At 44.4% G+C, this 117,773-nt stretch overlaps 3 protein-coding genes and 1 long non-coding RNA gene across 14 annotated transcripts; all 4 read right to left on the bottom strand.

Annotated features, from left to right (window-relative positions):
• Window positions 1-9,393: 9,393 nt before the first annotated feature.
• Window positions 9,394-57,058, bottom strand: LOC129831436 (ubiquitin-associated protein 2-like). 10 transcript variants are annotated; one of them, XM_055894816.1, is made up of 30 exons: window positions 57,003-57,058; window positions 50,333-50,464; window positions 48,750-48,827; window positions 45,277-45,387; window positions 44,876-45,050; window positions 44,528-44,623; window positions 43,771-43,825; window positions 42,235-42,279; window positions 41,040-41,146; window positions 39,338-39,400; window positions 39,193-39,245; window positions 32,727-32,812; window positions 30,426-30,600; window positions 21,402-21,603; window positions 20,892-21,172; window positions 20,470-20,639; window positions 20,128-20,227; window positions 19,869-19,905; window positions 19,358-19,547; window positions 19,177-19,243; window positions 18,723-19,049; window positions 18,343-18,444; window positions 18,065-18,118; window positions 17,770-17,851; window positions 17,186-17,406; window positions 16,782-16,887; window positions 13,745-13,870; window positions 12,268-12,338; window positions 11,910-12,113; window positions 9,394-11,780 (listed from the first exon to the last, which is right to left on the bottom strand). In XM_055894816.1, the coding sequence occupies exons 2-30, from the start codon at window positions 50,420-50,422 to the stop codon at window positions 11,682-11,684; spliced, it is 3,573 nt and encodes a 1,190-aa protein (XP_055750791.1). In that variant the 5' UTR covers window positions 50,423-50,464; window positions 57,003-57,058; the 3' UTR covers window positions 9,394-11,681. The 10 variants fall into 10 exon arrangements, with proteins under 10 accessions (XP_055750791.1, XP_055750793.1, XP_055750790.1 ...); XM_055894818.1 differs by having other exon boundaries at window positions 18,343-18,431; window positions 18,722-19,049; window positions 56,826-57,025; XM_055894815.1 differs by having other exon boundaries at window positions 56,826-57,025.
• A 1,375-nt stretch (window positions 57,059-58,433) lies between these two features.
• On the bottom strand, window positions 58,434-73,225 carry LOC129831435 (uncharacterized). Its single transcript, XR_008755719.1, has 2 exons — window positions 73,077-73,225; window positions 58,434-59,549 (listed from the first exon to the last, which is right to left on the bottom strand). It is a non-coding gene; the product is annotated as an uncharacterized LOC129831435 (long non-coding RNA).
• Window positions 73,226-77,630: 4,405 nt separating this feature from the next.
• Window positions 77,631-100,367, bottom strand: LOC129831433 (pygopus homolog 2-like). 2 transcript variants are annotated; one of them, XM_055894813.1, is made up of 3 exons: window positions 99,410-100,367; window positions 80,599-80,648; window positions 77,631-80,316 (listed from the first exon to the last, which is right to left on the bottom strand). In XM_055894813.1, exons 1-3 carry the CDS (start codon window positions 99,465-99,467, stop codon window positions 78,721-78,723), a joined length of 1,704 nt encoding a protein of 567 aa, XP_055750788.1. In that variant the 5' UTR covers window positions 99,468-100,367; the 3' UTR covers window positions 77,631-78,720. The 2 variants fall into 2 exon arrangements, with proteins under 2 accessions (XP_055750788.1, XP_055750789.1); XM_055894814.1 differs by having other exon boundaries at window positions 100,141-100,367.
• On the bottom strand, window positions 93,272-95,920 carry LOC129831432 (general transcription factor II-I repeat domain-containing protein 2B-like). The gene is made up of 2 exons (XM_055894812.1): window positions 93,888-95,920; window positions 93,272-93,761 (listed from the first exon to the last, which is right to left on the bottom strand). Exons 1-2 carry the CDS (start codon window positions 95,702-95,704, stop codon window positions 93,755-93,757), a joined length of 1,824 nt encoding a protein of 607 aa, XP_055750787.1. The 5' UTR covers window positions 95,705-95,920; the 3' UTR covers window positions 93,272-93,754.
• Window positions 100,368-117,773: the final 17,406 nt, after the last annotated feature.

The raw sequence follows: 117,773 nt of genomic DNA, 5'->3' as shown, positions 1-117,773 counted from the left end.
GGCTTTTGTGGAGCGATGGGTAACAATGCTTCGAGGCTGGCTGTTGTCTATGTGTGCAGAGGGTCCCTGGTTCAAGCCCAGGTAGGGGCGAGGAGCGGGACAGAAGCTATACAGTTACAATAGCGCTTTATGGTTTTTGCGATTGTGCTTGAAACTTTCCGCATTGACTGACCTTCATGTCTTCAAGTAATGGACTGTCTTTTCTCTTTGCTTATTTGAGCTGTTCTTGCCATAATATGGACTTGGTATTTTAGCAAATAGGGCTATCTTCTGTATACCATCCCTACCTTGTCACAACACAACTGATTGGCTCAAACACATTAAGGAAAGAAATTCCACAAATTAAATTAACAAGGCAAACCTGATAATTGAACTGCATTTCAGGTGACTACCTCATGAAGCTGGTTGTGAGAATGCCAAGTGTGCAAAGCTGTCATCAATGAAAAGGGTGGCTACTTTGAAGAATCTCAAATATGTTGATTTGTTTAACACTTTTTTGGTTACTACATGATTTCATATGTGTTATTTCATAGTTTTGATATCTTGCCTATTATTCTACATTGTAGAAAATAGTACAAATAAAGAAGAACCTTGAATTATTAGGTGTCCAAACCTTTGACTGGTACTGTATATAATTTTAAAATTGAATTCTACAATTAACTTATATGCGTAACAAAGTAGGCACTTCATACAAAGGATTGTTACCTTTAAACATTACAACAAAAATTATTTTTGAGGAACAATTATTGTGATTTATCCTATACTGTCGCTAACACCATTACCCCTTAGCAACAGATGTGGGATACATACACACTCTCCCTACAGACAACCACAAGCTCAGGTGGTCAACAGTTGTTCTATACCCGAGCCCAACTCAAGAGAATACTTGATGTGCTAATGCATATACAGTTGTAGCTGTATGAGAATGGCATGCAAAAGTGATGGACTTGCTTTGACAGTCATTTCTGAAGATGAATTATTTAATGTGACGTCATTTACGGCGGTCCCTCATTTTAAGGTCAATCGTGTTTCATGAAATTAACTCTCATTTTAATATGGTGAAACTATTCCTTTTTAAATTATTTTTATTTAAGAAACATTGAACATAGTCATATCTCTGGTAAAGCAGGTGTGCTGGTTCTACTCTTTTTTAGCCATTTTCTGATGTTTTGTGATGGAAAACTGAGCATGTCGAGAATAACATGTTACCCATAGCTAGAAATGTTTAACGATTTTTAAGCTTGCATTCAACTGCCCCTCCCTGCTGCACACAACAAGCTTCCATTCCCTCTGTCACAAGGGGATTCATGGCTGATTAAAGATGAAAAACTCAACCCTGTTACTTTAATGTCACTTACTATACACATTTAATTTTTTACCCCTTGAGATGGTCAAATATATTTTTTATTAAGTTGAACATGTGCTCTTTATGACAATGTTAAAATTAGGTGAATTGTTTATACTACCCAAAATGGCCCCTATTTGTGAAACGACCCCTGTATGACATCTTATTAATGCCGGTTGCCAGCTCTATGGTTCATTAATGCAGAAAGTTTTTTTTTTTGTGTAAACAGTATCTTGCCAGTTGGTATCACACAACAGTTTCATTAGATGGAGTGTAAATGGAACGATGTATAGATTGCTCAAAAGCTGTATATTTATGTAAATATATGGCTCTGTATTGTTGATGGATCTCTCTGTTACAACACCATTGCAGCATAAATATGAGAAGTTTGATCGGGCTACTACAGTAGGATTCCATGAGAGTTACAAATTAAAACATTCGCACTGCTTTGATTTGATAAACACTACAATTTGGATTATCTCTGTGTTATACTTGGAGGGGTTAAGCATAAATGAGGCTACCGGGTTTTGTCTTGAATTACCACTTACCAGAGGTACCTGACACCCACTGTAAAGGCAATATTGACCCCTGGTCCCCAGAGTCAACTTCACCTGGGCTATTACCGCACAGCCAAACATCTGAGGGAGAGAGAGAGGAACGGAATGGGGATAGAGGAGAAAGGGCTGGAGAGGTATGGGGGAGAGAAATGTTCCACGGTCAAGTTAGTACAGTCAACATGCATGCTAGACCAACGTCTTTCAATAGAAAGCACACTGATAAGGGAATAAAGATGGAAGAGAAAAAGACGGAGATTGCAACAAGGTTGGCGAGAACTAAAAGCAGCATGTAGAGACTTTCAATGGATGTGATGGAAAAGTAAAGTGCTTTCTAATCTAGAACATTCCATTTTAACCCAGGGTTGCTGTGTTTAGTTTAATGTTTCTGGATCTCACTCCAACTCTCAAGTCTTGACTACCATGTCAACACAAATCTTTCACTGACTTGCCTAGTTAAAGGGCCAATGGATTCTTTAGGAACAGCTATTCTATAGAGCATTTCGATTATGCTCAACATTGTGGTGAGGTAGTTTTTGCTCCCAAGCACTTTCAAACACGGAATAAACAAATTCCTATGAGATGTAAGAATGCATAAAACAGTAACAACCCTTGAGAAAGAAATACATTTTTGGATAAAGTACTCGCCATAAGGACGAACGTAGCCAAGGTCTTAACAGCGTATTCCTCACCCTTCTCGTCAGTACCTCCATCCTTTCTACCCATCTGTTCCAACTAAATCAATTATTTCCATTTTTAAGTCTCTCAATTGTTCTCTATCAATATTACCCTCTTAAATATCCGATTGTCCCGTCCTGGTAGTCCTGTGTCAAACCCCAAATACTTACAACTAACTCTTAACGAAGGTGGTCATCTGTGGTTAAACTATCAGAGTATGCCTGTTGTCATCCCCATGCTTGAGCTCCGTCTGTCTACAGAGGCTCTGTCCAGGTACCTCAGCTTGTCCGTCCTATATGTCCCCTCTATTAACACAATAAGTATGTCACGGGGAGTCGGATAAACTAGCAACTACTGTATGTTTGGAACTAAAGTCTACAACAATGTTAGATACACTGCTTCCAGTAGGACAATTGACACTACTGTAGCCAAGCAAGTGAGAATGAAGTCAAAAACAAAGTGCAGATACATTTAATTCATGTTTATTTCTTAAAACAGTTTAGTCTCTGACAATATATATATAATGGAACAGATGAGGTCAGAGGTAAGCATTTAGCTCAATTATGATAAGATAACCATGCAGCTCAAGAAATAAGTGTATGGTATGAAGTACAGTTTAAAATCAGAAGCCTTGGGCTGTTGCTACACAGGAGATTAACACCACACCTACAGAAGTATCTGGCAATCATGACAATCACATGAAAGTTAACCCGTATTTTAGTACATGCAGCAATGCTTTAGTTCAGGGCTGGTCAACAATCTTCAAAACGACTTCAGTTTGTCCTCGTGCAGCAGCAAAAAGGTACGCCTTCCACTTGTTTTCTGGCCAGACCATTTAATTGTTGCGAGAAGTAGCCCACTTCTTTTGTACTTGATCTTAGTTCATAGAAATGGCATCACAAGCATACATTTTTTGGTGTGATCCACAAAAAAATTCTAAAGCTTCTTCGTGTGATGCTTGAGGCAAAAGGGGTGCAGAGTTCCTCTTGTGTGTGTGACTTCGTCCCAAATGGCACCCTATTCCTTATACAGTGCACACATTTCGACCAGGGCCCTCGACAGGTTGTTTTTCAGATTCAAACAAGCATCACAATTTCATAAAACACGATCACGCCTCTATTGTTCAGTCATAAATTCACATTGCAGAATCTGAAAAGGACTTTACAAAAATAAAATACACATTGAGAAGTGAGAATTTTCTGGTGCCTGATTTAAGCTGAGCTCTTTCTGCAAACAAACTTACTATTCAGGAAAGGGTTATTTGACTTAAGTTTAGACCATACCGTTTCCTGCCTAGCTTATCAGTGGTCATTGGTCGATTAAGAATCACACTGCCATGCTATACGTTTTACAATACAGAAATACTCAGGTTTTTTGGTAATCAAAGTTGGTTCTAGCCTGGGTGCCAGTCTGTTGCGCCATCATGCCAACTCATTGTCATGCCAAGCCATGTTTGGCTTGACAATGAGCAATGGCAAGAGCACAAACAGATCTGGGACCAGGCTAAGTTGATTCAGCCTGCCCATAGTTAGAGCGAGGCAATATAAACAGGCTTCATTAAATCCTTACCGAATATACAACCAACACTAAACATTACTTTACTGCCATGTGCCACAACACAATACAGTGAAACAATGTCTAAAAATGATGACCTTCCGAGCTCCAAATCAATAAGTTTATCTCCTGCCTCCAAAGGTGTGTTACCTCCTGGGGAAAACATTTGCGTAATATACTGGTAAGTCCTTTGCACGAGGTTCTGTTGGAGGTTGATAAGGTATTTTACGTATCATCATAATATACAGTTCTCCCCCATATTCAGTGATAAATACATGGCTGCCAACTTTGACCTAAACCATGACCATGTACGGTTCTCAGTGTCAGGTTATTTTCACATACAGACCTATGATTTGACACAATTGTATGCAAATTAATATGAATGCTGTCCTAAATATGATCTGCCATAATAAGGCACCTATTCCCTATGTAATCAATGGCTCTGGTCAAATGTAGTGCACTATATAGGGAATTGGGTGTCATTTGGGACATACATTTGAGTTTCTCCATGTTGACCATCTTTGAAAAAACAGGGACCAAGATACAACTTTCATAAATAAGTAGACAAACTTCTACTGTCTATCATCTTGAGGTGAACCGTGTCGCAGGCTTCACAACTTTGGGAAGAAAGAGCGTGTCTCATGGCTGAGTGGGAGACCGAGCAGGTGGAGCTAGAATCTGATCCAGCCCTCCAGCGGAGACTTGCGAGTCCAGATCTGAGGAGATGGTGTTTGGGAAATGGAAATGATTATGCAAATCCAACAAAGAACAAGACTATCTACCTTTGTTACAACATCTTTATCAAACTGGAGCATTGCAAAGTTCGCTATTTTCTAATATGATGAGTTACAGTGGGGAGAACAAGTATTTGATACACTGCCGATTTTGCAGGTTTTCCTACTTACAAAGCATGTAGAGGTCTGTAATTTTTATCATAGGTACACTTCAACTGTGAGAGACGGAATCTAAAACAAAAATCTAGAAAATCACATTGTATGATTTTTAAGTAATTAATTTGCATTTTATTGCATGACATAAGTATTTGATCACCTACCAACCAGTAAGAATTCCGGCTCTCACAGACCTGTTAGTTTTTCTTTAAGGAGCCCTCCTGTTCTCCACTCATTACCTGTATTAACTGCACCTGTTTGAACTCGTTACCTGTATAAAAGACACCTGTCCACACACTCAATCAAACAGACTCCAACCTCTCCACAATGGCCAAGACCAGAGAGCTGTGTAAGGACATCAGGGATAAAATTGTAGACCTGCACAAGGCTGGGATAGGCTACAGGACAATAGGCAAGCAGCTTGGTGAGAAGGCAACAACTGTTGGCGCAATTATTAGAAAATGGAAGAAGTTCAAGATGACGGTCAATCACCCTCGGTCTGGGGCTCCATGCAAGATCTCACCTCGTGGGGCATCAATGATCATGAGGAAGGTGAGGGATCAGCCCAGAACTACACGGCAGGACCTGGTCAATGACCTGAAGAGAGCTGGCACCACAGTCTCAAAGAAAACCATTAGTAACACACTACGCCGTCATGGATTAAAATCCTGCAGTGCACGCAAGGTCCCCCTGCTCAAGCCAGCGCATGTCCAGGCCCGTCTGAAGTTTGCCAATGACCATCTGTATGATCCAGAGGAGGAATGGGAGAAGGTCATGTGGTCTGATGAGACAAAAATATTGCTTTTTGGTCTAAACTCCACTCGCCGTGTTTTGAGGAAGAAGAAGGATGAGTACAACCCCAAGGACACCATCCCAACCGTGAAGCATGGAGGTGGAAACATCATTCTTTGGGGATGCTTTTCTGCAAAGGGGACAGGACGACTGCACCGTATTGAGGGGAGGATGGATGGGACCATGTATCGCGAGATCTTGGCCAACAACCTCCTTCCCTCAGTATGATCATTGAAGATGGGTCGTGGCTGGGTCTTCCAGCATGACAACGACCCGAAACACACAGCCAGGGCAACTAAGGAGTGGCTCCGTAAGAAGCATCTCAAGGTCCTGGAGTGGCCTAGCCAGTCTCCAGACCTGAACCCAATAGAAAATCTTTGGAGGGAGCTGAAAGTCCGTATTGCCCAGCGACAGCCCCGAAACCTGAAGGATCTGGAGAAGGTCTGTATGGAGGAGTGGGCCAAAATCCCTGCTGCAGTGTGTGCAAACCTGGTCAAGAACTACAGAAAACGTATGATCTCTGTAATTGCAAACAAAGGTTTCTGTACCAAATATTAAGTTCTGCTTTTCTGATGTATCAAATACTTATGTCATGCAATAAAATGCAAATGAATTACTTAAAAATCATACAATGGGATTTTCTGGATTTTTGTTTTAGATTCCGTCTCTCACAGTTGAAGTGTACCTATGATAGAAAATTACAGACCTCTACATGCTTTGTAAGTAGGAAAATCTGCAAAATCTGCAGTGTATCAAATACTTGTTCACCCCACTGTATATCTGAACCCAACCCTGAATCACTTACAGGACCTTACGTCTAAATCTAAATAACTTGGCCATTTGACAATTACAAGAGATTAATACAGTGTTACAACATTAAACAGTAATTACCATAATTTTATTAGACCAGTCTATTACAGAGTTGATGCTCAGTTGGTTATGGCAATTGGCAAGCATCAGTCAACAACTATGGAATCTGCCTCAGTTAAATACCTAAACCAGTAGTAATAGCATGGCTCATCTATAACCATATATTTTTTTACCAGGGAATTTCATTCACAATACACATTACAATCAGCACTGCCCTGTCAATATCAACTTTGTATTGGTATGTCTGAGGGTTGTCTTGGGTTTTTGCCATCATACAAACTCGTCATGCAAAAAAAGAAAAAGGCCAGTGACCAGGCCAAGGATAGCTGAGTACTCGTAACCAACTGTCCTGCTCAAAACTGGCCATCGAATCGGCCTAGCGGTGAGAAGAACTCTTACATCTCTTTGAAAACCTGGCCAAATAGCTCAGACTCCTGGATCATCACTCAGTTTGGGCCCAAGCTGAAACCAAACCCCCACTGATCATCAAACGGGTCCTGCTGGCCACCGCCACCATAAGAACCATCAAAGTACATTCCATCCTACTTTTTATCTTCATCATGGGTCATGCCATCAAAGAAGTGGTCTCTGAGCAAGATTAGGAGAAGTGAGCAAGGAGAAACTTTAAGATGTCACTTTGCATCTAAGCAGTAGTGCTTGTACAAGGAAGTAATAGCATTTTGCTTGTTGTTTTGGGGAACACAGCTACATCACAACCTGCACTTTAGCCCCACCTTCTGGTCAAAATAATAGCCCCACCTTCAAACAAAATCTTCTAGCACGAAATACTTATTTTGTGGTAGAAGACAAGCCAATAAAATACTTAACATTAAATAGCCAGCTAAACATGTAGCTAGTCAGCTCAACTAGTTAGGGTGGTGGTTTAATTGGCTTCAAGACACATTATGAACAGGGTTATGCAGTGCCATTCATGTTATTGGCAATCTACACTGAACAATAATAAAAATGCAACATGCAACAATTTCAAAGATTTTACTGAGTTATAGTTCATGTAAGGAAATCAGTCAATTGAAAAAAATCATTACATACTGATCAATGGATTTCACAACTGGAAAATCGATAAATTAAATGTCCTTCAATAAATGAGATATATGTATATGTTGATCAGATACCTTCAAAACAGAAAATAAGGTAAGGGCGTGGATCAGAAAACCAGTCAGTATCTGGTGACCACCATTTGCCTCATGCAGCACAAGATGTCTCCTTTGCATAGAGTTGATCAGGCTGTGGATTGTGGCCGGTGGAATGTTGTCTCACTCCTCTTCAATGGCTGTGCGAAGTTGCTCAATATTGGCGGGAACTGGAACACACTGTCGATCCAGAGCATCCCAAATATGCTCAATGGGTGACATGTCTGGTGAGTATGCAGGACATGGAAGAACTTGGATATTTTCAGCTTCCAGAAATTGTGTACAGATCCTTGCGACATTGGGCCGTGCATTATCATGCTGAAACGAGATGGCGGCGAATGAATGGCACGACAGTGGGCCTCAGGATCTCATCACGGTATCTCTGCATTAAAATTGCCATAGGTAAAATGGAATTGTGTTAGTTGTCTGTAGCTTATGCCTGCCCATACCATAACGGCATCATGAGGAATTTGGTTAAGCTCTACACCCATTGTAAAGCGTATTAATGTGCCAAATTTTAAGCAGTTATTTGGCCACTTCAGTTGTGATTAACCTTATCAAAACATAGTCCTATTGGCTAGGCTACATGAGGTGTGCGACTATGATTTGAATAAGGTCGCAAAAAAAATGTGCTGTTTGCCTTACTGCACAAAGCTTGGCATCATTCACAAGTGATAGGATAATATTGTCACCCATCAGACTTTGATTTAATCTAGTCTTTACATATACAAAATAATGTGTTATGATTTAGAATGGACCATTTCCATACACCGGTCTTGAAACAAACGTGAAAATGCTGCCCCCTATCCTAGAGAAGTTAAACAGCGAATGGAGGACGCTTTTCCCGTGCTTCATTTTCATGCCAGCCAAGTAGGCAGGCTATACTCCTGTTGCAAAGAGAAGCAATGTGCTTAATATTTTGAAAATTGAGAAATATAGTAAACCTAGCCTAAAAGAGGCCATCACGGTTCACGCAATTGCATAGCCTATAAAAATGTTGCGCAACATGAGCTCTCATGAAGTGTTTGATTCGATTTTCGATTACATTTGCATTGCTGTCAGAGGGATTAGAGACAAAAGTGCTGAGTACCAGGCAGATAGCAAGTGTGCTAAGCTACTAATGACCATCAGCAGCAGAGCTTGGAGAAGCCTAATTATCAGGGCTAAAAGGTCACGTGGAATTTGACTACAGTCATGCCTCGTGACCGCCGGTGTGGTGGTATTAAGGTCACCGTAGCACCAAGTATGCACCATGCAGAGTTCTACAGAGTAATGTTTTTATTTGATACTGCTGTAACAACCCAGCCCTGCACACCCCCTTGGATGACTACAGAGCAGAGACGTCCAATCCTGTTAACTTAAGGCTGTCCGAGGGTTCCCTTCAATTCATGTCTTTTGAACTGTATTCAACCAAATTATGCTAAAAATAAATAAATATGAGATAAAAGGGAAACTTGCAGAAAGACAGCACCAAGACCAAGGATGGGCACCACTGTGTTCAGCTGACTAAATTGAAGAAGACACTGCTATATTTACAAGCCACATAATACAAGCCAAAATGATGAAAATGTATTTTTCCTGTTTATTTAATTAATATTTATATATTTTTTACAAAATAAAAAACATGAAACAAAAAAGCTAACAAGTCTGATTTGAGAAGGGGGAAAGCCATTGAACAAACAAGAACTACAGTACTTGTGTGTGTGTGTGATAACCCTACATGCCAAAAGTATGTGTGGACACCTGCTCGAACATCTCATTCCAAAATCACGGGCATTCATATGGAATTGGTCGCACATTTGCTGCTACAACAGCCTTCACTCCTCTGGGAAGGCTTTCCACAACATTCTAGAACATTGCTGAGGAGACTTACTTCCATTCAGCCACAAGAGCATTAGTGAGGTCGGGCATTGATGTTGGGCAATTAGGCCTGGCTCGCAGTTGGTATTCCAATTCACCCTAAAGGTGTTTTGATGGGGTTGAGGTCAGGGCTCTGCGCAGGCCAGTCAAGTTCTTCCACACCGATCTCAACAAACCATTCATTTCTGTATGGACCTCGCTTTGTGTACAGGGGCATTGTCATGCTGAAACAGGAAAGGGCCTTTCCCAAACTGTTGCCACAAAGTTGGAAGCACAGGAACGTCTAGAATGTCATTTTATGCTGTAGCGTTAAGCATTTCCCTTCACTGGAACTAAGGGGCCCGAACCATGAAAAACACCCCTGGACCATTATTCCTCCGCCAAACTTTAAAAAATGGCACTACGCATTTCGGCAGGTAGCATTCTCCTGGCATCCGCCAAACTTAGATTCGTCCGTCGGACTGCCAGAGAGCAAAGTGTAATTCATCACTCCTGAGAACACGTTTCCACTGCTCCGGAGTCTAATGGTGGCGAGCTCTACACCACTCCAGCTAACACAGGCAATGCGCATGGTGATCTTAGGCTTGTGTGCGTGCGGCTGCTCGACCATGGAAACCCATTTCATAAAGCACCGACGAACAGTTCTGCTGACGTTGCTCCCAAAGGCAGTTTGGAACTCAGTAGTGAGTGTGGGAACCGAGGACAGACGATTTGTACGTGCTACAGCACTCGGTGGTCCCGTCCCCGTGAGCTTGTGTGGCCTACGACTTTGCGGCTGAGCCGTTGTTGCTCCTAGACGTTTCCACGTCACAATAACAGCACTTACAGTTGACTGGGGCAGCTCTAGCTGGGCAGAAATGTTACGAATTGCCACTTTGAAAGTCACTGAGCTCTTCAGTACAGGCCATTCTACGGTCAATGTTTGTTTATGGAGTGATGGCTGTGTGCTCAATTTTATACACCTGAAATAGCTAAATAGATTAATATGAATAGGTGTCCACATACTTTTGGCCATGTAGTGTATATGTCCACACACACACTCATCCATCCATTTAAAAAACATACAGTACAAAAAGAAAATCACTGACAAAAAAAAAGGTAACATTTTGTCCATCAGTAATCATTGCTGCAGGTTTCCTAATAATATATTGGGGGGGGACAGGTGGTGGAGTGAGCGTGTAGGGGTTTAGAAAAATAACTCGAACACATAGGTAAGGGTGTGCTCTGGCCTCTCGTACAACAATTTTGTACTGCAGAATCTAAAAATGTAAAAAAAAAAAAAAAAACATGGGTAAAGCTAATTTGCAACATAAAATGGGAAATCATTTCAATTGGTATCAGTTTGAGGGACCAGTGTACACACACAATATAGATATCTAGATCTAGATCTTGATCTATATATATATCTATGGTAAAAAATAAACTTCACAACTCCTGTCAATTTAGAGAAACCATTAGTGAAACTAAAATGTTGTAAAAACCAAATGGGAAAGCAAGGAAAAGTTCATCTGCGTTTGGGTTTAGGGTGGGAACGGTACATTTTGACCAAGTATAAGGGGGCGAAGGGAGAAATAGAAAGCCAGCCTGTCCCCCACCTTCAGATTTTTCTTTGTTCCTCCCATCAGTAAAAACAAAAACATTATTTCTTTTAGAAAACAGTTCTATGTTACATACAACAGAGTGAAAGGGGGGGGGTTGAACACGATACAAAATTCCAAACACTCAATAATCAGCTCTTAACGATCTGTTACTATAACCATTTAACTCCGCCCCCCTCTCTTTTTAAGACTGCCCCCATGCTCTCCTCGCCACACTAGTGCTTTCCCTCAGCACATCGCCACCCGTGGCAGAGGTGAGTACTGCCGGTGTACTGAGCCAAGAGAATGGGATCACTGTAGGAGAGAGGGGGTTATATGGAGACCATTTGTGGGGAAGGATGCCCCCCTTTGTCAGACTTCAGGACAGGGGGCTGGATGATGGGCGGGTGTTAGTTGGCCCCCCAGTTGTAGCTGTTGTATGCAGACTTGTTGATCTGGGTCTTCTGTTGAAGCGAAGCATTCTGGCTGCGCTGTCCAGTGCCACCACTCTGTTAGGAGAGAAGATAGGAAGAGACCATAGGCAAGGTATTCTGTGCCAACTATTTCTCTCCAAGATAGTGTGACACACGCGCCGTCACATACACACACACACACACACACACACACACACACAGTACCTGTCCGTCCTGCTGCAGATGATGGTGCAGGATCTGCGAGTGGGGCTGCTGGTGCGGTGCCAGGATGTGCATGAAGGGGGCTGGAGCATAACCAGCCGCAGCTGGGGGGTTGATGGGACCACCGCCGCCCAGGGCCGGGGGCAGGCTGAAGGAAGCTGCCGGTGTACCAGCGTGGAAACCCTGCTGCTTCTCAAAAGACTGCTGCTGAAAGGATTAACACAACAAAGTCGGACGCCCGGTTTTTCTCGTCTGCAGATTTTACACTTTTTGTTCTACATACAGACACTGGTTTTCATATCCTTTCCGTATGTTTCAGAAAATAATATTGTATTCTAGTGTTTAATAGCATTATTCTCACCTGCTGTGTCTTTGTGTAAACAGACCCTGAAATGTCTGGGACACCGGTGTTGCTTGACGTCACCGAGACTCCTGCAGAGGAAACAAAGGGGTACGGACACATTTACTTCACCGTGTTCACCAGGTTACAACCCCTGCAGGAGAGGCAAGAAAACCTCTGGGAGTCAGATCCACAGAGTGATCCAGGATTAAGGCAGCAGTTTTGAATGAAAATTCTGTCAAACATGCATCACATTCTAATTAGGTGCAGGGTGAGAAACTCCACACAGAAACATTAAGGCTTGTACATGACTTGCTCCCATACCATTCCTATAGCAATAATGCCTTTTACATGATTTTCTCCTACACCATTATCGATCCTATAGGACTCCTTGTACATGGTTTGATTTGCTCCTACAACTCAGACTGCCCCGTTGAAGCATGCGCATTGATTTTGTGATGTTGCCAGGTAACCTATCTCTATCTACACACCTTGGATCAAAACTCAGTACAAGGCTGTATAGGAGCAATACAGGACTTTAAGAAGATGGTCACTAGATACTAATACACAGTAATCAGATGCATCAATGTAAGGGAAGGATAGTAAAGAAAAAGGCAGCAGGAGAATGAAAGAATGAGATGGGAGTGAAAAAAGAAGAAGAGGAGGATGATGCAAAGAAAGATGTGGCAGTGTATCAGTTCTACTCAGCCATGGCGACGAGGGTCTGATTATCTGGCGACGGCTACGTATTGTTCTAGCACACCACTTGTCCCACTGCACTCGGAAGTCGGAAGCATCCATTTCAAGGGAAAAGCAGAGAAGAGGCAAAAAGCCTGAAAACCTGATGCTTCCGGTTTCGTCCAACCTGCGTTAGGTTAGTCCCCCTGTATCGCCATGGAGACGCAGGACAGGGTCAACAAATATGCGGCACAGGAACAGAAAAGACTAAAACCCAAGACTCTAATCTCCGGCGGTCACTCAAACGACAAGTCCAGTTTACCGTTACCTAGCATAAGCATCAAACTCAGGAAATTCACTTCAACTACATAAAAAAAATATACATTTCCATTTATCTGCTGTAGTTGAGACAAAATATATAGAGAGTTTGAGGGAGAGTATCACTTTGTAAACATGACACCTTCACACCCCAGTCTCCTGTCACCATTTCAGAGAATGGCAGTTCAACAGGCAGGGCCTCCATTTTGTCACTCGTTCACCAACCCTAGTGTGTGTATCCTGTGTCAACCACACAGGACAACGGGCAGAGAGGTACTGCTGACACATATTTAAGCAAGCACACGGTGGAAAGCTGGCAGCAGAGTGTGCATGGACCAGGGCTTCACAACTGTTAAGTAGTAGTATTGGGGCATGGAGGCAGAGGGTGGCGGGTGACTGCATAACAGGCATTTGTGTGGTGCAGACGGCAAGCAGCGATGAGTGTGAGGGAGGAGGTGATGACGGCGCGAGGAAGTGAGGGTTGGTGTGTGGCGGCACTCACCGACTCCAGGCCCGCTGACAGAGCTGGCTTGCTTGTTTTGTGCAGAAGCGGCGGCGGCCACGACAGTGCCGTATCCACCCTTACAGAAATCCCCACTCCCTGAAGCCTGGCCCATATCCTCATAGCCTGAAACAGTCAGACGCAGCCCACAGCGTTAGACACACCAGGCAGGGTTAGGGGGTGTCAGGCAGGGTGGAGGCAGGAAGCAGAAGGTGGTGCAGATAGCAGAAGGTGCTGTGTGACCAAGTGGATAGAGGGAGAGAGATAGGATGATGGAAGGATAGAGGTGGAGAGATGGAAGTTTTAAGATGACCTCCATGTGGGAGGGGGTGGAAGGTGGAGGGTGTAGCCGGAAGCCCAACTCCAGTTGTTGAATGAGCAGAAGCAAGCAATGATAGGCAAAAGCAACAGAACACCCCACCACCCTACTCCCCCGAAATATATGTAGTAGAAGGGCCATCGATACAGTCCACTTTTCAACTCTAAAACTACTGAAATAGAACAAATGACCATACCAACAAAAAAAAAGGTACAAGGGTAAACTATACAGCCTTCCCCATTCAAAAGAATAATGAGTTGCAGAACCATACAGCTCCCATTTCAGAAAAGCGCTAGAAACTTTTGAAGTCTTACAAAACGCACACCCTGCAAAAAAATGAAATAAATCACAAGGAGCCTCGACCTAATAATCAATATTGGTCCCAGATCACTATAGCTGGCCCATACCAGACAGCACTCAGGGTTGGTGTCGTTCGAATGGTTTGATGGTAACGGAGGCAGCAGGCAGTTTGTCTCCAAGTAACAGAAAAAACTCCATACCAGCTGGTCAACAACAGTGACTGTGGCTCAGGGTTTCCGTTGTGGCGCCGGACATTTGGCCAGGAGCATTTTAAATTGACCAGACATTTGAGAAATTCAGATGGCGACATGTGCATTGGGTGCATAACCTGTTTAAGCATCCACCAACAGTGCTCAAAATGGTGCAATGGGGGGGGGTTTTGGGGGTGGGGAACGGAGTCCATATGTATATATATATTTTTCTTCCAGGGGGGGGGGGGGGTCTCGAATGGTTGAGGGACAGCTATTGGGTTTCACAAGGTTGTGATCATGAAAAAGGAAACTATGACATTTTATATCACCATCATGCACACGCACCCTCACACATAAGGATGGCTCTGTTGCGGAAAGACTGATACATGTTTGATAGTGTCTTGATGCTGTATTGTTTGTCCTTTTAAGTGCTCAAAACGACAGAAATCAAACAGATTATGCCAATTAATCTTAACATAACATTCAAGTCAAAGATGCAATGACGTGTGTCCTTACCGCGCACTTTGATAGAACAACTGTCCACGTTTACTTTTGCTCAGGCAATGAACAGCAAAATCACTAGCCTATGCATAGGTGCGCGTGAGTTCCAAGTTTGGGGAAGCAAATGTTCACCATAAAAATGCATTCCATGAGTCATCGTATTTACCGACTTATGTAAAATGGCCTACTATTTGTAATGTGATGAGTAGATTGGACAGTCATTATATCGGCTAATAATATAACGCACTGTTCTCAAAAAAGACTGCTCAATGCATGGCTGAGCATGTGCTATAGCAGATACGTTCCTTTCGTTGCACAGGAAACACATTTCATGCAACTCTCCCACACTTTGAGACATTCAAAATATATTTTTTTAATACGACAAATTACAGGATAGCAGAGTAGGCTAACGCTGGCAAACATAACAATTAGCACATCTTTGACCATATAATTGGCCTACGAGGAGAAGAGAAATAGAATATGACATTCATCTAAACTGGAGGAAATGATTGTCCAAAAAAATAAAAAAAACTTGCGTTAAACAAGGATGCTCTCCGCTGGTGCCAATAAGATAGGCCGACTGTTGAGACTTTTCCCCTAGGCTTATGGACGTGCCGCATATGTCTAACTACTATCCCACATAGCAGTAAAAGTGTACTTATTCTATTGGTCAGCTTGTCTAGAAAGAAATATCCCAGACAGACCCTGGGACAATTCGTACAACTAGTAGGTCTAGGCAACATATATATATTTTTTTAAAGCAATGAATCTGATGCAACAGATCAGAACTATTAGCTTAAAATGTTGATAAACTATTTCTTAACATTATTAGAGCAGTAATGCGCACATGGCAGTAGGCAACGTACAAATGTGCATTTGGCTACCAGACAATGAAAGTTGAAAACCAGTAGAACATGAGAGAAATAGGCTACTGGTTTCAATGGCATATTAAAATAATAAGTATTGTTTTCAAAATGCATACTGCCTCCAGCTCAATGCTAAGTGGTTGCCTATGCATTTGAATGGTGAATGAAAAGCGTGTTTCAATTGCCAGTTGAGAAATAAAAATAGCTCTTAAATCGTGGGCCAAAACCTATTTTTAACACACGATTGCATTTAGAATTGTTGCGCAATGAGCGGGCTTATAAAAGAGCTGTCTGACAGATTTTACACCCAAAGGCTCTGTACGCACGTGATACATAATGAATATACACTCACATGCCAATTTAATTCCACATACTTATGCAAATTAACACAGACCGAATTAGCATGACCGGTCAAATTTACATCAATGAATAGGCTAAAACTACTTCACAATGGGATTTTTCTTCTCCCGAACAATTGGGCGGTGCTAATTTTATTCGTCAGCTTTTTCATTTTTGAACAGCCAAAAGCCGGCTATTACTGGCTAACGGAAACCCTGCTGTGGCTATGCATGCCCGATTAGAAAGGTTGGAGTTCATGCCGTTTCATCAAATAGCCATGTTGAAGAACAGTTGATGTAGACTGGTAATGTGGGCAATGTCAGCCTTAGGCACAGGCAAATGTTGCATCAAACCCAACAAACCTTTGAATGTGAGATGCCTATTAAATATAAAAGTGAAAGCACACATTGTCAACTAAACTGACTTTCAGTTGCATGTAGTGTAGATAGCCATTATATCAGTATGTACAGTGTACTGAATGACCCCTGAACAATTGCCGTTCCACAGGTTGTGAGTCTTACCAGTGTTGTAACCATGGGAACCGTAGCCGCTGGCCTGCTGGAAGGCAGTTGCCGAGGCATTGACTCCAACGTTCACACCGTGCTGCTTCGACGAGGTAGGGGCCACCTAGAAACCCACACAGGTTAGAGGTGAAACTCATAATTCGTTGACTAACATATGTCAAAAAAATCAGCTGCTAGCACATGCCATTTAAAATTCCTTTTACAGCATACTGGATTCTCTCAATTAAAGCGAAAAACTGTTGACAGTACATTTGCGTCCCGATTATAAATTAGGACAGTTCGCAATTCATATTACAAACTGCATTTGTACATGTATCAGGAGAACATACTTCATAAACTTATATATATAGATATTTTTAAACATCCAAAACAACACCCAGACAAATCATGTGAAACCTCACCGGGAACATAGCGGGGCCGTACTGGAAGGTGTTGGGCAGGCCCGGCACGCCGGTGTAATAGGGCAGGCTGGTGTAGCTGTAGCCTGGGGGCAGCGCTGGGTTGAGGAAAGGCTGCTGCGTGTTGTGGTGCGTCTGGCTCTGGTTCTGCTGCGTCTGCTGGGCCAACGTGGTGGCCGGCGCCGGGGACGACGCATCACCTCGACCAAACTTTGATAAGTCACCTGCACGGAGGGGAATGGGGGGGGGGGGGGGGGAACAAAGAATAAGGTAAAGTGTGAAAATAGTGAGTGAAAGGGAGATGAGTGAGAAAAAGTGACAACTTCCATTGTGTTCAAGCAATGGGCGGGTGAGTCATTGAGATCAGTTAGTCACGGCGAATAAGGTCTGACTATCTGGTGCTAGCTAAACATTGTTTTAGCACCGCTGTCCCTCTGCATAGACATGAGACGCAGGTCAGGGTCAACTGATGCGTGTTTGTTCCCAACACCAAACGGCTCCTGTCACTGTGTTAGCACTCTGTACATAGACCATAGAATAGGAAAGTAGAGTTAGACACCATAGATGGAGGTTAGAATGGTGCTTACCAGAGTAAGGGTTGTTGCTCAGGCTGCCATCTCTGCCAGTCAGTGCTGTGTTGGGGGTGGCAAACGGGATGCTATAGTAATCCTGAGAAGACAGAAGAGGCTCAGTTTTTACTAGTACGAAAGGATTATGAGACTATATATCCCATTGCACCACATCGCAAAGTTCCTGGAAACAAATGAGTTCCAAGAACAGTTGTGCACGTCTGTAAATAACTAGCGGTTGCTAGTTACTAACAAAAGTCATATTTGGCCAGTCCACGCGTGGATGGGTTACATCCAGATAGCTTAGACTCACCAATGGTATTCTTGTCTGGAGCATCTGTAGGTCATCATAGCCATACACCTGAGGCTGAGAAACAAGACAAAAGGGGGAAAACAATTACTTTGGGAATTTCCCTCCAATTGCAGTATACCACTATGAAGCACTAAATCTGAACTTTTAGAAAGTGTAAAAAACAGAATATAGAATGACGATATGCGCAGATATAAGCAGTCAGTCACACTTCGAGAGACCTCATGATTTCCATGACCTAAAGGCAGGTTTAGTTGACAGAGACCGTGAGGAGTACTTACAGGGTAGGCATGCAGTAGTCCGGGGGCCATAATGTATGGGTTGGGAAGCAGAGGGGGCACTCCAGGAGGAAGGTTAGGAGGTGCTTTCCCTGTAAAGAGACCAGCAAAAACAAGACAAAAAACATGTGAAATAATAGGATGGAAATTATAGTATTAGGAAAAGAAAAGAAACAAAAACACACACACTTCAAGTTTACAACACACCATCACAACTCAAATCTAAACCAGACCCCATTTGCATCCCAAATGGCACCCTATTCCCTATATAGTGCACTACATTAGATGAGGGCCCATAGGGCTCCAGTCAAAAGTGGTGCACTATATAGGGAACAGAGTGCCATTTGGGACGCACTCCCTTTACCAACAATCCATGTCTAACCTGAGGAGACTGCAGAGCTGCGTGAGGAGGCGGAGGAAGCGATAGCCTGGGCTTGTGCTCCTGTGGACATGGCTGCGGAGGCAACGACTAGAGGTCCCATGGAGGCTACTGTGTGGAGGCCCATGGCCACTAGGTTGCTCACGGGGCCCAAGCCCGAGGGGGCTGACTGAGACACTGTGTTCACTGAAGAGGGCTGAGGGGCCCCCATGGAGACCTGCTGAGCTGCTGCAACCACCGACGAGGAAGAGAGGACCGAGGAAGAGGGGACCGCCGAGACAGAGGAAGGGAAGGAGGAAGAGTGCAAGCTGGAGTCCTCTATGCTCTGGTGCTGTAAGGATGGATGAATGGAGAGAAGAGGAGATGGTTATGATAAACAAGATTAAATACTAGGTGAGATTAAGAAGTATTTGATGCATCCATCACAGGAAATGCAATCTCTTCTCTCACACACTCACCATTAGACTGGTGTTGGATGTGCGGACTTGGGATGGCGCAAGACTTTTCTGTTGTGTAGAAAGGGAACTGAAAGAACAAACGATCGTCCATCAGATTAGTTGAATAAAGAACAATTATCCACTGGCACTACTACAATCCAAACTCTTTAAATTACTCAAGTCCTTCAGGGTGGCATCTTACTTGCTGTGCTGAGGCATGGTATTCGGGGGCAGGTCTTCATTGTGCCCCAGAGCGCTGTGCGACAACTGATTGGATGTGGTCAACAAGGACACGGGCCCTGAGCCACTGTCTGTCAACGTAGCCATGGAGACTGACGCAGGCGTGGCCGAATCAGAGGCCGAATTCACAGACACTGCAGAGCCTGCTGCAGCTGGACAGGGACAGGAGAGAAAGAGTCTGGGATTAGTATCAACCCAGATGGACGACAGCTCTAGAATACACACTGTCTAATAGGGCATATTGCCATTCCAAACTGTATCTACTTTTAGGGACACTGGGTGAATAGCCGTAAAATACAAATAGAGGACCACAAAATAACAGGCATGGTTCCCGAGTACTTAACCTACATCCAGGAAATGCATTACAATGCATGTAAGCGGATTACCACTCACACGGTTGCCATGCTGGCCATAAACACCACATATTTAGACTTCCTTCACTGAAAACCCACACAGCTACCAAAATGACTCACCTTCCACAGAATGTGTCTGTATTGTATTGAATCCATTCTGAAAAAAACAAGTTCAGGTGGGCTTGTTAGGGTACACTAATTTAGGGGAGTCGTTTCCATAGCAACAGGCTATTCAATAAGGGGAGGGAGCCAATCAAAGAAAAGTGAAAAACAGAAATTGCTTTATTTTGTACTTCTCTAAGAATCAAAGCAATATGATTAGAGGAATTAATCTCAAGGAGGCAGAGCAATATGAATGGAGGAATTAATGGAGGCTCGCCTCTGTCTGCGGGGAGGAGACAGGGGTGGGGAAGCGCCGGGCCTGGGGAGCCCTCTGGTCGTACATGTCAATCTGACTGGGGTTGGAGGGAATCGCCTCACTGGAGGACAAGAAGCAGAGAGATTAGATAAAGCCATGGGCTACTTTGAGAAAAGAGATGGGGTCCAGTGTCAAAGTGGGCCCACTTTGACACTGGTGCCCCACACGTGTGTGTGTGTGTGTGTGTGTGTGTGTGTGTGTGTGTGTGTGTGTGTGTGTGTGTGTGTGTGTAGTGTTATAGCTGTATACAACTCATATCTTACACCAATTTTGCAGTGTCTGGTATGACCGATGTGTGCTCACCAACTGGGGCTTGTGTAGAGGCTGTTTTGAACCTGGCTTCCTGGTGTGGTGGTGGGGGCGCTGTCGTAGTCCTGGAGCACAGGTTCAGAGCCAAACTGCAGTGCTCCAAACTGCAGGTTCAGCCCAGAGATGTCTGCCGAGCCAGGCATCTCCACCGCCATCGCTGGGATCTGGAATACAATATAAAGATATGGTTGACGTCAGGGAAAGCAAGGTAATTATTTATGAAAAGGTAAGCAGAGGTAAGGAGGGAAACATAGGGGTTAGGCTAACAGTGATGAAAGTAAAGTGAACGTGTGCTCACTGTTAGTGCTCACTGCGAGTGAGCAACTGTTACCTATCGAAAATATTAGAAATTAGTCGCAGCATGACCAGCCATTCACTCAGTTTACATTGTCCTTATATCAGTTTTGAGCTGTTACCTTGGTGGTGATGGAGGTCCTCTTCTTCTGTTGCTTGAGCTTGTGCTGCTGCAGTGGCAGGGGGCTGGAACCCTGGGCATCCGATGAGTCAGGGGACACCTGGTGCCCCAAGGAGGGCACCGCCATCTTGGGGAGGGCAGACACAGGGGGCGCCATGTGGGACGAGGGGCTGTTCTGTGAGGGAGGGGGGAGGAAGGCGTCCAACACGGAGGTGGTGGGCTGGTAGGGATGGCGCTTGGTGAAGGGGCTGTGGACCGGAGGCTCTGGCTGGGCCTTGCTGTCTGGGGGGAGAGAAGGGGATGGGAGAAAGGAATGTAGGGGCTGCACCTGACAGCTATAAAACATCCAATTCTGAACCATGCATAGGGCATTTAAGATGCCTACCTTATATTTTTCTGGTTATGAAGAGGAGACATTTCAAAAGCTCTGTAAATCCAAGTTAGTCTAGCCACTATGTACACCCCCTGCTTTACTTAACCATACCAACTGTCCCTATATATTGCCTCTTACCATAGTGGCCCAGCTCTGCGGAGTTGGTTTCCCAGGAAGAGGGGGTGGGGTTGGGCTGTCCTGTCTGGGACTGCTGGGCAGCCAGCTGGGCCAAGGCTTGTGCAGTCTTAAACTGCTCCAAGAACTGGGAGCCGCTGGTCGTCCCTGTACTGCCTCCTTTAGGGTCCCCCACCTCCCCAAAGCCCTTCCGCAGCATGTTCACCTGCAATGGAAACAAGAGGAACTGAAATCCTGCAAGTTTCAGGAATGAGCGTCGAACAGAATAGAACAGCTGTGCTGGTTTATTGCTAGAACCAGTGTTGTCACGATACCAACATTTCACTAACGAGGACATGTAAACATAAGGTTATGGCAGTGATGGCGGACTGAAGATGGCAGTGCAAAATGAGTTATGAGAAATCGCAATATTCATTATCTCTATAACTGATTAAATAGGAGCACTACACTGATCTATTTAATTGTGGGCAATAACATTCAAGCTGGATAATAACACCAAAAAACATAAGGCTAGAGAAGTTAATTGATAAATAATACAAACGCAGTCAAGGCCAAAACATGTCGGAAAGGAACCAGGAAGAAAAATGGAGAACCAAACTCTAAGACAAAATTCCTTGACAGACACCGATGATTTATGTTTTTCACCACCTGGTACGCCAAGAGGATAAACCGTTCTGCTAAAAAATCAATAAATTAGGTGTACTTGAACTAAAGAAAAGAAATATAGGAGATGAAGGGGAGCCTTGAAATTAGTGACGAAAACGCCGTGACAATGGACAAAGAAACTAGCTAAAAGATCATCAATACTATTGAAATGGATGTTAAAGAACATGGTTTGAGAGAAGCCTTACTTGGAATACAGACTGTCGGATATTATTCATCCTAATCACACAGGTTTTTTTGCATGGACGATACATTGGAGATAATATAAGACGAGTATGGGTAACAATAGAACGCCGAGAATTCTGGGAAACCAGGCCTGGTATTCATAGCTAACATTGAAAAGTAACACGGGAACTTATATATAAATGCCTGGAATACTTACATTTTGGAGAATCTGTTATACAATGGGTTTTAGTTATGGTAAATAATTGCTACTTCTCAGAAAGCATTAAAAAAATGGTTTTCCACTATCAGCATGCCTATTTATTATGGCCATCAAAATGTTAGCTGTTCAAATCAGATCCAACATTAATATCAAAGGTCTAGAAATCTAGGCCTTAAAAACATAAAGGTGTAATTATAGGCTGATTTTAAAAGAAAATATGAACATCCACAATTTGGATCCCTCCACAGCCTCTATACATTTTCTAACCTCTGGATTACAACCAAATTATGATAAATGCACTATATTACGTATTGATCACTAATAAAAATACAACTTTTACATTACCATGTAGTTTACCAATAAAACGGTCTGATGGTGAAATGAAACTATTAACGGCTATTCACATCCCGAAAGAAAGAAATGATATCACAACAATAAAACATTTTAGAAAGTTACTTATGCTAAGATCTAGCTGTCAATTAGTGGGAAAAAATTATATCTTTGATTTACTTAAGTCATATCCCAGTTTACCCATTTGCTAATGGCCTTGCCTACACCTATCAACTTGTTTTTTAAGTTACAAACAAATAATATAACATTTTATTTAGAATTGCAAGCCAGGCAAAATTCAAAACGGGCCTATTTAATGAATATGAATTCACAGGGCAGAAATGATTAAAAAGCATTACTCTCTCACTAAAGGCTTCAGTCATACAAAAGTTATACTTAAAACCAAACTGTTTCTCTAGGAGATTAGTAAGAACGTCTCACCCCATGTCCAAGAACGTCCTTTAACCTGTTGAGGATGGGGGCGCTGTTGAGACTATTTATGCTAATTGGGTAATTTTTGAAACGGCTTCCCACAAAATCCTTGATCGTACAATATGCATATTATTATTATTATTGGATAGAAAACAGTCTATAGTTTCTATAGGAGTTGAAATTTTGTCTCTAAGTGGAACAGAGCCCATTCTACAGCAATTTCCCTGACATGGAGTCAGATTTCAGAAATGTTGGCCACTGTTCTGAAGTCAGTTAAAAGGGCACTGTTATTGCTATGACTATACAGACACTGCTTACGTCTTCCCCTGGATGCCTTTACGTGATGACGATTTCAATGGGGTCGATTGCGCGTTCACAGGCACTACAAATTAAAAAACCCTGAGACTAGTCATTCTTTTGGAGCTGCGTCATGCGCCTAGAGGACACCGGCCCGCACCTGTTCCAAGCATTAGTGAAGGGGGTAATATTACTCGGGTCATGTTTCTACTCGTTATGGGAGTTAAAAACATCATAAGGTAGTTAATTTAAAGCGTTTTATAGCAATTTATATCCGTTTAGTGCGATTTTGGGACATTTATTTCTTTAACGCTGTGAATAGCTGGGCACGCTTTCAGTTCATCCCGAACGCAGTTGGCATTTCCACATGGCAAGAGGACAGCTTTCCACCAAAAGACGATTACTCCCAAGAAAGGATCCTTTGCCCAAGATACTGATGGAAGAACAGCTCAAAGTAGGACATTTTTATTATGATAAATCGTGTTTCTGTCGAAACATTTTAGTGGCTTAGGACGCCATGTTTTTTGACGTAGCTTCGCTTGGCGCAAACTGTATTGAAAAGTAAGGATAAATTAAAAAATGTAATTCCGCAATTGTATTAAGAAGTAAATTGTCTATCAATCCCTGTCCACCCTATATTTTTTAGTCACGTTTATGAGTATTTATGTATAAGAGTAGATCACTGTCTAAGTGGCGCAAGGACATTTTCTGACCAGCTGAGCTACATTTCACATTGTCTAACCATGATTTTGGTGGCTAAATATAAACATTTTCGATCAAACTCTATATGGATTGTGTAATATGATGTTACAGGAGTGTCATCTGAAGAATTCTGAGAAGGTTAGTGAAAAAATTAATATATTTTTGGCGATGTTGACGTTATCGCTCACTTTGGCTAGAATCAATGCTGGGCTGCTATGTGCTATGCTAATATAACGATTTATTGTGTTTTCGCTGTAAGACACTTAGAAAATCTGAAATATTGTCTGTATTCACAGGATCTGTGTCTTTCGATTCGTGTATGCTGTGTATTTTTACGAAATGTTTGATGATTAGTAAGTAGGTAAACACGTTGCTCTATGTAGTTTTTCTATTCCATTTGTGACGGTGGGTGCAATTGTAACCTATGCCATCTACCTGAAATATGCACTTTTTTCTAACAAAACCTATCCCATACCATAAATATGTTATCAGACTGTCATCTGATGAGTTTTTTTGTTGGTTAGGGGCTATAAATATCTTAGTTTAGCCGAATTGGTGATGGCTACTGGTGTTGGTGGACAAATAAAAGATGGTGGATTATGCTAATGTGTTTTTAGGTAATAGATGTACATCTTTACATATTGTGTCTTCCCTGTAAAACATTTTAAAAATCGGACATGTTGACTGGATTCACAAGATCTGTGTCTTTCATTAGCTGTATTGGACTTTAATGTGTGAAAGTTAAATATTTTAAGAAAATATTTTTTTTGAATTTCGCGGCACTGGTTTTTCAGTGGAGGGGGGGGGGGGGGGGGGGGTTGTGCCGCTAGCGGCACGCTGGTCCTAGACAGGTTAACCCCGCCCCCTTTATTTATTTAGATTGCAACCTCACTTTCGGTTATTTGAAAATTAAATATCCCAAATATTTTAACAAGCCATAGAAAGTTGGTTGCAATTTGAGTTTAATCCACCAGAAAAGACAGAACAAATATTACAACAATTATGGTTAACCTGTTTGGGCTGCAGGGGCAGTATTGAGTAGCCAGATAAAAGGTGCCCATTTCAAATGGCCTCGTACTCAATTCTTGCTCGTACAATATGCATATTATTATTACTATTGGATAGAAAACACTCTAGTTTCTAAAACCGTTTGAATTATATCTGTGAGTAAAACAGAACTCCTTTTGCAGCAAACTTCCTGACCAGGAAGTGGAACGTCTGAAATCGAGGCTGTTCTACTTCCTGCCTATAAATGGGCATGATACGTATTAGTATACGTGCACTTCATAGACCTTCCCCTGGATGTCAAGAGGCGGTGAGAAAAGAAATTTAGTGTTTATCTTGGTCTGAAGTGGAACACAAGCTCTTTGTATGACGTGTCCCCCATTTCTTGTTTTCTGGTGAGCGCGAATAGGGACCTGGATTTGCCTTCTGTTTAGCTGCCGTTATAGGCGACTAATATCTCCGGCTTTGATTTTATTTGATACATGTGACCATATCATCGTAAAGTATGTTTTTTCAATATAGTTTCATCAGATTATTGAATTCTTTTGGGAGTTTTGCCGTGTTCCGTTCTCTTCCGTTTGTTGACATGGAGAACTTCGAGCCACTTGGCTAGTGTGCTTGCTAAATCGAGAGGGAAAATGGACATTCTAAATCCAAACAACGATTGTTCTTGACAAAGGACCCCTTGTCCAACATTCTGATGGAAGATCAGCAAAAGTAAGAAATATGAAATGGCATCATAAAATGTATCTGTCGTACATGTGAATTAGTCGTCGGCGCCCAACTTAGGGGTACTCTAGCTATACCGAAGCTGGATGTCTTTTAGAATTCTAACACTGCGATTTCATTAAGAACTAATGGATCTATCATTTCCTATACAACATGTATTTTTTAGTTATGTTTATGAATAGCTATTTGGTCAGAATATGTGTGTCAGAAAAAGTGTCAAAAAAATATCCGGACGTTGTGGAAAAAGTAGCTACGATAGCAACATGTATAACCACTGATTTCAGCTCTAAATATGCACATTTTCGAACAAAACATAAGTGTATGTATAACCTGATGTTATAGGACTGTCATCTGATGAAGAATATCAAGGTTAGTCAAATTATATATCTTTTACTGGTTTGTTACGATCGCTAACCTTTTGCTACTGGGAAATGGCATGTGTTTCTGGCTATTGTGGTAAGCTAATATAACGCTATATTGTGTTTTCGCTGTAAAACACTTAATAAATCGAAAATATTGGCTGGAATCACAAGATGCCTGTCTTTCATTTGCTGTACACTATGTATTTTTCAGAAATGTTTTATGATGAGTAATTAGGTATTTAACGTTGGTGTCTAATTATTATGGCTGCTTTCGGTGCAATTTCTGATTGTAGCTGCAATGTAAACTATGATTTATATCTGAAATATGCACATTTTTCGAACAAAACATAGATTTATTGTATAACATGTTATAAGACTGTCATCTGATGAAGTTGTTTCTTGGTTAGTTTGGTTGGTTCTTGGTTAGTTAGGTTGGCTTTGTGCATGCTACCTGTGCTGTGAAAAATGTCTGTCCTTTTTTGTATTTGGTGCTGGCTAACATAAATATACGTGCCGTTTTCGCTGTAAAACATTTAAAAAAAAAATCGGACATGTTGGCTGGATTCACAAGATGTGTACCTTTCATTTGCTGTATTGGACTTGTTAATGTGTGAAAGTTAAATATTTAAAAAAAATATCTTTTGAATTTCGCACCCTGCACTTGAGCTGGCTGTTATATTGTGGGCGGCCTCGGGCTGCAGCCATAAGAAGTTAATTAAACACAAATATACAAAATTATTTTTAATAAGCTATGATTTAAAAAATACATATAATATCATAAATTGGACTGGCGGAGATGTCACATGCAGCAAACAAAAATATGGAAATGTCTGCTCTACTCAAGATTACAATGAACTAACTGCAGCATTACCGAAAAGTGGAAGAGGCAAGTGGAAGTGGGAGAAAGTAAAGTAACTTGTCGGTTGAACCTGCATTCTTTTCTATGAGAATAGAACGGTTCAGAACTTTTGTGAAACATTTGAGAGAAAAAAAATGGCAACTAGAATTAAAACTGAACGGCGTTCTGAGCGAGATGGGAGAGGAGCTTAAGGATGGAACAAAAAACAAACAAAATAACTACCGGTACTGTAAAATTTAGACAAGCTGGAAGTAGAAGCCTACAAACGCAGCAAAAAGAAACATCCCTTTATCAGGAACCCATCTTTCAAAGATAATTAGTAAAAATCCAAATACCTTCACAGATCTTCATTGTAAAGAGTTTAAATACTGTTTCCCATGCTTGTTCAATGAACCATAAACAATTAATGAACATGCACCTGTGGAACGGTCGTTAAGACACTAACAGCTTACAGATGGTAGGAAATTAAGGTCACAGTTCTGAAAACGTAGGACACCAAAGAGGCCTTTCTACGGACTCTGAAAAAGACCAAAATAAATATGCCCAGGGTCCCTGCTCACCTGCATGAACGTGCCTTAGGCATGCTGCAAGGAGGCATGTGGACTGCAGATGTGGCCAGGGCAAAAAATTGCAATGTCCGTACTGAGACGCCTAAGACAGCGCTACAGGGAAACATGACAGACAGCTGATCGTCCTCGCAGAGGCAGACTACGTGTAACATCTGCACAGGATCGGTACATCCGCACATCACACCTGCGGGACAGGTACAGGATGGCAACAACTGTCCGAGTTACACCAGGAATGCACAATCCCTCCATCAGTGCTCAGACTGTCCGCAATAGGCCGAGAGGCTGGACTGAGGGCTTGTAGGCCTGTTGTAAGGCAGGTCCTCAGCAGACATCACCGGCAATAACATCACCTATGGGTACAAACCCACCGTTGCTGGACCAGACAGGACTGGCAAAAAGTGCTCTTCACTGACAAGTCGCGGTTTTGTCTCACCAGGGGTGATGGTCGGATTTGCGTTCATCGTCGAAGGAATGAACATTACACCGGGGCCTGTACTCTGGAGCGGGATCGATTTGGAGGTGGAGGGTCCGTCATGGTCTGGGGCTGTGTTGTGTCAGCATCATCGGACTGAGCTTGTCATCATTGCAGGCAATCTCAACGCTGTGCATTACAGGGAAGACTTCCTCCTCCCTCATGTGGTACCCTTCCTGCAGGCTCATCCTGACATGACCCTCCAGCATGACAATGCCACCAGCCATACTGCTCGTTCTGTGCGTGATTTCCTACAAGACAGGAATGTCAATGTTCTGCCATTGCCAGCGAAGAGCCCAGATCTCAATCCCATTGAGCACGTCTGGGACCTGTTGGATCAGAGGGTGAGGGTGAGGGCCCCCCCTTTGTTCAGGGACACATTATTCCACTTCTGTTAGTCACCTGTCTGTGGAACTTGTTCAGTTTATGTCTGTTGTTGAATCTTATATTTATACAAATATTAACACGTTAAGTTTGCTGAAAATAAAAGCAGTTGACAGTGAGAGGACGTTTCTTTTTTGATAGATACCAGGCCAAGTTCTCTGCTGCCATTGACTGGAATGAACTTCTCCCTCACTAGCTTTAAGCACCAGCTGTCAGAGCAGCTCACAGATCACTGCACCTGTACATAGCCCATCTATAATTTAGCCCCAACTACCTAACCCCCTAATGTATTTATTTATTTTGTTCCTTTGCACCCCATTATTTCTCTCTCTACTTTGCACATTCCTCCACTGCAAATCTACCATTCCAGTGTTTTACTTGCTATATTGTATTTACTTCGCCACCATGGCCTTTTTTTTTGCCTTTACCTCCCTTCTTACCTCATTTGCTCACATTGTATATAGACTTATTTTCCTACTGTATGTTTGTTTTACTCCATGTGTAACTCTGTGTTGTTGTATGTGTCGAACTGCTTTGCTTTATCTTGGCCAGGTCGCAATTGTAAATGAGAACCTGTTCCCAACTTGCTTACCTGGTTAAATAAAAGTGAAAAATAATAAGTAACACGATTCAGAGTAGTATCGCCATAACACGTGGAAAATTTGAGTGGCCTTAGCGTCCTGTTCGCCCTGTACCCCCAACGCGTGTTTCCGTTTTCTAAACGTTGTGCTACACAAAAAACCTGTCACTGATATTCACACGTCTACTCAATGCAACACATAGAATTTAACTTCACACTGTATAATAGAATAAATCATAGAATTGCTGCTTTACTCATATTTGTAAATGCCTACCTGTGATATGGAGGAATGAGGGGAAGGGATGCATAATGATCTGCATGTCATTGCATGAAACCTTTACTCTTCAGTAAACAAACGCAGACTCCCTCACACACACGCACTGTTCCCAACTTTCAAAAAACAGGTACCAAACAGAATTTAAGGAGTACCAATTTTCTTTTAATAATCTATTTTAGGCTTTAGGCCTATATGAATCCTACCTTTGAAGCACATCTAATTAGTGAAGCAGACCATTTTCCTTTCTTCAGCCAATCAAATTGGCTTAGACCTACTGCCAAGTTAGCAGGTTGTTAGCTAGGCAACATGACTGAACAAGCCATTATGCCACTTTGCTGTAAAGCTGCAAGCATGCCTGTCGCACTGCTGTACTCGATTTGTCTTTCCTGGCACTCCGAGGCTGCGTGACAGCGTACTTGCAAAGCCTACACTAGCCTGTACACTTGGTTACATCGGAGAAGAAATTACACAATGCATCAACTTCGCTCGCTCTGCACGCTGCTCTAACGTATCAAATACACAAATGTAACAGAAGACTCAGTGACTGCATCCCCACTCACCATCACGGCTAAATTCGATTTTAAAAACTGATTGAGGAATAGATGTGCAGGAAGAGCGGACGGAGAGAAGCAGGTGAGTGATGGCTGGAAGAGGATGCTGGCTGGCTCATTACAGCTCCCACACGTGATATGATATGCGTATGTAAGTGAAGTGGATATTACTGGACCGGCGCATACAAGTGACGAGCGGCTGTTGCTTAAAAAATGTACCTGAATTTATAAACAAAACTGACTTCATTAACATTTTATAACAGGCGCCAGCATGTTCGTTTGATTGGTAGGGCTGAAAAATTTGATAGTATCATACGAAACTGTACTGAAGTATAATTTTTTTTTTGTATATTAACGTTTTGGTACAACACTTTAGTCACTAAAACTGTAGAATAGGGTTAAGGCAGTTTTGTGTGTCCTGTGGGCTCACCATGCTGTGCTGGGTGTAGGAGGTGCTGCTGGAGGTGGTTTGGGACAGCGGCTGCTTGGAGTTGCTGAACACAAGTGACTGGGGGAGGGAGGGGGGCTGGCTGGCCTCTACAGGGCCCGAGGCCTCTGCCTCAGAGGACGGGGAAGTCTTCCCCAGCAGCACTGCCAGGTCAATCCTGCAGGGGACAGAGGTCAGAGTTAGTAATTAGCCTTGTCCGAGCCAGAACAGCCCATAGAGCAGGAGCCCATCTCCTGCTTCTGTAGCGTGAGGCAGCTTTATGTACAAGTACAATCCCTAGACAGGACACTAGCCTATCACAGGGTCTGAGAAACAGACGTTGTTCTGACTCACGTTAGCTAATTGATTGTTTCTGTGATTGTATTATGTTTCATCCACCCCAAAACGTACTGAGATGAAAATCTTAGTCAACACCAGAAGTGCTTGAATTACAAATTTGAATGTTCTACACTCAGTAAAGGTGAAAAGACTTTGGATATTTGACTAGACTGCAGAGTTTGGTGATGTTGAAGACAAGTGTTTTACATGGACATGAGTCAGGATACACAATGCATGGATTTCAGTGAGTGGATGAGGAGTTGTGGTTGTATGTATGTGATATATATATATATATATATATATATATATATATATATATATATATATATATATATATATATATATATATAGTTCTTCCTATAAACTAGGGTACCAGTGAGGGTTTCTTACGCTGGACAACTTGTTACATTACATCATTGATAATAAATCTACCATTTTTTTAATGTGATTGCATTAAGATTTAAGAGGGGAACGTCGCTATATTCAATACAATTCACGAGTCGATTTAAAACCTGTTTAACACTTTCTCATGGTTGGTGTCTTGACAGAGCTGTCCAAAATAGTGACGACAAAAAAAACACTTCTCTGTCCTTGCATTTATGGCAGTCTAAGTTGTCGTTATAATACAAACTGAGTAAAAATATAAAACAACACGTAAAGTGCTGGTCCCATGTTTCATGAGGTGAAATAAAAGATCCCAGAAATGTCTATGTTTACAACCCTGATAGTGAGTATTTCTCCCTTGCCAAGATATTCCATCCACCTGACAGGTGTGGCATATCAAGAAGCTAATTAAACAGCATAATCATGACACAGGTGCAACTTGTGCTGGGGACAATAAAAGGCCACTAAAATGTGCAGTTTTGTCACAATGCTACAGATGTCTAAACTATTGGGGGAGAATGCAATTGGCATGCTGACTGCAGGACTGTCCAGCAGAGCTGTTGCCAGAGAATTTAATGTTAATTTCTCTACCATAAACCGCCTCCATCGTTTTAGAGATTTAACAGTACATCCCACCGGCCTCACAACTGCAGATCACGTGTATGGCGTCGTGTGGGCGAGCGGTTTGGTGATGTCAACGTTGTGAACCGAGTGCCCTATGGTGGCAGTGGCGTTATGGTATGAACAGGCATAAGCTACAGACAACAAACACAATTGCATATTATCTATGGCAATTTGAATGCAGAGATACCGTGACAAGTGGGCCATTCCCCACTGTCATGCCATTCATCCACCGCCATCAACTCATGTTACAGCATTATAATGCTGGTCATATTATTAACAAATCCTTATGCTTTATGCAAAACTTTAAGATTTTTTACAATTTATGAGCCCATTAATGTAAAGTAACATGGGCATATTGTTAACATATATTCATGTTTTATTCAGAACTGAGGTTGTACCAATTGAATAAATCAATACCAAATAATCAATTGCAATGTACAATTAACTGCAATGGGAAATGAATAATTAGAACTACAATTAGAAATAAAACAAAGTATCACAGTCAATTATGAAGAGGTGACCTAGTACCAATACCCTCATATCTGGCCTAGGCCTATATCTCTCATATGTTTTTCACTCTAAAACATGCGCGCAAAAAAATACTCACCAAATCTCTCCCATGGGCACACGCTCTGCCAGCCAGTCAAGTGGATCTCGACAGGCATTGTAATAGTTAAAAAATAGGTTTGGAATAATGCGGTTTGCAATGCTGCCTATAACACTTAACGTGCTGTTCCCATCATCTCGCTCACTTAAAAAAGATGTATTGTGCTAGGCCCGTTGTATAAATGGAGTTATGGGCCAATTTCCATATATTCCTCCAAGAAAACACACGGAACCTTTTAAAAATTGAGCCAATGTCACAAATTGACCAAATTGTTGATAGAAAGACACGTGTGATAGCATGACTAGAGGGAATGGCTGTGGGTGTGTGCATTACGTGTCAGACCCACCCACCTCTGTCCTGCAGTGATGGTGACATTCTCCTGGGGGAGTGGCATGGAGACCACACTGGAGGCTGTGAAGATCTTGGTCTCTGACAGCTAGAGATGAGAGAGAGAGAGAGAGAGAGAGAGAGAGAGCGCAAGATGAGCAATTGAAGTATAAAAAATAAATGAAACAGAAAAAAAATCAAATAGACAAACTCGTATCTGTTAGATGTGTGACCTATTCCGATAAGGGTAACTAGTGCAGCACAAACACCAAAGTAAACAGAACCTAGGCCTAGATTTATTTATTTTCATCTTCCCTTGACATTTATACTTACTTTCACACACCAGCTTGCTGAGCGGGCCCTAGCGAAGCCAGCAACTTGTGTAAAGTGCGAGTAGTTATATTCTTCCACAAGATATTTTGTATTCATTTACAGACCATTTTACATTTTATTTAGAGTGTATAGACAGACGGCCTGTAGAGGTCCGGACCGATAAAATGTGTTTTCTGATTGCAGAGAAAAATTAGCGGGCGCGAGACTAAAATGTGGGACTTCGAAATGCCCATCTGACGCTATCGGGAATTTATCAGCCTCCATATGTGGTCTTAGCAAATTGTCTGACCTGCTGTATAACTATGCTCAATTTGAATTAGTAACAATGATTTTAAATCGAGATTGGTTAATGCTAGTATTGGATGGGCTGAAAGATATTTGTACTGAGCTAACCCAGCTGATAACTAAACACAGAATAATATCTAAAGGAGGATTTTTCAAACATAATCAAAATTTTACAGCCAATTGGATATTTACCAATGAGATTAGTCACCACTACCTAAAATCTCACGCATTACTACAAAAGAGACTAACAACTTTAATATGCAGTTTTTTATGTCTGAGCTGGGGTTAAGTGACTGAGGTATTGTCAACCAACATCGATCATGTCCTTAATTGTTTAATTTCCCTGTTTAACTCTGTTGCAGATAAACATGTCATACAAAAAAACTAAGGGTTAAAGACTGATGTAATCCTTGGTTAACGCATGAATTGTGATAACATCCTTTTGTTAACCGAACCTAGAATACTTCAAATGCCGACCGTATTACCTCCCAAGAGAATTCACTTTGGTTATAGTCACAGCCGTGTATTCCCCCATCAAGCCAATACCACGAAGACCCTCAAAGAACTTCACTGAACTTTATGCAAACTGGAAACCACATAACCTGAGGCAGCATTTATTGTAGCTGGGGATTAAAACAAAGCAAATGAGGAAAAACGATGCCGAAATTCAAACACATTGACTGTAGTACTTGCGCTGGAAAAACATTGGACCACTGCTACTCAACTTTTCAAAATGCTTACAAGTCCCTCCCTTCGGCAAATCTGATCACAAGTCCATTTTGCTCCTCCCTTCCTATAGGCAGAAACTCAAACAGGAAATACCCGTGCTAAGGTCTATTCAACTCTGATCTGACCAATCGGAATCCAGGCTTCAAGATTGTTTTGATCATGCAGACTGGGATATGTTCTGGGTAGCCTCCGAGAATAACAATGACTAATACACTGATACAGTGACTGAGTTCATCAGGAAGTGTATCGGAGAAGTTGTACCCAGTGTGACTTAAAACCTACCCAAACCAGAAACCATGGACAAATAGCAGCAAAACTGAATTATTGTTTAATTCCTTCCTCCGTATCGGGAATCAAATAAGCTAAGCGTCAGTACAGAGACAAAGTGGAGTCGCAACTCAACAGCTCAGAGACGAGACGTATGTGGCAGGGTCTACAGACAATCACAGACTACAAATGGAAAACCAGCCACGTCGAGGACACTACCGTTTTGCTTCCGGACAAACTAAACACCTTTGGCCGCTTTGATAACACAGTGCCACCGACGTGGCCCGCTACTACCAAGGACTGTGGGCTCTCCTCCGTGGCCGACGTGGGTAAGACATTTAAGCGCGTAAACCCTCGCAAGGCTGCCGGCCCAGAAGGCATCCCTAGCCGCGTTCTCAGAGCATGCGTAGACCAGCTGGCTGGAGTGTTTCATAATCAACCTCTCCCCATCCCAGTCTGCTGTTCCCACTTTCTTCAAGATGTCCACCATTGTTCCTGTACACAAGCAACTGTAACTGAACTAAAATTACTATCACCCCGTAGCACTCACTTCTGTCATCATGAAGAACTGAGGCGCTATTCAGGGATCATACCACCGCTACTGTACCAGACACCCTAGACCCACTTCAATTTTCTTACTGCCCCAAGAGCCACAGACTATGCAATCGCCATCGCACTGCCCGATCCAATATGGACAAGAGGAATACCCATGTAAGAATGTGTTTCATTGACTATAGCTCAGCATTCAACACCATAGATCATCACTAGGCTCGGGGACCTGGGTCTGAACCCGGCCCTGTGCGACTGGGACTTCCTGAAAGGCCGCACCCAGGTGTTGAAGGCTGGAAACAAGCTTCAAGTTTCTCGGCGTACACATCACTGATATGAAATGGTCCACCCACACAGACAAGGCGGTGCAACAGCGCCTCTTCAACACGAGGCTGCTGAAGAAATTTGGCTTGGCCCCTAAACTTTTACAGATGCACAATTGAGAGCATCCTGTCGGGCTCTATCACCACCTTGCACAGCAACTGCACCGCCCACAACTGCAGGACTCTACAGAGGGTGGTGCAATCTGAACCAACGCATCACCAGGGGCATATGCCTGGCCTCCAGGAAACCTACAGCACCCAATGTCACAAAAAGGGCAAAAATATCACAAAAAAGGACATCAACCACCCGAACCACAGCCTATTCACCCCGCTATCATCCAGGTGCATCAAAGCTGGGACCGAGAGACTGAAAAACAGCAGGCTGTTAACTTCTTTGGGACAGGGGGGGTAGTATTGAGTAGCTTGGATAAAAAGGTGCCCAGAGTAACCTGCCTGCTACTCAGTCCTAAAAGCTAGAACATGCATATAATCAGTAGATTTGGATAGAAAACACTCTGAAGTTTCTAAAACTGTTTGAATTATGTATGTGAGTATAACAGAACTCAAATGGCAGGCAAAAACCTGATAAAAAAATCCAACCAGGAAGTGGGAAATCTGAGGTTTGTAGTTTTTCAACTCTTTGCCTATCCAAGATAGTGGAAATGGGGTGATATTGCACTTCCTAAGACTTCCACTAGATGTCAACAGTCTTTAGAACCTTGTTTGATGCTTCTACTGTGAAGGAGGGGGGAATGGGAGCTGAATGAGTCAGAGGTCTGCCAGAGTGGCATGAGCTGGTATCGCACGTTCACGTGAGAGGTAGCTTGCTTTCCATTGCAATTCTACAGACAAAGGAATTCTCCGGTTGGAACATTATTGAAAATTTATGATAAAAACATCCTAAAGATTGATTCTATACTTCGTTGACATGTTTCTACGAACTGTAATATGACTTTGTCTGAACTTTTTAGCATATGTTATTGTAGGTGTTGTGAAATGCTTGTGTTCCTAGCTCCAACAGTGCAGTAGTATCTAACAGTTCACAACACATCTAAAAGTAAAAGAATGGATTCAAGAAATATAAATATTAGATTGAACAATGTTGGAGTGGCATTGACTAAAATACAGTAGAATAGAATACAGTATATACATATGAGACGAGTAAAGCGTTTCTGGTGTTATCCCTAAGATCTGGAAAGCGGAACGTCCTCCCCCTACATAGAGATACTTCTGACTTAAATGCCATTCAATTTCCAGATTATCTTGCCTTTCCAATGTTTAAGAATCCCTTACTACCTTTCAGCTAAGAACTTTAAATTCACTATATTCTGAATTTGCACCAATCTGGTTTTAGACATGGACATAGCAGTTTCAGCTGCTATGGTTGTTTAAGATGCGTTCAATTGTTTGGATCAAAAATAATTGTGCTACCTCATTTATAGACCTTTCCAAGCCCTTCGATACCGTTGACAGTACGGACTTTGCCATTTATTGCCCTGGGCAGGGACCCTGGGCATCTCTGTGTTTTTCAGAGTCAGTAGAAAGGCCTCTTTAGTGTCCTAAGCTTTCATAACTGTGACCTTAATTGCCTACCGTCTGTAAGTTAGTCTTAACGACCTTTCCACAGGTGCATGTTCATTAATTGTTTATGGTTCATTGAACAAGCATGGGAAACTGTTTTAACCCTTTAAAATGAAGATCTGTGAAGTTACTTGGATTTTTACAAATTATCTTTGAAAGACAGGGTCCTAAAAAAGGGACGTTTTTTTGTTGTTGCCGAGTTTAGAAAGCCCTGGTTGGTTTAACGTAAACGGGGATAAGACTAAATACATTATGTTCTCTGGTTCTCGCAAGAATGTTTCAGATGGAAAACATATTTATTAATTGGATGGATCTGCCATTGATTGGGTTCCCGCCTACAAGTATCTGGGCATTTGGATTGATAGACTTAATGTTTTAAAAACATACGGATGAGCTACTTAAAAAGCTAATATTTAAAAGTGGGCTTTTTTTTTGACATAGAACTTTCCTCTCCCTATATAGCAGGAAGCAGATTGTACAGTCAGCTTTCCTGCCAGTTATTGATTATGGTGACACCATTTACCAGATTTCAGCACCCACTACGCAAACCTAGGGATGTGGTCTACCATAGCACTATTCGTTTTATCCCTGGTGACAGTTTTAATACTCACCACTGCATCCTGTATCAAAAGGTTGGCTGGTCCTCATTAAAGTCCCGTAAATCAATTCATTACTCTTTTTGACTACGAAGCCATAATATACAAGCTTCCAAATGACAACGTTGTTGCTAACGTATAAAATGAGCTACCAAACCCACTCACAGGACTGGTTAACTCGAGGTCCCCATGGTCTCAACAAATTAAGGTAGATCCTCCTTTAGTTTTAGTGCCCCCCACTGTTGGATTAACCTACAAAATTCCTTGCATCTTGATTCCTTGGTATCCGCTAGGGCAGTTTAAGACTATGGTAATTAATGAATTCATTGAGGATTGCAGTTTGAGTGTAGACCTGGGCGATATGGCTAAAATATGGTATTATTCATTTTCTTTGACAGTTTGACATGTTTTTGATTAATAAAAGTTCTAAATTTGATTATTTCAATGGGCCTTTCTCCATTCAGATTGTTTTATACTGTTCAATTCAACATCAACCGAAAATCATTTCCATTAATTTCTGCATTTCCTGCACCCATTTGCGATCATTTCCACACTGCCACGATACAGGCAAAAATACTAGGCCTTATTTTTAACCAAATGTTGCAATTGCGATTTAGATCAAAACACGTGGGTTAACTTTTGGAATCATGGAAATGGAATGTGTATTATAATTCTATAGTTAGAATATAAATAGTGGGCACTTTGAATACAGTGTTTGACATGACAACGAAGGAAAATGCAATGGACGAGTTATTGTGAGAGGGTAGGAACCAAAGTGATGTTCAGTGTTTCCTAGGGGATCCTATAATATTTGGCTACATTAAATCTTTATTCATGATACGCCATTCCTCTTTGATTTAGAAGATAGTTGCAAACATGCTGATGTAGCGGAGTAAACCAAAAAAATGGACATTACACACAGTGTATCACATTTAACAAACCAAACATTCAAATACCGTTACAGAAGGTAAAGTAAAAACCCAAACCGGTCCATGCATAAATACCGGTATATCGTAAAATATGGTATACCGCCCAGCCCTAATTGAGTGTAGTGGATGCATCATGTCATGGGTATGCATGTGATCATTAAGGACAGGTGAGTTTTTCCCAGGATAAAAAACAGAAATAGAGCTAAGCACATGCAAAAACCTACAGGATACCCTGTCTCAGTCTGCTTTCCACCAGGCACTGGGAGATTAATTCACTACTCAGTAGGTCAAGAACCTCAAAACACAAGGCTAAATCTACACTGGAGTTGCTTACCAAGAAGACAGTCAATGTTCCTGAGTGGGCGAGTTACGGTTTGGACTTAAATCTACGGCAAGACCTGAACATGATTGTCTAGCAATGATCAACAACCAATTTGACAGAGCTTGAAGAATTTAAAAAATAATAAAAATGGGCAAATGTTGCACAATCCTGGTGTGGAAAGCTCTTAGAGAGAATTACCCAGAAAGACTCACAGCTGTAATTGCTGCCAAAGGTGTTCTACCAAGTATTGACTCAGGGGGATGAATACTTATGTAAGTGAGATATCTGTATTTCTTTTTCAAAACATGTTTTCACTTTGTCATTACAGGGTAATGTATGTAGATGGGTGAGAAAAAAAAATCTATTTTGAACCATTTTGAATTCAGGCTGTAAAAAAGTCAAGGTGTATGAATAATTTGAGGGTGCTATATGCAGAAACATACAATGTGATTTGTCATCATTTTTACGGTCAAAAGATGAGATCTGTCAAAATACGGAGTACATCAATCATTAAGTCATACATCAAATAGGCACACCACCAAATCAATAAATAGACATAGTGAAAAGGTACTCACGTCCTCATTCCAGTCCTCAGTACCCCACTCTTCTGTCGCGCTCCTCCAGGCACCTATAGGAATGTAGAGGGGAAAACATTTGTGAGTAACAGGTTTCGAACCAACCAGGCGTCAAACAAAAGAAAGGATGGCGGTTCAATCTTACAAGGGGCAGAGTCAAACTTGGGTTGGTAATTTGTCCCCTCTCCTCCTGCAGAGTACTCAATCCCTACAAAAAGGAGAAGTGAAAGGTGAGACATGTAAGATTACAGAGGGGTATACTACGTACCGGGTTTGAGGTGTTAGCGAGTTAACTTTGGTCAACTGAGTTTAACTCGGGATAAGCTGGACCATGAAAATAGCTCACCTTAAAGCCAAGTACATTTCTATGGCAACGAATCCTTCAGAACTAACTTGCTCCAGGGCAGACTAACCTCATTTATTTAGAATGAAGCGTGAGCTGCGAGTTGAGCAATAAAATCAGATTCCCTCCCACTTGCTAAGAATTTGTCATCATCCCCTTCATTTGAGAAAGACTGATTAAATATTTTATTACCCAAATGTTTAAAAAATAATGTTAAAATAGTGTAACGGTACACGTATTCGTACCAAACAGTTCGATAAGGGGACTTCGGTTCAGCCTGTGAAACCAAATGAATACAAAAAAAACAGATCCACCCCTTTATGAGTCACAAGCACGCAACTGACACTTAAGGAGACAGTGTCATGGTGCGTTAGTAACCAAGTGGAAATTTACCACATACGACATGAGAAAGATCCACTTGAACGGCCCTCAAACTGGTAATTACTAGTGGGAAACTAGTCTATCATCCACTTCTCCCACATGGTGACCTCTGAAGTCACCTACTAAAAAAATGGCCACTAGAAGATTAGTTTTAGCAGTTAATACAACAAAATATATATATAACCATCTATTAATGTGTTTTAACTCATTTGTTTACACATATGATAGCTGTACTTTTAGTTTCTTTGACACCAAATGGTTTCTCAACGAGTTCAAATCATGAATGCATTCAACTTGTATTTACAACTTCACAACAATTTTGAAAGCTGAACATTGTGAATGGCATTTAATTCACGCTGTACCAAAACGTGACCCTAAAACCGCAATACATACAGAACCGTTCCACCCCTATTAAAATACCTATCACATTACACATTTAGTAATAGAATGCACTTGAAACTTCACACAGTAAAACTTAACTAAAATGATTTTATCGATAGGGTTGGGGAATAGGTGCTTCTGCATTGATAAGTACAGCAAAGACTTAACGATAAGTCATAAAATAAAGACGACACTTCTAAGAGCCTATTTCACACCATAGCCAGAATGGTCTCAATTAAGAGTTCAACTAGCCACATGCACGCCCATTACAAGCCTGCTAGAGTTAGCAGCAGGCAGACGAGCAATATTCACCGTCGTAGTACAGGTGAAGTCTGAGCTGGAATGTTAAGCTAACTGAAGCTGGCTAGCTTAAGAAAACCCTGAGTTAGAGCTAGCTTGCATCGTAATATACTCCTCAAATCATTCCCAAGACGAGCAAATTAAGTCAGACCCCATGGAGAGTTAGCAGTAACTAACAACTAGGCCACACCCCCACCTAACCCTTTGGTGAGCCAGCTGGGTTTTCCACCATCTTGCCTACACCCATCTTTCTGATTATTTCAGGTCTACAGGAAGCGTAAAGGCTTTGTGTTTTTGGACTAGGCACTAGCTTGGTTTCTTAGTGGTTCCTTCCTTTGGCTCTAGATAAACTAGATGGACTTCCCACCATCTTGCAGAGATATATGAAGTGTCTAGGCTGGGTGGATTTGGACTGGGGCTGAGCAGTAGCTGGGTTCCTTACTGGGTCCTTCCTCTGGCTCCAGGTTTCCCGTGTTGTTCCAGGTGCTTCCCCCGCTGTAGCTCTCCTCTGTCTGGGTCGGCTCAGCGTAGTCTGCCGGGTTGAATGTTCTACAAAAGAGAAGAAGCCGTGGTTTTGAGCACAACCCCTTCCTATGCGTCTACCAACTGGAATATTTGACTGGGGTGAGATATACTGTAAAGGAGGAAGTAAGTAGGCAGCGAGATCGAGGAAGTGATTGAGGTGATCTGATGTTTAGCAGTTAGACAACATTCATCTGAGAAATCTCAGGATGACAGATTCAAAGATACTGAAGGAGGACAACCAAGGAATGGGAAAATAATCCAGGCAGTGCCTTATTTTTCCTCAACTCTTTCTCTGGCACTGTGCGATGGCAAAAAACATAACGTCTTTCAACCCATCATTTCACAGCAACGCTTCAGAGACAATTATAGAAAAGCACGCATCCTTAAAATAACTGTTCTCTTGCTTCTTTCAGGCTCAGGCACACAAGTTGTACAGTGCAGTACAACCTAGTGCAGTACAGTAGATGGACTTCAGCCATTTTCAGGATCTGACTGGAATTCACACTATTCATGTTTGACTAGCTCCCAGTGAGAACCAACGATAACAGGGGTGCTGTAGATTGGCATCGAGGGACTCTTGATTGAACCACTGGTCACGCCCATTTAATAGTATTTAAATACCGTATCCCCGACATAGAAACATTAGAATAAGCTACTACTGTAGTTTGTATTTTAGTTTAGCTTGTGTACATTCCCCAGCGTAGAGATGTATAGATTTAATGTTGATACTGCTACAGTGCTATTTGGGTTATTAATTGGATTCGTCCTGCCGTTCTTGATTTATTGCACCCCCCCCATACATTGATATTTGACAGAATTGTTAAGATAAGCATTTCAACGCACTGCTATAACACCTGCCAAACTGTAAGCGACCAATAAACGTTCATTTGATTTCTTATGGGGCTTGTGTGAACAGGTTTACCCTCGATGTTCAATAGACGGCTGTCATTTAATTCCATATCGTGTTACCAGGGTGCACGACATTGGTTTCATCTGCCCTGATACCCTGTGTGTCTAGCTCCATCCTTCCCTCTCTCGTGGCATTTGGCAGAATGATCCCCCCAACAGATAGCAAGATTGACACACTGACACACCAGTGGCGGTGCACTCACCTCTCATCTCCTGAAAAATCATATCTGGGCCCCTTATCAATCTGGCTTTAGAGGAAAAACAACAGCAACGATTACAAGCAGCACAACGGGGACAGATGGGGATGCAGTGTGTGGTTTTAGACTTCATTATTTTACAGAGGAATGTAGGGAAAATCACATGCATGGACAAGTCACTACACTCACACTTCTGCAACACACATCTGTCAACACTGCATTGATGGGGCAGTGTCACTTTCTATAGGTGTAGTTGGGTAGAATAAATAAAGGGGAAAACATGGCTGCCAAACAAACACTCAAACTGAAGACTGTGTTCCATAAGTAACAATAATTGCATTATGATCAGGAGAGGAAGCACAGTTAAAACCAACAGAACAACACACTCATGCAAACACAGGCGCCCAAAGGCCACAAGAGCAGCAGCGGAAGCAACACACCCGAAGAGGGACATGTTGGGGACAACGCAACACAAACTGCCTGGCTGTCAGTCTGTGTAAGCCTATGGCGCTGGCTCACTCACGCTCCAGGTTAGTCACTATCAGAACAAGCCAAACTTACGCACAAGTACAGCCAACGCATTGGCGCTCTCCTCTAACGTATCCCTATTAACACTGTAGAATAACATTAAAAGAATTTCAACTTGTTAAAATGAAAGCACTGATGCAGTTGAAGTAGCCATTAAAACACAATTTTCACATTTTATGATCAGTTAATCTTATGTTCCACAAACCAGGTGCTTCAGACATAAAAATCACCATTAATTATTGCAGAGGGATGAAATTAACATGCAGGTTCATCTTTGAGGAAGCGTTTTAACCTGCTGCACCCCTGGGAAAGAGCCCACACTAGCAGTGCCCACTCACCTAAACCTCACAAAGCCTGGTCTTTGACAACCCTAGAAATAGTACTGGCATCTCACTGGGGCTTAATGCTAGCCCTAACACCTCGGAGGAATTATATAGCCAACTAAGTGTTAATTATAATTAAATACAAAGTGACATACAAGATAGCAATATGTCTAATGTAGAGTGAATTTGATACGACTCATTATCAAAGCCGGTATAAAGGGCTGCTTACAATCTCGTCACTGTGAGCCTCGTCAAATCAATAAAAAATATATAGTATATATGACATCTAGGGTGCTCAATGACCAGGATTGGGTAAGAGGCAATGCATACACAGACAGACAATACAAACACACAAACCGGTGCTCCATTCAACCCAAAGGGAAAGACAAGGAACAAGAACACACCATGTCAGAGACACTGAGAGCAGAACCCTATGTGCAACTATCTCAATGCCCAACCGTTGAGTTACATGTATGGTGTGGGGTCTACCAATATCGGACTTTAATGCAAATCCCATAGACAAAAGTGTACAGAGGTGGTCAGATTGAGTTACATAAGGGTTTATGTACAGCCCATTTCAACTTGATTTGGTCGATGTGTATTCTTAAAATGGGCCAGGTCCTGCTCTCTGGTGACCATGGCAAAATGGAACAGACATGTTCCTCTGTGAGCAGCACAGGTGTTCACTTACCCCATGCCCTGCGCAGAAAAGCGGCCCCCTCGCCTGCCTCGCTCCCGTTCTCCCCCTAGAGAGGGACAGACAAGTTACACCACTGACCCAAAAAATACTACAGAAAATAGAATGCATTGTCCCTTGAGGAACATTTGCCGCCTTGAATGCACATAAAAATGGTATTGAGCGCACTACAGAGAACGCATGGCTCTAGAATGCAACCATTTAGCGAACGTTTGACTTGGCTGAGTGTAAAACATTTAATTGGTCTAATTGGTGCACGCTTCACATCGAGTGCATATAGGCCTCAAGTTTACTGTTAGATTATTAATACATGGCTACTAGCAGTAGGTATTATATTTAGAGTTAGCAATCTAACGCATGTGTTTTGAGTTTCTACTTTCTCAGGTAGTTGAATTAGCCCATGTGATATTAATGCACAGATGTATGCAAAGCCATCCCTATTAAAAAATAAAATGTGAATATTTTGGAGCTCTATTTTGACAGTAACCGCCTAATTGTCAACCCAACATTTCTGACAATAACTAGAACAGGGAGCACATCAAAATATCTTGAATCATGCGCATTCCTGACAAAATCATGGACTGGTGCCACCAACTGAAAAAGTTAGCAGCACCAGGGTAAAAGGTTAATCCGGAGCACTGGAATGCTATGACATCTGACACACTAGGAGGGGGGCATCAGCCTTAGTTTGTGTTGGGAACTTGTTTCAGGAGTCTAACCAACAGCTCTTGCCAACGATCGAGGGACTTACCTCTTCCTCTGCCCCTCCCCCTGTGGCCTCGCTCTGTGCCCCTGCCTGCTATCCCAGCAGCCTTTCCTCCATCCAGACCATTCTCCTGTACACGGACTGAGAGGAGATGGCGGGCGCATTAGAGGTAGTGAGGAAAAACAGACTTGTGTGGAGTCAGAAATTACGTTTGAAGTTAGACATGTCTGTTCAGTCGCTACAATGGCAATATTTCTTCCAGAAATCTAAGGAGAGAATGTTTGTAGCACACACTGTCCCCTCCATAACAAGAGCAGAAGCTACAAAGAGCCTATTTGTATGCCAGTGTCACGTCCCATGACCCTAAAGCAAAGGCATGTGAGTTCTACTCACACTCTCGTCCCCTACTAGCCCCTCTACCCCTGCGTGGGGCACCACCTCGACGACGTGCCACGTCCCTCTCTGCTCCCCTCTCCCGGTTCTCCTTTCCTTCCTCTCCGGTCTCAGCATGGCCAGGCTCCTTCTGACCGGACACTCCTTTCTTCTTCCCCACCATCTCCCAAGAGTCCTGAGGAGAGAGGTGAGGTGACAGGGTTCAGTTTGATTATGTTACGGGATAACCCTAACTTCCACCTAGTGGAATTTTCACTTAGTCTCCCACTGACATGAATGCATACCAAAGTGAAAAATCCACTTTAAGTGGAAGTTAGGATTCTCCCTGTAATGAGCTGGATGGGTAACTTGGTTTACTCCCTCCGTCAACTACTAAGCCCGGACACAAAGGCCAAACTCACAGTATCTGGGCTACCTTCCAGCAACACGTTGATGGCTCTGTTGACATCCCCGTTGCAGTCATGCAGTGCAATCATAGACTCATCCTGGTCCTTGCCTGTAATGTCAATCAGCTGGACAGGGAAATGGATAAGAAACTTCGATGAGTATATTGCAACGTAGCCCTTTACCCTCATAAGTGTTGAAAACTGCATATTTGGGCACTAATAAGCACTTAAAATTGGAACCCAGTGGCTGTAAAGTAACATGATATAAAATGTCAGTGCAGTATCTGCGCTTCATAGCGCTGTATGGGTTTTGACTGACCCTTTTAACACCTCACACACAAATAACAAGTTGCCAACATCCCTCCCACTAAAATGGACAACTATTGTACATTTGGCCTCGTGAGTAGCACAGCAGTGGTTGAGGCATCACTACAGATTCGGGTTCGATCCCGGGCCGTGTCGCAGCCGGCTGCGACCGGGAGACCCATGAGGCGATGTACAATTGGCCCAGCATCGTCCGGGTTAGGGGAGGGTTTGGCCGGCATGTTCTTGTCCCATCGCACTCCAGCGACTACTTATGGTGGGCTGGGTGCATGCAAGCTGACACGTCGCCAGTTGTATGGGGATTCCTCCGACACATTGGTGCGGCTGGCTTCTGGGTTAAGCGAACTTAGTGTAAAGAAGCAGTGCGGCTTGGCAGGGTCCTGTTTCGGAAAATGCAAGGCTCTCGACCTTCACCTCTCCTGAATCCGTACGGGAGCTGCAGCGATGGTACAAGACTAATTACCGATTGGAAATCACAAAATTGGGGGTACATTTGAGAGGACTACGTATTTTGAAATATGAGATGTTGAGGATTATAATAAATATGACTTTGATGTCATACAAGCAAGTCAAACACCTGTGAAAGCCTAAAACCCAAAGACTATTGTATAACTTAGTAAGTCTTGCTGGCAATAGAACAACCCTTCAAATGATGCCCACCTGAACCAGATAGATTTTTAAAAAATGGGTCATTTTTGGATTGTATAAGTAGTAATAGTGTTGGCTGGGATGTAGGGTTGTCCCCCAAACAAAACTACAAGTGCATGGTCTAGTTTCAACGGCACAGCTAGGAGAGCTAAACATTTATATATTGAGTCATAAGTGTTTTGTAATTACTTAGGAGAGGTGTATGGCCAACTTGAGACAGCAGTTAGTCCTCATTCAAACCACTCATTTTATTTGTCTTACGTTGCACTTAACCCACATTCCCCAAGAATATCCCTATGTTTCTGAACGTATCCAGAGCATATTACGATTTTATTAACAAATGCAAAATAAAACTAATATTTGGAATAAGTCTTGTCAGGTGAACCTGATGTGTCCAACTTGTCGAATAAATTTCACATAATCTTCAAACTGTTTTTAATTTCTACCATGCTTATGTATACAGTGCCTTCAGAACGTATTCAGACCACTACTTTCCCCACATTTTGCTAGGTTACAGAATTATTCTAAAATGGATTCAATCGTTTCTCCCCCCTCAATCTACACACAATACCCCATAAAAGCAAAAATAGTTTCACGAAAATTTGCTCATTTATATTTAAAAATAAATTATAATAATAATAACATTTACATAAGCATTCAGACCCTTTACGTTGTTGAAGCACCTTTGGCAGCGATTACAGCCTCGAGTCTCCTTGGGTATGACGCTACAAGCTTGGCACACCTGTATTTCGTGAGTTTCTCCCATTCTTCTCTGCAGGGGCGGCAGCGTAGCCTAGTGGTTGGTTAGAGCGTTGGACTAGTAACCCGAAAGGTTGCAAGATCGAATCCCCGAGCTGACAAGGTACAAATCTGTCGTTCTGCCCCTGAACAAGGCAGTTAACAAATTATTTTCAATGACGGCCTAGGAAGAGTGGGTTAACTGACTTGCCTAGTCAAATAAAGGCCTAGGAAGAGTGGGTTAACTGACTTGCCTAGTAAAATAAAAGGTAAAAAAAAAAAAAGATCCGCTCAAGCTCTGTCAGGTTGGATGGGAAGGGTTGCTGCACAGCTACATTCATGGCTCTCCAGAGATGTTTGATCGGGTTGTGGCTGGGGACATTCAGAGGACATTCAGACTTGTCCCGAAGCCACTCCTGCGTTGTCTTGACTGTGTGCTTAGGGTTGTTGTCCTGTTAGAAGGTGAACCACAGCCCCAGTCTGTGGTTCACTCTGGATTAAGTCATCAAGGAGTTCTGTACTTTGCTTCGTTCATCTTTCCCTCGATCCTGACTGGTCTTCTAGTCCCTGCCGCTGAAAAACATCCCCACAGCATGATGCTGCTGCCACCATGCTTCACCGCAAGGATCGTGCCAGGTTTACACCAGACATGAAACGTGGCATTCAGGCCAAAGAGTTCAATCTTGGTTTCATCAGACCAGAGAATCTTGTCAGAGTCCTTTAGGTGCCTTTTGGCAAACTCCAAGCGGGCAGTCATGTGCCTTTTACTGAAGAGTGGCTTCGGTCTGGCCACTCTACCATAAAGGCCTAAATGGTGGAGTGCTGCAGAAATGGGAGAACCTTCCAGAAGAACAACCATCTCCACAGAGGTACTCTGGAGCTGTCAGAGTGACCATCGGTTTCTTGGTCACATCCCTGACCAAGGCCATTCTCCACCGATTGCTCAGTTCGGCCAGATCTTGGAAGAGTCTTGGTGGTTCCAAACGTCTTCCATTTAAGAATGATGGAGGCCACTGTGTTCTTGGAGACCTTCAACGCTGCAGAATTTCTTTGGTACCCTTCTCCAGATCTGTGACTTGACACAATTCTGTCTCGGAACCCAATGGACAATTCCTTCGACCTCATGGCTTGGTTTGTGCTCTGACATGCACTGTCAACTGTGGAACCTTATATAGACAGGTGTGTGCCTTTACAAATCATGTCCAAGCAATTGAATTGACCACTGGTGGACTCCAATCAAGTTGTAGAAGCAAGGATGATCAATGGAAACAGGATGTACCTAAGCTCAATTTCGAGTATCATAGCTAAGGGTCTGAATACTTATGTAAATAAGTTTTTTTTTTTTTTATACATCTGCAAACATTTCTAAAAACCTGTTTTCGCTTTGTCAATATGGGGTAGATATTGTGTGTAGACTAATTCAATATTGTGTGTAGACTAATTCAATAAAAATAAAAACTCAATTTTAGAATAAGCCTGTAACATAAAATGTGGAAAGTCAAGTGGTCGGAATAGTTCCAGTATGAAATGTATGCTTTTCATATTTATTCAGTAAGAAACATTTCAATCTAGCCCTATCCAATTCCCACAAGTGCAAAGGGTTATGGAATATTTTTGACGCAATTATACTTTAAGCTCTAGCTACCAGACCAGAGAAAAAGCGGCAAGAGAGGCTAGGACACTTCTAGATCTCTATGAATGTACACTAATGTAATGGTTCTCCCTTCAGGCAGCAAAAAGGGTCTAAAAGGGCACTGGGGTGCCATGTTCTCTCTCACCTGCTTAACTTTTTCTTCAAAATCAGCATCATTGTGGTCCGAAATCATCTGCGCGAGTCGGATCTGCTCAGCAGTGGCCTGTGTAGAGAAGGGTGGAACATCAACTTCTGAGTGACCACAAATAGCCTTTAAAAAAAGTGTCTCTTGTCATCAAATGCTTTTATTTACTTAGGCAAGTCAGTTAAGAACAAATTCTTATTTATAATGACAGCCTACCAGGGAACAGTGGGTTAACTGCCTTGTTCAGGGGCAGAACGACAGATTTTTACCTTGTCAGCACGGAAACTCGATCAAGCAACCTTTCGGGTACTGGCCCAACGCTCTAACCACTAGGCTACCTGCCGCCCCACAAATGACAGGCATTTATCCACCCATTAAGTATTGGTTAGGTACAGGGTTAGGGAGTAACGGATTAAAAGCAACAGTAACTAATCAGTTACCAGCAAAAGGATTGTAATCAGATAGTAATCATACTATTGAAAAACTTTGAGGATTACTTTTAAATTGAGAAACTGTGCATAATTATTATATATATTTTTTTAAATGTAAACATTTGTTTTCCTAATGACATTCAAATTAGCATTGAAAAAAATGGCGCACGTTTAAGTTTGTTCCACCTGAGTGAGTCTGACCATAAGTCAGAGACCACTATAATGACACACCAAATGGGTTTGATGGATCGCGGTAAAAGAGCAGGAATAAGCTGTCTTCCAATGGTGCGACTGCTGTTGGCATACAAAGATTATTCAACTTGAATAAACGCTTGGAGGTAAGGATGACAGCAGTGGTGTAGTACACGGTGATACGGAAATCACTTATTGATATCTACATCATACAACATTTTTTACATAATATAACCATATACAATTTTACTATCACATGCCTTCAAGTGATGGACTGTGCCATCCCTGTGGCCTCCGCAATGAATTAGTCCACTGAGACAGGCGCGAATCAGACAGGTGCACCATGAAAAGAAAAATAAACTGCGACTGCTTGACTAAAGAAATTCAGTCGACCAACAGCCTATCGACCAATCGACTAAATACAGTCATCTCTAGTATTTACATTGTTATGTTGACAAGGTTGGTTGATTTTTAATGTTAGTTTGAGTCTGCTGCTTCAACTGATAGTGAAGAGATGCTGTCTACTACTAGTCAGATCCAAAATCTCACACCGCCTCTTGATAACTTGAGTGGCACTGTTAACTTGGTAACCTCCCGCCCTTAAAGTGGCAGATAAAAATTGTCTGCCACTAAAATCTGATAATGTAGTTAAGAGACTTGGGTGACATTTAAATAAATTGAGGAATATATCACATTACTTCCTACTAATATATATATTTTTAATAGAAAAAATAAGCATGCTTTTGTAAAAACAAACATAAGTAAATATATCAAATAAATATTTTGGCTGGTAAAATAAATAAAAATAGAGTGGCTGGTAGATTTCTCCATCTACTTGCCACAGTGGCTGGTGGACCAAGTAGGCCCTGGAAACAAAGAATCAGCTGTTGGGTCAATGTGCGTGGTAACTAAGTGCATGACATCCTGTGTGGGCAGAAGGGTCGAGGGCGAGGTACCAACCTGAGGTCTCTGCTTGTGCTGTGTCTGGCCTGTCTGCGTCTGCTGCTCCCAACTGCCGCAGGCTCGGTTTCCGCCCACCGACGTCATCATTTACAGTATATACAAATAACAGTATTTACAAAGGAATAACACCTGAGAAAGAAAGTTGGGAGAGAGGTTCAACGTCAAATTAGCATTTGGAAAATCCAACTGACACTGAAACCATGCATTTTTGGTGGTTCAGTGAAACAAATTAGTAAGGTAGGGTTTGGGACCATCACCACGGATTTAAGTGTAAATTATTCACTGATTACAGAATGACTATTGTAAAGTACGACCAGGGTTAGTTATAAAACTAGTTGGTAAGACTGCTTATGACAGTTTAGCAGTTCCTGAGAATCAGTGGCTTAAATAACCTAAATATGCGTGTGGCCTGGTAACAATGAAGAAATATTTAGATTTTCAATAGCAATTGTTAATGCACATATTTCACATGATGTGAGGGAGCAAATGTACTAGCTAGAAAAACAGTACACCCCCCAAAAAAACATGGAGTTTAACCCCAGAACTGGAAATAGAGCATAGATAGTAATATCGTAAAGGCCAAGGGCCCGGATCCCAAAAGCTTAAGTACATCGTTAAAACGTTCTTAGGAGCATCGTTAAATACACTGGTTTCCCAAAACCATAATAATTAACAATGCACTTGAAAAATGCTTGTAATCTAAATGCCGGCCTCAGACCACTCGTAGAACAGCTAAGTGCATCAGATGCATTTTTACACTCCTGCGTCAATTACTTTAACAAGGAAGACCAAGACCTAGGTCTCTTCTACAAATTCCCCCTGTATACACACACACACAGTGCATTTGAAAAGTATTCAGACCCCTTCCTCCACATTTTGTTACATTACAGCCTTAGTGTAAAATTAATTTTAGAATTCTCATCTACACAATACTCCATAATGACAAAGTGAAAACAGGTTAAGAAATGTTTGCAAATGTTTGCAAATTTTTTCATTAATCATCCTTGAGATGCTTCTACAACTTGATTGGCGTCCACCTGTTTGGACATGATTTGGAAAGGTACACACCTGTCTATATTAGGTCCCACAATTGACAGTACATTTCAGAGCAAAAACCAAGCCACGAGGTCGAAAGAATTGTCCGTAGAGCTCTGAGAGTAGTGTTGAGGCACAGATCTGGGTAAGGGTACCAAATATCTGCAGCAATTTCTGCAGTCCCCAACAGTGGCCTCCATTTTTAAATGGAATTAGTTTGGAACTACCAAGGCTCTTCCTAGAGCTGGCCACCCAGCTGAAGATTTGTTTTTTTATTTCACCAGGTAGGCCAGTTGAGAACAAGTTCTCCTTTACAACTGCAACCTGGCCAAGAAAGGAAAGCAGTGCAACAAACACAACAGAGTTACACATGGAATAAACACACGTACAGTCAATAACAAGAGAAAGTCTATATACAGTGTGCAAATGGAGTGAGGTGGTAAGGCAATAAATAGGCCATAGTAGCAAAGTAATTACAATTTAGAAAATTAAGAATGGAGTGATAGATGTGCAGATGATGTGCAAGTAGAAATACTGGTGTGCAAAAAAGTATATATAAACAATATGGGGATGAGGTAGGTAGCTAGATGGGCCATTTACAAATAGGCTGTGTCCAGCTGCAGCGATCGGTAAGCTGCTCAGAGAGCCGATGCTTAAAGTTAGTAAGGGCGATACAAGTCTCCAACTTCAGCGGTTTTGCAATTCGTTCCAGTCATTGGCAGCAGAGAAATGGAAGGAAAGGCGGCCAAAGGAGGTGTTAGCTTTGGGCATGACCAGTGAGATATACCTGCTGGAGCACATGCCAAGGGTGAGTGTTGTTATGGTGACAAGTGAGCTGAGAAGGCGGAGCATTACCTAGCAAAGACTGATAAATGACCTGGAGCCAGTGGGTCTGGCGACGAATATGTAGCGAGGGCCAGCTGACGAGAACATACAGGTCACAGTGGTGGGTGGTATACGGGGCTTTGATGACAAATTGGATGGCACTGTGATAGAACGCATCCAATTTGCTGAGTAGAGTGTTGGAAGCAATTTTGTAAATAATAGTGGATTCTAGTCGTGTTAGTGAAGAGTCCGGGAGGCATCTGCTGTGAAGCCGAGTGATCATACGGTCCACTGAGCAGGCCGGGAGATGGGCCTGGCTCAAGGCTAGCTTCGGGCTGGGCCACTCGGTGGCAGCTAGCTAGATGTGATGATCTGGAGTAATGATCCAAAGCTTAGGGCAGGAATCCGGTATTGTAGTGGAGAAAAACATTAGGATATGCTCAGGGTTGACGTGCTGAGCAGACAGGCAGGTTGGCAAGCATTATCCAGGCTAAAAGCGGCTGGTATCTGTGCTAAAAGTAAAGGCCGCTACCAGTGGCTAACAATGACTAAATAGCTAGTAGATAATTAGCTGGTTAGCTTCTGATGGCGGTTCTGGCTATAAGGTCTAAAAATAGCAGATCCGTATCATATTGGGTGAGGCGGGTTGCCGGAAGGTATATTTAATTTAAAAAATGTTAAGAGATTGAAAATATATTGAAATATATACAAAAAAGACAATACAAAATGTACACGTGAGACCGACAAACAACGTCTGCACTGCTACGCCATTTTGGAATCAACTGAGCAATGGGGGAGAAGAACTTTGGCCAGGGAGGTGAACAAGAACCCGAAGGTAACTGACAGAGCTCCAGAGTTCCTCTGTGGAGATGGGAGAATCTACCGGAAGGACAACCCATCTCCGCAGCACTCCACCAATCAGGCCTTTATGGTAGAGTGGTCAAACAGAAGCCTGACCGTCCAAAAGGCACATGACCGTCCTCTTGGAGTTTGCCCAAAGGCACCAAAAGAAAACAAGATTCTCTGGTCTGATGAAACCAAGATTGAACTCTTTGGCCTGAATGCCCCGTGTCATGTCTGAAGGAAACCTAGCACCATCTCTACGGTGAAGCACGGTTGTGGCAGCATCATGCCGTGGGGATGTTTTTCAGCGGCAAGGACTGGGAGACTAGTCAGGATCAAGGGAAAGATGAACAGAGGAAAGTACAGAGAGAACCTTGATGAAAACCAGCTCCAGAGCACTCAAGACCTCAAACTGGGGCAAAGGTTCACCTTCCAACAGGACAACAACCCTAAGCATACAGCCAAGACAACGCAGGAGTGCCTTCGGGACAAGTCAATGCCATTGAGTGGTCCAGCCAGAGCCCGGATTTGAACCCAATCGAACATCTGGATAGACCTGAAAATAGCTGTGCAGCAACGCTCTCCATCCAACCTGACAGAACTCAAGAAGATCTGCGGAGAAGAATTGGAGAAACTCCCCAAATATAGGTGTGCCAAGCTTGTATCGTAACACCCAAGAAGACTCGAGGCTGTAATCGCTGCCAAAGGTGCTTAAACAAAGTAGAGTAAAAAGGGTCTCAAAACAAAATGTGATATAAATTTGCTAAGGATTCTAACAACCTTTTTTGCTTTGTCATTAGTGTGTGTAGATTGAGGGGGTTTATTTTTTTAGAATACGACTGTAATGTAACAAAATGTGGAAAAAGTCAAGGAATCTGAATACTTTCCATATGTATGCATGTACGCATGTATGGAGCATTATGTATTTTCAGTTAAATTCACGTTTTCAAGTACTGGTGACAAATAAGGCATTCCGATTATTGCACAGATTGTAAACGGACACCTATGATGTTTGTAAAATACTTATTTGAACGTTGTACTGATAATAATGAGCTAATGCTAAGCTATTTGCCAGCTATGCCATGTTTGTTGACATTATACAATGCATTCTGGGTGTCACGTAAACGCCTGTCAGACCAACGATGTTATGAGTAAACTCCCGGAAGGGAATGAAGTTAAGTGAATGATCGTAGACGACACAACCCCTAAAAACATGCATACTGCAAACAGACCAAACTCATCTTGTCTCCTCTTATCTTCGGTTAACACGAAAAAACAAACATCCAAAGTGATTAATTTAGATTTCTAGAAAGTGTTTTACTCAACAATATTGATCAATGGTAAGCTCACCTGCAATGTGATTAATTATAAACAGTTAGTGCTATTAGCTAATTCATATTGTGGTTTCTGTCAGCCGAGAGTTATCTAAATATGACCGCTTGTGTTACGTGAATCTTTCCTCAGTTTGATCTAGGACAAATGTAGCCTACATTTTCCGGTTTGGATGATAGTGTATGCTGTCACTACTTCTGAGAATGTCTAAACATTGCATTTAAAAATAAACTGGTCACATTCAGGATATAACTCCGTAAGGAATATTTGTGTAAAAACAGTGTGGCCAGCTCAAATGCTGACCGTTGCGTCAATCAAAACTGGACGTTCTAAATAAGTCTTCTAATCACACTGGTTTGAGCGTACGCTGCAGGGACCACTAGAATGATCACACCCGCCTCCCGAGTGGCGCAACGGTCTAAGGCACTGCTAGAGGCGTCACTACAGACCCGGGTTTGATCCCAGGCTGTGTCGCAGCCGGCTGCGATCTGGAGACCCATGAGCCAGCGCACAATTGGCTCAGTGTCGTCCGAGTAGGGGAGGGTTTGGCCAGCCGGGATATCCTTGTCCCATCGCGCTCTAACGACTCCTTTTGGCAGGCATGCTGACCTCAGTCGCCAGTTGTACAGTTCATTATGCCATTTCATTTGTAGCTAGTGGTTATGTTAAGCCATACCTCGCGTATCTATTTTAACTCGAGTTTTTGTAGAAATAGGCAGGGTTTCTGACTGTGGCTGTTGTAACGACCTACCCAAAGAGATGGTTAACTAGGCTAGCGTTACCTAATTTTAAACAATGGTCCTAGCTAGCTAATTGGCCAACTAAAATTATATACCTAGCTAGGTAACGTAAACTCGTACATCGCCTTGGTCCGTACAATTGTGCTTATTTTAGCGCCCCAAAAACGTAATACTTCCAGATCAACTGTAATGTCAATACCATTTTAAGCACAATTTCTCCCCTTTCCAACAAAATCGATTACATGATGTAAACACTGCCCGTTTCTGCATAATTCAAGCAGGCAGTAAGCCATATCGGGTCTTTGTAAAAATGGCAGGTATGGAAGCAAAACTAATGCGTGGTAGTGAGAAGGACAGATGTAGTGTGGGAAAATTGCATTTTTTCACTCGATCTGTCCAACTGATCACCTCTAAAATGTAAATAAAACACTATAAAGAGTTTATATAATGTGTCATTACATACCTATTTGAAGGTTTGTGTCGAATTTGATTCGGGTTTTTAGGGCGGTGCTAAAGTGATCTTAGAAGTAAACAGCGGCTTTGAGAATGATGATCACATGCAATGACGACAAAAAACATGGCTAGGTATCCCCCTTAACTGTCCATTTCTTGTTTTTAAACGATGAGATAAGTGCTACACCAGGTGGAGAGAGATTGTAAAACAGAAAGTTGCTTTATGCATGCTGTACGTTACGACATGACACCGCAAGATGTAACCGAGGGTCAGTTTTTTCAACTTTTCTCCAATACTATAGATCTATTACCATGTCGATCAATGCATGAATAGAAACCTAGTTCACACCCCCGATTATGAAGTCAACACGTCCCATTAGTTTTCTTAGTAGCCTCGTTTGAATGTCGCGGTTACGCACATTTGTACGGAATGGGGTGAGTTTACGTTAGGTTTAGTATATCCAAATAGGGTCCAATGAAATTTGAGTTAGCGAACATTAGTTAGCTACTTTAGCTAATAATGATCTGGCAAATGACATTTATTTGGCACACATTTGCTGGGAGGCTAACTAACAAGATAATGTAGCTACTATGGTTGCTTGTTAGCTGAGGCTAACTAACAAGCTACTGTAACTACTATGGTAACTTGTTAGCGAAAAAACTTAGCAGATTGTAATGGCGTCCACTAGCGAACGATGCAATACACACATCGCCTCGGATTTGACATCCACAACATGGTTTTATTTTGCTAACGATAGCTAGCGATTTGTCTCTAGCTAAGCTACATAACGTTACATAAACTCCATGAATATTATTTCACCACAACCATTAACTAACTAACGTCAGGTCCTTCAATAAATATAATATGCTTCTTAAACATAACATTGTCTAAATGTTAGCGAGCTAAGAAGTCATTTTTAGGGAACATCCATCCAGCCTGGTCGAATTTGTCGATGAGATTCCGTTCTTCTCAACCTCATGGCGAAGAGAAGATAGCTAGCTAGATTGTTGCAAATCATCACTTTTAGCCTATCTGGCAAACATGCTTACTAGTAAGGCATATTAGTGAGCCCACAAACGCATAGGCCGCACATTAACGTGGTAACTAACTCACAAATCACTATAAAGTTGCACTATGCAGCACCAGCAAATGCGCCTCCGTTGGGAACGCTACCGATGTCTGTTTATATAAACACGACACCGAGGCTCTAGGTAGGCCCGTAGGCCCAAAATAAAGAAAATAAATAACAAGCGATACTGACCAGAAACCCAGATGAATGCCAGATATTCTGCTATAAAACCGACCAAGCGGTCTCTCTGTCGACCTCCTAATCGGATTTCGACGAAATGAAACCTCAAATCCCCCAAAAAATACACTTATATGAGGAATTATGCCGAACCGACTCGCGCAGACAACAAGCGAGAGACTCGGCATTTACCTGTGTCTTTTCCACTTTGACACCGCAGATGGCTCCGTCACGTGGTTGACAGGGAGCTTCAATGTAACTAGACCCTCGACACGTGATCACACATCTCTAAAAAAAAATGCATATAAAATGTATATCAAATAAATAAACAAACTTTAGAATATTTATAGTGATTTCCTATCCTAGATTGTCAGATTTATCAGAGTGACTGGATGTTTAGCAGGACCACTATAAGCTGCACTACAGTGACAGTGTCTAAGGAGTGTACCAGGTAACCTCGATTTTATTTAAAAAGTCATTATTGGCATGCTAGTCGCCCTAAATGCTATTAAGACTAGATTGTAATTATCTTGTAACCCTATTGGGGACCACTGTCCAATTCACAATATGTGATGAGTTGAGTATAGCTGCGGGCTTACAAGTCCGAATTCCATATTGCCTCATTTTCTAGACATCAATGTTCAGCAACATTTTTAGAAGACACTGCAAAGTACACGCCATATGCACACATAGCTGTGGGGCTTACAGTACCCGAATTTCATATAATTTTCAAGACATCAAAGTAGGAATAGAACAAATATCTGAATATAACTTTAAATTAAATAAATCAATGTAGGCCACAGCAGAACACAAATATGAGAATATATAGGCCTCCTGCCTATGTGATAATATGAATCACATTTTCAGATTACAAACTTTTTCTGTGCTGTGAAGGTAAAGGGAAAAAAATGTTCCACAATGACTCAAGTCCATTTAACTCCTGAGATTCAACTTCTTGCTCAAAGCCGTGTGCGGGCATGTGGCTGGGATGTTTCGCCTCCTTCTAAGGCTGTTCTGAAGGCTGTTCTGGCTGTAGTGCCTATTTTTTTTGTCTTGTCTACAAGGCCTGCTGCCACCAAATGTGCCTTGTTTCAGGCATGTTCAAAAACCTATTTTCTGAGGGCTCTTATTTTTATTTTTTTTATTTACGTCTGATGCATAGGATGTTCATTTACTGTAAATTCCACCCACTCTTTTGCTAGTTTAATTCCTCCCGTCGTTTCTAGACCCAAACTTCCTACCTGTTTGCATGTTGTACAGCCCAACTTTGAATTATGCATGACAAGCCAGGGATTATACATTTGCTTGTTCTTGAACTGCAAATGGCACCAGCTTCGAGCATTTATTCGGTGGACTCCCTATTCATATTCATTGGGGAGACGACTAGACTAGGCCACGTGACATGATTACGTAGGGACCTCTTCACTAGCTGACCACCACTACCAAGACCTGTGTCAATATCCGTTACTTAGCCCACTGGCCCTCCCCATAACCTCTATGTACAAATAAAAGAGAAGGTCTGGAATCAGTGTGGCAGGATAGGCTGATTACATAGAAGGTTCAATGCGCTTTAACATGATGGTCTTTCTGGGGGGCGGCAGAAATAACGAGGAGGCAACTTGATTGAATGCTGATCGCTTTTATTAGATTGTCTACAGTGAGAACAGTGAAATAATAAATCATTCACGCAGCGAAAGGTACTGGATCTGGGAAAATAGGTGCCGGAACAAACAAAGACAAATCAGAGAGGTGCCGGATCCTAATAATGCTGTGGATGTTGTGTAAGGTGGTGAAGATGCTGATTTTGATATGCATGCATGAGCGAGGTGATACGCCTATTCTCAAATGTTTATGACTGATCCCCCGGGACTGCCACGCAGAGCTCAGAAGAAATATCAGCCCACAATGAGAAGCAGGAGATTTAACTTCACTCAACTTTCTAGAGTTTTCCCTCTTAGTTAACACTGTCAACGTTTCCCTTTACTGTGGAAATTGTGACAGAAGCAACGCAATATTAGCCACTTTCAATGCAACATACTGAAACAAAACGAACTATGCAAGAGATTTTGTTGTAGGCCTATATGCAAATAGACTATTACCATAAATGGATCTGTGCCATTTACTTTGAACTAGACTGTGTTTACAGCTGTGGTCGAGTAGATGCGCTTGTTGTGAGATCAAATCAAGAGCTGCATGTAGCCATCAATCAATCAATGTTGTTGTTTTTTATTATATATTTTTTTTATAAAGCCGTTTTTACATCAGCTGATGTCACAAAGTACTGCACAGAAACCCAGCCTAAAACCCCAAACAGCAAGCAATGCAGGTGTAGAAGCATGGTGGCTAGGAAAAACTCCCTAGAAAGGCCAGATCCTAGGAAGAAACCTAGAGAGGAACCAGGCTATGAGGGGTGGCCAGTCCTCTTCTGGCTGTGCCGGGTAGAGATTTTAACAGAACATGGCCAAGATGTTCAAATGTTCATAGATGACCAGCAGGGTCAAATAAGGGTGCAACAGGTGCAACAGGTCAGCACCTCAGGAGTAAATGTCAGTTTACTCCTGCTGTCTCTAGAGAGTTGAAAGCAGCAGGTCTGGGACAAGGTATCACGTGAACAGGTCAGGGTTCCATAGCCGCAGGCAGAACAGTTGAAACTGGAGCAGCAGCACGACCAGATGGACTGGGGACAGCAAGTAGTCATCAGGCCAGGTAGTCCTGAGGCATGGTCCTAGGGCTCAGGTCCTTAGAGAGAAAGAGAGTGAGAGAGAGAGAGAAAGAAAGAAAGAGAAATAAAAAGAGAGAATTAGAGCGGGCATACTTAAATACACACAGGACACTGGATAAGACAGGAAAAATACTCCAGATATAACAGACTGACACTAGACACATAAACTATTGGAGCATAAATACTGGAGGCTGAGACAGGAGGGGTCGGGAGACACTGTGGCCCCGTCCAACGATACCCCCGGACAGGGCCAAACAGGCAGGGTATAACCCCACACATTTTGCCAAAGCACAGCCCCTACACCACTAGAGGGATATCTTCAACCACCAACTTAATATCCTGAGACAAGGCCGTGTATAGCCCACGAAGATCTCCCCCATGGCACGAACCCAGTGGGGCGCCAACCCGGAAATGAAAATCACATCAGTGACTCAACCCACTCCAGTGACGCTCCCCGCCTAGGGACGATATGGAAGAGCACCATTAAGCCTGTGACTCAGCCCCTGTAATAGGGTTTGAGGCAGAGAATCCCAGTGGAGAGAGGGGAACCGGCCCAGCAGAGACAGGAAGGGTGGTTCGTTGCTCCATTCCTCAATTAAGTTGGAAAAATAGGATGATCAAGCAGCAGTGAGGGCTCTTCGATACTGCACGGTACTGTCTATCCAAGCTAGTCGGAAGACTTCTACTTTGGTGTAGCACCATTTCCGTTCCAATTTTCTGAAAGCTTGCTTCAGAGCTTGGGTATTTTCTGTATACCAGGGAGCTAGTTTCTTATGACAAATGTTTTTTGTATTTAGGGGTGAGACTGCATCCAAGGTATTACGCAAGGTCAAATTGAGTTCCTCAGTTAGGTGGTTAACTGATTTTTGTACTCTGACATTCTTGGGTAGGGGGAGGGAGTCTGGAAGGGCATCAAGGAATCTTTGGGTTGTCCGAGAATTTATAGCACGACTTTTGAGGATCCTTGGTTGGGGTCTGAGCAGATTATTTGTTGCGATTGCAAACGTAGTAAAATGGTGGTCCGATTGTCCAGCATTATGAGGAAAAACATTAAGATCCACAACATTTATTCCATGGGACAAAACTAAGTCCAGAGTATGACTGTGGCAGTGAGTAGGTCCGGAGACATGTTGGACAAAACCCACTGAGTCGATGGTGGCTCCGAAAGCCTTTTGGAGTGGGTCCGTGTACTTTTCCATGTGAATATTAAAGTCACCAAAAATGTGAATATTATCTGCCATGACTACAAGATCCAATAGAAATTCAGGGAACTCAGTGAGGAACGCTGTATATGGCCCAGGAGGCCTGTAAACAGTAGCTATAAAAAGTGATTGAGTAGGCTGCATAGATTTCATGATTCGAAGCTCAAAAGACAAAGAAGCAGTCGTTTTTTTTGTAAATTGAAATTTGCTATCGTAAATGTTAGCAACACCTCCGCCTTTGCGGGATGCATGGAGGATATGGTCACTAGTGTAACCAGGTGAGGCCTCATTTAACACGGTAAATTCTTCAGGCTTAAGCCATGTTTCAGTCAGGCCAATCACATCAAGATTATGACCGCCTTGGAAGTGAGGGATCTAACATTAAGTAACCCGATTTTGAGATGTGAGATATCACAATCTCTTTCAATAATGAAAGGAATGGAGGAGGTCTTTATTCCAGTGAGATTGCTAAGGCAAACACCGCCATGTTTAGTTTTGCCCAACCTAGATTGAGGCACAGACACGGTCTCAATGGGGATAGCTGAGCTGACTACACTGACTGTGATAGTGGCAGACTCCACTAAGCTGGTAGGCTGGCTAACAGCCTGCTGTCTGGCCTGCACCCTATCTCATTGTGGAGCTAGGGGAGTTAGAGCCCTGTCTATGTTCGTAGATAAGATGAGAGCACCCCTCCAGCTAGGATGGAGTTAGTTATTAGCCCAGTTTGTTATTAGCCCAGTTAATTATTAGCCCAGTTATAGATCATTTGTACTCAGCAATAGCGGAGTGATTGCTTCCTACAAGAGCACAAAGTGTACATTTCTAGACATATTTGAAAAGCAAGTCAGTTAAAGAGCTTTTTTTTGTCTGAAAGAGGCAGTGTTGTTGACAGTGTTTGTAAGTGGAAGTGACTCTTTGTGTTTTAGGTATTTGGGGACGTGGAATATTTGAGATACCAGGATGCTCATAATGAACTGGCTGATGTATAAATATTATTACAAAAATGAATGTGTTTGCTCAGCAAATAAATATATCAGTAGGAAGATTTATCTTTGGACCTCAACTCCTCATCATGTCACAGAAATCTTCACTCTCAGTTTATCATTCCGATTAATTTCAGTTTGACACTACCCTCTCTCTTCTCCCTTCAGTGTGAAAGCCTACTCCAGCACCACCAGTCTGGACCAGCATCCCCAGTCAGCAGCCAAGGACCTGACGGGCTCCTCAGCCCACAGGACCCCCTCCACCACACAGGTCACCTAGCTGCCCTCCACCAGCCAGCAGAGCAAGAGGCCAAAGCACTTCCTGGAGCTCAAGATCTTCAGGGACAACTACAACACACTGAAGAGCACCTTGTGAGAGGTGACTGTCCTGCACTGTTGGGGTCAGTTCCATTTCAATTCATAGGAATTGTTTTCGATAGCAATAGATTGCAAGTGTGATGGAATTGACCCCAGCTTCGTTATGTGGACTACCAACAACATAGTAACAGAGTGAACATGTAGTGTATATACTGTAAAGCTTGTGAAAGTTCACATTGCATGTACTTTTTACCTTATTTCTACTGGACACGAAGAGCCGATAAGACAAAGCATGTGAATGGAGTCATATCTTCATATCGGGCTCTTTATCCCAGGAATCTACTATGAGTCAATGGTACTTCAATGTACTTGTGCTGACACATACACTACTGACAAAGACTGTTGTACCACAGAAATAATTGAAACTGTTAATTTCCCCCTACACTTGAATTGTCAACTTCACATGTGTGTATATATTTGTGTTGAATGATTATTTGTAAAGATTAAGAAAATACATTTGTATGAATTTCATGATTTATTTCAATTATGTTTCTTTCAATTATGTCGTGATGGGCTCTTGTGTTTTGATTAAAACATGGAATGGAACCAAATGGAATACTCCATCGGTGTGTTTTGATTCTTCCACTAGATGGCATTAGCAAGTTGGGGAGCAACTTGGTCCACTGCATTTATTCAAGGAAAGGGGCTTAGAAAGTACAGTATGTCGGGTGATCAATCAGTATGAAAGGTGATCATTGGCAGTTTGAAAATGCAAAGCTTTACGCCTCACCCCGACAGTGTCATTGCATTTTGGTACACAAGAATACATTCATTTCCAATGGAACTCTATGTTTGCCATGTAGCACTGCGTTGCAGTGTGTCCTTTGTGGTGCACACGGTCGACTTGGTCACCACACCTTATTCTTGGATTTTCAGCAAGGAAGAACCTATTTTATTTTTTTAAGTTCACATTTTTAATGCAGAAAATATAGACAAATGGTAGGCACCCTGGAGCTATTACAGTGCTTTCATAAAGTATTCAGATCCCTTCACTTTTTCCACATTTTGTTACGTTACAGCCTTATTCTAAAATGGATTCAATTGTTTTTCCCCCTCAACAATCTACACACAATACCACATAGTGAAGAGCAAAAACTGTTTTTTTTTAAATGTTTGGTAATTTATTTTAAAAAATCAAATAATGAAATATCACATTTACATAAGTATTCAGACCCTTTACTCAGTACTTTGTTGAAGCACTTTTGGCAGCAATTACAGCCTCAAGTCTTCTTTGGTATGACGCTACAAAACTTGACACACCTGTACTTGGGGAGTTTCTCCCATTCTTCTCTGCAGATCCTCTCAAGCTCTATCAGGTTGAATGGGGAGTGTCACTGCACAGCTATTTTCAGGTCTCTCCAGAGATGTATGATCGGGTTGAAGTCCGGGCTCTGGCTGGGCCACTCCGGCTCTGTCTTGGCTGTGTGCTTAGGGTCGTTGTCCTGTTGGAAGGTGAACCTTCACCCTGGTCAGAGGTCCTGAGCGCTCTGGAGGAGATTTCATTAAGGATCTCTTGATCTCTTTGCTCCATTCATCTTTCCCTCTATCCTGACTAGCCTCCCAATCCCTGCCGCTGAAAAACATCCGCACTGCATGATGCTACCACCACCATGCTTCACTGACGCGATGGTGCCAGAATTCCTTCAGATGTGACGCTTGGCATTCAGGCCAAAGAGTTCAATCTTGGTTTCATCAGAACAGAGAATCTTGTTTCTCATTGCCTGAGAGTCTTTAGGTGCCTCTTGGCAAACTCCAAGCGGGCTGTCATGTGCCTTTTACAGAGGAGTGGCTTCCGTCTAGAGTGCTGCAGGGATTGTTGTCCTTCTGGAAGGTTCTCCAATCTCCACAGAGGAACTCTGGAGCTCTGTCAGAGTGACAATCAGGTTCTTGGTCACCTCCCTGACCAAGGCCAGTTTTGCACAGTTTTGCCGGGCGGCCAGCTCTAGGAAGAGTCTTGGTGGTTCCAAACTCTTGGTGGACCTTCAATGCTGTAGAAATGTTTTGCTACCCTTCCCCAGATCTGTGCCTCGACACAATCCTGTCTCAGAGCTCTGCGGACAATTCCTTTGACCTTATGGCTTGGTTTTTGCTATGACATGCACTGTCAACTGTGATACCTTACATAGACAGGTGTGTGCCTTTCCAAATCATGTCCAATCAACTGAATTTACCACAGGTGTACTCCAATCAAGTTGTAGAAACATCTCAAGGATGATTAACGGAAACAGGATGCACCTGAAATCAATTTAGAGTCTCATAGAAAAGGGTCTGCATACTTATGTAAATAAGGTATTTATGTTTTTTAATTGTAATACATTTGCAAAAAATGTTGCTTTGTCATTATGGGGTATTGTGTGTAGAGTGGTGAGGACCTTTTTTTATTTAATCAATTTTAGAAGAAGGCTGTAACATAACAAAATGTGGAAAAAGGGAAGGGGTCTGAAAACTTTCAGAATGTACCTAACCAGAAGCCATGGATTACAGGCAACATCTGCACTGAGTAAAATGTTAGAAAAAGAAAACACAATTAGCAATGGCAAAAGGTATAGAATTGCAGGAAATTAGCTTTAAAACTGCAATATTTTCTCTCAACTCCATGGACACATTTGTATATTGCAGGAAATTGGCTTAAAATGTATCTACACTGCCAAGATGGGGGTCTCTAAAATGTTCTCTAAAATTCAGCTGCGCGGACTGGCCGACCGCGCACATTGCCACGCCCACCACCTAAACCAGTTTTTAATCCAGAAAAAACCCTGATGACCGACAGGGTTTGAATTACTGTCTTCTGCACATCAGAAGAGCACATTAGCCTGCTAAACCAAAGCCTATAGACAATGCCATTCTTCAGGTATCAGGCTAGGTTACTCATCATGCAAACAATTAACCAGGGAGAATTGGTTCGGTGACCATGCACATGTGATGAGTAACTTTGCCTCGTGTTGAGTAACTTTGCCCGAGACCAGAAAAATTGCTTTGGCTTACCAGGCTAATATGTTCTTCCATTTTAGATTTTCTTTTTAACACTGCAATTTCATTGTGCCAGGAATCGTGCGACCTGATATGAAAATATACAGTACCAGTAAATAGTTGACACTCCTGCTCATTCCAGGGTTTTTACCATTTTATACATTGTGGAATAATAGTGAAGGCATCAACACTATGAAATAACACATGGAATCATGTAGTAACCAAAAGTGTTAAATAAATCAAAATATATTTTATATTTGAGATTCTTCAAAGTATCTAACATCTGGGATAGAAAAAGGAGGGAAACACATTTTAAATAAGTTTTATTTTGACAAACTACAATGCTTCTATCTACAATAGACAGAGGGGTAGTTTTCACATTAAATATGCTTTGTTTGTAAAAGGGCCCATTACTTTAACAGAAAAATAACAATTGTTTCAAAAAAATAAGAGCTCTTAAACCAGACAGCAAAATGGTTACTAATAATACCACACCTTGGATGTGTCCATAATGGTACCATATTCTCTACATAGTGCACTACTTTTGACCAAGGCACAAAGGGGGAATAGGGTGCCATTTGGGGGACACCCCATAATCATCAGTAGTTATACAGTATACATGCAGGGTGTAATGATAATTTAACGCACTACCCCCTTTAAAATTATACCATCAAGGCCAAAGACTGAAAACCTCTAATCTTGGGAGGTGAGACAACTGTAAGCCACTTGCATGTTTATGCTTAGAAGGCAGGTTAGATTTATACATATTTCTGTCATTAATTGTATTGATACTGTACATCCGACAGCCACCACGTGCAGCATTATAACAGCATGTTGTATTTATCTACTTGGTTAATAACTGACAGAGGTAAGCTAGGTATAAAGAGGACATTACGTTTCTGTACAATATTACATTAAGTAATAAACAAACCAAAAAATCATAACTCATAATTCTACAAATTTGAACTATGGATTTTTATCTCCATCTAATGTCAGAGAAAAACAAGTAGGTTAAATCGGAGACATCTTAAAATGTTAACAAAAAACGAAATGCCTCTGTGTGTAAGGTGCACTGCAAACACAGGAATGCCACCTACTGTAGAAATAGAAAACATAGAATGCTCACCTACATCACACCCTGACCAAACAAAAAATAGAAACATACAAAGCAATCTATGGTCAGGGCGTGACATGGTGCCTGTTTTCTAGATCACCCTAGGGAGAGACGATCAATATAAAAGCAATGCAGCTCTGTTGTCACTCAGACACACTTGGAGTTTTCAGCACCCAGGTCCGTAGCCTAGTTAACCAGGATACCTCCGTTTTAGCGGTCCTGCTGCTGGGTTGTTGCCCTCCTACGGCCTCCTCCACGTCTCCTGATGTACTGGCCTGTCTCCTGGTAGCGCCTCCATGCTCTGGACACTACGCTGACAGACACAGCAAACCTTTTTGCCACAGCTCACATTGATGTGCCATCCTGGATGAACTGCACTACCTGAGCCACTTGTGTGGGTTGTAGACTCCGTCTCATGCTACCACTAGAGTGAAAGCACCGCAAGCATTCAAAAGCGACCAAAACATCAGCCAGGAAGCATAGGAACTGAGAAGTGGTCTGTGGTCACCACCTGCAGAACCATTCCCTTTTTGGGGGTGTCTTACTAATTGCCTATAATTTCCACCTTTTGTCTATTCCATTTGCACAACAGCATGTGAAATTTATTGTCAATCAGTGTTGCTTCCTAAGTGGACAGTTTGATTTCACAGAAGTGTGATTGACTTGGAGTTACATTGTGTTGTTTAAGTGTTCCCTTTATTTTTTTGAGCAGTGTATTATATTAAGTTAAAATAAAAGTGGTCATTCAGTATTGCTGTAATCGTCATTATTACAAATATATATATATAAAAATCAGCCAATAGATCGGTATCGGCTTTTTTTGGTCCTCCAATAATCGGTATCAGTATCGGCGTTGAAATATCATAATCGGTCGACCTCTAGTACATACCCCAACCAGAAGCCATGGATTACAGGCAACATCCGCAATGAGTTAAAGAATACAGCTGCCGCTTTCAAGGAGCGGGACACTAACGTTTATAAGAAATCCCCCTATGCCCTCGGACGAACCATCACAGGCAAAGCATCAATAGAGGATTAAGATTGAATCCTACTACACCGGCTCTGACGCTCGTCGGATGGGGCAGGGCTTGCAAACTATTACAAACTACAAAGGGAAACCCAGCTACGAGCTGCCCAGTAACGCAGGCCTACCAGACGTGATAAATGCCTTCTATGCTCGCTTCGAGGCAAGCAAAACTGAAGCATGCATGAGAGCACCAGCTATTCCGGACGACTGTGTGATCACGCTCTCCTTAGCTGATGCGAGCAAAAACTTTAAACAGGTCAACATTCACAAGGCCGTGGGGCCAGATGGATTACTAGGACGTGTACTCAGAGCATGCGAGGACCAACTGGCGAGTGTCTTCACTGACATTTTCAACCTTTCCGTGACCGAGTCTGTAATACCTACACTAGCCATGAAGTGCTTTGAAAGACTGATCATCAACACCATCATCCCGGAAACCCTAGACCCACTCCAAATCGCATACCGCCCCAAAAGATCCACAGATGACGCAATCTCAATGCTACTCCACACTGCCCTTTCCCACCTGGACAAAAATAACTATGTAAGAATGTTGCTCATTAACTACAGCTCAGCGTTCAACACCATAGTGCCCATAAAGCTCCTCACTAAGCTAAGGACCCTGGGACAAAACACCTCCCTCTGCAACTGGATCATGGACTTCCTGACGGGCCACCCCAGGTGGTAAGGGTAGGCAACAACACATCTGCCACACTGATCCTCAACACATGGCCAAGCACGACTCCAACACCATCAGAAAATTTGCTGACAACACAACGTGGTAGGCCTGATTACCGTCAAAGATGAGACAGCCTATAGGGAGGTCAGAGAACTGGCAGTGTGGTGCCATGACAAAAACCTCTCCCTCAATGTGAGCAAAACAAAGGAGATGTTCGTGGACTACAGGAAAAGGAGGGCTGTAGTGGAGTGGGTCGAGAGTTTCAAGTTCCTTGACGTCCACATCACCAACAAACTATCATGGTCCAAACACACCAAGAAAGTTGTGAAGAGGGCATGACAACACCTATTCCCCCCCAGGAGACTGAAAAGATTTGGCATGGGTCGCCAGATCATCAAAAGTTCTACAGCTGCACCATCGAGAGCATCCTGACCAGTTGCATCATCGCCTGGTATGGCAACTGCTCGGCATCCAACCGCAAGAGGCTACAGAGGATAGTGCGTACAGCCCAGTACATCACTGGAGCCAAGCTTCCTGCCAACCAGGACCTATACACTAGGCGGTGTCAGAGGAAGACCCAAAAAATTGTCAGACTCCAGTCACCCAAGTCATAGACTGTTCTCTCTACTACCACACGGCAAGCGGTACCGGAGCGTCAAGTCTAGGTCCAAAAGGCTCCCTAACACCTTCTACCCCCAAGCCATAAGACTGCTGAACAATTCATCAAATGGCCGCCCGGTCTATTTGCATTGATCCCCCACCCTATGCTACTCAATGTTTATTAAATATGCATAGTCACTTTACCCCTACCTACAATACCGTTCAAAAGTTTGGGGTCACTTAAATGTTAGTGTCTAGTTTGAGAAACAGACGCCTCACAAGTCCTCAAATGGCAGCTTCATTAAATAGTACCCATGCAAAACACCAGTCTCAACGTCAACAGTGAAGAGGCGACTCCGGGATGCTGGCCTTCTATCCAGAGTTGCAAAGAAAAAGCCATGTCTCAGACTGGCCAATAAAAAGAAAAGATTAAGATGGGTAAAAGAAGGGTTCTCCTGGGTGGCGCAGTGGTCTAAGGCTGTACCACCAGAGATTCTGAGTTCGAGCCCAGGCTCTGTCGCAGCCGGCCACAACTGGGAGGCCCATGAGGCGGCGCACAATTGGCCCAGCGTCGTCCGAGTTAGGGAAGGTTTGGCCGGCAGGGATATCCTTGTCTCATCGCGCACTAGCGACTCCTGTGTCGGGCCGGGCACAGTGCACGAAGACCAGGTCGCCAGGTGTACGGTGTTTCCTCCGACACATTGGTGCGGCTGGCTTCCGGGTTGGATGTGCATTGTGTCAAGTCCGTACGGGAGTTCCAGCGATGAGACAAGACTGTAACTACTACCAATTGGATACCACGGAATTGGGGAGAAAAAGGAGTAAAAATAAATAACAATATGGGTAAAAAAACACAGACACTGGACAGAGGAACTCTGCCTAGAAGGCCAGCATCCCGGAGTCGCCTCTTCACTGTTGACGTTGAGCTGCCATTTGAGGTGCCCAATCTGCCAGGGCACCAAGGCCATCTGCTAGGTCACTAAAGCCATTAACCAACATTCAATTGGTTTGGAAACTGAAAAACACTGGCTATTCTGTTAAGAAAGTGTATGTAAATGTACATAATTAATTAGCCTACATGCCAAATTGTTGGTGATAGCCTATGCTTATTGGCAGTCTATCATGTCCAGACTGATGTTGACTGGAGGGATGCTCCTGAAAATGTAACCAGACTTTAATGAGACTTTTAATTACATAGCCTTTTTCCACATCAAATGAAATAAAATTTGTCATATGCGCCAAATACAACCGGTGTAGATTATACCGTGAAATGCAAAACAGTGCCTTCGGAAAATATTCATACCCCTTGACTTTTTACGCATTTTGTTACGTTACAGCCTTATTCTAAAATTGATTAAATAAATTAAAATCCCCAGCAATTTGCAGACAATACCCCATAATGACGTAGCGAAATCAGGTTTGTAGAAACATTTAGTGAATGTATTAAAAATGAAAAGAAATTAAATGCCTTATTTACATAAGTATTCAGACCCTTTGATATGAGACTCAAAATTGAGCTCAGGTGCATCTTGTTTCCATTGATCATCCTTGAGAAATTTGATTGGAGTCCACATGTGGTACATTCAATTAATTGGTCATGAATTGGAAACACACACACCTGTCTATATAAGGTCCCACAGTCGACAGAGCATGTCAGAGCAAAAACCAAGCCATGAGGTCAAAGGAATTGTCCGTAGAGCTCCGAGACAGGATTGTGTCGAGGCACAGATCTGGGGAAGGGTACCAAAACATTTGTGAAGCATTGAAGGTCCCCAAGAACACAGTGGCCTCTTTCATTGTTAAATGCAAGAAGTTTGGAACCAGCAAGCCTATTCCTAGAGTGGACTCCCGGCCAAACTGTGCAATCGGAGGAGAAGGGCCTTGGTCAGGGAGTTGACCAAGAACCCGATGGTCACTCTGACAGAGCTCTAGAATTCCTCTGTGGAGATGGGAGAACCTTCCAGAAGGACAACCATCTCTGCAGCACTCCACCAATCAGGCCTTTATGGTAAAATGGCCAGACGAAAGCCACTCCTCAGTAAAAGTCACATGACAGCCCACTTAGAGTTTGCCAAAAGGCACCTAAAGACTCTCAGACCATGAGAACCAACATTCTCTGGTCTGATGAAACCAAGATTCAACTCTTTGGTCTGAATGCCTAGCGTCATGTCTGGAGGAAACCTGGCACCATCCATACGGTGAAGCATGGTGGTGGCAGCATCATGCTTCAGGGGTGTTTTTCAGCGGCAGGGACTGGGAGACTAGTCAGGAGTGAGAGATCCTTGAGTAAAACCTGCTCCAGAGCGCTCAGGATCTCTGCCTAGGGCGAAGGTTCACCTTACAACAGGACACCCTAAGCACACAGCCCAAGACAACGCAGGAGTGGCTTTGGGACAAGTTTCTGAATGTCTGATCAAACATCTCTGGAGAGATCTGAAGATAGCTGTGCAGCAACGCTCCCCATCCAACCTGACAGAGCTTGAGAGGATCTGCAGAGAAGAATGTGAGAAACTTCCCAAATACAGGTGTGCCAAGTTTGTAGCTGTCACGGTCGTGAGGAGAGACGGACCAAGGCGCAGAGTGATTGGAGTTCCACATCTTTATTTTAGTGAAACTTAAACAAACCAAGAAACAAACAACGACCGTGAAGTACCGTAGTGCTACATGCACTCACTCAAAACAATATCCCACAAAGCAGGTGGGAGAAAGAGCTTCCTAAATATGATCCCCAATTAGAGGCAACGATTACCAGCTGCCTCTAATTGGGAACCATTACAACCCAGCCACATAGAAAATCAATGACTAGAACACCCCCCTAGTCACGCTCTGACCTAAACACCATAGAGAACCGAGGGCGTGACAGTACCCCCCCCCCCCCTCCCCCCAAAGGTGCGGACTCCGGCCACAAAATCTGAAACCAATTGGGGAGGGGGGAGACTAGTGTCGGTGGTGGCTCCGGTGCGGGTCGTAGCCCCCGCCCCGACAATTTAATCAGTGTTAGAATAAGGCTGTAACCTAACAAAATGTGGAAAAGTCAAGGGGTCTGAATACTTTCTGAATATAATGTATGTCAGATAATTCATTTTAACATCCAAAGGCTTGATTCTGTCATACTCGAGGCAATGTTAATTCAGATAGAGAAAGGCCAGTACCTGGCAACATCACCCACCTTGCAATCTGAATGGAGGTAGTCAACATTTTGAAACTATTTAACCATAAACGTAATTGTTTAAAACCTGGACGTTTACCCCTTTTTCTCCCCAATTTCGTGATATCCAATCGGTAGTTACAGTCTTGTCCCATACGGACTCGGACTCGGTTCGAGAGCTATGCATCCTCCGAAACACGATCCTGCAAAGCCACACTGCTTCTTGACACACTGCTCGCTTAACCCGGAAGCCGTACAACTGGCGACCGAAGTCAGCTTGCAAGGCGCTCAGCCAGCCACAAGGAGTCGCTAGAGCAATATAGGACAAGGACATCCCGGCAGGCTAAACCCTCCCTTAACCCGGACGACACTAGGCCAATTGTGCGCCACCTCATGGGTCTCCTGGTCACGGCCGGCTGTGACACAGCCTGGGATCGAACCTGGGTCTGTACTGACACCTCAAGCTCTGCGATGCAGTGCCTTGGACCAATGTTTTTTGTCATTTGTGGCATGTTTTACCATGTTCCGACCATAGGAATGTTAAGGGGATTATTTTATAAAGACTTCCTCATATGCCATTGAAACCAGCATTTTGCTCATGTTCTTAACTTTCTTTCGTTGCTCACTAGCCAAAGACACAATCCTAGTCATAACCCATGTGGTGTGCTTTGGAGAACTGAGTTTTTCCACCACTTCTGAGCTGCGATGCTTGAGAGAAGGACCTGATCACGTGACGGGCATTGGCTAATAGAAATTGAGATATCTGAGAGAGCCATATGAGTGAGAGGTGCTTCGGAGCGGGGCAATTGGCAGCTGGCAGAAAGGAATTAGAATTATTATGTTCAGCCCAAGGGCACAATGGCCGAAGTGGCCGCAAGGCATTGATTTTTTTAAGTGGGCATTATGGCCACACACGAGGGTATCGATGGCCATGGCCAGAGGAAATTTCAAGCCCTGACCCACCCAACCCATTAAAGGAACTGATCTTAACCTGTTTTGTACATCTTTTCGGTAATTTCCTATTACTGAAAAGAGCTTCTGGACATCAGAACAGATATCCCTCAACTACATTTGGAGGAAGAATTCTACTTCAACGACTCAGCCCAAGGCAGGAGTATAGTAAAACTGCTGCCAACGTACCACATAGCCACAGGTGTCCCCTCTCTGCTTATCCCAAATAAACGCTGGCTCAGCGAAATGCAGAAGCTATTTAATACGAACGATTCAACAATTGCCTTTTGCGTTCATTTACTGACACCGACCAACGGTAAGATCTAATAGACAGTAGCATAAGTAAATAATAAGTAGGCTAGTGTGCCAGTATTTGTGCGTTAGAGATGTCGACGACGAGTACGACGTGTATCGTCGACATCTCTAACGCACAGATACTGCGGCAAATACACAAAGCAACATATACAGGCGCGTTAATAGCCTACTGTAGTCTACCTGCTATAAAAGAGGAAGTTCCAGGCGAGATATCAGAAGTGCCGTATCAAGTCTCCTTTGATTTTCGAGAGGTGTGTCTGCTCTCTCGCAGTGTAGTAGCCTAGAATAAAACACTGATGGAGAACACAGGCTATGTGCACTAGCGGTCCGGGGAGGGGGGGGGGGGGGGGGGCAGTGCCCCTGTGACAACAATTTTGGACCCCCTTGTGGCGCCCCTAAATGTGGAGTATGAAATAAGTTTTACATTACTAATTTTTGCTATCGTTCTTTTTTAGCATCCGTTATTAGAGAGAAAATGCTAATAAATAGTTGAATGATTATCAACATGGTCTTTTGCCTGCTAATGCCTGCAATGCAGTGAAGAAAACAATATGACAACAATAACGTCTAATGTAACTGGCCCCTCTAACAGTACAACTGGCCCCAGCTTCCCCCCCGTATCTACTGGGTGAAATACCAGTGTGCCATCATCGCAGGAAGATTTGTGACCTGTTGCCACAAGAAAAGGTCAACCAGTGAAGAACAAACACCATTGTAAATACAACCCATATTTATGCTTATTTATTTTCCCTTTTGTACATTAACCATTTGTACATCGTTACAACACTGTATATATATATATATATATATACACACACACATGACATTTGTAATGTCTTTATTCTTTTGAAACTTCTGTATGTTAAATGTTTATGCTAATTTTTATTGTTTATTTCACTTTTGTATATTATCTACCTCACTTGCTTTGGCAATGTTAACATATGTTTCCCAAGCCAATAAAGCCCCTTGAATTGAATTGTTTCACAATACACAGTAGACATAAACAAATTCCCACTACTGGTACTAGAGCAACCTGTTGCCAGCAGGCACGTCAGATAACTATCGTCTCGCACTCGAAACAAGTCAATTGGCGCAGGATACCGGGGAAGGCGGCACCTATTGAATGTACCGTCTTTTCGATATTGGCGGGACAGTGCTGCCAATCAATGGCCTGGCCATTACGATTATTTAACGACTATTTGCGCTTCATAGCTCTGTTTGCTATAGCCTACGTGAGTACATTAACCCAGTTTCTTTTCAATAAAATGTAGGGCTATTCTCAAAATCATAAAATAATAGTCTAGAGATAAATTATCATGGATTGATCACCAATGATCATGGATTGATCACAATGAATATTGTAATTAAATATCACAGTTGACTACCACAGGAGAAATCTGACAGCCTAACATATATGTTTACACTACACAATTATATAAGGTTGCAGTTCCACTGTGTGACTATATAAGATTGATCATGTTTGATGAATGGTTTGAGGTGATTTGTCAATTAATGCAACCAAGGATCCATTCGGTTTTTGGTCATGAATGGTAATATAGTGGTTGGAGTGTAGTTTCTCCTGGCCCATAGACAGACTACTTGCATCATGCCATGGTAATAACTCATTTATCTTTAACAAGGTACATTTTCTTCATTGCTCACTGCTCGTCTCTGACCAAAAACAAATTATGTTGGATTGTTACAGCGTATCAGTGGAAAGTCTTGATGCGGACTCCAACAGTACATTTCTACAGAGCAGAACAGAATTCTGTTTCTCAGACATCAACAATGCATTTAGATGGATATAATCCCCATGACAGACACTGAAAGATGGAAATAGCATAATGGTTATCAATGCTCATGTGAGGGTGGGTCAGTACCGTTCGGGGTTTGGGTCAAAATTATTTCAATGCTGGGCCATGTTGACTCCATTGCTTCCCACAGTTGTGTCAAGTTCGGAACCAGACTTGTGGAGGTCTACAATTTGTTTTCTGAGCTCTTGGCTGATTTCTTTTGATTTTACCATGATGTCAAGCAAAGAGGCACTGAGTTTGAAGGTAGGCCTTGAAATACATCCACAGGTACACCTCTAATTGACTCAAATGATGCCAATTAGCCTATCAGAAGCTTCTAAAGCCATGACATAATTTCCTGGAATTTTCCAAACTGTTTAAAGGCACAGTCAACTTTGTGTATGTAAACTAATGACCCACTGAAATTGTGATACAGTGAATTATATGTGAAATAATCTGTCTGTAAACAATTGTTGGAAAAATTACTTGTGTCATGCACGAAGTAGCTGTCCTAACCGATTGCCAAAACTATAGTTTGTTTACAAGAAATTTGTGGAGTGTTTGAAAAACAAGTTTTAATGACTCCAACCTAAGTGTATGTAAACTTCCGACTTCAACTGTAGGTATTCCTCTTGTCCAGATGGGATAGGGCAGTGTGCAGGCGATTGCATCGTCGGTGGACCTATTGGGGCAGTACGCAAATTGAAGTGGGTCTAGGGTGACAGGTAAGGTGGAGGTGATATGATCCTTGACTAGTCTCTCAAAGCACTTCATGATGACAAAAGTGAGTGCTACGGGACGATAGTCGTTTAGTTCGGTTACCTTTGCCTTCTTGGGAACAGGAACAATGGTGGCCATCTTGAAGCATGTGGGGACAGCAGACTGGGATAGGGAGAGATTGAATATGTCCGTAAACACACCAGCCAGCTGGTCTGTGCATGCTCTGAAGATACGGCTAGGGATGCCGCCTGGGCCAGCAGCCTGGCGAGGGTTAACTCGTTTAAATGTCTTACGTCAGCCACGGAGAAGGAGAGACCACAGTCCTTGGTCGTGGGCCGCGTTGGCGGCACTGTATTATCCTCAAAGCGGGCAGAGGTGTTTAGATTGTCTGGAAGCAAGACTCCGGTGTCCGTGATGTGGCTGGTTTTCCTTTTGTAGTCCGTGATGAGCCATGAATTGCGAGTCCACTGTCTCTATACTGACATTTCGCTTGTTTGATTGCCTTACAGAGGGAATAACTACATTGTTTGTATTAGGCCATATCCCCAGTCACCTCTCCATGGTTAAATGCGGTGGTTCGCGCTTTCAGTTCTGCGTGAATGCCGCCATCTATCCACGGTTTCTGGTTAGGGTAGGTTAATAGTCACAATAGGTACATCTCCTATACACTTCCTTATAAACTCACTCACCGAATCGGCGTAGACGTCTATATTATTCTGAAGCTACCCGGAACATGTCCCAGTCCGCACGATAAAAACAATCTTGAAGCGTGGATTCCGATTGGACAGACCAGCGTTGAATAGTCCTCGTCACGGGTACATCCTGTTTGAGTTTCTGCCTATAGGAAGGGAGGAGCAAAATAGAGTCGTGGTCAGATTTGCCGAAAGGAGGGCGGGGGAGGGCCTTGTATGCATCGCGGAATTTAGAGTAGCGGTGATCCAGTGTTTTTCCAGCACGAGTGCTACAGTCGTTATGCTGATACAATATATGTAGCCCTGTTCTCAAATTTGCTTTGTTAATATCCCCAGCTACAATAAATGCAGCCTCTGGATATATGGTTTCCAGTTTGCATAAAGTCCAGTGAAGTTCATTGAGGGCCGTCGTGGTCTCTGCTTGAAGGGGGATATACACGGCTATGACAATAACCGAGGAGAATTCCCTTGGGAGATTATACGGTCGGCATTTGATTGTGAGGAACTCTAGGTCAGGTGAACAAAAGGACTCAAGTTCCTGTATGTTGTTACAATTACACTATGAGTCGTTAATGATGAAACACACACCCATGCCCTTCTTCCCGGAGAGATGTTTATTCCTGTCGGCGCGACGCACAAAGAATCCAGGTGGCTGTACCGACTCTGACAGCATATCCCGAGAGAGCCATGTTTCTGTGAAACAGAGTTTGTTACAATCCCTGATGTCTGTCTGGAAAGCAACCCTTGCCCTAATTTCGTCTACCTTGTTATCTAGACTGGACATTAGCAAGTAATATACTCGGAAGTGGTGGGTGGTGGGTGGTGTGCGCTCCTCTGAAGTCTGACCAGAAGACCGCTCAGTCTTCCTCTTCTCCGGTGGCAGGTAGCCTAGTGGTTAGAGCATTGGGCCAGTAACTGAAGGGTTGCTAGATCGAATCCCCGGGCTGACAAGGTAAAAATCTGTCGTTCTGCCACTGAACAAGGCAGTTAACCCACTGCTCCTAGGCCGTCATTGTAAATAAGAATTTGTTCTTAACTGACTTGCCTAGTTAAAAAAAAAAAAAAAAAAAAGTACCTTTATTTAACACATTTTGGGTCAGCCTCTGGAATCAGTTCAAATGCCCTGGGTGGTTCGGACAAAGAATCTGCTTCAGGAAAATCATAGTGCTTTTAAGTTGACATCTCTCTGATATCCAATAGTTCTTCCTGGCTGTATGTAATAACTCTTAAGATTTTCTGGGCTAACAATGTAAGAAACAACTCTTGAACAAACTAGACTAGGATAGCACCATATCTGTTTTAGTGGGTTTAGCATATCCCCATGTTTAACGCAACAAAAGCCACACATTTTTTTGTTGTTGAAGAGGACGAGTACAAAAACAATTACATTTACTACTTCAGAGTTTAGTGCCTTCCCCCAACCTGTGTGGGCTGCTGGTCAGTCCCTCAGGTTCCTGCCAGAGGGCGCCAGAGTAGAGCACATTATTACACAGCACATATCAGTACAAAGGGAACAGTTGAGAAAAAGGCAAATTGAACAGATTTTTTATTTTTAAGAAAAATTAGAAACACCTGCCATGACAGTAATATGAAAACTGATATTTTTTGCGCCGTTATTTGGTCTACTTTGAGGCCTCTAGCAGAGACCAAATTACAAATAAAAACAGATCGGACAAAGTTACTGCATTGGTTCACATGCAACCCCAAAGACTTGTACACACATCGGATATGACCATGTCGTTACTACTTGTAGCTATGCCAACACCATCCAAACAGCACTGATATCACAACTTCCGTGTCCAGTGAAAAAAATATATAAAAAAATGGTTGATTCAATGTATAAAAAAAAAAAAGAAAGTCCATTGACAGAACCTAGACATAATAGTTTTTTTTTTTTCGTTCATTGGTTGATTCTCCTGCATTCCAAGATATACAGAGGCGTGTTTTGGGCAAATGTTCAGGCTGTATATCTACACTTTTCTGTGGCGCCATTCATTCGCTCTCTGGAGGTGTCGGAGGGAGGACAGTCTAGTACATTGAGGGGCAGTTTGGATCACCTTTGGATTCATCTGCTCTGGGTCAAAACCAGGGGTGTGTGTGTTTGCGTGTGGTGACCACGCTCTCATCAGGGGTCAGTCAGTCAGTCAGTGTGTCAGTGCGAGGGGCCCTTGCCGGTCAGTCACAAAGTATGAGGTAGTGTGTTGGTGTCAGTGCTTTGCTGGTTGGTAGGCCGGATGTCTGGGGGGGTTCATGTGGAGTGGACATTTGTCATGTAGGGGGAAATCAGTTGTTCAGGCCAAAAGAGTCACTAAAAGTGCTTCATGTAAGTGTGTGTTTATGTATGTAATACAGAGATGTAATCAGGCATTGTAAAAAGCTTGTCAGATAAGGTTGGGTGAGTAGCTGGCGGGTAGACACGGGCTGGGTTTCCCAAAAGCATTGTAGCACTTATATCATCTTTCGTCCATTGAGTTTCAATGGAATTAAGATGATCTTAGTGCTACGATTAATTTTGGGAAACCCAGCCCAAAGCCATTCCAAGAGAGATCAGAGCAGTCAATGCCTCTTCCCCTGCACCCCTTCCTCCCTCCCAGTCTATTCTCCGCCGCCTTCCATTCCTCAGCCCTCGTTGGCAGCCACCAGCTGGCCCAAGCCCTGGCGGACATACACAGCTTGGATCTCCTTGGTCTTGAGGCAGAAGTCGCAGGCCCAGACAGCAGAGCTCTCTCGGGTCAGCAGACCGTAGGCTGGCTCCGTCAGGCCCGTGCAGTCACGGTGGAACCAGCGCTGGCACGACGCCTCACACAAGATCGCATCCTGGTCGTCGTGCACCTCCGACAGGCAGAAGCCGCAGGGGAACACCATGCCCGGGCCGCCCAGCTTCCCTGGGCCGGTGGAGGGGTTAGCGGGGCCGGGGGGCAGCGGAGACTGGGTGTTGGGGGTGGAGTTGGAAGGGGGATTGGGGTTGCTGCCGGGGGTGTTAACCCCACTGCTGTTGTTGGTCATGTTGTTCTGGGCAGAGTTGGGGGGAGCGTTTGGCATGGAGCCTCCACCAGGAGCGTTGTTCTGCTGGTTGTAAAGGGTGGAGCCAAGGGAAGAATTTGGTGGAGTTGACTGCTGTTGGGACGGGTTATTGGAGGAGGGGGCGTTGGCAGAGTTGGGCCCCTGCAGCTGATTGGGTGGCGGCTGCAGGGGCTGGGAGCCGTTGAGGGGGCCGGTGGGGGAGGAGTTGGGGTTGGACTGGGGCGGTGCTGAGGGGGGCTGGCCGGGTGTGTTGGGCTGCTGGTCAGGGAAGCCTCCTCCAGGCTGGGGAGGGCCAGAGTTGGGAGGCCCGGGGGGAGTGTTGTTGGGACCCGGTGGACCAGAGGTGTTTAAGTTAGGCTGCTGCTGCGGAGGCCCAGACTGGGGCCCACCTCCGCCAAAGTTCTTCCCCTCATCGTTCCCTGGGCCCGGGGGGCTGAGGCCTGGGTATGGCCCATCCTGTGAGGGAGGGAACTGTCCTTGAGGGGGTAAACCTGGAATCCCTCCCATGTTTCCTCCTGGGCCAACGCCCATGCCCCCCATCATGTTCATCCCACCAGGCATGCCCCCCATGGGGTTCATGGGGCCATGGGGGGGTCCCCTGGGGCCTCCGCCACCGGGCAAAGGGGGGCTGTTGAAGGGGTGCCCACCCTGTCCGTGCTGCTGCGGGGGCATCCCAAACCGAGGGTGTGGTGGCCCTCCTCCAGGACCCCCCATACCACCAGGGGACAGCATAGGGTTGAACCCCGGTCCCGGGTGCATGGGCGGACTGAAATTGGGGGGCATGTTAAATTGCGAAGGACCCCCGGGTCCCGGGAAACCTCCTCCGCCACCTCCACCCCCAAAGCCCGGCATCCCCCCAAAGCCCAGCTGGTGGTGCGGTCCTGCGTTGGGTGGTCCTGGGCCAAAGGGCGGTCTCCGTCCTGGTCCTCCAGGGCCTCCCCCGGGGCCCCCCATGAAGCCCATGGCCCCGGGGCCTATCCTGCCTCCACCCCCATATAGAACCCCTCCTCCACCTGCCCCGGGGCTCGGGAGAAAGGGACCCCCTCCTGGAACTCCAGCCCCACCAGGTCGGGACGGCAGCGACGGGGGACAAAAGTCATCATCAAAAGGGTTGGAGGCCACCAGGTGATCCACCATGGGGGTAGGAGGGGGCGCAAACTCAGAGAGGTGGGAGAACGCGCCACCGGCCCCCTGAAACACACGATTAGGAGACAATGGATTTTTGAGTATAGAATGATTGAATAGTCAACTAGTGAAACCACTGATCGATGTAACAAGTCGTCATTTTACAATGTTACAACGTAAAACGTTAACTTGAGGTGTTTAGACCATGCTTAAAATGTGCAACCATCATAACTAGACCAGTAAAAGGACAAGTGAACACACAAGTAAAACTTTCTCGCAGAAGAGGCCACCAGTCAAACACGTCGAAATGTTTCCATTATGGAGGAATGTGTTGAAGGCAGTAGTTACCTGAGCGTTGGATTTCCTCTTCCTCTTCTCTGGACTCTTCATCTGTCCACCTAAAGAGGGGAAGAGGGAGAGGAGAAGAGGAGAGACATGAGACATTCTAGCCTTATCTTTCCAGTTTACAGATGAACATACATTATCTATTTTTATACCAACACCTGTAACCCACGTAGCTCATGCTAATACTTCTACTGTACATTGCATTTTAGTTACTGTTTCTACACGCCGCATATTTACAGTGCATTCAAAGTATTCAGACGCCTTGAACGTTTCCACATCGTTTCAGCCCTACCCTAAAATGAACGATTTAAATTATTATAACTGGAGAGTTTTTCAGGATAAAAAAAATAAACACAATGGAGCTAAGCACAGGCAAAATCATAGAGGAAAACATGGTTCAGTCTTCTTTCCACCAGACACTGGGAGATGAATTAACTATTCAGCAGGACAATAACCTCAAAACCAAATCTATACTGGAGTTGCTTACCAAGAAGAGTGTTCCTGAGTGGCAGAGTTACAGTTTGGACTTAAATCTACTTGAAAATATATGACAATTTGACGGAGCTCGAATCATTTTAAATACTTTTAGTCAAATGGTGCACAACCCAGATGTGGAATACTCCTAGAGCCCTCAAAACTCAACTCTGGACCTCAAAGCCAGTTCCACTGCATTTTTTTTATTGTTCTCCTCTAATCAGCGACTGATTTAGGCCTGGGACACCAGGTGCGTGCAATTAATTATCAGGTAGAAGAGAAAACCAGCAGGCTCCGGACCTCTTAGGGTAAGAGTTGAGTACCCCTGTCTAAAGACTTACCCAGAAAGACTCAAAGCTGTAATTGCTGCCAAAAGGTGCTTCTACAAAGTATTCACTCAGGGGTGTGAATACTTATGTAAATTATATATTTCAGCATTTCATTTTCAAATCAGGCTGTAACAAAATGTGGACTAAGTCAAAGGGTATGAATACTTTCTGAAGGCACTGTATTTACTGCTGTACTTACCATACTTAGTATCTCAAATTAATATATATTTGTGTACATACATAAAGATTGCATTTGGATTACTGTTATAGTGCTATTTGGGTTAGATTGGTTCCAACATTTTATTTTATTTCTATTCGTGATTGATATTTTACTGCATTGTTAGGAGCTAATAACATAAGCATTTCGCTGCACCCGCTACACCATTCATAGATGCTAACTACTTTAGCATCTATTGATGATAGTATCATCTCAACGGGGGAGTTTGGTTGAGAGCACCGACGCTTGCTCTAAGAATTATCTATATGGCGCCTCACCTTGAGCCCAGATAAAACACTGCAGGTTTCTACTAGTGCTTCCCTCTCATTTTCAGTTTGTTTCGTGCATTATTACACACACCCGGTTCGAATTTTTGGAATGCGAATTGCTGGGTACTCTCCATCCACCCGACCTCTCCAAATTCCCTGAAAACGGCAGAACAATGGATTATCTTACTCGGCGAGGAGCCGAGCTGCTTGGGAGTCTTACCGATGAGCAGGAAGCAAAGATGCTGACGGGGAGGCAGACGTGGCGGGGTCATAGTGAGATTAAGATGCGAGGCGATCCGTACTCCATTACCGAGCATGCTACTCACCAATGTTCAATCATTAATGAACAAACTTGAACTCAGAGCGAGGATCTCCTTCCAGAAGGGACATCAGATCCTGCAACATACTCTGTTTTTCTGAGACTTTTCTCCGACATCCAATGAATATACATACAACCAGCAGGTTTTACAGTTTGAGTGAAAGATGTCGAGATCTCTGGCAAGAGGACGGGTGGTGGGCTCTGCTTTGTAACCAACACATGGTGCGACAGGGGAAACGTACAGAAACTTGCAAGCTTCTGCTCCCCCGATATGGAATACTTGGTAATCAAATGTCGCCCATTTTACCGAGAGAGTTCTCCGGGATTATCGTCATGGCTGTGTACATCCCGCCCCAAGCAGACACCAAAAAGGCTATCAAAGATCTCATTGGACCCTGAACAAACTGGAGACCGCATTCCCAGACGCAGCATTCATTGTTGCGGGGTACTTTCAAAAGTAATTTGAGAAGCGTACTACCAAATTATTACCAACACATTGACTGTTTACCTCATGTAAATTCTACTTAACCACTGCTACTTGCCTTTTCCACATGGATTTGGCCCTCTCCGTCCTCCTTTCGCCTACAAACAAAGACTCAAGAGGGAAGTTCCGGCGGTCAGATCCAACCATCAGAATTCACACTCCACTGTTTTGATGAAGTGGACTGTAATTAGTTCCGGGTCGCCTCTGGAGATAACGTTAACGAAAACGCAGACTTAGTAACCGGAATTATAAAAAAAATGAATAGATGACGTAATACCGATAGTAGCTTTCAAAACTTACCCGAATCAAAAACCGTGGATGGATAGCAGCTTTGTATGTTGCTTATAAACAGGGCAAGGTGACCGGGGACAATAGTTTAGTTAAAAAGTCCAAATATGATCGATCAGATCAATCAAGATGGCGAAACAAGTATAGGGACAAAGTGTAGGGACAAATCAGCGAGTCGGAGACAAGTTGTATGTGGCAGGGGCTCGAAATGATCACGGATTACAAAAAGCCAGCCACATCAGTCATCAACGCCACCCTACCGGATGAGCTAAACACCCTTTTCTCAAGGATTCAAGTACAAATGAACCCGAGCCGTCATTGAGAACCCCCAATGACAAAGTGGGCTACACAGTCATAGTCTCCACTGAGGACGTACACTACATGACCAAATGTATGTGGACACCTGCTCAATGAACATCTTATTCCAAAACCATTGGCATTAATATGGAGTTGGTCCACCCTTTGCTCCTATTACAGCCTCCATTCTTCTGGGAAGGCTTTCCACTAGATATTGGAACATTTCTGCAGGGACTTGCTTCCATTCAGCCACAAGAGCATTAGTGAGGTCGGGCGATTAGGCCTGGCTTGCAGTCGGCATTCCAATTCATCCCAAAGGCGTTTGATGGGGTTAAGGAATGGCCTGTACAGAGAGCCCTGACAAGTTCTTCCACACCGATCTTGACAAACCATTTCTGTATGGACCTCGCTTTGTGCACGGAATCCTCTAGAATGTCATTGTATGCTGTAGCGTTAAGATTTCCCTTCCCTGGAACTTAGAGGCCAAGCCCGAACCATGCAAAACAGCCCCAGACCATTATTCTGGGGCTGTTTTGCCTCCGGAGAACGAGTTTTCACTGCTACAGAGTCCAATGGCGACGAACCTTACACCAGCCGACGCTTGGCATTGCGCATGGCTATCTTAGGCTTGTGTGCGGCTGCTCAGCCATGGAAATCCATTTCATGAAGCTCCAGACGAACCGTTCTTGTGCTGACGTTGCTTCCAGGGGCAGTTTGAAACTCAGTAGTGAGTGTTGCAACCAAGGACAGACGATTTATTGCACTACACGCTTTAGCGGTCCCGTTTGGTGAGCTTGTGTGGCTTCCACTTCGCAGCTGAGCCGTTGTTTCTCCTAGAAGTTTCCACTTCACAATAACAGCTCTTACAGTTGACCGGGGCAACTCTAGCAGGGCAGAACTTTGCGAACTGACTTGTTGGAAATGTGGCATCCTATGACGGTGCCATGTTGAAAGTCATTACAGCCAATGTTTGTTTATGGAGATTGTATGGCTGTGTGCTCGATTTTATACACGTCAGCAATGGGTGTGGCTAAAATAGCTGAATCCACAAATTTGAAGGGGTGTCCACATTATGTTTTTGAGCAGTGTACAAAAGGGAACACTAAAATAACACATCCTAGATCTGAATGAATGAAATATTCTTATTAAATACTTTTTTCTTTACATAGTTGAATGTGCTGACAACAAAATCACACAAATTATCAATGGAAATCAAATTCGGTCTGGATTTGGAGTCACACTCAAAATTAAAGTGGAAAACCACACTACAGGCTGATCCAACTTTGATGTAATGTCCTTAAAACAAGTCAAAATGAGGCTCAGTAGTGTGTGTGGCCTCCACGTGCCTGTATGACCTCCTTACGACGCCTGGGCATGCTCCTGATGAGGTGGCGGATGGTCTCCTGAGGGATCTCCTCCCAGACCTGGACTAAAGCATCCGCCAACTCCTGGATAGTCTGTGGTGCAACGTGGCGTTGGTGGATGGAGCGAGACATGAAGTCCCAATGTGCTCAATTGGATTCAGGTCTGGGGAACAGTCCATAGCATCAATGCCTTCCTCTTGCAGGAACTGCTGACACACTCCAGCCACATGAGGTCTAGCATTGTCTTGCATTAGGAGGAACCCAGGGCCAACCGCACCAGCATATGGTCTCACAAGGGGTCTGAGGATCTCATCTCTGTACCTAATGGCAGTCAGGCTACCTCTGGCGAGCACATGGAGGGCTGTGCGGCCCCCCAAAGAAATGCCACCCCACACCATGACTGACCCACCGCCAAACTGGTCATGCTGGAGGATGTTGCAGGCAGCAGAACGTTCTCCACGGTGTCTCCAGACTCTGTCACGTCTATCACATAAGCTCAGTGTGAACCTGCTTTCATCTGTGAAGAGCACAGGGCGCCAGCGGCGAATTTGCCAATCTTGGTGTTCTCTGGCAAATGCCAAACGTCCTGCACGGTGTTGGGCTGTAAGCACAACACCCACCTGTGGACGTCGGGCCCTCATACCACCCTCATGGAGTCTGTTTCTGACCGTTTGAGCAGACACATGCACATTTGTGGCCTGCTGGAGGTCATTTTGCAGGACTCTGGCAGTGCTCCTCCTGCTCCTCCTTGCACAAAGGCGGAGGTAGAGGTCCTGCTGCTGGGTTGTTGCCCTCCTACGGCCTCCTCCACGTCTCCTGATGTACTGGCCTGTCTCCTGGTAGCGCCTCCATGCTCTGGACACTACGCTGACAGACACAGCAAACCTTCCATCCTGGATGAGCTGCACTACCTGAGCCACTTGTGTGGGTTGTAGACTCCGTCTCATGCTACCACTAGAGTGAAAGCACTGCCAGCATTCAAAAGGGACCAAAACAACTGCCAGGAAGCATAGGAACTGAGAAGTGGTCTGTGGTCACCACCTGCAGAACCACTCATTTATTGGGGGTGTCTTGCTAATTGCCTATAATTTCCACCTGTTGTCTATTCCCTTGGCACAACAGCATGTGAAATTTAGTGTCAAACAGTGTTACTTCCTAAGTGGACAGTTTGATTTCACAGAAGTGTGATTGACTTGCAGTTACATTGTGTTGTTTAAGTGTTCCCTTTATTTTTTGAGCAGTGTATATATAGTGTACTTAAGTCATTAAAAACGGGTTAACCCTCGCAAGGCTGCCAGTCCAGACAGCATCCCTAGCCGTGCCCTCAGAGCATGTGTAGACCAGCTTGCTGTTGTGTTCTCAAACATTTTCAATCTCTCCCTAACTCAGTGCTACTATAGCCACCTGCTTCAAGATGTCCACTATCATCCCCGTGCCCAAGAAAGGGAAAGTTACTGAACTGAATGACTACTAACCAGCAGCACTCATTTCCGTCATCATGAAGTGCTTCGAGAGGCTAGTCAAAGACCATATCACCTCCTCCCTCCCCGACACACTTGACCCTCTCCAATTTGCCTACCGCCCTGACAGATCCACGGACCACGTATTTGCCATTGAACTGCCCTTACCCACCTGGATAAAAGGAATGCATATGTGAGGATGCTGTTCATTGACTACAGCTCGGCCTTCAACACCATAGTGCCCTATAAGCACATGACAAAGCTCTGAACTCCTCCCTATGCAACTGGGTCCTGGACTTCCTGACAGGCCGCCCCCAGGTGGTGAATGTAGGAAACATTACCTACTCGACACAAATTCTCAACATGGGGTGCCTGTCATGCCAAATAGTGTCCCCCAGCCAATAAAGTATAACAGACCTGATATGAGAGGCGAAACCCAGAGGACAACTATCAATTTTTAAAAAAGAAAATTCAATGGCTATCACTTTTATTATTAGGCGAAGTCCTCCCAGATTGCAGTTTCTAGGGCTTCCACTAGATGTCAACAGTCTTTAGAAAGAGTTTCAGGCTGGTTTTTGAAAAAATTACCCAGAAATTGTAGTTTTTCTATGTGGCTCCCATTTTGGCTGTAGTCTTTCCAAGCGCGTGGAAGAGAGCGCGTTCTTTGGTATTTTTCTCCAGTAAAGACAATAACGAGTCTCCGTCTTAAATTTGATCATTTATTTACGTATTAGGGTACCTAAAGTTTGATTATAAACGGTGTTTGACTTGTTTGGAAAAGTTTATTAGTAATGTTTGGGATTAATTTTGTATGCATTTTGATGGAGGGAAACTGGGTGGATTATTGACTGAAGCGCGCCAGCTAAACTGAGTTTTTAGGGATATAAAGGACATTATCGAACAAAAGGACCATTTGTGATGTAACTGGGACCTTTTGGAGTGGCAACAGAAGATCAAAAGTTAAGGCTTTTATTATATCGCTATTTCTGACTTTCGTGTCGCACCTGCCTGGTTGAAATATATTTAATGGTGCGCTGTCCTCAGATAATCGCATGGTTTGCTTTCGCCGTAAAGCCTTTTTGAAATCTGACACAGCGGCTGGATTATCATTCTATTATATCTAAAATATTATAATTTCAATGAATGTCATATCAGAGAGCACACAATGTTTCAATTTGTCACTTTTTGCTTAAAGTTCATAACCCTGTCTAGCCTGCCAGATGTTTGAGAGGGTTAGCCTATGGCACCGGAGTTGAAGCCCATCAAAATTGTTTCACCATGGCACATGATCTGTAAGTGTCTCAAATCAAATTTTGTCCTGATAAGTTGTTTTGTATTGGTTTCTTTATTTGACCACAGCAGAGTTTAATATTATAGAACATGTGTGTGTCAGTATCCTTACAAATATGAAAATCTGCATACTATATGACACAGATACAGGTAAGAATATAGTAATCTTCTCCCTAACACTTTAAATTGTTAGAAGTGGAACTCATCAGACCTGTCACGAAATCCAGGAATGTCAACAGCTGGTGTCTGACAGCGACCGATCACTTTACCAAGTGGATGGAGGCAAAATCCATTAAGGTCAGTAAAGGAAGAGTATGTGCTTATCTCTAAATTCCCCTCTGTAACCAATTAAAAAGGGTGCTTGGAACCAAAAATTGATTTTCGCTTTGTATGATACCCATCAAGGACAAGACTGGCGAGGCCACCTCCAAGGCATTGGTGGACATCTTCAACACCCACGGTTCTCCTGAGGTAATTTTGAGTGACCGAGGTCATGAACGCTGGAACAAGGTACGGATGTTATAGGTTATATTCTGCCACCAATGGTTTGTTTGATTTTTTACCATTTGTTTTCCCATGGTACATAAGACATATTTCAAGATCTTACATTTTCACTAGATATCGCTTTCGTACCCCCTCCTCCAGGTTTGGTGAATGGGACAACCAGACCCTCAAGAATGCCTTGGGCAAGTCCCTTGATTGGTACCAGGAAGGGTGGGAGAACAACCTGAAGGTAATTCTCTTTGCACAGCAGCATCCAGGCCTCCACCGAGTACGGACGGGAGCCGCAGCTGTTGACTGAGGTAAACAATGCAATTGTACATACAATTATTGCATATACTGTAGTCTTTCAAATTTGTGATTGATTTTGTGTTGTTGTTTGTCTATTGCCGTTTATGTATAATGTACTTTCAGATCACTGAAACCCCACCTGATGTGGTGGAAGTTGTCAAACCAGATCAGAACTCCTTCGAGGACCACCTTCAGGCATGGACTGAGAAGGATGTGGAGGTTTTTGACCAGGTAAAAGTGATTGTCCGCTGTTAATTTATTTTCTGGCCCCCAAGAGATATTTAAGAAATGTATTTGTAATACAATTGCATTTATTCCTGTTATCAATCAAGGTGAGACTGAACATCGACAAGGCGCAGGAGAAGCAGGAGGAGAGCTACCGGAGCAGAATCAAGGTGACCAAGAGCTACAATCTCCAGGTGAATTACTTGGTTTGGAAGAAGGACGAAAGGAAGGCGAAGGAAGGACGAAAGGAAGTGCGTTCCTGGTGTAACTCGGACAGTTGTTGTTGCCATCCTGTACCTGTCCCGCAGGTGAGCTGTTCAGATGTACCAATCCTGTGCAGGTGTTGTTACACGTGGTCTGCTACTGCGAGGACAATCAGCTGTCCGTCCTGTCTTAAGCGTCTCAGTACGGACATTACAATTTATTGCCCTGGCCACATCTACAGTCCTCATGCCTCCTTGCAGCATGCTTAAGGCACTTTTACGCAGATGATCAGGGTCCCTTGGGCATCTTTCTTTTGGCGTTTTTCCAGAGTCAGTAGAAAGGCCTCTTTAGTGTCCTAAGTTTTCCTAACTGTGACCTTAATTGCCTACCGTCTGTAAGCTGTTAGTGTCTTAACGACCGTTCCACAGGTGCATGTTCATTAATTGTTTATGGTTCATTGAACAAGCATGGAAAACAGTGTTTAAACCCTTTACACTGAAGATCTGTGAAGTTATTTGGATTTGTACGAATTATCTTTAAGAGACGTGAGTTTAGTACCAGTCAAAAGTTTGGACACCTACTAATTCAAGGATTTTCTTTATTTTTACTATTTTATACATCGTAAAATAATAGTGAAGACATCAAAACTATAAAATATCACATGGATTCATGTACTCACCAAAAGTGTTAAACAAATCAAAATATATTTTATATTTAAGATTTTTCAAAGTAGCCATTTTTCAAAGTAGCCACAAAGCTGCCTTGATGACAGCTTTGCACACACTCAGCATTTTCTCAACCAGCATTCCCCCACACACCCTCAACAGTTATACTCTGCCTCCACCCCAATGGACATGTATTTGTTCATCACAGCAACAGTTGTATTATATATATAGTGCTATTTCTATTGTTTTTTATTACAATTTCAATTATTAAATTTCACTTAGTCCTGCATGTTGGAGCTCGAAGCCTAAGATTGTCACTGTACCCTGAAATGACACCTGCAACCATGTACATATGAAACACTGAATCTCAACGCGAAAACATTAAACACACATCACTTGTGGTACCGTTTTAGAAACATCAGCGAGAAATGAAAAAGAAATGTAACACCATTTTATAGGGTTAGTGTTCCCACATGGCCATATGGGACCGACCGACTCGATTCGGTCTTGTAGCAACATTTGAAATTGTTTTTTTATTTTTTACATTGGATAAAAGAGACTCAGAGCTAGAAAATGGTATATCATACAGTACAGTTGAGGAACAATGAAAGTAATTCTGCTTTGAAAGTTGATAAACTTGTAACCTCACTTGAGAAAATGGGTCTTGAATGTTTTGGTACAACTACTCCAGAGTAGGGTTGCAAAGGGTCAGAAACTTTCCGTTGAATTACTATAATTTTCCCGGAAATTTTCCATGTTAAGCTAAGCCCGGGAATTTTGCTTAAATTCATCAAAAAAGTTAGCTTATAAATGTGAACCTTTTTTGTGGGATACACATAAGGGAAATCTAGGTCTGGTGGCATATTTTGGTTAAACTATCCTCAAATCAATGGAATTGCAACCCTCTGCATGCACAGTGCATTCTTCCATCACATGTGCAGTGCACTCTTCCATCACATGTACAGCTGATTCTCAAGAACTTGCCAGACGCTATTGAGCCCACACTACTACACTGTCTGAGCCAAGGGCTACATGCTTTCTGGTAAGTTTTGATTACAATACTGGGTGGGGTGGATATATTTTATATGAGGACATACATCATTTTTTGTTAACTAGTAAATAGTAGCCTACAGCAAAGTGTGTTTAAACCATTTCTAACTTGTTAACAATTTCTGCTCGTTAGTTTTTGCTGCCTGCTAACGGAGGAGTGTTAATTCACCTGTTTCCCTACATGTTTCATTTTAAAACATTTATCTTACAAAGGAGTTGTTTAATCTAACTGCTTAACTATTCATCTGTACATGGATTTTTATCGATTTTTTACTATTTTTTCTCATCTTTAAAACTTCTTAAGACTAGGGGGCGCAGTTTTCGCTTTTGGCTAAAAAGGCGTACCCATTTCATTTGAAACTGCCTATTTCTCAGCCCCCGAAACTAGAATATGCATATAATAGTCAGATTAGGATAGAAAACACTGTAAAATATTTGTCTGTGAGTTAAACAGAACTGATATTGCAGGCTAAAACCTGAGGAAAATCCAACCAGTGGCCCTTTTTTTGAGACCTCTCTGTTCCCATGCATACCTATTGCCCATTGAAAGGGATATCAACCAGACTTCTTTTTCTATGTCTTCCCTAAGGTGTCAACAGCCTTTAGACATAGTTTCAGGCTTTTATTTTGAAGGATGAGCGTGAACGACCACATTGCGTAAGTGGATAGGTGTGGGCTCTCCGAGTGATTTTTGCGCAAGAGTGAAAGGCAGCCATTGTTTCTCTCGGTCCTAGTGAAAAGCCAACTGTCCCGGTTGATATATTATCGAATAGATATTTGAAAAACACCCTGAAGATGGATTATAAACAACGTTTGACATGTTTCTGTGGACATTATGGATATAATTTGGAATTTTTTCCAGCGTTGTCGCGAACGCTCTTTCCGGTGGATTCCTGGGCATAACGCAACAAACAAACGGAGGTATTTGGATATAAAAAATATCTTTATGGAACAAAAGGAACATTTGCTATCTAACTGGGAGTCTCGTGAGTGAAACCATCCGAAGATCAAAGGTAAACAATTAATTTGATTGCTTTTCTGATTTTCATGACCAAGTTACCTGACGCTAGGTGTTTACACAAATGTACACAAATGCAAGTATTGCTTGCGCTGTAAAGCATAATTTCAAAATCTGAGACGACAGATGGATTAACAAAAGGCTAAGCTCTGTTTTGCAATATTGCACTTGTGATTTCATGAAATTATATTTTATTATATACCGTTCGCACTGGGTATGCTAGTCAGCGTTTCTGATGACAATTATCCCGGATCCGGGATGGGTGGTTCAGAAAGGTTAAAGGAAAATTCCACAGGCACTATATGATGTGTGGAGACATTTCACTGCAGCTAATGTAGAAGGAAAAGCTGGGTACATTTGCAAATACCGTGCCAAATCATTTGAAGAATCCAACAAAGATGCAGAATCATCTGGCAAAGTGCATAAAGTTCCCTCAGTGCTCACAATAAGCAACCTCTGTCAAAAGTCCCTCTACTTCTATTCGAGGTGAAAATGATGAATCAGACACCTTACAGCAACAGTTCATGGTCCTCCTGGAATCAGAAGTTTGACTCAATGGAGGAATTTAGTCAGAAAAATGCTGATGAATGTCTTGCTCAAACTGTATGCAACATATTCAACCTCTGATGCTCACAGGCAATGTGTATTGGAAGAGATTTCTGAATGTTCTTCGCCCAGCATACACCCCTCCAACCAGACATGCTTTATCTACTCATTTGCTGGACGCAGAGTTCAGAGTTCAAGTGAAGGTCAAACAAATTATAGAGAAAGCAGACTGTATTGCAATCATCTCTGATGGGTGGTCGAATGTTCTTGGGCAAGGAATAATTAAATCTCCACCCCCCAACCAGTACTCTACAAGAGCACAGACACAAGGGACAACAGACACATCAGTCTCTACATTGGAGATGAGCTGAAGGCAGTCATCAATGACCTTAGACCACAGAAGGTATTTGCATTGGTGACAGACAATGCTGCAAACATAAAGGCTGCATGGTCCAAAGTGGAGGAGTCATGCATTGAATCTGCTCCTCAAGGACATCATGGCAATGAAAACAATGGATACACTCTACAAGAGAGTGGAAATGGTTAGGTATCTACCTCACCAAGCAAAGTGAGTAGAATAAGAACACCACATTGAAGCTGCCCAGCAATACCCGTTGGGGTGGTGTTGTCATCATGTTTGACAGTCTCCTGGAGGTGAAGTAGTCTCCAAGAAAATGGCCATATCACAGTCATGGATGCAAATTTGACGCTTTTTGAGCCTGACAACGAGCCATCCTCAACACGGTTGGAAAGTGACAGTGAAGATGAGGACTCAGTCTGATGTTCAAGAGGTGGACATTGATGAGGTCCAGGGAGAAGACATGGAAGCCTGAGAGGAAGACAACCAAAGCCTTAGGTTTCTAGACTATCATTTTAGAGATGCGATGGATCATTGGGGATCATTCAATATTCCCTTTCTGTTGTTGTTCAGTGAAATCCTCCCATGTGAAGAGTCAACTCATTTAATTAAAGTTCAATTCGTAACTAAATAGTTTTTTTTATTTCTATTGGAAGGATTTAATCATTTGCAATTATGTCTACTTATGATAAGGTAAAAGGTTTGTCTCCATATGATATGGTAAATATATCCAACGTAAAAAACATTTACATTTAAACGGTATTAATATTAATTTGCATACATTTCCATTAATTCCCATATATTATCGTTAATTCCCATATATTCCCCATGGGAATATTGCCCAAAATGTGCGACCCTACTCAACAGTCCTTTATCTACACCCATTCAGCATTGTTCACACCATCTAAAGCAGGGGTGTCAAACTCATTTTCACCGAGGGCCACATCAGCATAATGGCTGTCCTCAAAGGGCCAGATGTAACTTATAAATGTAATCGAATGTAATGTAAAATAAATGTAACTCCTCCTTAATGTTAAATAACTCATTATTTATTATAACTTATTCAAGTGACAATTACAGTTGCATAGAAAATATATGTTTGCTTGTAGCTCTAACATAAATCCTTTTAAATTTTGTCAGCTTATGAAAACCCACATAACTCCATTAATGAAGGATCAAACTGTCCAAGTGAATAAAGAAAAATAACATAAAACTTAGCTGCAAAGAACATGTATGACACATGTAGCATTTTACAAAAAAAGGCTGCACACAGCCGTGCACCCAACTGATGGTTTGATGACAATTTGTCTGCATACACACATAAACCTGCAAACATTAAATAATTACTACAGCAGCTACACATAAATAATATGTAATCAACTAAAAATACCAAAATAAAGGTTGACTCAGTTCACAACTATATTGGTCAAGTTTTTCGGTTAGTCTTTGATGAGGAGATGCTGCCTGTCCTTGAACACACCAAGTGGATTCTCTCTCTACTATCGATTGATCATGTTCTGAAAATGATAAACACAAAACAAAATGCAAGCACAATCATTAAATTGCACACAGTTTAACTGTTCTTCTTCTTGGTTGAATTACATTTTATTATATTTTAATTAAGTTTAAAAAAAAATGCTTGCCTGTGTGTTTTCTGACCAGATGTCTGACACCGTTTTCCCGTTACCAGTGTGTCAATGTCTGGTTTTAGGTCCTGTGCTGAGGCAATGCGTAGAACAGCATGGAGGTTGTCATCCGTGAGGCGTGATCTGTGCTTGTTTTTGTTCAGATTCATTATGGAAAAAAACTGTTCGCACAGATAGGTGCTCCCAAACATGGACAGAACACGGGCAGCATGAAGTCGAAGCTGTGGCATCAAACCAGGAGGCAGCAGACGGTAAAAGTCCTGGATTGTAGCATCCTGAAACTTTGCTCTCAGGCCACTGTCGCTTTGAAGCTCAATTAGCTCCATCTGAAGGTGTTGGGGTGCAGTGCAGACATCGGTGGTGAAAGGATTGGCAAAGATGTCAAAGCCAGACTGTTGTGCTCTGAAGTCAGAGAAGCGCCGATCAAACTCAGTCTTTAACCAGCTCAGTTTGGTAGCCAACTGAGCACATGAAAAAGTCTCGGGAAATGAGGCTGACATGCTCTGACAAACAGGAAAGTGAACAAGATTGTCCTGTTTCACTTGCCACATCCATAAGTCCAATTTACGCTGGAAAGCCGTGATCGTGTCGGACATCTGCGTGATGACTTGTTTGCGTCCCTGCAGCTTCTGATTCAGCTGGGCGAGATGGTCGGTTATGTCACACAACACAGCAAAGTCACACATCCACTTTGGATCTGATAGTTCAGACATGAGTTTTCCTTTACTCTGCATAAAAAGAGCAATGTCTTTCCTGAGCTCGAAAAATCGCTTGAGGACTTTGCTCCTACTCAGCCACCGCACTTCTGTATGGTACAGCACATCCCCGTGTTCCGAGCCCATCTCCAGCAAAAACTGCTGGAACTGACGGTGATTCAGGCCACGCGCCCGAATGAAGTTCACTGTTTTCATGACAGTGGTCACAATGTCCTCCATCCCCAGCACCTTCCCACACAAAGCTTCTTGATGGATAATGCAATGATACGTTATCAAAGGCGTGTGACAGTTCATTTTTTGCATTTTCCCCTTCATTAGTCCAACCAAGCCCACTTTTCCTCCACACATTGCCGGTGCACCGTCTGTAGTTAATCCTACCAAGTTTTCCCACTGCAATGCATTTTTACTTACGGACTTCTCTACCGCATCAAAAATGTTCTGTCCCGTCGTGGTCCCATGCATTGCAGCCACATCCAACAGCTCCTCAGTGATAGAGAGGTCCGACTTTACGCCTCTAATAAAAATTGATAACTGCGCTGTGTCCGTGTTATCTGTGCTTTCATCAACAGCTAATGAAAAAGCTGTGTAGCTGCGTGTCTCCTCGGCCAGCTGTGTTGTAAGATTTTCTGCTAGTTCCTTCACTCGGTCGACGATGGTGTTTCTTGATAAACTGACATTTTTAAAAGTCTGTAACTGGTCGGGACACACCTGCTCACAGACCTTCAGCATGCACTGCTTCAAAAACGCTCCCTCTGAAAAAGACTTGGAAGCGTGGGCGATTTCTTCAGCCACAATGAAGCTAGCTTTCACCGCGGCCTCGTTTTTGGCTGTGGATTTCATGAACAAACTCTGCTGCGACCGCAGTTTGCCTTTTAATTCTTGGGCAATTTGTTGCTTTTCTTGAAGGCTAGCTTTAGCGTACTTAGCTCCGTGTTTGGTGTCAAAATGTCGACGCAGATTGTACTCTTTGACAACCGACACCGCCTCGTAACACAAAAGACATACCGGTCTTTCTCCTTGAAGCGCAAACAAGTATTCGCCTTCCCATCTTTCTTGAAACAGTCTTCCGTCTGCATCAACTTTTCTCTTTCTGGACATTTTGGGATCATTATTTATATCTCAATTCCACTCGTTGGCATGGACACTGCCGTGGCTAGCGTAGTCGAAAGGCATTGTGGGAATGTAGTTTTTGGTCAAAGCACGCTCTTAATTTATTTTTTGGTATTTATTTTTAGACACTCAAAACTTTTAAGCTCTCGCGGGCCACATAAAATGACCTGGCGGGCCACATCTGGCCCGCGGGCCTTGAGTTTGACACATGTGATCTAAAGCCTTAGCTCCACCCATCTCTTTAAGGATTCACATGTGAGGCCTTGTACTAAACAACCAAAGATTTCAAGACTAAAGGCTGATTTATACTACGGGTGTGTTTGTAAATTTAATCTGGAGTGTCAGAGTGTCCTCAGAGTGCGCTCTGGGCGTTCATAAACTCAGAGCGTTGTCAGATTGTCCGTTCGTAAACTCAGAGTGTTTTGCTCTAGGAGTGTTGAGTGCACACTGGACGCTCTGGCCGAGGAGTAGGGTTGATCCGAGCTTTCCAACCTAACAGCAGCAGTCAAGCACCCAAGCTAACTGGCTAACGTTGGCTAGATTGCTAGCTACTTCGAGACACAAATGAGAGAACAGCTCACTGACCATTTTACTCGCCCTAGCAGAGCTGGTTAGGCGGTTTTATGTTATTCAGAGCATTGGTGACTGCAACTGTGCTGCTGGCAACAATTGAATTATGCTTTTTTGACAACTTTAACTGACACCGGCCATATTCAACGGGTGTTGAGCATTTGTAAATTCGTCAGTTATTCTGCGCTCTGGCACACTGACGAGAGTGCTCTGAATTCGGAGTAGATAGCCAGACCGAATTTACCAGCTACGTCTATCGACAGTTGTCGCAGTGACATCATGAACATTCTATTAGCTAAACAATTAATCATAATCCCAACGGATAACGTTACGCAAATGGCTCTGAGATACAAATAATAACTACACAGATCACACACCTAACGTTAGCTAGCTAACAGTACACGATCTCGAAAATGAAAACGACTGACAAAATTTGAAACGTGTAATATCTGAAAATGTAGCAAGCTAGACTATCTTACCTGTATGCATGGATGGACGCTTCACCCTCTCTGTCATGGATGCCATGGTTTCCCTTAGTTTGAAGATGTTATCTGGAGACAGGTGTTTTATACAGCAACCTTCTTTCTGTGTGTTCTCTTTTCGACTCTGTCTGCATATTTGCAATCAAACGCCTGAATTTTCTCCATCTCCTTAGACATTTACATTTACATTTTAGTCATTTAGCAGACGCTCTTATCCAGAGCGACTTACAGTAGAGTGCATACATTTTATTACATTTTACATATTACATTTTACATACTGAGAGAAGGATATCCCTACCGGCCTAACCCTCCCTAACCCGGACGACGCTATGCCAATTGTGCGTCGCCCCACGGACCTCCCGGTTGCGGCCGGCTGCGACAGAGCTTGGGCGCGAACCCAGCCCAGCCTGGGCGCGAACCCAGAGACTCTGGTGGCGCAGCTAGCACTGCGATGCAGTGCCCTAGACCACTGCGCCACCCGGGAGGACTGTCCTAGACCACTGCGCCACCCGGGAGGACTTAGCTGTCATACTCTAATTCCACTGATCTCAAAACTCCAGAAACTGGAGAGCAACACACTTCTATTACGTGATACATTTTTTTAAAAGCCGCTTTAAAAAGGATTACCTACACATACTGACCAGCTCATGTTATAGACAGAAGCGTGCTACATAGCAGACGAATCCAAACTCATCTCTCCCCATGTCCAGCCCACTGATTATCTCAGCCAATCATGGCTAGCAGGAAGGTTGCTAGATTTTTCTAAACCAACTAGGCTCGTCATTTAACAATTTGACTCATATTTACAGATGGCATACAAGTGTTAAGGCACATGAAAGTTCCAAGAAGGCATTTCTGCCAAAAAACATTTAGATCAACAACAAAAACATGAAGGGTTCAAATGGCTCTTCTATTAAGTAGTGATGCGCGACACACACCTAGTTTCCTGAACCGAGTCACATATCTCCATGTTACAGCGCTTGTTTACGGAAGACATAGGCCATCACTTGAGCTAATTAGACATCTAGCATGCTCCAAACACCCGTGTGTAAGCTAATTGGGGAGGAAGTGCAGATCTGTGCAAAACTGCTACAGTAAGTGTCTTTATTATTTCTCGCTGACATGAAAGATAAATATGTTTAGAAAATGATGACTGACGTCTCTAAAGGTTAAAGGTCATGAACAGTCAAAATTATGTTTTTCATGAAATGTGATGATATTCGGATGAAACCAGATCAAAGTATATGTCTAAAGTATGAAACATGACTTTTGCTTCTACATTGATAAAGTTTTTATCATAAGTTGTTGGTCCCCTCCCACATGGATTCACGGGGCGGGACTATTGAAGGGATAGGGGGATGTCACCCTAACTCTTATTTTAATACACCAATGGTAACATATTCTCTTACCCAATTGAAATAAGTACCACCTTATAACCAACATCGGAGAAGGCGCGTTTGCGAAGGGGCGTGATTTATATAGCTAGATGGCTACTCTACTGGTGCCAAAATTGGGACTGTAGGCTGTCAGCAAATACAATTAAAAGTTTAGACTTCATCTATGGCAAAGATACTTACATGTCTTCCCTTTCATCTGTGTCTGGTGTTAGCTAGTTACTGGCTAGTTAGTTCTTGAGACACCATGGAACAAGAAAGTGTGGGGGGCTCAAAACTCTGACAGTTGTCATGTCAACACATCCATCAGTGCTGCTGTGAACTGCATCACAAGAGACATGCCAATCGGGAGATGAATAAATAAATAAAAATTACACCATTGACGAGTTGCTTTGTGTATCACCAAATTTGCTTGAGATGATTTTACTGCAACACTGCATCCAGGTTTCTTGACATAGGCGTTTCAAAGACATGTCAGTAAAGGTGACTAGATGAATATAACCTCTCTGCCTACTCAGCCTGTATTTTCAAACTTCCTGCTAGTAAGCCACGAGAGAAAAAGTCATTTCTAAAATGTTGATAATTCCTACCCCATAAAAATATTATTGGTGATATTTTAGTCACTCAAAAGGCTAGTAGCGAGGGAATCTGGGAATACATGGGAATCTGAATGACTGTATGGGACCTTTAATAAACACAGCATCACAATTGGTCCCGTGTGGCTCAGTTGGTAGAGCATGGCACATGCAATGTCAGGGTTGTGGGTTTGATTCCCACGGGGAACCAGTACGAATGAATATGTATGCACTCACAACTCTAAATCACTCTGGACAAGAGCGTCTGCTAAATAAATCAATTGTAGTTTTACATGGAGGCGAATTTAATGGTTGAAAACTCTACATATGGAGACGGATTTTCGAGAGCTACACCCGCTATAATATCTGAACTGTGTGTGTACCGATAAACTTAGATTAAATTTGAGTGTTGAACAGCCACAACAAATCCCCAAGCAGAGGGACAGGTTTGGTTGATTATGAGACACAGCGGGGAAGAATGGACACATCACGAGAACGTAGAAATTAAATTAATACAAGGCTAATACCAACATGAATAGCAGGTCAGACAAACTACATGACAGAACAACTGTCTACAGTCGTGTAGACACGTGCATTTGCAGCAGTGGTAACTAATGGTTAGTTCTGATCTGAGACAGACGGGGATGGATGAATGAATTATCATATACCTACCTTTGCCTCGCTTTCCTTGGCCTTGTCCCGCCAGTAGCCTCCCCGATTCGGCAGCCATTAATATGACTGTCGGTGCGGTGACATTTCACCGTTCATATCATGTAAGATTTTTTTTTAATGACGAATAGTCTTGATAATTTGGACCTGAGCAATACTCGCAAGTAGTCATACACGGTCTTTGGATTTGAGGACGGTTTCTATAGATATATAGGTAGGTAATGTGTATCCCCTTGCAATTCACAACTCGTTTTACAGCTAGATATCTTGCGCCCAACGCTTTGACTGTCACGGGGTTCGGTGGCCAACAACTGTGGCTAGCCAGGGTTAGTTTCAGCAGCCAGCTTGCACAAGATGAAGAGCCGGGCTGAATGAAACTGTGGCTAATGTTTGCCAGAATGCAAGTTGCATAACACTACCCTCCTCCCTCTAAAAATAATAACTTAGTTACAGATGAGTAAAGTTAGCAATTAAGATAGTTGGCTAGCTAGCTGGATAGCAAAGTTAGCTATCACATTTGGGTAACGTTAGTCGCTAGCTAGTTACTATGTTTGTGATAGATAACATGTAGATTATGATTTATAATAATCAATAATCTACATTCAATTTGGTTAATTGACCAGTTTCGCCTTCATAGCAAGCGGTACAAAATAACCGGTCTCTAGTAAAATGTTAGCTACTTGAGTTAGTTAGCTACGAAAAGCTAGCTAGCATTATTGGGAAGCAAACTATACCCTTTCTCCGGCGTTGCTTGCTCTGCAGTCCGTTAATATGAACATCTCCGATGTGTCATTGCCGATATACCAGTCCTCACATGGTATATGCTTTATGTTGTGATACAGCTTAAAATAATAATTCATACAAAAACGCAAATTTTGCCATATTAATCACGGCCTACTGTCGCCGCCGGACAAAGAGGGCCAGGCAGGAGACGCGCACCCGGGAACATTACAACTCAGAGGGAAAGTAGGGGTGTCCTAACACGAGATTTCTAAATTAGTCACTCTCTGCATGCAGGTTAATAATAAACGTTATTACACTTCATAATACTTCTAGCTGTAGTTTTACTGCTTCATTTTGTGCAAGAAATGACACACATTGTTTACTTAATTTGTGAATTACCTCATCTTTAACAGCAGGTTATGGAGCAGTCTAGAACGGACCACTTTCAACGATGAATTAAGGATGGACACAAAAGTAATCACATCCCATGATTTTTTCCTAATTTTGTGTTACAGTTTGAATTTAAAATGGATTAAATTGAGATTTTGTGTCACTGGCCTACACACAATACCCCATAATGTCAAGGTGAAATTCGTTTTTTTGACATGTTTACAAATTAATAAAAAATATAAAGCTTAAATGTCTTTCTTGAGTCAAGTATTCAAACCCTTTGTTATGGCAAGCCTAAATAAATTCAGGAGTAAAAATGTGCTTAACAAGTGACATAATTAGTTGCATGGACTCCCTCTGTGTGTAATAATAGTGTTTGAAAAGATAAACAACATGCTCCACTCCACTTTATATCAACTTAAATCGGGTGCTGTATCCTCATATATAATCCAAAGAACAGAAATAGGACAGCACTCCGGCAAATACATTTAAATTGACATTTCCGCATGAACGTTTCAGGTATTAGCCCTTTTTAAGCGTTTAAGGGCAATGTCAATCAATGTCATAACAACAATACCTCACATTTGGGCATAGTTACAGTCAGTATTAGCCCAATCAAGAGATCCCAGCAGGGAGAGCTGTGGGGGAAACATGAAAATCCAATAAAGATAAACATAAGCATTACAAATACATTATGATGTCATTACCTAAATGCTATGGGATCGCCCAATTATGCAAATATATTTATAGGGAAATTTGAGTTGGACATTGTGTACGATAATAATCCCTGTTCTAAGTTTATCAAATTGTTTATGAGATTTATTGATTAAATTTTTTTGATTTGGTCAGGTGATGATCTTGAATCGCAGTAATTCTTTACATAGGCTACATCAAATCAAATCAAATTTATTTATATAGCCCTTCTTACATCAGCTGATATCTGAAAGTGCTGTACAGAAACCCAGCCTAAAACCCCAAACAGCAAGCAATGCAGGTGTAGATGCAAGGTGGCTAGGAAAAACTCCCGAGAAAGGCCAAAACCTAGGAAGAAACCTAGAGAGGAACCAGGCTATGAGGGGTGGCCAGTCCTCTTCTGGCTGTGCCGGGTGGAGATTATAACAGAACATGGCCAAATGTTCATAAATGACCAGCATGGTCAAATAATAATAATCACAGTAGTTGTCGAGGGTGCAGCAAGTCAGCACCTCAGGAGTAAATGTCAGTTGGCTTTTCATAGCCAATCATTAAGAGTATCTCTACCGCTCCTGCTGTCTCTAGAGAGTTGAAAACAGCAGGTCTGGGACAGGTAGCACGTCCGGTGAACAGGTCAGGGTTCCATAGCCGCAGGCAGAACAGTTGAAACTGGAGCAGCAGCACGGCCAGGTGGACTGGGGACAGCAAGGAGTCATCATGCCAGGTAGTCCTGAGGCATGGTCCTAGGGCTCAGGTCCTCCAAGAGAGAGAGAGAAGCATGGTCCTAGGGCTCAGGTCCTCCAAGAGAGAGAGAGAAAGAAAGAATGAAAGAAAGAAAGAAAGAAAGAAAGAAAGAGAGAAAGAAAGAGAGAAATAAAGAGAGAAAGAGAGAAGGTGAGAATTAGAGAGAGCATACTTAAATTCACACAGGACACCGGATAAGACAGGAGAAGTACTCCAGATATAACAAACTGACCCTAGCCCCCCGACACATAAACTACTGCAGCATAAATACTGGAGGCTGAGACAGGAGGGGTCAGGAGACACTGTGGCCCCATCCGATGATACCCCCGGACAGGGCCAAACAGGAAGGATATAACCCCACCCACTTTGCCAAAGCACAGCCCCCACACCACTAGAGGGATATCTTAAACCACCAACTTACCATCCTGAGAAAAGGCCGAGTATAGCCCACAAAGCTCTCCTCCACGGTACAACCCAAGGGGGGGTGCCAACCCAGACAGGAAGACCACGTCAGTGACTCAACCCACTCAAGTGACGCACCCCTCCTAGGGACGGCATGAAAGAGCACCAGTAAACCAGTGACTCAGCCCCTGTAATAGGGTTAGAGGCAGAGAATCCCAGTGGAGAGAGGGGAACCGGCCTGGCAGAGACAGCAAGGGCGGTTCGTTGCTCCAGAGCCTTTCCGTTCACCTTCACACTCCTGGGCCAGACTACACTCAATCATATGACCCACTGAAGAGATGAGTCTTCAGTAAAGACTTAAAAGTTGAGACCGAGTCTGCGTCTCTCACATGGGTAGGCAGACCATTCCATAAAAATGGAGCTCTATAGGAGAAAGCCCTGCCTCCAGCTGTTTGCTTAGGAATTCTAGGGACAATTAGGAGCCCTGCGTCTTGTGACCGTAGCGTACTTGTAGGTATGTACGGCAGGACCAAATCGTAAAGATAGGTAGGAGCAAGCACATGTAATGCTTTGTAGGTTAGCAGTAAAACCTTGAAATCAGCCATTGCCTTAACAGGAAGCCAGTGTAGGGAGGCTAGCACTCTAGTAATGTGATAAAAAAATGTGGTTCTAGTCAGGATTCTAGCAGCCGTATTTAGCACTAACTGAAATTTATTTAGTGCTTTATCCGGGTAGCTGGAAAGTAGAGCATTGCAGTAGTCTAACCTAGAAGTAACAAAAGCATGGTGTAACAGTCCTGACCTGTTTTATGTTGTTTTTATGTGTTTATGGTCAGGGCGTTAGTTTTGGGTGGGCAGTCTATGTTATTTGTTTCTATGTTGGTTTTGGTTTGCCTGGTATGGCTCTTGATTAGAGGCAGGTGGTTTGCGTTTTCCTCTAATCAAGAGTCATATTTAGGTAGGGCATTCTCACTGTTTGTTTGTGGGTGATTGTCTCCTGTGATGTCTTCGTTGTGTTCGATGTTATTCACTCTCGGGGCTGTTTGGCTGTTCGTACGTTTCGATGTAACGTTCCTGTTCGTGAGTTTACGTTTGTCGATGTAAGTTTATGTTCAGGTTCCGTTCGTTACGTTTTGTTATTTTGTAAGTTTTGAAAGTGTTTTGTTTTGTTTAGTGGCCGTCGTATTTGTAATAAAGATGGCTTATTTCCCTGACTCCGCATTTTGGTCTGAAGATCCTTCTCTCCTCACCTCATCTGAGGATGAGGAAAGCGACAGCCTTAACAGAATCACCCACCACGCTAAGACCAAGCGGTATGGGAATGCTCTACGGAGCAACAAGGACTTCTGGACTTGGGAGGAGATCCTGGACGGTAGAGGACCTTGGGCTCAACCAGGGGAATATCGCCGTCCAAAGGAGGAATTGGAAGCAGCGAAGGCTGAGCGGCGCTGGTATGAGGAGGCAGCGCGACGACGCGGTTGGGAGCCCGTGAGTCAGACCAAAAAATTTCTTGGGGGGGGGCGACACGAGGAGTGTGGCAAAGCCGGGTAGGATGCCCGAGCCAACTCCCCGTGCTTACCGTGGAGGTAGAAGGCGTCGTACTGGTAAGACACCGTGTTATGCGGTAAAGCGCACGGTGTCCCCAGTACGCGTGCTTAGCCCAGTGCGGGCTATTCCACCTTGCCGCACTGGGAGGGCTAGGTTGGGCATCGAGCCGAGTGCCATGAAGCCGGCCCAACGTATCTGGTCTCCAGTACGTCTCCTCGGGCCGGTGTACATGGCACCAGCCTTACAGGTGGTGTCCCCGGTTCGCCTGCATAGCCCAGTGCGGGCTATTCCACCTCGCCGCACTGGCAGGGCTACGGGGTCCATTCAACCTGGTAAGGTTGGGGAGGCTCGGTGCTCAAGAGCACGAGTCCTCCTTCACGGTCCGGTAGACCCGGTGCCACCTCCATGTACCAGTCCTCCGGTGGCAGCCCCCCGTACCAGGCTGTCTCTCCGGGTTCTCTCTCCTGCTGTTTCCTCCTCTCCAGCGCAGCCAGTGCCTAGACCACGCACCAGGCTGTCTCTCCTTCTCCTTCCTACAGAGCCATCCGTCTCCCCAGCGCCATCTGAGCCATCCGTCTCCCCAGCGCCATCTGAGCCATCCGTCTCCCCAGCGCCATCTGTGCCATCCGTCTCCCCAGCGCCATCTGAGCCATCCGTCTCCCCAGCGCCATCTGAGCCATCCGTCTCCCCAGCGCCATCTGAGCCATCCGTCTGCCAGGAGCCTGCAAAGCCGCCCGTCTGCCATGAGCCTGCAAAGCCGCCCGTCTGCCATGAGCCTACAGAGCCATCCGCCAGACAGGAGCCGCTAGAGCCGTCAGCCAGACAGGAGCCGCTAGAGCCGCCCGCCAGACAGGATCTGCCAGAGCCGCCAACCAGACAGGATCTGCCAGAGCCGCCAACCAGACAGGATCTGCCAGAGCCGCCAACCAGACAGGATCTGCCAGAGCCGCCAACCAGACAGGATCTGCCAGAGCCGCCAGCGAGCCATGAGCAGCCAGAGCCGTCAGAGAGCCATGAGCAGCCAGAGCCGTCAGAGAGCCATGAGCAGCCAGAGCCGTCAGAGAGCCATGAGCAGCCAGAGCCGTCAGAGAGCCATGAGCAGCCAGAGCCGTCAGCCTGCCATGAGCGTCGAGAGCCGTCAGCCTGCCATGAGCGTCGAGAGCCGTCAGCCTGCCATGAGTGTCGAGAGCCGTCAGCCTGCCATGAGCGTAGAGAGCCGTCAGTCTGCCATGAGTGTCGAGAGCCGTCAGCCTGCATGGACCTGCCAGAGCCGTCCAGCCAGGACCTGCCAGAGCCGTCCAAACAGGACCTGCCAGAGTCCTTCAGCCGGGATCTGCCCCTTGTCCCGGTGTTGCCCCTTGTCCCGGTGCTGCCCCTTGTCCCGGTGCTGCCCCTTGTCCCGGTGCTGCCCCTTGTCCCGGTGCTGCCCCTTGTCCCGGTGCTGCCCCTTGTCCCGGTGCTGCCCCTTGTCCCGGTGCTGCCCCTTATTCCGGTGCTGGTCCTTATCCTGGTGCTGCCCCTTGTTCCGGTGCTGCCCCTTGTCCCGGTGCTGCCCCTTGTCCCGGTGCTACCCCTTGTCCCGGTGCTACCCCTTGTCCCGGTGCTGCCCCTTGTCCCGGTGCTGGCTGTTTATTTAGGGGAGAGTAGTTTTAGGGTGGTCAGTGGAAGGGGTAGACAGAAGAGGGGAGTGACTATGGTGGTGTGGGGACAGCGTCCTGAGCCGGAGCCACCACCGTGGTCAACTGCCCACCCGGACCCTCCCCTGGACTTTGTGCTGGTGCGCCCGGCGTTCGCACCTTGAGGGGGGGGTACTGTAACAGTCCTGACCTGTTTTATGTTGTTTTTATGTGTTTATGGTCAGGGCGTTAGTTTTGGGTGGGCAGTCTATGTTATTTGTTTCTATGTTGGTTTTGGTTTGCCTGGTATGGCTCTTGATTAGAGGCAGGTGGTTTGCGTTTTCCTCTAATCAAGAGTCATATTTAGGTAGGGCATTCTCACTGTTTGTTTGTGGGTGATTGTCTCCTGTGATGTCTTCGTTGTGTTCGATGTTATTCACTCTCGGGGCTGTTTGGCTGTTCGTACGTTTCGATGTAACGTTCCTGTTCGTGAGTTTACGTTTGTCGATGTAAGTTTATGTTCAGGTTCCGTTCGTTACGTTTTGTTATTTTGTAAGTTTTGAAAGTGTTTTGTTTTGTTTAGTGGCCGTCGTATTTGTAATAAAGATGGCTTATTTCCCTGACTCCGCATTTTGGTCTGAAGATCCTTCTCTCCTCACCTCATCTGAGGATGAGGAAAGCGACAGCCTTAACAGAATCACCCACCACGCTAAGACCAAGCGGTATGGGAATGCTCTACGGAGCAACAAGGACTTCTGGACTTGGGAGGAGATCCTGGACGGTAGAGGACCTTGGGCTCAACCAGGGGAATATCGCCGTCCAAAGGAGGAATTGGAAGCAGCGAAGGCTGAGCGGCGCTGGTATGAGGAGGCAGCGCGACGACGCGGTTGGGAGCCCGTGAGTCAGACCAAAAAATTTCTTGGGGGGGGCGACACGAGGAGTGTGGCAAAGCCGGGTAGGATGCCCGAGCCAACTCCCCGTGCTTACCGTGGAGGTAGAAGGCGTCGTACTGGTAAGGCACCGTGTTATGCGGTAAAGCGCACGGTGTCCCCAGTACGCGTGCTTAGCCCAGTGCGGGCTATTCCACCTTGCCGCACTGGGAGGGCTAGGTTGGGCATCGAGCCGAGTGCCATGAAGCCGGCCCAACGTATCTGGTCTCCAGTACGTCTCCTCGGGCCGGTGTACATGGCACCAGCCTTACAGGTGGTGTCCCCGGTTCGCCTGCATAGCCCAGTGCGGGCTATTCCACCTCGCCGCACTGGCAGGGCTACGGGGTCCATTCAACCTGGTAAGGTTGGGGAGGCTCGGTGCTCAAGAGCACGAGTCCTCCTTCACGGTCCGGTAGACCCGGTGCCACCTCCATGTACCAGTCCTCCGGTGGCAGCCCCCCGTACCAGGCTGTCTCTCCGGGTTCTCTCTCCTGCTGTTTCCTCCTCTCCAGCGCAGCCAGTGCCTAGACCACGCACCAGGCTGTCTCTCCTTCTCCTTCCTACAGAGCCATCCGTCTCCCCAGCGCCATCTGAGCCATCCGTCTCCCCAGCGCCATCTGAGCCATCCGTCTCCCCAGCGCCATCTGAGCCATCCGTCTCCCCAGCGCCATCTGAGCCATCCGTCTCCCCAGCGCCATCTGAGCCATCCGTCTCCCCAGCGCCATCTGAGCCATCCGTCTGCCAGGAGCCTGCAAAGCCGCCCGTCTGCCATGAGCCTGCAAAGCCGCCCGTCTGCCATGAGCCTACAGAGCCATCCGCCAGACAGGAGCCGCTAGAGCCGTCAGCCAGACAGGAGCCGCTAGAGCCGCCCGCCAGACAGGATCTGCCAGAGCCGCCAACCAGACAGGATCTGCCAGAGCCGCCAACCAGACAGGATCTGCCAGAGCCGCCAACCAGACAGGATCTGCCAGAGCCGCCAACCAGACAGGATCTGCCAGAGCCGCCAGCGAGCCATGAGCAGCCAGAGCCGTCAGAGAGCCATGAGCAGCCAGAGCCGTCAGAGAGCCATGAGCAGCCAGAGCCGTCAGAGAGCCATGAGCAGCCAGAGCCGTCAGAGAGCCATGAGCAGCCAGAGCCGTCAGCCTGCCATGAGCGTCGAGAGCCGTCAGCCTGCCATGAGCGTCGAGAGCCGTCAGCCTGCCATGAGTGTCGAGAGCCGTCAGCCTGCCATGAGCGTAGAGAGCCGTCAGTCTGCCATGAGTGTCGAGAGCCGTCAGCCTGCATGGACCTGCCAGAGCCGTCCAGCCAGGACCTGCCAGAGTCCTTCAGCCGGGATCTGCCCCTTGTCCCGGTGTTGCCCCTTGTCCCGGTGCTGCCCCTTGTCCCGGTGCTGCCCCTTGTCCCGGTGCTGCCCCTTGTCCCGGTGCTGCCCCTTGTCCCGGTGCTGCCCCTTGTCCCGGTGCTGCCCCTTGTCCCGGTGCTGCCCCTTATTCCGGTGCTGGTCCTTATCCTGGTGCTGCCCCTTGTTCCGGTGCTGCCCCTTGTCCCGGTGCTGCCCCTTGTCCCGGTGCTACCCCTTGTCCCGGTGCTACCCCTTGTCCCGGTGCTGCCCCTTGTCCCGGTGCTGGCTGTTTATTTAGGCGAGAGTAGTTTTAGGGTGGTCAGTGGAAGGGGTAGACAGAAGAGGGGAGTGACTATGGTGGTGTGGGGACAGCGTCCTGAGCCGGAGCCACCACCGTGGTCAACTGCCCACCCGGACCCTCCCCTGGACTTTGTGCTGGTGCGCCCGGCGTTCGCACCTTGAGGGGGGGGTACTGTAACAGTCCTGACCTGTTTTATGTTGTTTTTATGTGTTTATGGTCAGGGCGTTAGTTTTGGGTGGGCAGTCTATGTTATTTGTTTCTATGTTGGTTTTGGTTTGCCTGGTATGGCTCTTGATTAGAGGCAGGTGGTTTGCGTTTTCCTCTAATCAAGAGTCATATTTAGGTAGGGCATTCTCACTGTTTGTTTGTGGGTGATTGTCTCCTGTGATGTCTTCGTTGTGTTCGATGTTATTCACTCTCGGGGCTGTTTGGCTGTTCGTACGTTTCGATGTAACGTTCCTGTTCGTGAGTTTACGTTTGTCAATGTAAGTTTATGTTCAGGTTCCGTTCGTTACGTTTTGTTATTTTGTAAGTTTTGAAAGTGTTTTGTTTTGTTTAGTGGCCGTCGTATTTGTAATAAAGATGGCTTATTTCCCTGACTCCGCATTTTGGTCTGAAGATCCTTCTCTCCTCACCTCATCTGAGGATGAGGAAAGCGACAGCCTTAACAGAATCACCCACCACGCTAAGACCAAGCGGTATGGGAATGCTCTACGGAGCAACAAGGACTTCTGGACTTGGGAGGAGATCCTGGACGGTAGAGGACCTTGGGCTCAACCAGGGGAATATCGCCGTCCAAAGGAGGAATTGGAAGCAGCGAAGGCTGAGCGGCGCTGGTATGAGGAGGCAGCGCGACGACGCGGTTGGGAGCCCGTGAGTCAGACCAAAAAATTTCTTGGGGGGGGGGCGACACGAGGAGTGTGGCAAAGCCGGGTAGGATGCCCGAGCCAACTCCCCGTGCTTACCGTGGAGGTAGAAGGCGTCGTACTGGTAAGACACCGTGTTATGCGGTAAAGCGCACGGTGTCCCCAGTACGCGTGCTTAGCCCAGTGCGGGCTATTCCACCTTGCCGCACTGGGAGGGCTAGGTTGGGCATCGAGCCGAGTGCCATGAAGCCGGCCCAACGTATCTGGTCTCCAGTACGTCTCCTCGGGCCGGTGTACATGGCACCAGCCTTACAGGTGGTGTCCCCGGTTCGCCTGCATAGCCCAGTGCGGGCTATTCCACCTCGCCGCACTGGCAGGGCTACGGGGTCCATTCAACCTGGTAAGGTTGGGGAGGCTCGGTGCTCAAGAGCACGAGTCCTCCTTCACGGTCCGGTAGACCCGGTGCCACCTCCATGTACCAGTCCTCCGGTGGCAGCCCCCCGTACCAGGCTGTCTCTCCGGGTTCTCTCTCCTGCTGTTTCCTCCTCTCCAGCGCAGCCAGTGCCTAGACCACGCACCAGGCTGTCTCTCCTTCTCCTTCCTACAGAGCCATCCGTCTCCCCAGCGCCATCTGAGCCATCCGTCTCCCCAGCGCCATCTGAGCCATCCGTCTCCCCAGCGCCATCTGAGCCATCCGTCTCCCCAGCGCCATCTGAGCCATCCGTCTCCCCAGCGCCATCTGAGCCATCCGTCTCCCCAGCGCCATCTGAGCCATCCGTCTGCCAGGAGCCTGCAAAGCCGCCCGTCTGCCATGAGCCAGCAAAGCCGCCCGTCTGCCATGAGCCTACAGAGCCATCCGCCAGACAGGAGCCGCTAGAGCCGTCAGCCAGACAGGAGCCGCTAGAGCCGCCCGCCAGACAGGATCTGCCAGAGCCGCCAACCAGACAGGATCTGCCAGAGCCGCCAACCAGACAGGATCGGCCAGAGCCGCCAACCAGACAGGATCTGCCAGAGCCGCCAACCAGACAGGATCTGCCAGAGCCGCCAGCGAGCCATGAGCAGCCAGAGCCGTCAGAGAGCCATGAGCAGCCAGAGCCGTCAGAGAGCCATGAGCAGCCAGAGCCGTCAGAGAGCCATGAGCAGCCAGAGCCGTCAGAGAGCCATGAGCAGCCAGAGCCGTCAGCCTGCCATGAGCGTCGAGAGCCGTCAGCCTGCCATGAGCGTCGAGAGCCGTCAGCCTGCCATGAGTGTCGAGAGCCGTCAGCCTGCCATGAGCGTAGAGAGCCGTCAGTCTGCCATGAGTGTCGAGAGCCGTCAGCCTGCATGGACCTGCCAGAGCCGTCCAGCCAGGACCTGCCAGAGCCGTCCAAACAGGACCTGCCAGAGTCCTTCAGCCGGGATCTGCCCCTTGTCCCGGTGTTGCCCCTTGTCCCGGTGCTGCCCCTTGTCCCGGTGCTGCCCCTTGTCCCGGTGCTGCCCCTTGTCCCGGTGCTGCCCCTTGTCCCGGTGCTGCCCCTTGTCCCGGTGCTGCCCCTTGTCCCGGTGCTGCCCCTTATTCCGGTGCTGGTCCTTATTCCGGTGCTGGTCCTTATCCTGGTGCTGCCCCTTGTTCCGGTGCTGCCCCTTGTCCCGGTGCTGCCCCTTGTCCCGGTGCTACCCCTTGTCCCGGTGCTACCCCTTGTCCCGGTGCTGCCCCTTGTCCCGGTGCTGGCTGTTTATTTAGGGGAGAGTAGTTTTAGGGTGGTCAGTGGAAGGGGTAGACAGAAGAGGGGAGTGACTATGGTGGTGTGGGGACAGCGTCCTGAGCCGGAGCCACCACCGTGGTCAACTGCCCACCCGGACCCTCCCCTGGACTTTGTGCTGGTGCGCCCGGCGTTCGCACCTTGAGGGGGGGGTACTGTAACAGTCCTGACCTGTTTTATGTTGTTTTTATGTGTTTATGGTCAGGGCGTTAGTTTTGGGTGGGCAGTCTATGTTATTTGTTTCTATGTTGGTTTTGGTTTGCCTGGTATGGCTCTTGATTAGAGGCAGGTGGTTTGCGCTTTCCTCTAATCAAGAGTCATATTTAGGTAGGGCATTCTCACTGTTTGTTTGTGGGTGATTGTCTCCTGTGATGTCTTCGTTGTGTTCGATGTTATTCACTCTCGGGGCTGTTTGGCTGTTCGTACGTTTCGATGTAACGTTCCTGTTCGTGAGTTTACGTTTGTCGATGTAAGTTTATGTTCAGGTTCCGTTCGTTACGTTTTGTTATTTTGTAAGTTTTGAAAGTGTTTTGTTTTGTTTAGTGGCCGTCGTATTTGTAATAAAGATGGCTTATTTCCCTGACTCCGCATTTTGGTCTGAAGATCCTTCTCTCCTCACCTCATCTGAGGATGAGGAAAGCGACAGCCTTAACAGAATCACCCACCACGCTAAGACCAAGCGGTATGGGAATGCTCTACGGAGCAACAAGGACTTCTGGACTTGGGAGGAGATCCTGGACGGTAGAGGACCTTGGGCTCAACCAGGGGAATATCGCCGTCCAAAGGAGGAATTGGAAGCAGCGAAGGCTGAGCGGCGCTGGTATGAGGAGGCAGCGCGACGACGCGGTTGGGAGCCCGTGAGTCAGACCAAAAAATTTCTTGGGGGGGGCGACACGAGGAGTGTGGCAAAGCCGGGTAGGATGCCCGAGCCAACTCCCCGTGCTTACCGTGGAGGTAGAAGGCGTCGTACTGGTAAGGCACCGTGTTATGCGGTAAAGCGCACGGTGTCCCCAGTACGCGTGCTTAGCCCAGTGCGGGCTATTCCACCTTGCCGCACTGGGAGGGCTAGGTTGGGCATCGAGCCGAGTGCCATGAAGCCGGCCCAACGTATCTGGTCTCCAGTACGTCTCCTCGGGCCGGTGTACATGGCACCAGCCTTACAGGTGGTGTCCCCGGTTCGCCTGCATAGCCCAGTGCGGGCTATTCCACCTCGCCGCACTGGCAGGGCTACGGGGTCCATTCAACCTGGTAAGGTTGGGGAGGCTCGGTGCTCAAGAGCACGAGTCCTCCTTCACGGTCCGGTAGACCCGGTGCCACCTCCATGTACCAGTCCTCCGGTGGCAGCCCCCCGTACCAGGCTGTCTCTCCGGGTTCTCTCTCCTGCTGTTTCCTCCTCTCCAGCGCAGCCAGTGCCTAGACCACGCACCAGGCTGTCTCTCCTTCTCCTTCCTACAGAGCCATCCGTCTCCCCAGCGCCATCTGAGCCATCCGTCTCCCCAGCGCCATCTGAGCCATCCGTCTCCCCAGCGCCATCTGAGCCATCCGTCTCCCCAGCGCCATCTGAGCCATCCGTCTCCCCAGCGCCATCTGAGCCATCCGTCTGCCAGGAGCCTGCAAAGCCGCCCGTCTGCCATGAGCCAGCAAAGCCGCCCGTCTGCCATGAGCCTACAGAGCCATCCGCCAGACAGGAGCCGCTAGAGCCGTCAGCCAGACAGGAGCCGCTAGAGCCGCCCGCCAGACAGGATCTGCCAGAGCCGCCAACCAGACAGGATCTGCCAGAGCCGCCAACCAGACAGGATCTGCCAGAGCCGCCAACCAGACAGGATCTGCCAGAGCCGCCAACCAGACAGGATCTGCCAGAGCCGCCAGCGAGCCATGAGCAGCCAGAGCCGTCAGAGAGCCATGAGCAGCCAGAGCCGTCAGAGAGCCATGAGCAGCCAGAGCCGTCAGAGAGCCATGAGCAGCCAGAGCCGTCAGAGAGCCATGAGCAGCCAGAGCCGTCAGCCTGCCATGAGCGTCGAGAGCCGTCACTCTGCCATGAGTGTCGAGAGCCGTCAGCCTGCATGGACCTGCCAGAGCCGTCCAGCCAGGACCTGCCAGAGCCGTCCAAACAGGACCTGCCAGAGTCCTTCAGCCGGGATCTGCCCCTTGTCCCGGTGTTGCCCCTTGTCCCGGTGCTGCCCCTTGTCCCGGTGCTGCCCCTTGTCCCGGTGCTGCCCCTTGTCCCGGTGCTGCCCCTTGTCCCGGTGCTGCCCCTTGTCCCGGTGCTGCCCCTTATTCCGGTGCTGGTCCTTATCCTGGTGCTGCCCCTTGTTCCGGTGCTGCCCCTTGTCCCGGTGCTGCCCCTTGTCCCGGTGCTACCCCTTGTCCCGGTGCTACCCCTTGTCCCGGTGCTGCCCCTTGTCCCGGTGCTGGCTGTTTATTTAGGGGAGAGTAGTTTTAGGGTGGTCAGTGGAAGGGGTAGACAGAAGAGGGGAGTGACTATGGTGGTGTGGGGACAGCGTCCTGAGCCGGAGCCACCACCGTGGTCAACTGCCCACCCGGACCCTCCCCTGGACTTTGTGCTGGTGCGCCCGGCGTTCGCACCTTGAGGGGGGGGGTACTGTAACAGTCCTGACCTGTTTTATGTTGTTTTTATGTGTTTATGGTCAGGGCGTTAGTTTTGGGTGGGCAGTCTATGTTATTTGTTTCTATGTTGGTTTTGGTTTGCCTGGTATGGCTCTTGATTAGAGGCAGGTGGTTTGCGTTTTCCTCTAATCAAGAGTCATATTTAGGTAGGGCATTCTCACTGTTTGTTTGTGGGTGATTGTCTCCTGTGATGTCTTCGTTGTGTTCGATGTTATTCACTCTCGGGGCTGTTTGGCTGTTCGTACGTTTCGATGTAACGTTCCTGTTCGTGAGTTTACGTTTGTCGATGTAAGTTTATGTTCAGGTTCCGTTCGTTACGTTTTGTTATTTTGTAAGTTTTGAAAGTGTTTTGTTTTGTTTAGTGGCCGTCGTATTTGTAATAAAGATGGCTTATTTCCCTGACTCCGCATTTTGGTCTGAAGATCCTTCTCGCCTCACCTCATCTGAGGATGAGGAAAGCGACAGCCTTAACACATGGAATAATTTTTCTGCATCATTTTTGGACAGAAAGTTTCTGATTTTTGCAATGTTACGTAGATGGAAAAAAGCTGTCCTTGAAACAGTCTTTATATGTTCGTCAAAAGAGAGATCAGGGTCCAGAGTAACGCCGAGGTCCTTCACAGTTTAATTTGAGACGACTTTACAACCATCAAGATTAATTGTCAGATTCAATAGAAGATCTCTTTGTTTCTTGGGACCTAGAACAAGCACCTCTGTTTTGTCCGAGTTTAAAAGTAGAAAGTTTGCAGCCATCCACTTCCTTATGTCTGAAACACAGGCTTCTAGCGAGGGCAATTTTAAGGTCTAGGAGCACGAGGACAGATGCAGAGCATCGGTCTGACGCCATTAAAAGGTCATTTACCACCTTCACAAGTGCAGTCTCATGAATTCCAGGATGCCGTCCATTAAATTGATGTTAGTAGGCTGTCTTATAAAGAGCATGTTTCCTTTTTGGATGTTTTGGTTAAGAAAGATGGCAGGCATCGCAGTGCTAGCTGTGCCACCAGAGACTCTGGGTTCGAGCCCAGGCTCTGTCGCAGCCAGCTGCGACCGGGAGGTCCATGGGGCGACGCACAATTGGCCCAGCGTCGTCCAGGTTAGGGAGGGTTTGGCCTTGTCTCATCGCGCACTGGCGACTCCTGTGGCGGGCCTGGCGCAGTGCGCGCTGACCAGGTCTCTAGGTGTATGGTGTTTCCTCCGACACATTGGTGCGGCTGGCTTCCGGTTGGATGCGGGCTGTGTTAAGAAGCAGTGCGGCTTGGTTGGGTTGTGTTTCGGAGGACGCATGGCTCTCGACCTTCGGCTCTCCCAAGCCCGTACTGGAGTTGTAGCGATGAGACAAGACAGTAACTACTAACAATTGGATACCACGAAATTGGGGAGAAAAAGGGGGTACATTTTTCTTTTTAAAGATGGCAATGGCTTGCACACTGAGGTGTATAGAAAATAAACGGGGGGAAATGCCTTTCTTTATTTCAACAGCTATCATACACCTTCATTAAAAAATAGTTTAAGGCGCATCGCATAAGGCGCATTTGTGATTTACCAGTCAAAAGTTTGGACACACCTACTCATTCAAGGGTTTTTCTTTATTTTTACTATTTTCTACATTGTAGAATAATAGTGAAGACATCAAAACTATAAAATAACACATATGGAATCATGTAGTAACCAAAAAAGTGTTACATTTATCAAAATAGATTTTCTATTTGAGATTCTTCAAAGTAGCCACTCTTTGCCTTGACGACAGCTTTGCACACTCTTGGCATTCTCTCAACCAGCTTTATGAGGTAGTCACCTAGAATGCATTTAAATTAACAGGTGTGCCTTGTTAAAAGTTCATTTGTGGAATTTATTTCCTTCTTAATGCGTTTGAGCCAATCAGTTGTGTTGTGACAAGGTAGGAGTGGTATACAGAAGACAGCCCTATTTGGTAAAAGACCAAGTCCATATTATGGCAAGAACAGCTCAAATAAGCAAAGAGAAATGACAGTCCATCATTGCTTTAAGACATGAAGGTCAGTCAATCCAGAAAATTTCAAGTGCAATCACAAAAAAAAGAGGTAAATACTGGTAAAAATAAAAAAAAGCAGTCATTGAATATCCCTTTGAACAAGGTGAAGTTATTCATTACACTTTGAATGATGTATAAATACACCCAGTCACTACAAAGATCCACTACAGTCATCCTAACTCAGTTGCCGGAGAGGAAGGAAACCGCTCAGGGATTTCACCACGAGGCCAATGGTGACTTTAAACCAGTTACAGAGTTTAATTGCTGTGACAGGAGAAAACTGAGGATGTATAAACAACATTATAGTTGCGCCTCAATACTAGACTGAAAATAGGAAGCCTGTACAGAATAAAAATATTCCAAACCATACATCCTGTTTGCAAAAAGTCACTAAAGTAAAACAGCAAAACATTTGGTAAAGAAATTAACTTTATGTCCTGAATACAAAGTGTTATTTTTGGGGCAAATCCAACACAACACATGGTGTTGGCTGCAACATGTTATGGGTATGTTTGTCATTGGCAAGGACTAGGGAGTTTTTCAGGATACAAATAAATGGAATATAATTAAGCACAGGCAAAATCCTAGAGGAAAACCTGGTTCAGTCTGCTTTCCAACAGACACTGGGAGACAAACAGTGGCGTGTTTTCATGGATGCCAAGGGAAAAACTTTTACCAAGAAAAAAATAAAATACATAAATAATGTATCCTTCGTCTCTCTGTGTTTCATCGTTTTCCTTCAATTCGAAGAGGCTGAATGTATCTCACAGGAGAAAGCATCCGAGTGAGCGAAACAGCGCCCCTTTTTCTCTGTATGTGTAGGCCATCTATCTCATGCTGTCTGATCCAAAAGAGTATGACATTGTTGACGCCCGTAGCATTGAATGTAAAGAAGCTGCCTAGCTTGATAAAAAAGTATACTTGTGGACTTGTTTACGTGCTGCTGTGCGGTTTGCTGCTAACGTTCCTTTGCTACCTGCCAACTTTATGATTTTTACTTTTTAATTACCGTTTTATATTTTTGCTTTTTACCCCTCGGCCAACTTTATTCATGAAACTTTTTCACTCCGGACGCTTTATCTGGACACGGTTCTACACGACCTCCACCAGCCGAAGCTAAGTAGTAACGTTAACATTATGCCTTCTAATTGCAGTCGCTGTACTCATAATATACAGGAGAACAATCGCCTTATTGTGAGGATAGCCATGCTGCAAGCCCAGCTTCAGACTTGTAATCATTAGGCAAGGGAAATGGAAGTGTAGGAAAGGATGAAACAGCATCTATGCCACCAATAAGTACAGATAGTAGTATAAATCTCCTCGCACAGTCCCCGCAGCTGGAAAATGTTCTAATGGCTCCTGGAAGGAAATGCAGTAGGAATGCTCAACCAGTGTCTCTCATTCAGCCGACAGAAACTATCAACCGGTTTTCCCCATTAATTAAGTCAGAAGTCGAGCCTTCTCTGGTATCTCCTCCTCCCGTTTCGGGGTCTGAGATGACGAAGCCTCCCACCATTAGCTCTGACAATTTGAAAACCCTAGTCATTGGCGACTCCATTTGTAAAGGGTCGATGTGCAGCAGGTGGGAAGGAGTCAGGTGCAGGACACAGAGGATGAGTAATAACGGACTTTTCCTCAAGACGACAACAAAATAAATTCCACGCAGGGAAAACAATCCAGCTCACAAAATAGTAGCGACTGCTAAACACAGAACAAACACGCACAAAACCATGTGGGAACCAGAGGGTTAAATAGGGAATAAATAACAATGTAATGGAAACCAGGTGTGTACAATAAAGACAAAACAAATGGACAATGAAACGTAGATCGGTGGCGGCTAGAAAACCGGTGACGTCGACCGCTGAACGCCGCCCGAACAAGGAGAGGCACCAACTTCCGCGGAAGTCGTGACACCATTACACGCAGTATTAGACTTAAAAAGAATCACCCAGCAGTCATACACTGTTTACCAGGGGGCAGGGCTACCAACGTTAAAGCTAATCTGAAGATGGTGCTGGCTAAGGCTAAAACTGCCGAGTGTAGAGAGTATAGGGATATTGTTATCCACGTCGGCACCAACGATGTTAGGATGAAACAGTCAGAGGTCTCCAAGCGCATCATAGTTTTAGCGTGTAAATCAGCTAGAAAGATGTGTCGGCATCAAGTAATTGTCTCTGGCCCACTCCCATTTAGGGGAGTGATGAGCTCTATACAACTCAATCACTGGTTGAAAACTGTTTTCTGTCCCTCCCAAAATATAGAATTTGTAGATAATTGGCCCTCTTTCTGGGACTCACCCACAAACAGGACCAAGCCTGGCCTGTTGAGGAGTGATGGACTCCATCCTAGCTGGAGGGGTGCTCTCATCTTATCTATGAACATACGTGTTAGGATTTATGTTTATGCACTATAGCCCGCTACCATATTGTT

Source organism: Salvelinus fontinalis, chromosome 32 (genome assembly GCF_029448725.1).
Source record: "Salvelinus fontinalis isolate EN_2023a chromosome 32, ASM2944872v1, whole genome shotgun sequence".
NCBI classification, from domain to species: domain Eukaryota; kingdom Metazoa; phylum Chordata; class Actinopteri; order Salmoniformes; family Salmonidae; genus Salvelinus; species Salvelinus fontinalis.
The sequence above is the reverse complement of the archived record's forward strand: the minus strand, read 5'-3'. Positions and strand labels throughout refer to the sequence as shown.

Coding starts and splice junctions, on each gene's coding strand:
- LOC129831436 (XM_055894816.1), bottom strand. CDS start 50,422: ATGATGACGTCGGTGGGCGGAAACCGAGCCTGCGGCAGTTGGGAGCAG. Junction 21,604..30,425: donor CCTACACCCAGCACAGCATG/GTGAGCCCACAG, acceptor TTTCCATTGCAG/GTGAACATGCTGCGGAAGGG. Junction 21,173..21,401: donor CGCAGAGCTGGGCCACTATG/GTAAGAGGCAAT, acceptor CTCTCCCCCCAG/ACAGCAAGGCCCAGCCAGAG.
- LOC129831433 (XM_055894813.1), bottom strand. CDS start 99,467: ATGGCTGCCGAATCGGGGAGGCTACTGGCGGGACAAGGCCAAGGAAAG. Junction 80,649..99,409: donor CCAAGGAAAGCGAGGCAAAG/GTAGGTATATGA, acceptor TCCCCTCTTTAG/GTGGACAGATGAAGAGTCCA. Junction 80,317..80,598: donor AGAGGAAATCCAACGCTCAG/GTAACTACTGCC, acceptor CGTGTGTTTCAG/GGGGCCGGTGGCGCGTTCTC.
- LOC129831432 (XM_055894812.1), bottom strand. CDS start 95,704: ATGTCCAGAAAGAGAAAAGTTGATGCAGACGGAAGACTGTTTCAAGAA.